The 138,937-nt window shown below is 55.9% G+C and overlaps 4 protein-coding genes across 10 annotated transcripts; 1 reads left to right on the top strand and 3 right to left on the bottom strand.

The window, feature by feature from the left end:
* Positions 1–16,569: 16,569 nt before the first annotated feature.
* Jag2 (jagged canonical Notch ligand 2) lies at positions 16,570–38,665 on the bottom strand. 2 transcript variants are annotated; one of them, XM_076849536.2, is made up of 26 exons: positions 38,599–38,665; positions 38,030–38,380; positions 31,413–31,470; positions 28,671–28,922; positions 28,538–28,598; positions 25,534–25,664; positions 25,317–25,436; positions 25,050–25,163; positions 24,741–24,854; positions 24,488–24,601; positions 24,361–24,407; positions 24,091–24,264; positions 23,202–23,352; positions 22,964–23,116; positions 22,785–22,898; positions 22,538–22,651; positions 22,347–22,460; positions 22,139–22,255; positions 21,738–21,765; positions 21,579–21,664; positions 20,917–21,030; positions 20,728–20,843; positions 20,103–20,351; positions 19,455–19,586; positions 18,241–18,397; positions 16,570–18,094 (listed from the first exon to the last, which is right to left on the bottom strand). In XM_076849536.2, exons 1-26 carry the CDS (start codon positions 38,656–38,658, stop codon positions 17,604–17,606), a joined length of 3,732 nt encoding a protein of 1,243 aa, XP_076705651.1. In that variant the 5' UTR covers positions 38,659–38,665; the 3' UTR covers positions 16,570–17,603. The 2 variants fall into 2 exon arrangements, with proteins under 2 accessions (XP_076705651.1, XP_076705652.1); XM_076849537.2 differs by lacking the exon at positions 24,488–24,601.
* Positions 38,666–44,069: 5,404 nt separating this feature from the next.
* On the bottom strand, positions 44,070–51,406 carry Nudt14 (nudix hydrolase 14). Of its 3 annotated transcripts, none has more exons than XM_076847925.1 (5): positions 50,701–51,406; positions 47,860–47,903; positions 47,172–47,236; positions 46,770–47,007; positions 44,070–44,381 (listed from the first exon to the last, which is right to left on the bottom strand). In XM_076847925.1, exons 1-5 carry the CDS (start codon positions 50,779–50,781, stop codon positions 44,141–44,143), a joined length of 669 nt encoding a protein of 222 aa, XP_076704040.1. In that variant the 5' UTR covers positions 50,782–51,406; the 3' UTR covers positions 44,070–44,140. The 3 variants fall into 3 exon arrangements, with proteins under 3 accessions (XP_076704040.1, XP_076704041.1, XP_076704042.1); XM_076847926.1 differs by having other exon boundaries at positions 44,070–44,246; XM_076847927.1 differs by having other exon boundaries at positions 44,272–44,400.
* A 16,706-nt stretch (positions 51,407–68,112) lies between these two features.
* Brf1 (BRF1 general transcription factor IIIB subunit) lies at positions 68,113–138,298 on the bottom strand. Of its 4 annotated transcripts, none has more exons than XM_076849530.2 (18): positions 138,084–138,298; positions 129,612–129,692; positions 112,642–112,815; positions 99,258–99,289; positions 95,391–95,463; positions 85,478–85,627; positions 84,012–84,105; positions 82,911–83,037; positions 82,257–82,296; positions 82,071–82,163; positions 77,220–77,486; positions 75,791–75,852; positions 74,960–75,041; positions 74,807–74,862; positions 73,853–74,109; positions 69,618–69,726; positions 68,957–69,128; positions 68,113–68,390 (listed from the first exon to the last, which is right to left on the bottom strand). In XM_076849530.2, the coding sequence occupies exons 1-18, from the start codon at positions 138,265–138,267 to the stop codon at positions 68,353–68,355; spliced, it is 2,091 nt and encodes a 696-aa protein (XP_076705645.2). In that variant the 5' UTR covers positions 138,268–138,298; the 3' UTR covers positions 68,113–68,352. The 4 variants fall into 4 exon arrangements, with proteins under 4 accessions (XP_076705645.2, XP_076705647.1, XP_076705646.2 ...); XM_076849532.2 differs by having other exon boundaries at positions 69,675–69,726; XM_076849531.2 differs by having other exon boundaries at positions 75,791–75,849.
* On the top strand, positions 92,078–94,495 carry Btbd6 (BTB domain containing 6). Its single transcript, XM_076849535.2, has 4 exons — positions 92,078–92,511; positions 92,593–92,683; positions 92,788–92,906; positions 93,051–94,495. Exons 1-4 carry the CDS (start codon positions 92,126–92,128, stop codon positions 94,081–94,083), a joined length of 1,629 nt encoding a protein of 542 aa, XP_076705650.1. The 5' UTR covers positions 92,078–92,125; the 3' UTR covers positions 94,084–94,495.
* Positions 138,299–138,937: the final 639 nt, after the last annotated feature.

Raw genomic sequence — 138,937 nt, 5'->3', positions numbered from 1 at the left:
GCTCCGGCCCTCAGGAGCCTGTAACCTGCTCTGGGCTTCTAACTGTCCAAGGGGCGGTGTGACAGCAGCAGCCCCAGCAGGACACGCACGGGCACCAGGGAGGACTGACGGGCTGTTTTTGCAAAGTCCTCAGAACTGGCACGCGGTGTATGCACTTGCAAAGCTTGTCACAGGAGCTGTCCCTTAGGCCAGCTCTGCAGTCAGCCCTGCTTAAGGGGAGAGGAGCTAAGGTCCACTCCCTGAGGGGAGCATCCACAGGCTGTAGAGGTGCTGGGTGGCCTGCTGCAGAGCCAGCCCGAGCCTCCCCTGAGCCCCTCACAGGCCCCTGAGCAGGTACCAACCTCGTGACCAGCGCTACCCAAAAGGATGCATTTGCAGGGAGTGTGGGGCCTCTGCTCTGGTCTCCTGGGGAGCAGGCTCCAGCCAGCCTGGGACAAGAAGTCGGAGGTGCGCACTGCACCAGAGAGGGGCCAAGCGCTCCGTCTGGTCAGTGCGGGCTGCAGACGCGGAACCAGGGAGCCCTCCTGGCTGGAGCCCAGCTGGCCTGGTGAGGACACTTCCTGCATGACCTGTACTGACCCCTTCCTGGACCCCAGGCTTGGAAGCCACTGTGGGCTGAAGGCTATGCCCCACTGGGAGAGCCCTCGTCGGGGGGCAGTGCCTTGGAGGAGGCCCACACACAGGCCTCAGCCGCTCCGTTAGGGTGGACCTGGTGGGTGCTCCAGGGTGGGGCAGGGCAGGGCGCTCTGAAGCGCAGTTGAGGCAGCGAGGCGCACAGGGCAGGGAGAGGGTGATTCCTGAGACCCGCACCTGGCACTCCTGGCACAGCGGATGTGAAGTAAGGGGTGCATCCCAAGGGGACACCTGGAGGTGGCTGGTTCCCCAGGAGGACCCAAGGCACCCCTGAGAGCTGGCGCACACTCGGGGTTTACCACAGTGGGAGCAGCCATGGGGAGAGAGCCTGGGGCAGCAGTGGGAGTCACAGGCTCAGGCTTCCAGCTGTGGGGGACAGCCGCATGGGTCATGGTGGCCAGGGAAGCTCACCAGAGTCTCAGTGTCCAGAGAATCTACTGGGGTTCTGTGGCTAGTGGCTCTTCCTGAGCCCAAGAAGATACTAGGTAAATCACGTTGCCAGTGTAGACCACCAGGTGCAGCCCCAGGTCCCCAAGGAACAAAGACCCTCCCATCGGGCAGGACATCGCAAGCACCTAGAAGTCACCAGCCAGGCTCGCCCCCCGGGAAAGCTGATTCCTTACCACACACCTCTGAGTGAAGGAGGTCGGAGCTGGGGGACTGCTTGCTGTCCAGGGCATCTGGAGGGCAGCTGGGAGTTCAAGGTCATCACGGTCATTCCCACCCACCTAATGTCCTCTTTCTGAATCTCCAGGTCCCACTCTTCTCACTGATGATTGCCGCCTGTGTGACCTGGTGATGCTTCTCCTGCCTGCAGCCAGCTGTCCTCCGTCAGTGCGGGGCGGCCAGGCAGGTGTCAGAACCACCCCAGGAGCTCTTCCCTGGCCACGCTGGGCCTGAATTTCCTCACAGGTGTCGGCAGGAGTCCACCGTGCCCATGGTCATCCTTATCTGCACTCAGCAGTGGCCGGAACAGCCCCACTTTCTCAGCACTCCTGAGACCCAAGCCCTGTCCAACAGGTGCAGTCACTTCCTCCAGGCTCCCTCAACAGCAGGGTGCACAGGCCACGCCCAGCACCAGGGTGAGGCCTCAGGCACTGGGCCTGGCAGGGTGGGCAGGGAGAACCGGTCGTCCCAGAGTGGAAGAAGGCACCTCACATCTCTGCGCTGGACAGCCTGGGACCGCTCCTGTCACCACAGTCCCCAAGCTCAGCCAACTCCATCCCTGCAGGCACTGCCAGAATCCAGCTGGGTGTGGCTCATTGTTTGTGTGTTTCAGAAACTGACAAGCTGATCCTAAAACTCATGTAAAATGCCACATGAAGGTACCCCAGCATCATCTGGTACCCTGTCGATGTGGACAGCTTTGATGTATTGTTTATTAGTTAGACAGAAAGTACCCCAAGTAGCCAAAGTGAGATGGATCGAGCCGGAGGCTTCAGGGTCCTGAGGTCAAGACCCACCGCAAAACTCGGGCACAGAGGAAGGCAGACATGCAGATCAACAGAGTGGAGCCAGGAATCCAGAAATGACCCCCTACGCTCCCGGCCTCTTGATGTCCAGCAAGGCTGGCAGCACGGGAAGGGCAGAGAATGTTCAGGACCTGCATGCGTGTGCCAAAACCCAAGGGTAAAAGCAACCCCGTTGAGAGTGGCCAAAAGAGCTGAATGGAAGTTTCTCCAAAGGACATGTCCAGGTGCTCAGCAACGCTGAGGGACAGCAAAGTGCAGACGGCAACCACAACAAGGGGCCACAGCCGCAGGGTGGCTGTCCTCACCCACAGCCAGGCTGGGAAGGCCATGGGAAGGGTGCAGCACTGCTCTGGAGAAGTTGGGCAGCTGGAGATGCCAGCAGATGCACCAGACCCTCGGGCACAGCAGGTCCCACCCCAGAGGAGTGAAGCCACCGTCCCCAGCACATTGTCCACCAAGGTTCACGCACCTCTGTTTGTGATTGCCTGCATGTCCCTCCCCTGGGGATAACCAAGTGTGGGCCCCCTTCAGTGGGACACAATGTGGCAATGGAAAGGAACCAAGTCCTGGTACAGGCACAGCTTCACACGCCCAGCGGAAGGAGCCAAGCACCGGGGACGGTGGCTGGAGCAGCATGGATGCTGCCCGGGTGCAGGGCGAGGCCCCTGTCTGCTCTCCTGCAGCGCTTCATTCAGAAGCCCACAGGGAGTGGCCTGGGACACTCGGTCCAGCACAGCCAGCTCTCAGTCCCTCTCCATTAGAGTGAGGTGGCTACTGCCTTGGAGCCCAGCCAATGAGTGCCAGCCCAGGTCAAGATGAAGGACACTGAGGACAGAGGCCAAGCCTCCCTGTCAGAGGGCCTCTGCAGTCCAACCTGCTCCTCCGCCAATCTGTGGGAGGCTTGCACAGTGCACCAGCCACACCCGCTGCTCCCCAGAATCAAGCAGCCAGCCTCAGCTCAGACCTTGAAACATGAAGCCCACCCGGAAGCCATGCTGACTGTCTGTCGCCTGGTCCTGCATCTCCCTGGTAAAATCCCCATCCTCTCCCACCATGACAGTTGACAATCACCATGGCAACGACCAGAAAGGGCCTTAAAAAGAGTGCCGGCGGTGTCACCAGAATCCCCAGAGAATTTCTGTGCTTGGAAAGGACAACCCCAGCCTCCCCTCCTGCTTTCCCCGTCTTTGGCTTCTCTAAGTGCAGCAGTGCAGGAGAGGGGCTGTGGGCTCCGTCCCGCCGCCGCTCCTGTTCTCTGGCCAAGAGGAAGCTCCCTCCATGCTGGCCAGTCTGGGCTTCACAAGCTGGCCCTGTGACCTGGGAAGGGAAGGATAGAGTCCGTATCGGCATCTGAAACTTGGGCTCCACTCCCCCTCTGATGCCTGCTGACGGCTTCCGGCCCTCCCCTGACCCTCACCTGAGAGACCTGCAGCTGGGCCCCATGGGAAGCCAGAGCCCCGGGCCACAGCCTGTGCCGACCCGCCCCTGTCCAGCCCCCCAGCAAGCAGGAAGCCACGGTCCTGGCTGAGCCTCTCCAACAGCTTGCCCTGCCCCTCCCTGGGGATGCCCATCATGCCAGGGAGGAGACCTCAGTACCCCCTTGGCCAGTGCACCCTGGTGAGCCTCAGCAGGGGACCAATACAGTGGTACAGCCCCTCACCCATGGGGCTTTCCTGGGTGTGTGCCTGAGCTCATCCCTGTCTGGGCCTGGTGCAGACAGGAAATGGAAGCTACCCCATGTGGTCCAACAGAAGCACCGGATGCTTTTGTACAGAGCACAAAGGGGGCTGGCAGTGCCACCCAGAGGCCCCCGCTGGGGGAAGCTGCAGGATCCCTGCAGAGCTGGCCGGGCTGCCTGCGGGCTGCCTGCTGACAGCCATGCCCCATTGGCCATGATGCCCTGCCCTGCAGACCTCACAGTTGCGGAGCCTGCATCCCTGCAGCCTCACTGCCACTCCCGGGAAAGCAGCCTGGTTCTTCCCTGCTCCTGCATTCCAGCCCTGCACTCGTGCCTCTGGGTACAGAGCCCACCTGGAACCCCTTGGCACGGGAGCCTGGGACTCTCGGGTCCTGTGGTGCAGGAGGAAGGAGGGAGCCGGTACAGCCAGAGACAGGCCTGCATAACCCTGCGGCCTCACGGGCAGAAAAGTCAACCCACGACGACGAGGGCTTTCTGGTCTGGGACAAAGACCTGAGGAAAGCCAGCCCATCAGGAGGAAAGGTCTGTTCTGGTCCGTCTCAGGTTCTGGCCCGTGGTTGCTGGGCTGGTTGTGTGGGGCCTGTGGGAGGCAAAGCATCATGACGAGGACCTCGGGAACCTCCTGGTGGAGCACAGCCGCTCACCTCATGGTGCCCAGGGTCCCAGCACGCCATCAAGGGCACGGCCCAGTGACCTGCTTCCTCCCACCAGGCCCTGCACCCTAAGGTTCCACCTCCTCCCAGCAGTGCCACAGGCTGGGGACCAGGCCTTCAGCACATGGCCTTTGGGGACACCTGGGTCCCAAGCTGGAACAGAGTGGAGCTGGCCGTCTCCTGCACAGCAAGTCGGGCTGAGGGACGGCAGGAGCTCAGAAGGTCCCATTCCGCAAAGTGACACTTGGGACTGAAATGACAAGAGCGTGTGGAAGCAGTCCAGTGAGGAGAGACGCTGGCCACTGACAGCTTCACAGGCCTGCAGGACACAAGCCAGGGGACAGAGGGAACTCTGGCCCCCGACAGGGCACAAGCCAGGGACAGCAGAAACTCTTCAACAGTTAGACATCCGGGTTCCTTCACGTGTCCCAAGGCGCCTGCTGGGGTCTGGCCTCAGCCCCTGCTTCCCCACAGAGTGCCCAGGGCTAGCCGGGCCCTGCCTGGACCTTGGGCTCCAGGGAGACGATGGTGAGTCCCCTGGCCGGGAGGTGCGGTGGTGCCAGAGCAGGGGGTGCTGGGCCCGGCAGGGCCTGGAGGGGCACCAGGACTGACTCATGGAGCAGTAGGTAGCCCAGCTGTTGGGGGGCAGCAGGAGGCTGTCTGAGGGGCAAGAGGCGGCCAGGGGAGGGAGGGTTTCCGGGTTTCAGAAAGGGGAGGAGGAGGAAGCAGGGCTGGAGGGCACGGAACCACCCAGCCAGGGCCTCACATGGGCCAGCCCTGGCTGGGTGTCCCTGGGCCCTCCCGCTTGGCGATGAGGGCCACTCTGTGGGCTGCTGTGGCAGGCCCTGGCTCTTCCCTGGGCCTTGTGCCACAGGGGCTGGGAGGTTGTGGATGGATGTGACCCCCAGGGCAAGGGCTGGGTGCGTCCAGGGACAGCTAGGGAGTGAGGAGGGTGGGAGCCATCTGCCTCCTCTGATCCGCTGGCACTCGGGCCACCCAGGGCTCGTCCGAAGGCCCGAGGAGGCTGCTGGCTTGTCAGCTGCCACAGGACCCAGAGTCTCCACAGAGGCCCACCCAGCACCCTGCTGGGGCCGAGGCAGCCGCTCCCTTGGAAGCAGCCTGGCAGGGCTGATTTAAGCGTTCCGTGAGGGGCCACCCACAAGCTCACGTCCAGGAGCTGAGCAGAGACTGCTGGATGGCGTGGCCAGCAGCTCACTGCAGTGCCCCTCTAGGAGGCAGAGGCTGAGACAGACCACGGGACCTGGGGAGGCTGTGGTCAGCAGAGACAATACACTCCAGGATTCACTGCAGGAGACCACGGGGAAACCACGGGGAACTAAAGTTGGAAAGACACTCACAAAGGCATCAGGAAGCCAGAAGTACTCAAGGTAGACCTGACAAAGGACGGGCCAGCCTGCGAGCAGAGTCACCAAGCACAGACCCTGCTGGACCTGGAGAGGGCACTGTGAGTGCCGCCCTCTGACCTTGTGAGGATGCGCAGGAACAAGAGAGCAGAAAGGAGGCTCCAGAAACGGCAAGATGGCACCCCCGCCCCCGCCTCCCTGTCCCTCTGTCTTTCAAAACGCTCCCCGAAGAACAAGTCCTACTTCACAACTGGAAAAAAGCAATTAATCTTAGACCAAAGCACAGTGGCAGAGGGCTCACCTGACCCCGGGTCTGAGTCCCAGCACTAAAAGAGGAAACCGTTAGCCAGGGGCAGTGGCACACTCCTGAAGTCCTGGGAGGCTGAGGCAGGAGGATCCCAAGTTGGAGGCCAGCCCAAGCAACTTAACAAGATTCTGTCTCAAAATAAAAAATAAAAGGGTGGGGGATATGGCTCAGAGTAAAACGCCCCTGGATTCAATCCCCAAGACAATTAAAATAACACATAAGTAAAAATCAAAATCAGCAATGGAGGGTCACTAAGGGCCTCCCCAGGCCAACGCACAGGCGGCGTGTTCAGGGGCACAGGCTGCTTCCTCCAGGTGTCACCTCACTTCCCGGCTGGAATTCCGCAGCTGCTCAGCAAGCCAGTCCCATGGCTTCCTGAAAGTCACACTGGGACTGCTCTCCTGGTCCAGCTTGCAAGGAGCTCAGAAGCGTCCCTCCGTCCCAATAGCAAGTGAGATGCTGAAGTCACATGCAGGCGGCCATGCTGCTATCCTCAGAGCTGGAGTGGCCACCATCAGGTAGAGTCAGGACGCAGCCAGAGCTCCGGGGCGCTGGGTGGGAAGGAAAGCCCTTGACCATGGACAGCCTGCTAGAGGCTCACCGCACACTCGGGGCCGGTCACAGAGGGCTGGCCGCACCCCTGTGACCGAGTGCAGCCCCCTGCAGGAGCTGGGCCAGGTCCTCACTGTGAACACTGGGGTTACCCTGGAGCTCCCAACAGGAGGTACCCTCAGATCTGACCTGCAGCTGTCCTAGAGCCCACCCAACCTGGGAAAGGGGCAGGCCCAGCCCCCGCCCACCCAGGGGCACTGATGAGAAGCCAGGCACAGGCTCCACAGGGAGACGCTGCCCCGCTCCACGTCTCTGCACACACCACTGACCACCCAGGGTGAGAGACTCTCTCACCTGCCATCACGCCCAGCTCTGAATGCAGGATGACACACAGTGACAGCAAAGCACAGCCCAGAGGGACAGAGTGGCCATGGAGAGCACCACAGCCCTCAGTCCAGGACGTCGATACTTGGGAGGGAGAAGCTGTGGTCTTGGTGGGCAAGGCAGGCAGCCTATGGGAACAGGGCACACGGAGGGCAGAGGGGACACTCCAAGACAGCACCCCACGCAGCACATGACGGAAGGCAGAAGGCCCCGCGGCTGGCCGCTGGATGGCTGGGGGAAGGGTCTCTGCTTGAGGGTCTGACAGCAGGCTCGGAAGTCAAGAGAAAGGACCTAGGATAGGCACCCAGGAACAGAGGGGCAGCCACCAAAGGCACCCCTGCAGGGTGGGCGGAGGAGGACAGAAAGGGCCCACAAACCACTGGAAGCAGGAACAGAGTCCCCGGCCAGCGCTGGACACCAGACCACAGACCCAGGAAGCTCCAGCAAAGGGCAGAGCTTCATGGAAGGTGGAAACTCCTGCTCTGTGAAAAGACCCTGCCAAGGAACGAGGAGGCGAGCCACAGGCCAGGGGACGTGCCTGCAGAAGACACGTTCGACAGGGACTGTCCCCAATACACGAAGAACCTGACGGCTTAACCATCCCGGTTGCAGCCGGAGGGACAGACCCGACAGACGCCTCACTGATGTGCAGACGGCAAGAGAGCACACAGAGAGCCTCTCCTCACCACGTCCTCGTCCTCGGGGAACCCCACCTGCCACTCCCCGGAGGTCATGGCGAGGTGTGGCCAGTGAGTTATCCAAGGGTTTTCCCTAAGGTTAGCCTTATATATGCAAATTCTTCATGTTCATGCTCTTATCTACCAAGATATTTTCTTGCATCTGTTAGGCTTTATTACTTAGGGAAATTATGTCTTAAAGGGATCAGGGTTCAGATGGGTCCTAAAGTCTGTTAAGTGCTTACTTACTTCGTAACTGTTAAATAAGCAACTGTTACGTATACATCTGAGAACTTTGAGCCTCTTATAAGTTTTAATGTAAAAGTTATACTTAGTTAATGAGGACATCTGTGACCCTAATCATGACTGGCTTCTCCGTGTGTTAGAAGTATTATGTTCTTTAAGTATGCAAGCCTTTTAAAACGCAAAGCTTAGGAGAGAGCATTTTACCACATTGGTGTTGCCAAACTAAAATGTCTGTCGCAATGTCTCTTTCAGATTTATAGACAAATGAATTGCAATGATTTAGTTGGTATTGATGTCACTTAATGTTTTGTAACTGGATAAAGCAAACTGTTAGCAACTCTTGACACTAGGATGGGAATTTAAATATATTTTGGAAGGTAATAAGGAGAGTTTGATTTGCTTAAGAACTCCCTTAGCTTTTCTGTTTGATTCATGCTTCGGGTGTACTGTTTGTTGTATTATGTTTACTGATATTCAGAAAGATTCAGAAAATAGGATGTGGGGGCTTTGTAAAGTGATATTTAACTAGCTCCTTCAGTTTTCCTCGACCAGCTGAGCCATCTGCCAGGATGCGTCAAGGTCTTGCTGACCCCTGAGGGACATTTCCCTGACCAGCTTCAGAAGTAAAGCACTTTACCTGAGACGGTCAAGAGCCCTGTCTCTCCTGGCTCTGCCTCTCGCCTACTCAGGGAGGATGGCGCTACAGTAGGCTGGAATTAGGCGCATTTAAAGTTATGTTCAAAGACAGGATTTTTTTTTTTTTTTCTGTTATAAAGATTACTGTGATCTCAAAATGAAGAGTGGATATAATACATAACTAGGTAATGGTTTGGGATCATAAAAATCATGTTTCTTGGTGCATACCTATTATGGAACCTGAATATTGGGCTGGGGCTGCTGCTCTGTGGTAGAGCGCTTGCCTCTCGTGTGAGGCACTGAGTTCGATCCTTAGTGCCACATAAAAATAAATAAATAAAGCAGTTGTGTCCATCTACAACCAAAATTTTTTTAAAAAACCTGAATATTTTTGTTCTAGTTAATTTTGTATTTTCCTTGTAAAACTTTATAAATGTTGCCAGTTAGTGTTTTGAAGAAGCATTGCATCAAATAGAATGACCTGAGTTAATTTGAGACAATAAGCCATCGCCTACCGGACACGGTATAATGCTGACTTCCAGTACTAATGTTAACCCCAATTAATTACAGACATTGAAATTAAAACCCAGTACTCCTACTTCAAGGCTGGTGAAACTGACCTGCTGGATGTTTAATCCCAAAACTTGGAGACCAAAGTCAAGGAAGAAAAAGGCTGCCAATATTTTGACCCTTGCCTGCTAAGGTCAGCAAAGACCCAGGGAATGATGGGACCCCTAAAAGGGTCCTACAACTCAGGAGAGTCACCCAACTTCCTGATCGGGGGATCATAAGGACCCCAGAGAACAGGAAGCCGCCCAGTGCCCATTCTGCCAAGAGGAGGGTCACTGGAGAGGGAAGTGCCCTGATGGGTCAGCAGGACCCTGACCCATCCTGGCAGATGGCACAGCTGGTCGAGGAAAACTGAAGGAGCCAGGAGGCTTCTCAGAGGTCCCCAGGAGTGAACTCTGAGGAATCTCCACTGTCCCTAAGAGTAATAGGAACAAGGTCAACTTGACCACCTTGGTCTTGAGCACCTGGCAGGAGAGTCCAACCCAAGCACAGCCATACCTGGGCATTTAGAAGAGAAGACAGCAGTTCTTTTAATGTAACAGATGTGGACATTTGTGTTAGCCCTCCCGAAAGCAAGTAAAACTGGGAGGTGATAAAGGAAGGGTCTTCATACCGGAAGTCCTGATCAATATCACAAAAGGCTCTGTCAGGTCACAGGTTTGTTCTGAGTCAATTTGGATGGCTGGGGGAGTGTCATGAGCTGCTGCTCAGACTCCCCTCCTGGAGTTGGTACTTCATCACGCCAGCCTGGTGACTTGTCTCAATCCAGACCGGAAACAAGACAAGCTTCGATTGATCTGGAAAGTGCTCCTCACCAGACGCTATCTGAATTGCTGAAAGGGGAGGACTCATTACTATGGGCAATTGCCACCTCAACAAGCTAGTATGTCTAGGATGCAGGGCAGGACCAAAGGGCACAAGAACAAAGCGAAAGTGAGCCCCAAAGGTGTAAAGGGGGGTTGAGGGAACTAGGAAGTCCAGTGGTCCATTTTTGGAATACAGCGTCCAGCCTTGTCTGTGATGTCACATCCAGTCATTTTAACTACAGCCCCTCCCTTTCCTGCCCCAATTAGAACTAGCCAGTTGTGTAGGTGTAGCCCCAGCTCCCCCATCAGAGCAAGGGGCAGAGCAGTCGGGGGACAGAGTGGACGCACTCCACCCAGGTGAGCTTGTGAGCCAGGTTGGGAAAGGTTTGCCTTGCTGGGCCATTCCCAGCATGGGCTTGATTCCTTGCCGCACCAGGTATTTCTGACAGTATTTACCCAAACTGAACCCGTGCCCACAAAAGCCTGCACACCGATGTTCACAGGACTTTGTTGACAGTTCCCACCAGGATGCAGGCCAGCCCCCCGCCCAACATTGCGGTGCGAGCAGACTGTGTTGTGCAGATGCTGGAGACACAGGTGATGTGGAAGGGCTGCTCCTGACCACGCCCACCCACAGCCTCTGGAAAAGGCAGGACAGGAGAAGAGGATGGCTCTGGGCCAGAGGCAGGAGGACGGCCAGGAGGACGGCCAGGCGGGGCACAGGGGCCAGAGGCAGGAGGACGTCCAGGAGGGGCACAGAAACACCTCAGGCAACCAGCCTGGACACAAGCCACTCTGCATCTGCCCAAACGCATAGGGGGTGTGAGAGGAGGGTGGCTCTGGGTGGTGATGTGCCTTCCCGAGTTGGCGGTCACAAGCCGTCACGAAGGGACTACCCTGGCAGGAGAGCAGGAGGCTGAGTGGGGCTGGGACTGGGGCCTACGAAGTTCTTAAAGTTCAAATTCACTGTGAACCTAAACCACTCTAAAAGTTAGTTTCACTTATTAAGACGAACACAACTCCCCACAGCCCAGCACTGCGTGCCGGGCCTTTGCTCCACAGAGGTGAAAACGCACATTCACACGAGCACCCATACGCCACCCGCCGTGGAAGCAGCTTTATTTGTTGACAATTTTGATTTTGCTCTGTGGTGCCGGGAACAGAGCCCGGGGCTTTGCATGTGCAAGGCAAGTGCTCTGCCCTGAGCCACACCAGTCCCATGGTGGCTTTATCCACAGTGACCCCAAACTAGTACCAACCCGTGTCTTTTGCAGGGGGAGTGGCTAAACAAACTCTGGTAGATGTACACCATGGAGTGTTGCTCGGAAATGAGAGGGTGAACTGTGTGCTCACAGTAACCTGGAGGGCCAGGGGCCTGGGAAGACAGCCATCTCAGCAGGTTGCTGAAATGACAAGACTGTAGAGTCATGTCCCCCGGGGGCACCTTGCCCATCTGTACATCAGTCTTGGCCATGGGGTGGTTTACAGCTCTGCATGTGGTTTAAAAGCTATAGAATTGGGGCTGGGGCTGGGCTCAGCGGTAGAGTGCTCACCTATTATGTGCAAGGCCCTGGGTTTGATTCTCAGCACCACATGTAAATAAATAAAATAAAGGTCCATCGACAACTAGAAATATGTGTGTGTGTGTGTGTGTGTGTGTGTGTGTGTGTGTGTGTGTATTAAGCCATAGAATCGTGTACAACAGACTCCAGAAAACAAGGGCAACCAGAGCTGCTCAATCTGCATGGCCTGGAGTGTGGTGACCGCCTCTTTTGGGCAACATGGTGGCCAGACAAGCCCCTGCACTCCTTTTGTAACTTCCTAATTGTTTCAAAATTAAAAACCAAAAACCAACCAGGTCTCAGTAGTTTTCCTGGGCACAGATTAGCAAGCTGACTCTAAAACTCACATAGAGATATCAAGGTCTTAGAGTGGCCTGAACAGCCTTGGAAAAGAACCCAGAATCTGATTTCAAGACTTGTGGCAGTTGCTACAATCCCAGAGACTCGAGAGGCAAAGCAAGTTCAAGGCCAGCCTTTGAGACCCTATCTCAAAAGAAAAAGGAAAAAAAAAAAAAAAAAGAGAGAGAGAGGAAAAAGATTACGTCAAGACTTATGATAAAGCTAAAGTAATCAGAATAATGTGCTATTGTCACAAAGTCAAAAAGATCGTGTGACTTTTTTTTTTTTTTTTTTTTTGTACTGGAAATTGAACCCAGGGGGGCCTTAGCCACTGAGCCACAGTCCCAGCCCTTTTTTATATTTTATTTAGAGACAGGGTGTTGCTAAGTTGCTTAGGGTCTCATTAAGTTGCTAAGTTTCTGAGGCTGGCTTTGAGCTGGCGATCCTCCTGCCTCAGCCTCCAGAACAGCTGGGATTACGGGCATGCAAATTGTGTGACTTCTAACAAGTGTGTAAAGGTACAGAGTGGAGAAAGAAGACTTCTAGCACACAGCCCATAACAAGTGAGTATCCGTGTGAAGTAAAAAGACCTGTGGTCCACAGCACTCACCATATGCAAAACCAACTCAAAATGGATTGCAGACCAAAAGGTCAACCAAAAATCCATAACAATTTCTAATTAAAAAACAAGAGAGTTGAGCTCTGAGCTCACCATACCCAATGCAAAGCCTTCTGCCCTGCATGGACATGGTGGGGCCTGCTCAGGCCCATCTCCTGACCTCATCCAGAGCCAGCCTTGGGTGAGGCCCTTGGACCACCTGAAGACCTCTAGTTAGGAAAGGGAGTGACCTGGGGCCATTGGAATAATGAAGCTGGTGACCATGGGCTTGGGGCCCAGGCAGCCTCCCAGCCATCTGGTGTCAGCCTCGCCGCCTGGCTTCTCTGCGGAAGCTCCCTCCAGGGTCAGCACCAGGTGGAGAAGCTGCATGAAGAAGGGGTCCCTGAGGGCCACACCCTCCAGCCCTGGGCTAGCTGGACCCCCACAGGAAGGAGAGCTTGCCTGTGGCCTCCTAAGGCCCACTGCTGGACAACCAGGCCTCCCTGACCTGCACTCCATGCGCGTGCCCTCCTCAGGATCTCGCCCCCTCTGGCGTGCTCCCCCAAGGCCACACCCTGGCTACCTCTGCAGCAAGCATCTGGGGCCAGAGGCCACAGCATGTCGGGGGCACACCTTCCTCCCAGGCCTGTCCCGTTGGTGTAAGGTCTGTGATCCCCACTGCTCCCCATCTGAGACCCTCCCTAGTCATGCTGTCCAGGGCTCCTTGGGGGACCTAGGCCTGGGGGTCTGATGAGGAAGGGGTGAGCCCAGCTGGGACGTGGGCAGCTGGACTTGAGCCTATGGCCACCACGGGGCCCATGCCAGCTGCATGGGGCCTGGCCTGCAGGGGTTAATGGGCTTAGCTGCCCTGGGACAGATTCCCGAGTGGAACCTCCTCTCTGCACCCTGGGGCCGGTTTCTTCGGAGACAACGGCAGTCAGAGCTGTCGCCAGGCAGAACCAGCTGGCCTGGTCCCCAGGGCCAAATGCCAAGGAAGCAGTCAGCCAGGAGGAGCCAGGCATGTGGCCCTAGTGGCAGTGGGTGCTAGAGGTGCTGCTCCAGGGCCTCAGAGCTGCCCACACACAGCCAGCAGTGGGGTGTCCTCTCCATCCAGTCCCTCACTGCCCTGCCCTGACCCAGGGGACGGGGAAGGCAACCTGACCCAGCTCAGGAGCCAGGCATTCCAGGTGTGTGTGTGAGGCCCTGCCCGGCGTTGGACTGGCAGTGTTGGCCACTGAGCACTGGTCACTCACCTGCATGCAGTGGTGGGGACATGTGGGGTGGGTCTGTGTCCTCTGGCTGAGGACTGAGCACCTGCTGCCCAGACCCCAGCCAGGTGCCCACCACTGGGTCTCTGTGGCTCCCTGAGCAGCACCCAGACCTTTCCCCATCCCTGAAGCCATGCAGCCAGCCCCCACCTGACCACGAGGAGCCTTGGCCGCCCTCCAGGCCACCTGACCTGTGCTGCCTACCCGGGACCCCTCTTCTCAGGTCCTGCTCTTCATCCCCTTAAGGGATTCGCCCGCCCTCCCTGCTCCCCTCCCAGCGTCTGCGTCCTCGGCACTGTGCTGGTCACGCAGCCACCAGACCCCAGCTGGCGCAGGTTCAAGGACGCAGGACAGCCTGGCCACTTGGTCAGTTCTCAGAAGTCACATGCCTAGGTTCAGACTTGGCCTCATGCTCTTAAACCCACTGTCCCAGGTCAGGGCGGCTGGGCACCTGCCCCTTGATGGTGGAGCTGCCCCATCTTTCCACAGACACCCCCCTGCCCAGCCCTCCAGGCCTGCCAGCCGGGGGAAACCAGATGGGAGGGACCACCACTGGAAGGGGCACCCTGCTGAGGGGGGTCAGGGATGGGTGGCATAGCTATCTGCAGCTGGGCCCCAAACTGCTCCTAGTGTCTTATCCTTCCCTAACTGGGCAACAGGGATGACCTCAGGCTTGCAGGACCTGTAGGAGCGGCACGAGCCAACTCGGGTGGCCTCGGGCACCAACACTTCCCACACTCCCCACAACACTGCCTTCTTCTTGGCCAGGGGGCCCTGGGGGCCAGCACCACCCTCGGGGGCAGAGAGCAGCAGCTTGGGTGAGCGAGTTTCTTCTGATGGACTTGCTAGCAGAGAGACCCTCTCTGGAGGCGAACTTCTTACCCCAGGAGGGAAGAAGCCGCGGAGCTTCAAGCTGGCAGGGTGGTTGCACTCTGGGGGCTGAGTGGCAGAGCTGGGCTATACTCCCCAGGGTCAGTCTTCAGAGCCTCACCAAGAGTGGGGCCAGCCCTGGAAATGAAAATGAGCCCATCACCCAGGAGGGACTTGAGTGCAGGTCCAGTGTGGAAGGCACCAGGTCCCATGCCTGGGCCTCTTCATTGTGGCCATCTGCACGAGTTGGCCATGGCCAGGCTGGGAAGAGCAATGGACAGCTTGTTCCCACCCCTGCTGGCATTAGGACACCTAGGCAGGGCACCCTTCCTCAGCAGCCGGCCAGGCCAGGCCTGAGCAGGGGATGTGGAGAACTCAGGTGGGCTTAGGACACTGGATGGCAGGCTCAGAGGGAGCGGCACCAGCAGGCAGCTCAGGGACCCTGGCCCCACCCACCACACTCTCTGATAGGTGCCCCACCAGTGACCTGCCTCAGGACAGCCCGCCTTTGTCTGCGCGTCCACTTTCCATGTTGTGTCCCTCTAGGCCGCATTCTGTATGATTTCTCCTGACAGCTCTTCTAGTTCACCTGCTCCCTCTTCTTTAGGGTCTGAGAGTAGCTGCCAAACTGCTCCTTGAGGTGGGGTTGGGGCCTTGTCATTTCTAGACAGTCCCCTTGGTCTCTTCAAACCTGCTAAACAGCTGAAGTTTCTCGCTGACCATCAGCACTTCCAGCCTGTGAGCACAGAAAGCACACTTGTTTATAACCTGGCATTTTTTCCAGTGCTGAGGATGAAACCCAGGGCCTGGGTTTCATGCTAGGCAGGCGCTCAGCCACAAGCCACACCCCAGCCCTTGGATCTGCTCCTGAGCTTCCCAAGGACATGCCCCAGGCCTCTGCAGGCCCTTGGGGCTCGTGGTCATGGCCAGACCCCCCCAGGTTTGCTGTGCTCTGCTCATTGACACTGAAAAACCACTATGGGGCAGGCAGGCAGGCAGAGGCCAAGACAGAGTCGTGTTTGTTTCTTCTAGGCACCTAGGGGACCCCAGGTTAGGAAGACACCATTCAGAAGGAAACTCGGAGCTGAGGATACTTTTGGCCAACCTGGTGGTGGGCATGCAGGTCTCGTGTCCACTCAAGTTCTGGCATGAACCACACACAACTCCTCAGGGCAGGCTTCCCACCTGGACTGCCCAATGGCTCCTCCTGGGGACAAGAGAGGAGGAGGGCTTACCCTTGGGGTCCAGCCAACAGTGAATAAGCTCCCCCCACCAGCTCCTGCGCCTGTTCCTGCAGACCTGGCCTCACCTAGAGAAGCGGCTGGCAGGAGGACACAGGCCAGAACATGGAAACCACGCTCACGGCAGTCAGAGCTGCAGATCCCTGGAGAATTCCCACAGAAACAACCCAAGGACAGGTATCCAGAATGATCCCTCGCAGTGGCCAGCAGGTCAGGTCACCCAACAAAATGTACATTAGAAATCGCTCTCCCGGGCTCCTGTGGGGCTCCTTCTTCCTCAGCCATGGCTCCTGGCTTTGCTTCTCACCCTCCACCAGCCCCTGCCCCTTGCAGGAGGCAGAACAGCTTGTGCACACCTGGGAGATGCCCTGGGTCAGCCGGACACACAGCCACTGTCACAGGGCTGCGCCTTCCCTTGGGTGCAGTGTGGAGATTAATCAGGACCCAGGTGTTTTGGCATTGCTATGTGTATAGTTCACAAAGCCCTTTCTCGGCTATTAGGAGGTGGGATGCCAGGCACCCAACCCCGTCCAGGAGGGGTCCACCAAGCCTGCGTCAGCCACCTCAGGGCACCAAGGAACTCCAGGCCAGGGCCACCTGGCCCGACACCCACCACACCTCACTTTCCTGCACCTCTGCCCCAACTCCAAATAAAAAAGCAACAGCACCCAAAGAACAGGGAGGCCAAAGCGTTTAAGTTATTAAATCAAATATACAGAGTGATTCATTTAATATGTACATATGTACAGAAATGCACTTTCACAAGGGGCCAGGGTCAGCAGGTGGGCAGCAGCCTGGCGCCCACAGCAAACGCTGACAGTTGCAGGGGGTCTATGTGAAGGCACTTGTCACAAGCTTCAGTGCTGCCGCATCCCAGAAGGGGAAACCGAGCAGCGGGAAAGGGCACTTCTGAAAGCACAGTGCGGCGATCTGAGGGCAGTCTGGGCAGGAAGCAAGGACGGCAGGCGGACGGGGCCCACGCCGGGCAACAGCTCTGCCCCCAGCCCCAGTCACGCAGGACCTCCAGTCCCACCGACCACCAGCAGCCACAGGTCCCAGCGACAGCCGGGGCCCACACAGACAGCCAGAGGCCACGCTGTCAGCCCTGGGTCCCAGCAATAGCCACGGACTACACTGTCAGCCACAGGCCCAACGAGAGCCAGGGGCCACACAGCCACGAGTCACCCAGAGAGCCAGGGGCCACACAGCCACGAGTCACCCAGAGAGCCAGGGACCACATAGCCATGGACCATACAGATAGCCGAGGCCACGCTGTCAGCAATGGGTCCCAGCAACAGCCACAGGCCACACAGATAGATAGCCAGGGGCCACGCTGACAGCCCCGGTCTCATGGGCTCTTTGGTCTGGAGCCATAGAGAAACCCAAGTGAGGAATAAAAAAGAAGATTCTGTAAACAGCACACAGCCTCTGGTGACAAAGGCCATACCACCCGGGGAACACGCCGCCCGCTCCTGCCACACAGCACGCGCAACGCAGACTTTACAAAAATAGCAACTATCTGAGAATACTCCGCTGTTCTCTGCCTGACAGTCATCGAATAATTTATACAAGGTTAAAGAAATGTAGAAAATAAACATTTTTTTGTTTTTGGTGGTTTTTTTTACACAAAATAAAGAAACTATGCACATGGCCTCGGCCTCCCGTGGCTGGCAGGTGGCGGGGCCCCGGAGAGGGCTCCTAGGTCCCGGCCAGCGGGCGGCTGTGCCTAGTCCTGGCCAGCACAGGGCACGTCCGTGACATTCCTGACGGCGCGGTTGTCCACTTTGGGGCCTGAGGCCCAGAGGGCAGGCCTCCCCAGCGAGCTGCTGGGCTCTTTGGTGAACTGGCTTGAGAGGAACTTCTCCGCCTCCAGGGAGTCCACCCCTCCACGGCCCAGCTCCTCGTCCTCCTCCTCGTCCCCAGCGCCCCCGAGGCCCGCGGGGCCGGGCAGCGCCTCTCCCGCCCTGCGTGGCGGCGTGAAGTTCTTGCACTGGTACAGCACATCCTTGTGGCTCCCTCCACCTGGGCCCCCGCCCGGCCGCTCGATGGGGTTCCGGATGGGGTTGAGTGGGGCCCACTGGTTGTTGGCGCTCTCGTCCCGGGGCAGCCGGCTCCTCTCCCGCTCTTTCCTGCGTTTCCGTGTCCACCACACACAGATGACCACACAGGCTAGCCACAGCACACTGAACACGCTGCACAGCACGGGCACCAGCAGACCTGGGCGAGGGAGGGACTGAGGAGCTGCTGGGGCACCCACCCCCGGGCAGGCTCCTGCGGGGTAGGGCTGGAGGCTCCCTGTCCCCCACCCGCCATCTGAGCCCGATCTGCCTGGTGCAGTCCCACTGGTCTGGGGTCCTGCTCACCTGTGGAAGAGCCGCCCATGACGACCGTCTCCACCTTGACCTCGGTGACCGCCAGCAGCAGGGAACTATTGCCCCGCTGTGTGATGGCAGCCACCAGGGCATGGGCTGCACTCTGGATCAGGCTGCTGTCCGCCAGGTCCCGCGCAGGGCTGAAGGACTGCAGCAGAAGATGGCCTGTGGGGACGGCTGGGGACACACTGCTCTTGTCCCTGAAGCCTGCCCCAGGAGGCCTAGGCCCTGGCTAGGGGGCCACCAGCAGGGGGCGCCATGACCAGGGCTGTGCTGCCCTTGGTGAGGGCCTGAGGGAGCCTGGGGCCCAAGGCTTCCCCTGGGGGGGGCTCATGGGAGAAGAGCCTCTGACCCAAGTGCTGTGCAAACCAGCGTTGTCCCCAGGCCTCGACCTCTGCCCCTGCGCCCACGCTGGCACCCCGTCTGCACCTCAGGACTTTCCACCCTTCACTCTCCCTGACCACTGTCCCTCCACGCCAAGCAAGACCACCCACCCTTTGTCGGGCATCCCTTCCTGTGGAACCTTCCCCTTGGTCAATCCCACCAGCTGCCAGCTGCCAGCCACTTCTTCTAGGGCATGCCCCTACCCAGGGCCCTCCGCCCAACAGCCCCGACCTCTGTGGCTTCAGATAGCACACACAGGAAAGGACTTCTGCCGCCCAGCTGATGGGGTGCTGGCCATCACTGTCCATGCCTCTGACCAGTACCTGCCCAGCCTGCTACCTGCTGACCCACTTCTGCCCATTCTGCCTCTGCAGACCAGGCCCAGCCCTGACTGAGACCTGAGTCCCCCAAAGCCTCTGTTCACTCCTTCCACACCACACAGGGCAGCCACTGCCCTGCCCACAAACAAGCTCCCTGTGGACTGCTTTTGGGTGGACCTGCTCTGGACCTGTCCCTTGCCTCTGGCCCTCAACAAGCTGACTTCACAGCCTCCCACAGCCATCAGCCCCTGCAGGCTCTCCAATCTAGCACATCCTGGTATCCTGTCATCACGTCCTCCAACCTCTGCCCTCCCACCCTTCCCAGGGGCACTCAGATCCCAGGTAGACCTCCCCAGGGGAAGTCCCCAGGTGGATGGCCATCCAGGCCCTGTGTACTCACTGCTCTGCCCTCCTGCCCTGCTGACACTTCTCCTCAAGCCTGCTTGGTTCCAAGGGACTTCAGCATGTCACAGGTCCCCTCAGGGCTCAGGATGCACTTACCATGGCCACCTCCACTGCACTGGCCCCTGAAGAGGCCCGGTCACAAAGCAGCAGGAGCAGGCGGTCGTGGGCCACTGCCCTTGTGGCAGGCAGAGAGCGGATCCCAGAGCAGATGGCATCCACGGTGGTGCCCTGCAAAAGTGGGCAGCAGGTGAGTGGGGCCTGGGACTGGCGGCCTGAGGCCAGCAATCCCTCAGTGGCCATTGGCTCATGGTGAGACACACCTTGCAACCTACCAGGGGAAGCAGAGCAGACCAAAAGGCCTGCCCTGCCGCCCCCCGCCCATCCTGGGGCAGCAGGTCCACCCAGGGAGATGGGGAGGGGAGGAGGGGCTGGAGGGGCTCAGGTTCTGAGACCCCAGGGGGGATGGGCAGGTCAGCTCTGGGCACCCAGACAACTAGGGCAGGACCTTGGCAGGAAGGAGAACTATCCACAAGAACTATCCACAAAGCTGCAGGCAACAGATCAGGGCAGCCCACAGCCACCTGTGGTCCAGGACCCAGATGGCCGGGTAAACAGGAAGTCCAGCCTGGACCTGCCTCTCCCAGCCTCCCCCATGCCCAATGGCACCCAGGATGCAATAACCCCTTCATCTGAGTCCACAGGAGCACAGGCAGCCCTGGGCTGTGGGAGCTGTGCACCACTTACCCGGGGCACCTGGTCACCATCGAAGCGTAGTGTGAGGCGTGCACAGTTGTTATCCAGGTGGCCAGAGCGCGGCAGGCAGGGTGTGCTGGGTGGCAGGTGCTCCCCTGCACCACACTCCCCCCAGGCCTCGCAGGGCGGCTGCAGGCACTGGCCTGGGGCCTTCTCTCGACACTGCTGCCCGGGCGGGCACTGGGCACTGAGGGTGGCTGGCTGGCCAGACAGCAGACAGGGCTTCCACCCACACCACACCTGGGGCAGGCATGGACACCATGGGGACAGGAACTGATGGTTGGGTCAGCGGGTCCACCATGCAGCCCTTCCCCCACCATCCAGGCCCTAGGAGCCAGGCTGAACACCACAGTTCAGAAAGCTTTTCCACCGGAGCAGGTGGCCCCATGAACCCAGGCTCAGCCTCAGTTTTCCCAACTGCACAAGGAGGGGTGGGGCCTGGCTGTGCCCAGGGGCCCTCCCAGGATGTCTCAGAAGTGGGTACCTCCAGCCCTGACCCACCCCCGCCCAGCCTCCTGACATCTCAGAGCAAGCCTTAGGATTGCGGATGCCTGGGGTCAGCATCTCAGCAGACCCAGCAGGGCAGGCAGGCCCGTGACTCCAAGCTGGGCCCTACCTTGCTGCAGTCTCGGTGCCCGTCGATGCAGCGGCAGCTGTTGCAGTCTTCCAGCCAGGAGCTCCCGTGTGGGAACGGCGTGCCCCGGGACCAGCAGGACCTCCCAAACCCTATCACTGCCAAAGAAGAGCAGGGTTGCAGGGGGTGTCTGGGCCCAGCCCTGCCCAGCACCACCCCCACCAAGCCTACCTTCCTGGCATCGGGGGCCAGCTCGGCCAGGTGGGCAGCTGCAGCGATACCCGTCGATCTCATCCACACACGTGGCCCCATAGGCACAGGGTGAGGACTGGCACTCGTCGATGTCTGCAAGAAAGTGGCTGGCACTCAGGGGCAACAGGCTGGCACCAGAGCAGGGCCTGGGACCTGGGCAGGGTCCCCATGGGAACAGCCCTGGGCCTGCCAGGCTCCCTCAGCAGGGCCACCTGCCCACAGCAGCCTAAGCTGGGATAGCGGCTGCCACTGTCACTCACCAGCCTGAGGCATTCCCACCCCCACAGCCCTCCATCTGCCTCTGGGACGGGGATGCACAGGGGTCTCCAGGCACCAGGCCTTCCTAGCACACTCCACTGCCAGGGTAGACCCGGTGGACAATGGCCCTGGGCCACAGCTAAGAGGTTATGCTGTACCCTGATGGCCCCCTGCCTCCCCCCATGACCCTCAACTGGTCCAGGGCAGGGCCACCACTTTGTCACTGGAGGGCATGCCCTAGGACACAACAAGACACACAGTTGGTGCAGCAGAAGCAAGATGTGGATGTCTGGGTCCCCAATCTTGATACCTAGGCTGGCTGGAGGGGCCCCCAAGGTGGCAGCTCACACCCTGCGCCCACCCAGCTCGCCTAGGCTGCTCACTGATGCGGCAGTCAGGGCCCGCGAAGCCAGGTGCACACTCGCAGCGGAACCAGTTGACCCCGTCCACACAGAGGCCACCATTGTAGCTGCAGGGAGAGGGTGGGCATCAGGGTGTCCCTCCCTCAAAGTCTCCACCCCACCTCTGGGGCTGCCACTCACCAGGGCAGAGGGTTGCAGTCATTGGTGTCTGGATTTGAGGGAAGAGAGAAGACCATTGGTCCAGTGGCCACCTGCCCAGCACACCTCCACGCCAGACCTGGGTGCCCAGGCTCATGGGCAGACAGATACTGTCCACACCAGCCCCCCCAGGCTGTGGGGCAGGAGAGCGGTGGAGGAGTCAAGAGTCCAGGAAGGGTCGCCAAGGAGGTGGATAAGGGGCCTATGAGCAGGAGCCCTTAGCTGCAGGGGGAGGGCTTGGGCAGGGGTGCACCTCTGGGGGAAGGGTGGGTGTGGGCAGGTGGTGGGAGGAGGAGGTCTGGGATAGGAGCCTCATGGAGAGATGTGGAACCCCCCGACACTGGACAGGCAAGTGGTCCCTCACAGTCCGCTCCCCAGCTCACTGTGTGTGCAGGTGCGGCCTTCCCAGCCCTCCCGGCAGATGCAGGAGAAGGAGTCCCCGCTGCCCACGCAGGTGCCCCCATTCAGGCACGGGTTGGGCAGACAGCTGCTATTCTCAGCTGTGGGAGGGAGGCATCGTCGGCTCAGACCCCAGCCCGGGTGGGGCAGCAGGGACTGGGCGGCTGTGTGCAGCGGGTGGGGGCTCCTCACCAATGGTGCAGGTGCTGCCCTTCCAGCCCGGGGGACAGGCGCAGCGGAAGGTGTCCCCGCTGTCATAGCAGGTGCCGCCGTTGCTGCAGGTGTAGGCGTCACACTGGAACTCGCCTGCGGGCACACGGCGGCTCAGCAGGCAGGCCCGGCCAGGGCAGGGTCCCGGCGGGCAGCTGCAGCCGCGCACTCACGCGAGTGGCAGGTCTTGCCCTTCCAGCCGCCATCGCAGGCGCAGTAGAAGTCGTTGACAAGGTCGTGGCAGCGGCCGCGGCTGTGGCAGGGGTCGGGGAGGCAGTCGTTGGAATCTGGGGGCGAGGACGCCGGGTCAGCGGGAGCACCGGCGGGGGGGAGGGGCCAAGGACCCCAGCCCACCTGCCTGGAGGGGCGCAGGCTTGCGGGGGGCGGAGTCAGGCCCTGGAGGGGCGGGACCGCACTCACTGGTGTCGCACAGCTCGCCCTCCCAGCCGCTGGGGCAGAAGCAGCGGAAGGCGTCCACCTCGTCGATGCAGGTGCCCCCATTGCGGCAAGGCTGACCCAGGCAGTCATCAATGTCTGTGGGAGAGGGCGCGTGAGTCCGGCGGCTGGCCTTCCCACCCCCCGCCCCTGCAGGTACTCACTCTCGTGGCAGTAGGTGCCGGTGAAGCCGCTGTCGCAGACACAGGAGAAGTTCCCCCCGGGCTGGCTGACACAGTGCCCGTGCGGGCCACACACACCGGAGGGCCTCGAGCCAGGCACCCGGGACCCTGCCTCCAAACCGCAGCCATCGATTACTGTGGCAGAGGGACAGCAGTCAGGCCAGCGGTGCCGGGCTTGCCCCACCCTGACCCCACTGGGTCTGAGGGCTGCGCCCTGCACCTCTGCAGCCTCCACCAGGGCAGGACGCCCTGGGCACCGAGCAGTTCTTGCCGCCAAAGTCCTCAGGGCAGGAGCAGTAGTAGTCGCCCTCCAGGTTGTAGCAACGGGCACCATTCAGGCAGGGGCTTGGCTGGCAAAGGTCCACGTCCACCTGTGGCCCAGGTGGAGCATGTGTGAGAGCCCAGCCCAGACAGGGGCACCGCCAGGCCTGTGTTCACCTGAAGGCAGATCCCTGGGGAGCCCCAAGGCCAGGCCACTGCTCCACCTAAATGACTTGACGCCCAGCCCCAGGCTGGGCAGTGCCAGCCAGAGCCTGGAGGGAGGCCTGCCTGCTTGAGACCACACTGGCCGTCAGCTGGACGGAAACACCTGTGGGTCCCAGGGCCCTCCCAGCCCCTCGCCTCCACAGCTTCCTCTGCCTCCCACAGCAGCATCCGGCCTCAGCTCCTCCCACTGGCAGGAAAGCTAGCTCCCGACCCCACATGCCAGGCGCCCTCAGAGCCAACACTGCAGGTCCCTCCCTGGGTCACTTCATGTTCACAGACCCGAAGCCAGGACTTTGTTGGGCAGAAGGCCAGAGCAGAGGCCAGTGTGGCCAGGGCCAAGGCGGGGGGGGGGGGGGGGGGCGTCTAGGGAGTGGGGGGGGCTCCAGGGAACGTTCACTGCTGCTCAGGACCCACTGTGACCCATGACACCCTCGCGCCCAGGCACCCTGCCTGACCTGGGGCCCTCTCAGGCTGCCCACCTGCCCCCTCCATCAGATGGGGCTGCCCTACCCAGTCAGGCTCTCAGGGACTTGGGGGACAAGGTGTGGGGGCCACTCTGGGGAGCTCTCACTGCAGCCCCTGCAGGTCCCTCAGGTGGCAGCACGGCTTGCAGCAGGCCTCACCTCGCAGAAGAGCCCTGACAAGCCCTTGGGACAGTGGCAGCGGAAGCCGTCCACCAGGTCCTCGCAGATGCCACCCCCACGGCAGGGGCTGCTGGCACACTCGTCACGCTCCAGCTCGCAGTGCCGGCCTCCAAAGCCACGGGGGCACAGGCACTGGTACCCATCCACCAGGTCCTGGGCAGGGCATGCAGGGCCATGAGGTAAGTGCTTCACAGCCCTCCCGCCCAAGCCACCTCCCAGCGCCCTAGGGCAGCGGCCACAGTGCCCTACCTTGCAGGTGCCACCGTGCTGACACTGCCCACGACAGTCATTGACATCTGGGGGCAGAGGGTCCAGGTCAGGGTCGGGGCCCCCTGGCATGCCCCAGCCCCACCCGCCTGCGCCCACCCATACTGACTGATGTGGCAGTTGATGCCCTTCCAGCCCGGGATGCAATCACAGTAATAGCCGCCAATCAGGTTTTTGCAAGAAAAAGCATTAAGGCACGGCTTCCCTTCACACTCGTTGGCGTCTGTGAACGAGAAGGGAGCCGTGGGGCTTGGGCCCCACCTGCTCACTGCACCCTGCACCCGGCGCCCGCAGCCTAGCAGCAGCCGCAGCCACATGCACAGCCTGATGTCCATGCGCACGTGGCCCCGGGCAGCCCTTACCCAGCTGGCAGGTGGCCCCCACCCACTGCTCAGGGCAGATGCACTCGAAGCCATCCACCTGGTCCACACAGGTGCCGCCTGCTGCACAAGGGTTCGAGGCGCACTCGTCAATGTCTGTGGAGGGGGAGAGGCAAGGCGTGTGGCACGGTCTGTGTGGGGAGGGGCGGCACCTGGTGGGAAGCAGGGCTACATGCCTGGGTCTCCCTGCCACTGGATGTCCTGGCCATGGCATCCATACTGCTCTCCCCAAGGTGCTGTCCTGACCGGGAACCCCTCAGGGCCACCCCAGACACATGCATGGGCACTCACCCAGCGCACAGGTGGGCCCACTCCAGCCTGATGGGCAGTGGCACTCGAAGCCAGATGGCACCTCATGGCAAGAGCCCCCATTAGCACAGGGGTTGGAGGCACAGGCGTGCTCAGCTGCAGAATCAAAGTGGGGGTGAAAGGGTGGCACCCAGAACCCACTGCTGCACGAGGGCTCCTCCCCGGCCCACCAGGCCCAAGGCCCAAGAAATGCTCCCCAGAGACCAGCCCTAAGCCTGGCCAGAGTTCTGGGGTGGCTTGGCAGCGTACCCCGCTCGCAGTTCTTGCCGGAGTAGCCATCAGGGCAGGCGCAGTGGTACTGGTCAGGCTCAGCGTTGATGCAGGTGCCCCCGTTGACACAGGGGTGGTGGTTGCCACAGTAGTTCAGGTCTGGGGGCATGGACAGTTCCTCAGGGACAGAGCTGCAGTTCCCACTTCTAAGCCGGGGTCTGGCCTCCACCCCTGCCCCTTCCCCACCCCAGGCTACCTTTATCACAGAGCAGGCCACCCCAGTTGGTCTCACAGTCACAGTGCCAGGGCTCCACGCAGCTGCCATGCACACAGCCAGGGTAGGGGACACACTCGTCACAGAATCTCCCCTGCCAGCCGTAGCTGCACCTAGGGAGGCCAAGGTGTAAGGTCCATGAGTGGCGGCTGAAAGTGGCTGAGAAGCAGACAGTCATGCAGGCCACCCCAGGGACAGCGGTCTGGCTTTTGAACCAGAGTGGCTTCAAGCCAGGAAGGGGTTAGGAACCTGCCGGCCAGCCATTGCCATGGGCACTCCCGGCTGCTGGCTGTGGACACTGGGCCCCAGCTGTCCCGTCACTCCTCCCCGAGCTATTCTGGGACTCAACCCTGAGCCAGCCCCAAGCACAGGCGCCGGCAAAGGAAGGCCCTGCCCACCAGGGCGTGCACACCAGCTCCCACTCACCAGGTGCGCCAGGCCTGGCAGCTGGCAGCTGCTACGGGGCCCAGGCAGGCCGGCCAGGCATCAGGAAAGGCTCTGCCCACCCTGGCCGTGTGACCCTGGGCATGCACATGACCTTGCTGCTACTCAAGGCCAGTAGTTGTGTCTCAGTGAAGCCCGTGAAGGGCATGCCTCAGGAATGCTGTGGCCACAGGCTGCCTGGGCAGCCCTGCTGAAGGCCACACAGGGAGGCTGCCGCACCAGAGGAGCTCCCTGGAAAAGGGCCCCAAGGGCCCCTTGGTTCTGAGGCCTTGAGGCTTAGGCTGGGCTCCTCCCGTGCTGCCCGCCAGTGTCCCCTCTGGCAGCCCTTCAGGTGTGCAGGCGACACAGAGCCACCAGGTCAGAGTGCCTGGGGTCCTACAGCAGACGCCCCAGGTCCCAGTAGACTGCTCTCCAGGCCCCAGGGGGACTCCAGGGCCCTTCCCTACAGCACTCATGTCCCACAGGACGGGAATGACGTCCAGGCCGCGTCACTTCCACGCCGGCACCTGCCACGAGTTATTTTTATAAGAGGAAAGACCACAGCCCTTCCTGAGCTGCCCTGGGCCCGAGGGTACTGGCCCAGCTCACCCAGGCTCACAGTTGGGAAACTGAGGCTGAGAGCAGGGGCTCCAGGGTCCAGGCCAGGATGTGCTGGGCAGGTCCATGAGGCCTTGGGCCCCACCTGGCATCCTCCCTCCAGGTGACACTGGGAGATGAGGCTCAGGGTGGGGCCATGACTTGCCTTGGTTCACCCGCCAGGGAGTGCAGGGCCGGGCTCGGAGCCCAGACCTCGTGGGTCCCAAGGGCACGCTCTTGGCCCTGGGCGGGGCAGCCCACGCCACGCAGCTTCCCGCCAGCAGCTCCAGGGCCTGGGGAGGCGGCAGGAAGGCTCAGCCATCTCCCGTCTCCGCAGCAGCATCCGGCTGGGGAGGGGAGTGTCCTCCACTGAAACCTGAGCCTGGGCTGCTGGAAGCAGCTGCCTCACCACAGGGCCAGCAAGAGGGTGGGTGGGGCTCACCTACTGGCCCCAATGCTGTGGCCGTGAGGGGATGGCTGTTCTTCCATCTCCTCCTGCCTCGGTTGGGCATTCAGGCCACGCAGCTACCAACCATCGGGGACACTGGTACAGCTGTCACAGTGGTGCACTGCACACAGAGACCAGGGCTCTGACCGAGTTCCCCACCCACCTCCAGCACAGGTCACAAGGGAGGGCTGAAGTGGAGGGGAAAAGCCATGCCTGGGCTGAGTCATGAGGCCACCCCTCACCCCACACTGTCCTCTTCTACCCAGGATATGGCACCTGGTACCCCTCACAGGACATGGGCTCACTCCGGGCCAGAGCCTCCTGTGTTCCCTGCAGGGCCTTGAGAGCACCAGCTGGTCTGAAACCCCATTATGTTCAAGGGACAGCCCCCAACCTGGCTCCCCTCCCTCCCTGGGACTGATCGGGGCTACTGATCCATCTCTTGGCCAAGGCACCTCCGTCCCCAGCCTCAGTCCAGCCCCAAGCCCTGAGGTCCCTTCCCTGCAAACTTGGTGCTGTGTGACCTTTCTGCTTCAGTGTCCTGGACTGGAGCGCACCTGGCCCTCAGGGGAGCCCTCCAAGGACATCTGGAGGCTCCACGCAGCCTCCCTCCAACTGTAGACCCTCTACTCCAGTGGCTCCCAGGGCCTCCTCCAGCACCCACAGTGTGAGTGTCCAGCCAGGAGCACCCCCAGCCCATGCTTCCAGCCCATGCCCACAACTCGCTCCCCAAAGTGGCAAAAGTGCCCTTGAAGGGTGCCCAGTACCCCTCACCCTGATCACATTGGCCCCACACCCCCGAGCCAGGACCTTCTCTGTCTGCACCCAATGGCAGCAGCCCCCACACCTGCGTATCTTCACCTGTTGTGGGGACTTGCTCCTGGTCTCTGCCCTCAATCTGCCCAGCCCCAGGGCCCACACCTATATGCACAGGCGCCCATTTCTGGGCAGACCTCTCCATGCCCACATTCACTGCTTCTCAGCTGGCCTGCCCAGCTCAGGCTATAGGCTGGGGCTCCTTCTTGACCCCACACACTCTCTCCTCCATGTATCAAACCCATTTCCAACGCTGGTCCCTAGGGAGCCTGCAGGACTGGCTTGCCCGGCCACCTCCCACTGGGCCCACATCCCCCTACCCACCTGGCCACAATCTGCAGCAGCCTGCTCCCCACAGCCCCCCGTTCCACCGTGCCGCCTCTCCTTCCCCCTGGCCTCCTTTGCTGCCTCTCCCCCAGTCTGGCCCCCGGTGCTCCCCAGAGTTCCTCCTGTACTGTGGACTCCCAGTCTGCTGGTGGCTCTGAGGCCTCTGACCCTTGGGGGCATAACCATTTGGCTGTCCTCCCCAGGCCTCTGTTGTTCCATGGAGCCACCACCAGACACTCCTCAGGCCCTGTATAGCCACATGCTCCGCAGGGCAGGATGGCCTGTTCTGCCAGCAAGTGGCTGACCCAGCATGGTGCCTGGTGCAGGAGTGTGGTGGATGGTGAGGGGAGGGCCGGAGGGCAGCGCGAGGCTCACCTGCACTCCCCAGGCACTGCGCATCCTCCGTGGAGCAGGTTACATCCTTGCTTGCACACAGCTGTGGACAGAGGAGCGGAGGCATGGCTACAGCAGCCCGCCCGGCCCACCCGCCCCTGCCCACGGCCCTCACCTTCTTTGCACTCCTTGCCCATCCAGCCGTCCATGCAGGCCTTGTTGCCGTACTGGTCGCAGGTGTAGTGGCCAAAGAAGTCGTTGCGGGGCCGGCAGAACTTGTTGCAGGTGGCACTGTAGTAGTTATCATCGCAACGCACGCGGATCTGCAGCTCCAGGTGCGCCACATGGCCGCTGAAGTGGAGGCTCTTCCAGCGGTCCTCGGGGTTGATCATGCCCGCGTGGGACACCCGCTCGATCAGCAGCTCCTCTGCAGGGGCAGCAGAGTCAGCCAGCAGCCCAGTACCTGCCTCCCCCAGGAGAGGCAATGGGCCCAAGGAACCAACCCGTTGGTGGCCTCAGAGGCACTGGGGCAGCAGAGGAAGCCACAGACGCTGCCATAGCTGGGCACGTTCTCCAGCCAGGCAGGAAGCTCAGGGCCCACGGGTGCCCACCTTGCCCTGGCCCACCCCCAGCTCCCCCTGGACACATACCGCACACCAGTGGGGTGGGGCCCACCAGTACAGCAGCCAAGGCCATGAGGAGCCCAAGTCCCCACACCTGAGCCCCACTGCCCCACACACGGCCCTGCCCCCATGCCAGTACCTACTGGTAATGCATCTAGCACCAGCCTCTCTCTCCCAGCAGCCACCACTTAAAACAGCCTGCCTTGGACCCCAGACACAGGGGGGTCAGGCGCCCTGCAGCTGGGTCTCACGTTGGAGGCAGCTGCTGGGCGGGGGCACCCTGAGCCAGGACAGCTCACAGCCTGGACCCCAGACACAGGGGAGTCAGGCGCCCCGCAGCTGGGTCTCACGTTGGAAGGAGCTACTGGGCGGGGGCACCCTGAGCCAGGACAGCACACAGCCTGGACCCCAGACACAGGGGAGTCAGGCGCCCCGCAGCTGGGTCTCACGTTGGAAGGAGCTGCTGGGCGGGGGCACCCTGAGCCAGGACAGCACACAGCCTGGACCCCAGACACAGGGGAGTCAGGCGCCCCGCAGCTGGGTCTCACGTTGGAAGGAGCTGCTGGGCGGGGGCACCCTGAGCCAGGACAGCACACAGCCTGGACCCCAGACACAGGGGAGTCAGGCGCCCCGCAGCTGGGTCTCACGTTGGAAGGAGCTGCTGGGCGGGGGCACCCTGAGCCAGGACAGCACACAGCCTGGACCCCAGACACAGGGGAGTCAGGCGCCCCGCAGCTGGGTCTCACGTTGGAAGGAGCTGCTGGGCGGGGACACCCTGAGCCAGGACAGCACACAGCCTGGACCCCAGACACAGGGGAGTCAGGCGCCCCGCAGCTGGGTCTCACGTTGGAAGGAGCTGCTGGGCGGGGACACCCTGAGCCAGGACAGCACACAGCCTGGACCCCAGACACAGGGGAGTCAGGCGCCCCGCAGCTGGGTCTCACGTTGGAAGGAGCTGCTGGGCGGGGACACCCTGAGCCAGGACAGCACACAGCCTGGACCCCAGACACAGGGGAGTCAGGCGCCCCGCAGCTGGGTCTCACGTTGGAAGGAGCTGCTGGGCGGGGACACCCTGAGCCAGGACAGCACACAGCCTGGACCCCAGACACAGGGGAGTCAGGCGCCCCGCAGCTGGGTCTCACGTTGGAAGGAGCTGCTGGGCGGGGGCACCCTGAGCCAGGACAGCACACAGCCTGGACCCCAGACACAGGGGGGTCAGGCGCCCCGCAGCTGGGTCTCACGTTGGAAGGAGCTGCTGGGCGGGGGCACCCTGAGCCAGGACAGCACACAGCCTGGACCCCAGACACAGGGGAGTCAGGCGCCCCGCAGCTGGGTCTCACGTTGGAAGGAGCTGCTGGGCGGGGGCACCCTGAGCCCGGACGCTCGTGATGCCTTTCCCTTTGCCTTCGCACCAGGTTACATCAAGGAACCTTCAGACCCCACCTGGCCCTCGCCATGTTCAACAAAGTCTGGGGTCATCATTCCCCTGAGCCAGCCCACCCCCCCCAGGCCTCACACCCTCAGCCCAGCCAGCCTTGTCCAGGACCCTGATGAACTTGCCTGGGCCTCTGTCCACCTCTGGCCCGAGCTTCTGGCCGCCACACATCCCCAGCCTCATCAGTGGTGGCCCAGGCGTGGCTGACTCAGCCCACACAGCACTGCCTGGAGGCTCCCCCGGTGCAGTACACCCAAACTACACCAGTCCCTCGCCCCGCTCCGCGACCCCGGCCCACCCTCAGCTCCTACCCACGGCCTGGCCACACCTGGCCCTGCCTGCCTTTGGCCCACCCTCACGGGCAGCCTAAGCTGGTGCCAACAAGGAAAGGCTGGAGTCTGGCCTTGCCAACCCTGTCCTCCTGCAAGCATAGGGGCCTGGCATGGCTCCTCGGACGCCAGGTGCTGCCCACCTCCAGGCTCCATGCCTGCTGCCCCTCTGCCTGGGAGGCTCTTGTCCATTTGCTCATACCACAGGGCCAAGACTCTCACATGCCAACCTGCAGAGGCGGCCACTGGTCCCACGTTCCAGGACAGAGGGCCAGGGAGGAGACCATGAAACCAGAGGGAGACACTTGAGGGGTGACCCACTGCACAGCGTCACCAACCAGGGCCCCAGAAGAACATGTGCAGCAGAATGGTGCTGGACAAGCTGGGAGTGGGGAGCAGGTGCCCCACGGCTCTGCCAAAGCACAAAGGTTGGTCCCCGAACAGCAGCTCCGTCCCCAGATACCGGCCTCCCTGCAGCCTAGCGCAGCCTCCAGCAGCCACCCTCCTGGCCCCTGCCCAGGCGCACTCACCATCGGGGGTGGTGTCGTTGTCCCAGTCCCAGGCCTCCACGATGAGGGTGAAGGAGCGCTGCAGACAGAGGTGCAGTCAGCCCCAGCCAGGAAGCCCCCGCCCCACACCCTCCGGCCACACCTCCACAGCCCTGCCCTCCTGGCCACACAGGTCATCTCCTCCTCAGAGCCCCGGAGGCCACACCCAGCCATCCTGAGCTGACTCCAGTCAGCGGAGAACTAAGGGGGGGTGACCTGCCACAGTGGCACAGACAGCCCACAGGTGGCCTGACAGGTGTGCTCCATGTGAGAGCACCCATGGCAGGACACCTGAGGTCCCATTGCCCGCCCTGCTGCCCCTCCACCAGGCACGTGGAGTCACCCCCACAGGCCAAATTCAGGTGTTGCCCCCCAGACAGCAGCTTCACAGCAAACAGGCAAAACCCGTAAAGGCTTCCACCCAGGCCCGGGCAGGTGCAGATGAGGAAACTGAGACCCAAGTGGTCCTGGGCCTGCCCGGCACAGACTCTGCCAGGGCCGCAGCTGTCCCACCATCTGGCCCTCCTGCCCAGCCATGGGTGCAGCTGTGTCGGTCACTCTGACAACACAGACCTGGCCTTGCAGAGGGGGCTCTGAGCTGCTCGGCTGCACGGCCCCTCAGGTACTTTGTACAGCCCAGGACCCTCTGTGGCTGCGTCCACACTGCCCAGCACCATCCTCAGGGCAACCATGAGCCCATGAACAATCCTGGGGTCAACCGGCTCCATCCAGCCAGGGCCCCTGGGATAGCAGGTCTGACCTCAGGCCTGCTGGCCTTCCACCAAAGGGACACTGCACAGGGCATCTGGGGAGGCGCCCCCTCCCTGAAGCCGGGCTGTGCTGGGGAAGCCACACAGCCCCAGAGGGCCCACTCTCACTGCCGCATCCTCCCATCGACTCCAACCCTAAGCCTGGCACCCTCATCCATGCCTGGCACCTAAGAGCTCAGCTTCCCCAACCCAGTGCCCACCAGCCCCAATCATGCTCAGCCTCCACCACCCAGCCTGGCTTCAGGGACCCCTGCCTGGTGACACCTCAAATACGGACAGCTTAGGCCAGCAAGGGAGCAAGGCCACAAGGAAGGATCACCTTGCCTCCTTCTAGAAGCTTCCCAGTGGGGCTCACCATGCCTCTCTATTCCACTTTTTAAGTCTTTCTTAACTTCTCCTCCCAATGCCCGCCATGCCCCCCACCCCCGCCAGGCGCCAGCAACTGCCCTTCTCCCAGGGCTCCCTGTAGCCACGAGGACTCCCAGCCCCACCCATAGGACCCAGGCAGTCCCCAAGCGCCCAGTCCTTGTCTGCCCGGTGGCAGAGACCTCCTGGGGCTCATGGCTCCCGTGTTCACAGCCACTACCTGGGCACACCACTTGTCTGCCTTGGGGCCTACACCTGGACACCTCTGCCTGGCAGTCCTATCTGCCTCCTGGGGACAGACGAGGCCTCCAGCCCATTCCCAGGCTCCACTTGTCCCCTGCACTCGTTCATCAGGCGTGAACCAATCCAGCTCCAGCACAGAGGAGAACTCCTGTCCTGGAGAGGGGCAGGGGACGGGGACTGCCGGGCAATGAGGCGGCACTGTGAGCAGAAGGACCACACAGCAGGGCTCAGAGCAAGGACAAGGGCTGGGAGGCAGCACCAGGCAGCATGCCTCACCTGAGGGTCACAGGTGACTTTGTCACTGACATTCCACAAAACAGAGGCCACTGGGGGTCTGAGGCCAACAGCTCCACAGTTGCTCTAGTTGCTGAGCAGAACATGGAATCATCAAGGCCAAGAGTGAGGACAGGGCCAGAGTGGATCTGAGACCACCCAGTGGGCCATGCCGACTGGCCAGGGCCCAGCAGCTCCAGCCACACCTGGGCTGCAGGGTGAGCAGGGAGCTCCTCCCAGCTCCCAGGAAACCCACGCCAGCCGCCCAGGTAGGATTACCGCCACCTTCGCCTGAGCCTGGGGCTCCAGTTACACACTCCCACAGGGACATGAGCCCGCCCGCCCGCCGCCCAAGAGGGCCCCACCGCCCGCCAGCTGGGTTCCCTACACCTGGGCGGCAGGAAGTCATCCAGAGAGAACCTGAGCCGGCAGGCGGGATGGCACCTGCCTCTCGCCCACCTGCCAGGCCCTGCAGGCCCTCCCAGCCCCTCTCTCCCACCCACCAGCCTCTAAGACTCCGTTTCCTCCCCTGCAAATGACAACCTGTGGCCCGTGGTCTGGGGCAGGGTTCTGTGGAACCCTACAGGACAGAAGGAACAACGGTGCTGAGTGGATGCAGAGAGTTCCTGCTGTTCCAAGGGATGGGGCTAGGGGGCCATAGGGACTTGGGACCAGCAGGGGAAATGGGTGGACTGCGCGCAGGTCCGAGACCCCCGCCTGCCCGGGTTCCCCAACAAGCAGGAAGAACCCAGAGCCTCCTCCCAACCCAGCCCCAGAGGCCCCCAGCTGGAGGATGTCATCACGGGAGGCCTTGCCACACGTGGTCACACTCCTAGCCAACCCCACCCCACCCCATGATGACCTCTTCCCTGTGCAGAGCCCCAAGGCTAAGTCCAAACCCATCCCACCCCCAGACAAAGCTGGTGGGATAAAAGGCAGATGTGGGACCAAGCGCGCCACACCAAGGCCACCGCCAGAAGCACCCAGGCCAACACAGCCTCAGGCTCACTGCCCAGGCCCAAGCCTCCACCTGGCTCTCTCCACATCCCCAGCAACCCCAGAGCACAGCGCTAGGTGCCGGAGCCAGGAGCTCTCAGCAGATACATTTCCTGAAACCCGAGCTTTGGAGAGGCTCAGGCCTCCACCACCATTGTCCTCCAAGGGACGGGGGAGGGCTCCCACCCCAGGCTCCAGAGACCCACCAGTGACTAGCCTGAGAGCCCCTCACACTCCCAGGCCCTCACTAAAGGAGAGAAGCGGCCTAATTCAGGCTGAGCATGGGCATAGGGATCAGTTGAGGTGGGCGACCAGCTAAGGCTGGTGATTGAGGACCTCTGTCGGCACCAGGGCCTGCAGTGCAGCCCTGGCCTGGCTCTCCAGGATCCCATTCTGGCCCAGCCCACTCCCCATTCAGTCCAGGCGCCACAGAACATCCAGGAAGATGCCTGGGAGCCACGATCCCTTCCCAACCAAGCCGGGCCCGCACACCCACCTTTGCAACTCACCTTCTCCCCAGCTACACCCTTAAGGTCCAGAGAAAGATCCCCAGCCATCTGCAAACCACCTACTAGCTGGGCAGCCCTTCCTCCTCCCGGGTGCAAAGCAAGCTCGGCTTGTCCCGAAACCCCCCCTGAGCAGGACTCCTGGTCCCAACTGAGAAGGTGTGGAAGGGTCATACAGGGCAGTGCCCACCCCACCCCAACCTCCTGTGTGCAGAGAAGGCACATGGAGGTGGACAGGATGAGCAAGAGGCCAGTGCTGCACCAGCCCCTAGCTCCAGGCAAAGCAGAGGGCAGCTCTGGAGCACCTATCAGCACAGCCTGGCTGGGGACTCATAAGGCTGGGCCTCCGTGGCCAGTTGGATGCATTGGGGCTGGGTCCTGTGTCCACACCCCACCAGCCCTGCCCCTGGCACTCATGGCCCCAACCAGCCACAGAGCCCCTCCCCAGGGGTCTCCCTGGTCCTGAAAACCCTACCAGTCCTCTCCTCCCACCCCCAAGCACACCTAAGCCTTTGGGAACCTGGGCTTTCTGCTTAATAGCCAGTGAGGGAGGGGAAGGCTGGGAGCCAGGCTTGGGGCTGCAGCAGCACCAAGCTGGGTGCCTTTCCTAGGGTCCTAGTAGAAGGCACTGCTGCATCCACCTCTGGTGAGGACAGCCGAACCCAAACTGCTAATGGCCACGGATTTCAGCTCCTGGAGTCACCAGAAACAGCCAGCCCCAGCCCTCCTTGGCATCTGCAGGGCCCTTGCCCACCCCGGTCTTCCTACACCCCCGGACCTACCCAGGAACCATGATCTGCCAATGCCACCACCGGCAGCTGCCCTCTGGTACTTGCAGTGCACATACCAGGAGGGTCCACCTCCAAGGAAGCAGACTGGGGACAGGACCTCACTCTGGACAGGGCTCTTGAGCTCAGAAGGTGGGCTAGCCAAGCAGGAGTGGCCTCCAGCTGGACCACCATGTCTCCTTCCTGGTCAGTCCTCTGCAGGGTGGGACCCTGGCTGTCCAGGTTAGGGCCGACTATTGACCACCCTATACCTCCCCTAATCCACCAGGCCCCACAGGAAAGCTTCCTGCTCCTCTGAAACCCTCCTCTGGCCACTGCCACACAGAGTACTCACTCACACCTGTGAACAGCCACAGGCCAAGAATCAGGACCAACCCAAGATGACACCAAGCTCTGAAAGGCATGTGGGGCAGGGCCAAGAAGACAGCCCCCACACAAGTGCAGCCAGCCAGGGCTGCACCTTTCCACATCCAAGACCCCAGGCTCATCAACTTTAAGAGGCTGAACCTCAAACCAACATGGAGCCACAGGCCACAGACAGCCCCAAGCAAGGTCATGTGCAGAGTTCAAAGTAGCTTCCAGTAGCTCCCACCGCTGTCTCATTTCTCAAGAGGCCCACCTCACACCCACTCCTCCAAGGAGCCCAGGGGTCTCCGCTGGTCCTAGCTAGGACTTTGCCCCGCCCTCCAGGCTGAAGCACCTGCCTCAGTCCCTGGGAGCCTAGACAGTCCTCACTCCGCCGACTCAGAGCCAAGTGCCCCAGTGGCCACCTTGATTCCAAGTGCACCCCAGTTCAGAGGACAGAGTTGAACTTGTGGCAAGCTGGAGAAGTGTGGCCGCGGGGCTGCTGCTGGCTGAGCGGAAATACCAGGGTGCTGGCATCACCATGCCAGCTCCAGGCCTAGCAGCCGGGTCGCATGGCGGGAGGGGAGAGGGGAGCAGAGCCTCCGCCATGCGTGCTACTACCCCATGGCCCTGGCCCTCCTGGAGCATTGAGGGAGGCAGCTGGAAGTAGGAGGATGGGAGGCAAGATGGGACTGAGACCCAGGCCCAGACACCAGGGAAGGCGAGGGCCTGCCCCATCCCATCCCACACAGACTGGCCGCCTGGCGGGGCAAAGAGCCACGAGGGACACGCGTTGGCCCGTCACATTCCTCCAGGGCCTCCCTGCCCCCATGCCACTGCTGCCAACTCCAGCAGAAAACACATCCTCAGGTAGCGATCTGGAGCTGTGCTGGCTCTAGCCCAAGTGCAGATGACAGGCTGCGGGCCCTGCTCAGACCTGCCCGATGCGCGCTGTGGGGGCGAAGGGGGCTGGGCTGGTGGTAACTGCCGGGGCCCGCCCATGCCTGCCCCTGACCTTTTCCATCTTGGGGACACATTCCCCACTCTGAGGGCTCCGGGTCAAGGAATACCAGGGGTGCTGAGTGGTAGGGGAGAGCAGGAGGGGCTGTGGCAGGCAGGCAGGCATCCCCAGTGTGGGCAGGACCAGGAAGGGTGAAGATGGAGAAAACCGGGGCAGCCCACAGAGGGGATGCAGCCTGGGCACAGGGGAGAGCCTGCTGGCCAGCCTTGATCATGCTTGGCCCCAATTTCCAGGCTCTTTAAGGCCCAGGACGTCAGGTGGCTTATGCCTCCCAGTGGCTGGGCCACCCAGAAGACCACAGCCAGGAAAGGCCCTTGAGTCCCGGGGCACCTGCTCTGTCCACTCCCTAATCACAGGCCCCAGCTGCCCCCACCACAGCAAAGACCTACTCAAGAGCCATTCCAGTTCCTGCCCCCACTCAATTCCAGGCCTGCAGACAGCCAACGAGCAGATAAGAACCTACAAGTTCTGATGCCTCAGCCCTCTGAACCCTACTGCCCAAGGCAGCCATGGGCAAAGGCCTGTCTCCCAAAGCAGAATCCCCATGTCCTCCTCCCAGCATGCCCAGGATGCCCAGGCCGGGGCTCTTGTCTGTCTGGCCAACCCCAAAGAAGACAAAACGCCCCCTAGTCTCAGCTTCCCACCCTCCAAAACATAACAAAATCAAAACACAAACGAGAAGCTCCACAAGGATCACAGCACTGAGGGTCACAGCACTGGGGCCCACTGTTTCCTCTGGGCATCTTTATTCCAGCAGCAGGGACTTCCGCCAACACACACGCATTAGGCCCTCCCGACCCAGGTCCCAAGTGCCTGCCCGTGCCCCGGGGCATCCAGGAAACTGCAGGGCGGGTGCAGGCTGGCCAAGGGCCCGGGGCGGCTCCGCCAGGGCCTGCCCCAGACTGGCCCCAGCACGCGCGACGCACATGCCTCCGCCGCCTGCCCAGGCCCGGGGCGCCTCGCGCCTCCCCACCCAGACAGACACGAGCTGGGCGTCGCAGGCACACGCCGAGGGCCGCCGCGCACGCGGACCGCTCTACCCGCCGCGACCCCGCGCCCGCGCTCGTCGGCCCCGCGGCTCCTGCGCGCCCACGTGGCCAGGCGCGGACCGGCCCGCAGAGCACGCGCCTGGGGACCGCCCGCCGCGGGGCGCCCCCTGCCGGCCCCGCCCCGTCTGGGTGAGCGCCGCCAGTACCCCGCGGGGCCGCAGGTGCTGGAGTGCGGAGCTGGGCTCAGAGCGCTGAGGGGTGGTGGTGGTGGAGAACAGGGTGTGGGGAAGGGGCGCACCTACCGGCCAAGCGAACTGGAAGGGGATAACGACGAGCCCCGGCTCCGGGTCACCACCAGCCCGGGCCCGCGCGCGCGCTCGGTCCCCCGCAGCGCCCGCCGGCGGCAGGTAGAAGGAGTTGCCGCCCAGTACGGGCGTGGCGCCGTGGCCGTAGCTGCAGGGCCCCGTGGGCGTCACCTTGGCCTGGTACTCCTTCAGGCACACGCGCACATACGTGTCGCACTCGTCGTGGCCGCAGCCCCCCGCGCGCGTCGTCCGGCCGTCGCCGTCACAGCAGGCGCCGCTCAGCAGCTCCCCGTTCACGTTCCGCAGCGCGCTCAGCTGCAGCTCGAAATAGCCCATGGGCCGCGCCACCTAAAAATAAGGCGGCGGGAGAGCCGAGGGAGGCGCGGGCCGGGGTCGGCCCGCCGGGTGCCCGGTTGGGGGCAGCCCTGCTGCCCCGCCCCCACCCCGATAGCCGCGCGCAGCCCCGAGGGCTTCGGAACCGCTGCGGCCCCGAGGCGCCCTCCTGGCCCCGAGGGGCGGCCCGGTGCGCCCTGTCCGCGCCCCTCGCCACTGTGCGCCCAGCTTACCTGCACCCAGAGTGCCAGCAGCAGCAGCAGCCATCGTGGCAGGAGCCCCCGGCCCCGCATCGCCGCCTCGACCCCGCCCGCGGCCCCGCCGCCGCCGCCGCCCGCGCCCGCTCCGGCGCCGCGCCGGCCTCCAGCGCCTGCCCGCCCGCCCTCCAAGCGCCAGCGGCAGCAGCACAGGCGGCGGCGCGGGCGGGGTCGAGCGCAGCGCCGGGAGCGCGGGCAGCGGGCGGGCGTGCAGGGGCGGCGGCGGCTCCGGCTCGCTGCGGCCGCGCTCCGGCGGCCGGCCCGGCTTCCACCCGGCAGCGGTGGCGGCGGCGGCTGCGGCGGGTCCCAGCCTCGGCTCTGCGCGCCCGCGCTCCCGGCACCGCAGCCAACAAGTTCGGGACGAGACTGACAGCTCGCTCGCCCATTCGTCACCCGCGCACCTGCATATGCATGAGGGGGCGGGGCCCCGCTGCGGGGTGGGGCCGGGGGGGCTGGGGGCGCCCAGAGCTTTAAAGGCGACGAGGGCGCGGCCTGCTTGCTGAGCGGCGGGCTGCGGGACGCCGGGACCGCAGGGCTGCGGGCTGCGTCCCTGCTCCAGCCCCAGCCCGGCGAGGTGGGGCTGGCACAAGGCAGCCTCCGCTGTGCTTGAGTTCCCCCCGGGGTCAGGAGACAGGAGATGGGGCGCCCCCTGAGGTCACCGCTGTGGTCCTCTCCCATCAGTGCGCCTCCACCGCACTGTTGCAGGTCCCAGAGGAGATGCCGCCTGCTGCGCAAATCCTCTCGGCCGAGGGATGGGCGCGGCCCCGGGACTCGAGCGAGCTCAGCCCCTACTGTGCGCCCCTTTCCCCAGAGAATCTTACCCAGCTCATCCCTCCTGCCTCCTCCGTGCCGGCTGCAGGGGGCGCTGCTCCCTTCTGACGCCCCGGCCCTCCCCTCCGCGAGGCACGCGGGTAGAGCCGCCAGTTCACAAATGCTTCTGGGTGCAGGCTAGGTGCCCAGCTCGGCACTGGCATGGGGTCGCCAGGCCCTGCCCTCGAGGAACGCCCAGGCCAGAGGTCCGGGCTTCGGGCGGGGGGCGCAAACAAAAGCCGGTGGAACATGTCCAGAGGGCTGTCTGAAGAGTATCCTCCTGCTGCCGGTTTGCCAAGCCCTCTGTCCCATCCCTCTGCCATCACTTCCTTGCACTCTCCCTAGGTGACCTCTCTGCTCCTTCTACCCAAGGTCAATACCAAGGGCTCCTTGTCTGCAAACAGCCTCTCATCCACTGATCAGGACCCTTCCAGGGCTGAGGTCACCATGATGGTTGGATATCCCCATACTGGAGAAAGGTTTCTGGTCCCATCCCCACAGTAGCTGAGCCGTCCTCTCCCCTAACTGCTCCCCAAATCTCTGGTCCCGGGCATTAGTGTTGATGGGTTGCCCCTTTCCTAGACCAAGTCATTGCCAATGAGGGGGCTTCCTGGAGCAGAACCTTTGGAAGCACAGATGCCCCCTAGATTCAGGGGCTGGGCTGTCAAGAGAGAAGAGGGCATAGAGGTGCTGCCCTCCCTCTCTAGGCTGTGCCTGGTAGCCTGCCCTGGGAATGCCCCCACACCCTATCCACCTACCCTGCATGCCCCCTGCAGGAGCAGGGGCCCCTGAAGGAGAGGCCTGGAGTCCCCGGTGATCACAGCCTGTTTCTGCTCAAAGAGCTCCACCCCCACCTGAGTCTCCAGCTTATGGCAGGTAGGCAGGGTGGGGGCACAACACAAACCAGGCCTGGCCTCACACAGAGACCCCTGCCAAATACGGGGATCTGAGCTGTATCCAGAGCCTTTCAGTCACTTTCTTCCTATAAAAGGGGGCTCTGAGTGGGGATGCTTCCTCTCCTTCACTCACCTGGAGAGGGGGTCCCATCTCCATCCCTGCCTATGCCCTCTGCCCTGCTACCCAGGGGGGTCTGGGAAGTTCCTACAAGTGGTAAAAAGGCAATCATAGCCCCTGCCCACGGTCAAGGACCTTTCTGTTCAGGGGTGCATAGGGACTTAGACAAATAATGTAGAACAAAAACCACTTCCCAGAAGCTCTGTGGAGACCCAGAAGGTGGGCATTCAGGTGAGGAATGGAAACAGCATGTGTCAAGGCCCTGGGGCCAAAGAAGCTTGACCTGGCAAGGACCTGGGTGGGAGTGGCAACTAGGCCAAGCCACTTGGAGACTGTAGTCCTCCTGCCGAGACCAAGGGGAAGTCTGAGAGCAGCTGAGCTGGGCAACATGGCAACTTCCATTTTCACCAAGAGCCCTGGCTGCAGACAGGAGAGGAGCATAGGGGCAGGGGCAGGGCACTGCCACAGTACAGGTGACAAGGGCTGGTAGCTAGCACCTGGCAGTGTAGGGGCTGAAAAGGGGGAATGCATAAGGGAGACAGAATTCAGGTGACAATCTCCCTTGCCCACCTCCCCTGTCCGCTGCCCTGTTTCCTGCGCCCAGACAGCTCACACAGTGGTGTGCTGACAGGGGACCGTGCCCAGGGCTGTGAGCATGGCCCCCCAGGAGGGGTGCTCATTGCCCCTAGAGAGGCAAGCATGGTCAGGTGCAGTGAGTGGCACACGCCTGTAATCCCAGCGGCTTGGAAGGGTGAAGCAGGAGGATTGCAGGTTCAAAGCCAGCCTCAGCAACAGTGGGGCGCTAACTCATACAAAAATACAAAATCGGGCTGGAGGTGTGGCTCAGTGGTCAGTGCCCCTGCGGTCAATCCCTGTACCAAAAAAAAAAAGGCAAGTGTGCCCAGCAGGGAGCAGGCAGCTTCCCCCTGCTGTCCTGCCTTTTGAAGAGCAGGGAAATGGTGATCTGGCCCCTCTGGCCTCCATCCAGGCCCTCTGGGAGTGAGACCTAGGTCTCTGTGGCCAGGGCAGCTAGTGAGCATCTGAGCAGTACCCGGGGTCAGTCCCTGCCTTCCTGCCCAGGATGCCACCTGCTAGGTACAGATGCCCCTCCCCCTCAAGGTAACCTTCCTCTCCTGCCTGCAGGGAGCCACAGCCCGGACCTGATGGTGTCCAGGAGGAGCCGCAGGTCCAGAAGGTGCCCTTGGGGAGAAACTGGGCACTATAAAGGGGCTTCTTCCCTCCTAGGTCCCTCCCGAGAGGGTTGCCACAATCCACAGGTGAGAAGTGCTGGGGAGGTGTGCAGGTTCCCAAAAGTCAACAACAGTGACAGATTTCAGTACATGTGACTCTCGTGCTGTACCCTGCTGGCTTGAGGGGACTGGAGATCCCTGGCCACCACTCAGGCTGGGCCTTCCTGGAGCCTGCTTGGTTATGCTGCAGCCCACGGAACCACAGTGTCCCTCTGTCTCTCAGCTTCACCCACCCGCTGCCTGGGGGACCCTTTCCAAAGCTTAGGTTGTGCTGGACAAGGCACAGAGAGAGGGGGAGCCACTTGGCCTTGCCAGGGGCTTCAGGCCCAGGGGACATTGCTGGGGACCAGGCTGGGACCAGACAGCCTGAGGTTCAGAGCTGACTGGGCTCAGGAGTGAACTGTGCTTCCGCCAGCGTCCTGTGGTGCTAAATATAGCCATGGGCCAGGGAGGGGAGTTTCCGGTTACAGCCCCCCCCCAACAGTGCCGGGAAATCGATGCCAGCTCCATCAGGCCAGGCAGCCGCGCCTGCTGACCTGCCCATCAGGCTGCAGAGCAGACCGAGGGGATGAACTGCACCCAGATCCAGATGCCCAGGGACCACCAGGAGCTGCCAGGCCGACTGGAAGTGAGGGAGACAGGGTGGGGGCAGCTGGGGCCTGGACAGTGGTCCTCCCTGGGAGTCCTTCTGGGCTTCCTCTGGGCAGGTGAAGCTGAGTGGCCAGGACCCCACTGCAGCCCAGCCCAGTCTGTCTCTCCTGCCAGTCTTGTCACTTGCTTGGCTGGGCTTCCACAGGTCCCACCTGGCGGTAGCCAGCATTTACATTTGCATACAGGTGGTGCTGCCTGAGTGGGCCCCTCAGCACAGCCTCCTCAGGACAGCCTGATGCTAGGCCTCCCAAGGCCATCCAGCACTGTGCTGCAGGTGCCCCCTGGGTTGCTGCCCAGGCCAGCAGGAGGGGAGGGCCTGCATGCCCTCCACATCCAACCTCACCTGCCTGCCTGTCTGGCTGGGCCCAGGACAGGGCAGAGTGTGGGAGGGAAGGAGGCCCCAGCCCTGCACCAGCATTGCTAGTGGACGCCATCCCTCCAGGTCAGGGCCTGGTCCAAGGGGACACTGGACACAGAGCAGCAAGTCAGGATCACAACAGAGCTCCTGGTCCCTCCAGCTCCTGTTCCAACCTGCCCAGGGAGACAGCACTCCTAGGCACCTCCACCTTAGGGTCCCTGGGCCGTGACCCTGCTGCCCCACCTGCCAGGGTGTGGCCCAAGAGCTCACTAGAGGGACTGAGGTGGGGAGGACTGAGCCAGGTGACCATCCTCAGAAAGTATCAGGCTTGGCCTTCCTTAGAAAGCCACCCTGGCCCTTCGTCTGCCCCCACACCAGACAGATCACTTAGCATCTCCAGTGCCAGTAAGGACACCCGCCACAGTAAACTCTGCCTTGGTGACCTCAGCCCACTAGCTGGCCAGGCAGTGGTGTGCCCTCCCGCCACCCCGGTGCTCTAGGAGCCTGTGGCCAGAGCTGCCCCTCCGTGGCCCCTGAGCTGTGTGCATCTCGGTTGGCTGGAGCCTCCCGCCAGAGAGCAAGGCTAGCTCACGTGGGCCAGGGCACGCGGGGTTTGCAGGCAGAATGCACAGGCCAGCAGAGCCCCGATGCTAGGTCCTGGGCCTGGCTGAAGCAGTTCTGCAGAGGGCCCAGGCGCCCATGCCAAGAGTACTGCCCTGGGTCCTCATCATGGGGCAGGCCTGCAGACATCTCTCACACCCTGCAGACTGAGAGAGGGTCCTTCACAGACATGCACAGCCCAGGGGCCATGAGGGGCAGCTCTGGTCACAGGCTCCCAGAGGGGACAGAAGCCCAGTCCCAGGCAAGGCAAGGGACCTTCATTTGCCTCAGGAGCAGTGGGTGCACACTCTTTGGAAGGTGCGGCAGCCATGCTGTCCCTCCCAATAGGCCTTCAAGGGCTGGCTCAGCCCCCATTCCCATGGGCACAGCTTGCCCATGGGCACAGGGACTAGTGAGCCCATCCCTGGGCCTATGATCTGCACTCCCTGAGCACCCAGCCTGGCATACCCTGGACTCTCTGCCCCTGCCCAGAGGAGGCACAGACTAGCCCTAGCCTGCCCCAGCTGACCCTGCTATGGCTCACCCCTGGCCTATCCCCAGCCCTTTGCCACCTGTCTGCTCCCCAGAGCAGCTACCTCATGGCCTTCAGCAGAGAGAGCGGAGGAGCTCTCATGGGGGCCTGCCACCCCCACCCAGACCTTCCCAGGGTAGGCTCACAGACCCCTGCCCTGCCCGGTCCTCTCCAAGCCTGCGCCGGGTCACAGACATGGTGCCAGTGGCCACCAGCTAGAACTGCACAAGCTTTATTGGGTCTGCAGGGAGGAGGGCAAGTGGCCAGGACACTGCTTCTGAGTTGAGTCCCCATCCCAGAGTCTCACTGGAGATTCAGGTGGGGAGCCACCTGGCTGAGGAACCAGGAGATGCCAAAGATGACGCCAAGGGTCTTGGGGATGTCCATGTTGTCCACGAAGGCCTGGGCACTGTCCAGAGGCAGGTGCACAACCTCAATGAGCTCACCCTCTTCCACCAGGCCCCCTCCTGGCCCACCTCGCTGGGCATCTGTCACCTCTGCATAGAACATGGTCTGGCTAGAGCCCGTCAGTCCTACTCCAGACCTGTGAGGGGAGACAGGGCCTGCTGACCCACCATGGTGGCCCTATGAGTCACCCTGCCCCTTTCGCTTCTTTCCTTCTGAGCAGGTGGGACTCTGGGTTGCCCCATCCCTCCCCAGATTCCCACCCATGATGCATATTCTGGTGCAACACACCCTTGCATGGGGGGAACTGGGCACATGCTGGGGTGTGCCTTCCAGGACTGGCCTAAGTGTCAGAGGTAGGCGGGTTCTGCAGCTGTGATTTAGGACCTTTGGCTGATCTGAGTCTACCCCAAAGGACCCTAATCAGGCAAGCTCTCAAGAGAGGTTTCAAGGTCAGAGGTGGAGAAAATGAAAGAGATACTGTCTTTCTGGCCCTCAGGACAAAGCAACCTGCTGTGTTGTATGGGGGCATGTGGCCGGGACCTGCAGGTAGTGTTAGAAGTTGAGAGTGGTCCCTAGCCCACAGCCATCAAGGAAACGGGCCCTCTGAAACGGGCCCTCTGTCCCGTGGTCACAAGGAGCTGAATTCCGTCACAACTGTGTGAACTCGGAAGAGGACCCACGTCTGGATGGGTCTCTGAACTGCCTGACAACCCTGACCACAGCCTGCGCCTAGCAGAAGACCACAGCCGTGGACTCTACTTGAGAGCCCCAGGAGCAGTGAGGTCATGAAGGGTGCCACAGGGTACCACCTTGTCTGGGCAGGCTGCTCTACCGATGGCCCCTCCTGCAGCCCCCTGCCCCTCACCCTCTGGCCGTCCAGTCAGGGCCTCTTTCCCCGCTGGCCCAGCCCACAGCCCCCTCCTTTAGCTGCCAAGGTTTCTGCCAGACCTCTGTCTGCACTGGGGGCTCCAGGCTGATGGGCAGAAGACAAATCCAGTAGGCCAGTGGTCACAGGTGAGGTCAGCATGGGCCAGGCAGTCAGGGTGTGGGACTGGGGCTCTCCGCACGGCAGTGTAGGCTGGGCTGGCAGCGAGACCCCAGGACTGGCCATTGGTCCTCGGCTGGAAATGGGTGAGGTGTTTCTGCCTCATGGTTAGTGGGCAGTAGCCCAGACTGGCATGGACAGGGTCCCAAGTGGTGACTGCCAGCCGTGAAGATGGGATGGCCAGGGGTCAGGCTGAATTCCAGAACAGGAGGGGTGAGCAGGTGAGCATGTGGGCCATGAGGTGTCCAGGAGGTGTCGGGGCTGGGGCAAGCCCACCCAGGAGGGCACACCGAGAGCGCCAGAGGAGACTGCCCTCAGTGACAGGCCTGCAGAACGGGGAGTCCCCAGGTCTCCCCAGCCCCACAAGGGGGCCCCCAAACCAACCTCCCTGGTGGTTCCTTGCCCCCACTCCTATCTCCACAGGCCCCGACGGGCTCCTGCCAACAGCCTGGCCTGGCCTGGGGGGTCTCCAGCTTCCACGGGCTTGCGGAGGAGGCGGGCCCTCTGTGGCCCAGCCTGTGGGAGCTGCCCCTCCCCAGGCGGGTTCCAGTTTCCCTCACTCCTTAGCTAATCACTGGTCCTCCTGGGCTTTGTTTTCTGTGTCCAGCAGGTGAGTGCCCTGGCCAGATGTCCCACGGCCCCCAACCCTTCGTGGCTACCCAGCATCGTCAGAGTCAGGCCGCAGCCTGTCTGTGAAACCTCTTGTCCACTTGCCCTTGAAACTCTGCCAGGACCCCGCCTGGCTCACCTTGTCCAGAGGACCCCAGCCCCTCTAGGTACCTCCCACCTCCCTTCCATCCCTGTGTGGTCCCTGCCCTGCCCACTGGCCAATCCTCTAAGCAAGATCAGGCCCCTTGGATTCTCCCTGTCCCACCACCCCAGGACAGAGGGGTCAAGGGCCACATGGAGGACACCTGCAGAGAAACCAGCCAGCCCTTCACACTCACAACCTCAACCTTGGGCATGGAAACCCTGCCCCACCACAGGGCTGTACCTGCCCCAGACCTTGGCTGGAGTCAGGGAAGGTGGTCCCAGCCAGCCTGTCTCATGGAGGCAAGGAGGGGACACTGGGTTTAGCTGGGATGGGTGATGAAGCTCGGGCTTTGCCTCTTCCCCTCATGAGAGCTGCCCCTTGGGCCCAGGACTGGCCTCTCCTCATTCCTGAGCCTCCATCTGAGAACAGAGCTGTGACTCACCCCACCCCCAGCGTCCCGGTGCTTAATCCCACAGGAAGTGAAGGCATCTGTCAGCAGCAGCTGCCACTGGGAGTTGGCCCCACGTGGCTGGCCCGCAGGGTGGGGACCTGCACCAAGCATGTTCCAGGCTCCAGGAACCCTGGGTTCTGGACTTGCTGAGGATCTGAGGTGTGTCGGTCCACCCTCTCGATCCCACGTGGAAAACCAAGGAGGAGTCTGTCCTGCCCACACACACCTCTCCCCAGGGCCTGAGGACAGCAGACGCTCTGCCCCAGCCCCTCACCTGTACGTTGCGACCTGGTGCAGATCGGAGGGCGCCAAGCGGTAGCCACACTCCTCCCAAGCCTCCTTGCACACCAGCTCCTCCAGCGAGAGCCCGGGCTGATCCACAAGGCCACCACACAGCTCAACTGTCACCCCCGCTGAGCCAGGCAGCGTGGTCTGCAGTTCCCGGGGCTGGTCCTGGTCCACATCGGCCAGCGACCCTGGGAAGCGGTGCTCCACCTCACCTGCATACACAGCTGGCGGGGGAGGACACCGCCAGGCAGTAGTTACCCCCAGTGACTGCTGGGAGCCTGACCCTCTCACCAGGCCTCAGTGTCTCCTGGAGGTCCCCACACCTGCACGCAGTCCCTCAACTGCCCTACCGATCCCTCCTCCCCACCTCCCACCCGGCTGGCCTCACCTGGCCGGAACTGCTTCACCAACACCAGGCTCCTCTGAGAAGAGTTGAACAGGAGAATGGTCACGCTGTGTGGGGGCAGGGGAGCTCAGCACACAAGTGGCCCCACTTCCCCTCCCTGGGGGACCTGGTTCCCATCCTCCTATCCCCAGCATGCCCCCTCCCTCTTCCCAGCAGCCCAGAAAGTTGGTCCCTTGCTCAGATGAGGATACTGAGGCCCAGCAGGGCCAGACTTGCTAGGGATACATGGTGAGGCCGGGACCTGGACCTACTGTATTCTGGCTAGCAGGAAAGGGGACAGGACATGCTGGGCAGCTTACTGTGTCAGGAGGGGCGTGGAAGCGGGTAACTGACAGGACACTTGGCCCCTGCTAGCTGGCTACACGACAGCCACACCCCTCAGGCCACCTACATCTCCACCCAGGCTGCACCCCCGTGCTGGGGCAAGGACACCAGGCTGGCCTCCCAGCTCCAGGAGGCCCAGCCTGCTACCAGGATCCAGGTGGTCTGAGCCAGGACCCAACCAGCTGTCAGGCCTCAGACTGACCTCTCAGGGACAGGATCGCCAAAGGCGGGCCTGAGGGAAGGGTGACTGAAGACCATGGGGAGGGCAGAAACTAGGAGTTGGGTGGGCCCCAGCCCAGGGCTCCGGTGTATCCAGAAATTCCCAGCCACCAGACCAGGCCCTCACCTGTCATGGGTCTTCATGAAGTCCCACGACTTCTGGACACCATTCTGAAAGAGGCAGGGCAGCAGTCAGGAGGGCCAAGTGCTGCCAGCATGTACGGAGGCCCTGGGAGCTGAGGCCACACAAAGCCACTCCACAGGGCAGCGACACCCACTCCTGGCCGGGAGCCCTGCCCACAGCCTGGCCCACGTGAGCTAGGAGCCTCGGTGGGTGGGGAGGAGGTCAAGGGCAACCTGATCTCCTGAGGGGCAAAGGGCAGAAAGATGTCCCCTGGGCACAAGGGGCTGCAGAGGTGTACACTGTCACAGGTGTGGGAAGCATCAGAATCCAAGAAGGGCCAGCTGACACCTCAGAGTCAGGGCAGAGGAGATCCCATGGAGGCACAGCAGAGGCCAGGTGCTCATCACTGAGGCTGGGCTACGGGGAAGCAGGAGACAGGAGGCAGGAAGGCCAGCTGATCTCCAGAAAGGGGCCCAGCCCCCAGAGCAGCTGGGCTGTAGAGAGATCACGCTGCAGAACTGACTCATGGATGGTGGCTGGAGAGTGGGACATCCTTCCCCACCCAGCTCTGGCTTGGGCTGAATCTCACACACCCCACAGTCCTGTTCCCCACAGGAAGGCTCCCAGTGTCCAGCAGAACACAGTGGATAGAGGGGCTGAAGGAGCAGGGACTGGACCCAGCAGACTGGGCCCACAGGGCAGCCAGAATTGACGCCAGTGGGTTGAGTGTGAGGGGCCCAGAATACCACCAACTGGACACCACTAGGCAAGATGTTCTCCACCTGGAAGCTGGGGTGGCCAGTGTCCATTCCTCCCAGGGGTCTCTGCTCATGGAGCCAGACCTGAACCCTGCCCATGACTGTCCATCCCTGGCCTGCTTGGCCCACCAGCCACTCAGCCTCTGGGTCAGCCCCCAGGCCCTGGCCAGCCCAGGACAGGTGATGGAGCTCCATCCAAGCTGTTGAACTGTGGTTAGGGTTAGGGTTAGGGTTAGCTCCAGAAGAAAGGGCGCACCCTGTGAGGACTTCCTACAGGAGGCACGGGAGGGAGCGGGCACTCTGGTCAGGGAGCATCACAGTAGAGGCCCAGAGGAGGCAAGCAGGCCAGATGAAGCCCAGCTCCAGGCAGAGGTGTCCGGAGGGGCGTGGCATCAGGTTTCCAAGGAGAGGGGAGGGCCCACTTCCAGGCAGGTCAGGCTGTCCCAAAGGTGGCGGAGGCACCACCCACAGGCAAGCCCAGGCCTGCTCAGTGTCTGGCCACCCAGGGCCAGCTTCCCACCCAGGTAGGCTCCAGTGAGGGCCCCCGCAGCCTACAGTGAACCTCAGTGCCTACACCTGTCATGGCCTTCCTTTGGGTAAATGTTGCCCTGTGTAGGTCTCAGGGTCCCTCTCGCCTGAAGATCAAACTGTCAGACCCTTAGGTACAGCAAGGGACAGGGGAAGGTTCAGAGAGACCCACTAAGACCCTGGGAGGGAGGGACAGGCCAAGGGTATAAAGACAGTCCCATCCTCTTGAGGGCCAAGGTTTCCCCTGCTTCTGGTCCACTTTATCTATCCACCAGGCCTCCCCTGGCCAGGTGAAACAAACAACCATGGGTTGCAGCTGTCCCCATGGTGTCCCTTGGCCTCTGAAGGAGTGCCGCCTGGTCCCCCATATCACATCCACAGCCTGTCCCCTGTTCAGGTCAGCTTTGGTTATCAGACTCTCAGTGGAAATATGCTGATGGGCAGCCCCCCAGGAGCCACACCACAGCTTTTCCTGGGAAGGTGGAGAGATATCTCTGGCCATCAGCCACAGCTGGACCATGCCTGGACCACCCTGCACCCACTCACTGCCTACAAGAACCCTTGGGGGGCTGAGCAGCCACAACCAAGCACCCTCATATTCACCAGCCTCTCTGCCCCAGGCCAGCAAACGGGGAAAGAACAGAAATCCATGTCCCCACCACGTTTGTCCCTTGACTGGCCCCAGCTGCTCCCCCAGACCTGCAGTTCTTGGCTTCACCCTGGAAAGTGGAATTCCCTGTCCTCTGGAGCCATGGGACCACCACAGCAGGAAAGGAGAGGGCTGGGGCCTCTCAGGCTGGGCCAGCCAGAAAGGCCACACAGGGCTGGCAGGAAGCAGGCACCGGGTGGGATGAGATGGGAGGGACATGGTGTGAATCCATGGGCCAGGCGGAGGGACACCAAGGGTGGTATTGGCTGAGGCTGGGAGGGCAGGGGCACAGAGGAACAGCACAATGGTAGCAGGTAGGGCAAGCAGGCAAATACAGTGCCTATCTGGATGGGACCAGGCACTGGCCAATGATTAGGAGGAAGGTCTGGGTAAGGGAAGACAAGGGCATGGGCTACTCTTCCACCCACCAAGTGTGAGCCTACTATGTGTCAAGAGAGGTAAGTGCAACCATGCTGTGGGGGTGATGCTGGGGAGGGCAGAGGTGCCTTCCCTGTGAAGACCCCTGGGAGCCCACCTTGAGATGCTCCCTTTTCTGCCTCCTCCCTCCCAGCCTTGATGCTCCAGGTTCCTTCCTCCTCTGCCCAGTTGTCGCCTTCTTCCAGTCTTAGCCGGAGGGCCACCAACTCCAGGATGCCTGCCCTGACTTTCAGGGCGACCAGTGAGTCTGACTGCAAAAAGGGACAGGTGGGCCGGGCGGGAAGGCAAAGCTCCTTTGAAGCGGGGAGCGTCCACGTGCCGGGGCCGGCCCGAGGCGGAGCCTGGGGTGGGGGCGGGCCCGGGGCGTGGTCTCTGTGGGCCGGGGCGGGGCGTCGCGGAGGCGGGGCGAGCCGGCGGCGCTGAGTGGGCCGGCGGTTGTCGCGGGGGCGCGGGGGCGCTGAGCCGACTCACCTGGCGGTAGTGCAGCGTGAGCGGCCGCATGTAGGAAGAGCTGGCGCAGCGGCCCACGGCCACCCCCTCGATGCGCTCCATGGCGGCGCGGGGCAGGTCCGGCCCGGGCTTCCGCGGGGCGAGGCGCTCTTCCGTCGGGAGCTAGCGCGCGTGACTGTGGCTCTGGGCATGCCCAGTGCGCGCGGGGCGGGCCGTGGCGCCCAGGTAGCACCTACCAAGTGTTGCACGCGGGCGGGGCGCTGGTCGCCGCGGTGCTCCGCGAGCCGCGCGGAGGGTGTGAACCCGGGAAGGACTGGCCAGCAGACCTCGACCGCTGCCCGCTGCGTGGGAGCGTGCGGGCTGGGGCGCGGCGTGCGGGTGGTACGTTTGGGGGAGGAAGGGAGGGAGCCGAAGGCCTGAACCTGGGGGGAAGTGAGCCCAGGGATGCCTGCCCTTCTGGGGTCTGTGACAACCCCAAGATTAGGTCGTCCTAGGGCGGAGCAAGGGCGGCAGCCCTCCAAGAGCAAGAATGCTGGGCCCTGGCAAAGAGTTACCGGAGCCCGAGGTCTGGGCAGCTTCGTGGAGCCAGGAGGGAGGACGGGGTGAACCCCGTAGGGGAAAGTGTAGACACCTCTCAGCCATTCGTTGGAAGGGGGGCTCTGAGAGGACTGGAGGAGAGGTGAAGGGACTGGGGTGGAGTAGGGGGCCCAGGCAGAGCCTGGCTGTCTCTCCTCCAGATTCCCAGAAAAAGGAAGTGGCCTGGGCCGACAGCCCACCTGCTGCTTGGGGGAGGAGTTGCCGATTCCTGTCTGTCTCTGGGGCTGTCCCTCCATGCATAAGCCGCTTGCAGTTCCCGCTCCAAGATGTCCCACCCTTCCAACAGCCTCCAGGCAACTGGAATTCTTCCCTGGACAGACCACATGTCACCACTGCCTTCCCAGGGGCTGGATAAAACCGCTGGGTGGTGGAGCTGAGGACCTTTGCTATTGAGCCCTGACCTACACCTGTTCTTTGAACCATGTCTTGGGGTGGGGGGGGTGGCCATGTGGATTTTAGATTGATTCCCAGGTCCCTGTTAGCTTTTGCTCCCCAGAACTTCAGAACTTTAAAGCACTATATCCCTCCTACTCTGTGAATTACCACAGCTCCCCTAGGTAGCTCTGCTTGGGGTCTTTGCAGTGGCAACCAGGTGACAGGTGGATCTGGAGTCTTCTGAAGGTTAAACCAGGGTGGGCCATCCTCAGGTAGGTGGCATGTGGCCTTTCCCGTGGCTAGTTGGGGCTTCCTCACTGCATGGATTCTCCATGGTATCTGGCTCCCCCTGGCATGTGTGTGTCAGGCCAGGCAGAACTGTTAGACTTCTATGAGTCGGTGTCCAGTGTCATGTAGAATCATTCTCACTGTGTCCTATAGGTCAGAAAGAACATCCTGGGCCACCACCTTTCCAAAGAAAGGAAATGTCACAAAGTGGGACCTGTGATCCAGAACTATCTGAGACTGGCCATCATCCTCTGTGACTGTAGGGGACTGTGTTTTCCAGCTTTGGCCTGGCCAGCCTAGTGTCCTGGAGGGCAGAGAGACCACACACCAGTGAACCCCTCCCAGAAGCTGGCCCACCACAGCCGGGCAGGCCCAAGCAGGCAGGCCAGGGCAGGTGGCTGAGCAGGTGGCCCCAGCCCATGAGACCAGGCCCTCTGCCTCCAGCCTTGGTCTGAGCTGCAGCTGGAAGCTCTGTGATTTGTCTTCAGGATCAGAGCAACCATAGGCAGGAAGTGCCTGTGCTGGAGTGAGACTCCCCGAGCCCTGCAGTTGGAAGGGGCCTGCCTGGCCATTGGCTGTGGCATGCTGAATTCCGACTCCTCTCCCGGAAACGACAGCATGTGGCCTTTTCAGTGCAGGCAGAACGTTTTCCAGGTAGATGTCCAGTCCATCTCTGGGCTTGGCATCCTGGGGGCTTTGGAGACCTTGTCTAGGGCGTGTTTAGGGGTAGCAACAGCACCTGGGGTGGGACAGAAGGACTCTCTGTAGGTTCCTGTGGGTACTGGCTGAGACAAACTTCTGCAGACTGCGTGGTTTACGGCCTCGCAGCTCTGGAGGGCAAGATCCCAGGTCGGGTGTTGGCAGGGCTGACCCCGTCTGGTGCCCCAGGAGGTGACATTCCTTGCCCTCTGCAGCTTCTACAAGCACCCCCACTCCTGACACTCGCTGCCCCTTCCCGTCTTCAAAGCCAGCAGCAGGTGTCTCTGTCCTTCCACTTCCACCCCTTATCTTCTGACCCTGCAGCTCCCTCTTCCAAGGATTCTGATAACCAGGGTCATCCCATCTGCAAAGTCCTTTTTGCCATGTGAGGTCCCAGACCACAGGTTCTGGAAACAGGTGTGGACACACAGCAGGCACACACTGGGAGAGATGGCACCACAGCCAGGGCAGAGCCCTGGGTCCTGAGGGTCCAGGATCTGCAGGTCTGCAGGACACTGATGCTTTCCTTTCTCTATAAGGGGAGTGGGGCAAGTTCCCCTGCAAAGGATGGGGTGGGAGGGAGGGAGGGATTCAGAGTGGTCCCAGGGTGAAGAGGGTAGAGGCAAGGGAGGCTGGGGGCCCAGTAAGCAAGGCCTCTGGTGACACCAGGCTTTTGGGCAACGCCCAGCAGCCTGTCAGGTAAAGAAGTTGGCAGCTGGGTGCCTGGCAGGCTGGGGGTCTGGAGTATTGAGTATGCCACCCTGGGAGATGCCAGCAAGAGGACCAGGTGAGGGGGTGGGGGTGGGAAGGGGGACTGAGGGAGCGGTGACTCTAGGGCACAGAGGCTCCCCACATGGCATTGGGCAGGGCTGGGCTGCTCTGCAGGTCTGGCTTTAAGAGGCCCAGCCTCAGTCCTCCTGTGTGCCAGGCATGTCAGAGCAGGCCCCTGAGAGACAGCATCCTCAGCCACCCCCAAGTGCCATGCCATGCCACACTGGAGCCTGGTGGCCAGCTCCCACCAGCACAGACAGGCTCCAGAGACCTCCCTCCACCAGCTCCCGGGGATTGCCTTCCCAGCTCCCACATGAGACCCTTGGCCCGTTGGCCTGGGTCTCAGTGGGAACAGGCATTAGCAGCTGGAGACCATGCATGAGACACACATTTGGGGCCCCTGGCCTGCCTGGGGACACTTGTTATGCCTCATGCCAGGTGGAGACTGGGCTGGCGCAGAGCTCTGATGGAGGCCACTTCCCTTCGGCAGCCAGAGCAGCGCCTTCTGTCCCTCGCCTGCAGGGGCTGCTTTGGCTCTCAAGTCATTCTGGGCCTCCTGTGGACTGGATATCTGTCTGAAAATGTTCTGCCTGCACTGAAAAGGCCACGTGCTGTCTGTGGGCACCTTGCTGTGGCTGCTTGACTGTCGTCTCTGGGAGAGGAGTCGGAGAGGCACCCTGGAGCACCAGGTGACACCTGGACTCTGGACTGCAGACGGCAGAGCTGCCTCACCTGTGTGGCAGCCACAGCTCTGTCAAGACCTGAACTCTGCCTGCTGCTGTTCCCGTTCAGACAGGAACAGAGCTTCAAGAGGCTGAGTGCCTGGGCAGTGGGGGGCATCACTGTCACTCCTGTGGCTTTGGTCACCAAGTGAACAAAAACCCCTCTGGGAGCCGGGCACCATGGCACACGCCTGAGGCAGGAGGACTGCAGGTTGGAGGCCAGCCGTAGCAAGACCCTAACAACTTAGAGAGACCCTTTCTCACAAAGTAAAAAGGGCTGGGGGTGTAGCTCAATGTCGGGAGCACCTGCTTTGATCCCAGTGCCCCCCTACAAGACTGTAGTGCCCATTGACAGGTGGATGGGTGTCTTTGCTTTTTTGCTGCTGTGACTAAAGGGACCCGACCAGCACAACTCTAGAGGAGGAGAAGTTGATTTGGGGGCTCACGGTTTCAGAGGCCTCAGACCAGAGACAGCAGGCCCCACTCCTCGGGGCTCAAGATGAGGCCGGACATCATGGCTGAAGAGTGTGGCCCAGGGAAGCAGCTGACGCGTGACCAGGAAGCAGAGACTCCTCTCTCCAGATACAAAATAGAGACCCAAGGCCACACCCAGGGCCACCTCCCAGCCACTTAGTCACCACTCAGTTAACCCCACCAGGGGGGGGGCTGACTCTCTGGCTGAGGCTCCCCCAGCCCGGTCCTGTCTCCTCTGACCTTCCTGCATTGTCTCGCATGGACCCTTGGGGGACACCTCTCATATAAACCCCAACGATGGACAAACAAATGTTGTCCCTGTGTTGGACACCACTCAGCCTTAAACCACTGGGTTTGGCACAGTATGGTGCCTGTGAGGATGTGGGCTGAGTGGAATGGGCTGGTCACTCGGAGCCATACCCGTATGATCAGTCACAGGGACCAGGGGTGCAGGGGCCGCGGGGTGGGTGTTGTCACTTCATGGGGACAGAGCTTCGGGTTAGGAAGATGAAAACGTCCTGGAGGCGGATGGTGGCGGTGCTTGATGTGCTTAATGCCACCAAGCTGTTCACTTGAAAATGGTCCCAGCAGACAGGTGTGGATGCCTGTCATCCCAGCAACTAGGAGGCTGAGGCAGGAGGATCACAATTCCAGGTCAGCTGGCAACTTAGTGAGGCCCTGCCTCAAAATAAAAAGTAACTCACTGATAAAGCTCTTGCTTGCTATGCTGGAGGCCCTGGGTTCAAATCCCAGTACTGGGGGGAAAATGATCAATGTTTTTGCATTTAACAAAATAAAGACTCCTCAGGAACTGTTGCCTTGCTTTTCTATATATATGTGTATGTGTGTGCCTCCCACGTGCTAGGCAAGCACTCTGCCACTGAGCCACGCCCCCCCCCCAAGAGCCTTACTTTATATCTTTTATTTTATTTATTTATTCTTATGTGGAGTTGAGGATGGAACCCAGGGCCTCGCATGTGCTAGGCGAACGCTCTATGCTGAGCTCCAGCCTGGCCCCTTACATCATAGTACTGTTGTAATTTTGCTGTGGCATGTATCACTCTTTCAATTTTTTTTAAAAAAAGAAACTTTGAAAAAATGCCAAAGATGATAATTTTTTATTATATGTATTTCACAAGAATTAAAAGATTGGGGGGATACGTGAGGTGCCACTGCATAGGCACGGGCAAGGGTGGGCTGTGGGCCAGACCTGGGGGAGGGGCCTGGCGGGGGACTGCAGGACAGGTGGAGGCCCCAGGCAGAGCCCTGGGGAGAGATGGGGAGGGACACACTCTGGGTGTCACAGTGTGTTCCAGAGGCTTCCAGACCTGCCTTCAGCTGCACCAAGCCCTTGTGGCAGGGGGAGGGTCTGGCTTTTCTTCAGCCTCCTTGTCGTGGTCCTTAAAGTGACGCTAGGGTGCAGAAGGATGGGACCCAGCCCCTCACCCACCCAGCTGCTCCGGGCTCTGTGCCAGTCTTGGTGGGGTCTTGCTGCCACTCCACCCTCGGGCACTGCTGTCCGAGTGGTGCTGGAGGCCCTTTCCCTGCTACCATCTGCTCTAGGTAGGGTCCCACAGCGGCCGTCTGGCTGGAGCTGATCTGCACCTGCTGAGGCTCTCTGGCCCTCAGGGCCTCCCTGGGCAGCAGCCTCTGTGGGGCCAGGCACTGGGTCCTGTCTGCCCATCTGCCAGCCTGCATGGGTTCGTCTCCTCGGTGGGTCTGTTACCTTTCTGTCGTTTCAGGGAGGTCTGAAGACACCAGGAGAACTCAGGCACCATCCTTCTGACAGGGTGGCCCAGAGTCAGGAGCCCTGAATGCCAGGTCAGGACTGGAGGGCAGAACTCAGAGGCCAAGTGGCCACCGGGGAGCACGTGGCATGCTCCCCCACCCTGACACTCAGGCCCCACTGGGAGCCTGCCCAGTTGGCAGAGGAGTGCTGGAGCAAGGAGCCTGCCCACTTGACCCCCTCACCTGCACTGCCCCAAGCATGTTAGGGTGGCCGTCCCTGCCCTTTGGAGAGGCTGCCTAGGTCCTCTCAGCAGTCCCCAGGAACAGGTGAGCACCTGAGTGGTGTCCTATCACAACCTCACCACCTCCCCCTTGCGGGAAGTCCTCGGGAGAGGGCTGCCTGCCCACCATGTTCATGGAGCCCAGTCTGGCTGGAGGGGCTTGTGCAGGCTCAAGTCCTATGGAGCCGAGGGCTGGGCTCCAGCCCGGCACCACCCCAGGCTGATCAGCCCCCACTTGCGAGGGCACAAGCCTTGTGGATATGCAGTGTCTCCCAGGGCTGGTGACTGGACCAAGACCCCACATTTCCAACCTCCAGGCACCCTTGGGTCTTGAGGGGAAGCCACTCATCCCACTCCAGAGTGGGCCCACCCGGAAGGCGCTAGCCATGAACAATGCCTTCGTGTGGCCGGTTCTCCCCCGCAAGAGAAAACAGTTTGACAGAATAGTTTCCTGCGTTTGTGCCTCCACTGAGGGGTGATTCCCGCAGAGACCTTCCACTGAGGCACAGCCCTGCCAAGCCCCCTCGTCCCTGAGGCCCAGGGTGCAGCCCAAACACAGGCATCATCTGGGCTGTCAGATGGCCTGGGGGACTTCCTAGAGGAGAAAGCCTGGCTCTAAGGGCCATCAGCTGCCCGGAGCCTATGGGGAGTCTGGGGAAAGATTCTCAGGTGACAGAGGGCCTGGGGGCAGAGGGCTGGGGGTCCCTGCTCCTGCAAAAGGCTTTGTTCTTGGATGGGGCCCAGGGAAAGTGTAGGCTGTGATCCCAGGGCTGAGGTAGCAAAGGGCACTGCCCAGCTCTCAGCCAGAGCTGCTGAAGGCCACAAGGTCCAGGAGGGGCAGAGGGGGCTTGAGCTTAACATGGTGGACGTGGGAGGCTGAGTGGTAACAGCCAATAAGGACCGTCCTTCAGGGGCCACACTGAAGGTGCGGATGCCAGGGGGTTGGATGGCACATGGCCCTGACAGCCCAGGTGGTCAGTCCAAAGGATGTCTGAGTGTGCAGGGGCAGAGGGGCCTTGAGGCATCTCAGGAAGGAGCTGGCACCCTCACTCTAGGACAGATGTGGGCTAATGCCAATAACCTCATTCAGCCTCTACAGCTCTACATATGGGCCTGGACGGCTACTGCCCTGCCACCCCATGTCCTAGGAGACAGCCTTGCTCTGCTTTCCTGCTCAGCAGCACCTGTCCCCTCAGGCCACTTCCCAGGTCTCTATTTCAACCTTGGTTTAGTTCCCAGAGCTGAAGGGTTCATGATGCCTGCAAGGCAGCCCCTGGACCACCTGCAGCCCACTGTCTCTCACCCCTCGGCCTTGGGCCAGCCCCGCCTGCTGCCCTGCGTTCCTGGTCTTCCCTCTGGGCCTTGCTTTTGGCTCCCCCATTCTCCCATCCCTACTCCGATGGTGGGCCCACACCTCTCCTAGCATCACCTCACTAGGGCAGCTGCCCAAGGTGCTCAGGGCCAAGTGGACTCTGGCCCCCTTGCCTGCCTGGGGGCTAGAAGCCAGTACTCTGTCATCCCCTCTCCTTTTAGGATCCTGCCCTGTGGTTTAGGCTCTCCCTGCTTCTCCCATCTCTTTTGCATGGGACTGATGTGGCTTCTGCTTCTCAGAACACAGGAGGTTCCAGTTCAGCCCCCCACTGACCTCTTTTGGACCTTGTGACCTTCATCAGCTCATGCCAAGGGCTTCCTTGCCCAGTTCACAGGCACCAGCGTGGTGCAGCTCCCCGCCTCTCCCTGAAAGAGTCAAGTCCTTTACAAGCACCCACTGCTACTTGTCAGTGGCCCCCTAGGCTCAGTACTGTGCAGGGTACTGTCCACTTGATGCCTCCTTCCATCTGCACAAACTTCACACCATGGATGAGGTAAGGAGGCTCAGAGATAGAGAGGACGTGAGCTGGGCTAGGGGGCATCTGAGTGGGCACTGTACACGAGATTCTGGTGGATCCTAGTTGTGCTCTGCCTCTTGAGCTGGGGTGCAGAAGAGCTCCTACTCACCCTCTGGGAGAAGTCCCAGTCCCCTTGCAGGCTTGCCCCATGACAGGCTTCTGCAAGAGCCTGGGTAGGAGAAGAAGGAGGCCAGGTCTGTCCAACTTCTATAAGCCTTGGCTGTGGTAGTGGCAGACACAGTGGTGACAGGCACCACGGCAGCCATGTTGGCAGTGACAGCCAGAGGAGGTCCCCCCTTTCCCAGCCACAGGGACACAGGTAGAACACAGCAACCTTGGGTTTGGTGACAGCTCCCCCTGTCTCCTCTGGCCTCTGTGGCAGCTACAGCCTGAGCTCCATTTCACTTCTGGTAGCCTGGCTCTCTACAAGTTCCACCCACCTGCCCATGCCCTTGGAGACCAACTCCTCATATTAAATTCCTATTTGAAATGCCTGTTGTGGTTTGTCTTTTCTCATTGAGTTGGACTGAAGGAGGGGAGAGTTTGCAGGGCAAGCACCTCAGGGCTGTAGAGAAAATGGCAAGAGGGGAGGGCTGGAGGCCTCCACCTGTGGGCCTGGGCCTGAAAGTGGGCAAGGGTAGTGACCTGTCCTGTCCCTACTGCTGCTGGCCTTGGGTGCCAACATGAGGATCAATGGGCCAGACTCTATCTCCCACTGTAAGTGCACACATGGCTGAAGCCCCTGCCTGAGTTCTGGGCCCAAATGACCCATGGGCCAGGTGTGTGGGCCAGACAGGTGGCCTGTGACTGGTCTTCAGGACCACAAGCAGCAGGCCAGAGGTGCCTCACAGCTCAGGGAAGGGAGGAGGGATGGGAAGCTGCATTCCCCTCTTCATGTCACAGTCCCTCCCCCAGGTCAGTTTCCCCAGGGGGCTCCTCCTGGGAGGCAGTGGGAGTGGGGTTTCCGCTCCCAGACACTTGATTCTGATTTCATAGGATTCGATTCTTAACCTTTTTGAGCGGGCAGCCCCTGGCGGGGATCAGAGGGAGGCAGCAGACCTGGGAGGAGCACCCCAGTCTGAGGACTTTCCTCCACCTTCCTAGGCCCCCTCCCCCAGCTCTACAGGATCTGATCTCACAAGCGCAGGCCCCACCATCGCTTCCCTGGGAGGGGACATTCCAGCTCACCCACACACCCAGCAGGCGGTGGGCTGAGCTGAGCCCCCGGGGCAGGACCCCGGCCGGGCCGGCCTCTGCGACTGGATTTCCTGCCGCCCGCCCCCAGCTCAGTCCTGCAGGAAGTGGCCACCTCCTGAACAAAGAGGCCGGCGGACAATGGCCATTGAATTGGCCGGGGACCTCGCGCAGGGACAAGCCTCCAGCTGCCCGCACTGATAAGACTGCCTGTGGACCCGGCACAGGGGCGGGCCAGGCGCGCAAGTCTTTTCTCGCCTTGGATGCCCGCAGGTTGGCAGGGCCCGGCACCACCACGCCAGACCAAGGCACTGCACAGGTCCGCGCGGGCGGCGCCCCTCCCAGCCCTCCGGGCGCCAATGAGGAGGCTGCGCGCCCCAGCCGGCCGCTCACAGACCAATCCCCGGAGCGTACCGGGAGCCGGCCGCGCCCTACGCCTTCCCTGCTCTGGACCGCTGACCGCCGCTTTCCTGGCTACCGTGCGGGCGAGCGAAGCCACACTCTGGAAAGGACATGATATTTGCTATTTCCCCGCCCCTTTCTCCCCAGCAGCAGTCGTAGTCCATCCGGACGCTGAGAAAATTGAGCGCCCTGCTGCGCTTCCTTCGCATTGTTTTGGGTGCAATGGCCTCCTAAGTGGCCGTCAGCATCATTTGGCTTTCTGGGAGTGTTCAATGTTCCCACAGGGACAGCTTGGACCTCGAATCTGCGTGCAAAGCAGGCGACTATGCCCTAGGGAGGCTCTGCTCTCGACAAGTAATCTCCTCCCATTCTCAGGGTGCCAGGGCAAGGCCATCGGGAGGGCACTCCTGCTCCCCCTGAACTCTGCAGCACTGTCCCCCAGCCTCCACGGGGGTGCTGAGAGGCCATATTACTTCTCCTTGGGACTGTTCCTCCTCCTGAGGCCCTGGGCAGCTTACTTCATGGAGACTGGACCACAGGATCAGGCTCAAGGGAGGAGTTGGGGCTGTCCTTCCTCAGCCTGTGCCCCAGAGCCCAGGTCAGGAGTCATCTCTGAGCAGGCTGTGGAGAGCCCAGGTACACTATCTCCCCACCCTAACCTGGACAGGCAATGCAGGAATTGGGACAAGTGGCAGGGCCTGTGTTGGGGTTTCCCAGAAGCACCCAGCACCTGGCGACCCCAGACTTAGAGAGCCCCGGGAAAGGGGCAAGAACTAGAGTTGGGGAAGCTGAACAGGATGAGGTGATCTCAGCCCACTTCTAGTTCTGGTAGATTCCTTCCTCCAGGACAGGGGTGACAGGTGCACAGCTGCAGGAGGGGGACCTGGCAGACTGCAGAGGTCTGGCAGAGAGGGCTCTGGCTCCCCGAGGCAGGGGATGACATGAAGACTTCCTGGAGGAGGGGACATTTGTGTTGTATTTGCCAGGAGTACTGAGTGGAGACAGGTAACGGCCAGGTGTTTGGGGGAAGGCAAGGCACAGGTGTGGCCCAGGGATGCTGGAGGCAATTCCGACAGGGCCACCTAGGCTGTCCTTTCTGCTGTTTGAGGCGCATGGTGGTGGCAATAGCTGTGAAGAAGGTGGCAGCCAGGTGAAGAGATCAGCCCTGGCAGGAAGCCTGCCCACATGGTGACCAGGTGCCAGGGTTCCAGGAGTTGAGGTGGGTGGTGACCATGGGGATGATGGTGCTTGGTAGATGTACTTGGGGCATAGTCCTGGTGACACAAGGCTCCTGCTGGGTAAGCATGATCTGGCTGTGGCTCTGCTGGCAGGCTGGACTATAGCCACAACATGTGCTACCCACATGATTCAGGGCACCTCTCAGCAAGGCTGCCCAGTCTGGAGTCACACCATCTGCATGCACCCATCTCTGGGTACCTGTGAACTCCTCTGTGGCCTGACTAGGTGAACACGCCTGCCAGCAGCCACCTGGGACTTCTCATGCCCATGGGAATGTCTCCTGCTATGCCTTCTGAAGGCACAGCCAGACAGGCCACAGGGCACATTTATGTCCTGTCTTGTCAGCCATCCAGGCTGGGCCATGGACACCTAGGCCTATATAAGCAGATGCCCGCCAGTGCCCAGCTTCAGAACTCCGGTTGCAGGAAGTGGGAGACCAGGCGGCTTCCGACTCCCGCCCTTTATCAGCCCTCACTGCTTCCTGTGGCAAGCATGGCCTGGGCCCCCTTGGCGCCGGGACGCCGGGTCAGCAGTGACTCACCCAGGGCCCAGCGCGGGGACGCCCCAGCCCCATGCAAGCCTCTGCACCCTTCTGCAGTCCCCACAGCAGCCTGACCTTTGCTCCATCTTCATCTCCCACCATCCTCCACCCTCCATTTAGGATGCTGCTCAGTTGCCCCTCAGGAAGCTCCCAGCCCTACTCCCAACCCAGCTGGCAGGGAGGCACCTTTGCCTGCTCATGGTTCCCCAGGGCCACAAGGCCTCAGAGCTGAGCATACAGCTCCACCTCTGCAGCCCTATATTGACGCCCCACCCAGGGGTCGGACTGTCCCCTACTCTGAGGAGCCTGACATCCCCACCTCTGGTCCTGCCTGTCTTGCCCCTAGGCTCTGCACCCTGCAGCTCTCTTGGCACTGCCTTTGTTCCCCCAGCCACCCTCTGGGCCCCAGGCAGGTGGAATCTGCCTCTTTTCTACTCCTGAGACTGCCTGTGCCCTATTTTGGCCTGGCCAGCTCCTCCTTCTCATCCAGGAGTCCTTCCTGGCCTAACCCCACACCCCTCCACTCTGGACCTGCCCTCCCCATCATAGGTGCTGCCACTTCGTGGAACTTGTCCCTGAGCCTTATTGGATTGTCAGCAGGAACCCAGAGAATGCTGCCCATTGACAGGACAGCTCTCCTCACCCCACCCAGCACACGTGGGGACATTCACACATGTGATGGGAACTGAACTTGGAAAAGGGGCAAAGAAGGCCCCCATGGAGATTCCCCTTGATTTAATAGTGCAGGATGCCCCTCCCTGTGGCCAGGTGGCCTCCATGTAAGATGTGAATGACTACCTGGATGGGCTCCTACTTAAAAGGGGACATGCCTCCCCTTCCCTTGAGTTATAACCCCCAGCCTACAATGTAAAACCTGCAAGAGGCACTGGGCATGGTGGTTAACACCTGTAAGCCCAGCAGCTCAGGGAGGATCACAAGTTCAAGCAATTAGATGAGGCCCTAAGCAACTTAGTGAGACCTGTCTCAAAATATTAAAAAGGCTAGGGATGTGGCTCAGTGGTTAAGTGCCCCTGGGTTCAATAAATAAATAAATAAAAGCAGCAAGAGGCTGCTCAAGTTGCAATCTCCACCCAGCTCCCGCAGTGCTGCCCACTGGCCAGGATCAAGTTCCCCTGCCTGCCTGCTAGGCCTCCAGGGCAGGAGGCCTGGGCCCTGTGACTTCCCCATTCTGGGGTTCCTATCTTGTCCTTGAATAGCAGCCAGGGCCAGGGATCTGCCACGGGTGTCCCCCAGGATCCTTGAAGTCCATCTGCTGGCTGGCCTTCATCATTCCACTCTCCCATCCACACCCCCAGCCCAGCTCGCAAACCCGGATCTTTGGCCAGAAGCAGACTTCACCCATCTCCCTGAGCCCACGTAAGCAACTCCCAGCCCTCCAGCTCCTCTGTGCAGCCACCTGCTGTGGCTTTCTAGGAGGAAACCCAGCGAAAGCGTGCCACTCTGCTGGGCTCAGGGCCTTCCCTGGCTGTTCAGCACGGCCACTGCTCTGCTGCAAGTTGCAGCCTCCCACAGGTGTGCTGGATTCCTCACAGTGCGTCCATGGGTCTATCTACAGGCTCAGGTGAGTGTGTGTCCCTCAAGGTCATGAGCCCTGAGGGCAAGGGCCTGGCTATCCTCTAGCCCCAGAGCCAGTGTTACGTTTTTCTCAATGCTTGCAGAATGTTTCATGAAACTTGATGATGAGAAACTTGTATTTTCCAGAGTCCTGTATGCAGTTGGGATTGGAGGGAATGCTCTGCTAAGGGACTTTCAGGAGAGGGGAACTTGGATGGAGGTGGTGAGACCTCAGGGTGACCTGGGGAGATGGCAGCCCAGCCTCACCTCCCAGGTCAGAGTCCATGCACTATGAAGAATGGGCCCCTCTTTTCCGTCATCCTGTGCTTGCTGATGTGAATGTGTCTGCACCTGCATGTGCACCTGATCACCAGCTTCAGACATCATGTAGCTATGGGATCAGCTTCCGGTGGCTTGTTACAGAATATGCCTGCACATGAGCACGACGGTAGTGGCGACCTTGAGCTGCTTTCCAGGAACTGAAGGTAGCCCAACACTTCCCTTAGTGCAGATGTCCAGTAACTTCAGAAGGCAGAGCACTCCCACCATGCCTCCCTATAAATGGTCATGTGACCCAGCCCAACCTCTGGCCCCTAGCACACACACCTACTCACCAGAAGATGTGGAGCTCACCTGCCTGCCCACCCCAGGGCAGCCCTGCAGTGGTTGGTTTGGCTTCTCCAGGTTGTGGGGGCTGAGGTCACGGTAGTCATCACCTGGGGCATGCTGGGTGACCATGAGCTCTGAGCCAAAGCAGGCAGACAATGCTGTCCTCCAACTAGGGGAAGCAATTACTCTGCTGGGCTGGTGCAAAGATCCCTCAGCCACCAAGGACAGGTGTATGCCCATATCACCTGCAGGGTGAACTCTGCTGCTAGGCCATTAAGCATGGCCAGGCCTGCCTAGCCAGGGCCTCTTCTTCAACCTGGATCCAGCTAGGGACTTTTTGAGACCACCAGGCCTCCATGAGTATTGGGGCTAGCCAAGAGCCCCAGTTTGCTGCCCAGTAGACACTAAGAATCCTCCACCCTCTTCACCTTGGAGCTAGCCCTGATTGTAGGGTGCCTCCTCCACCAAGGCCCCTTTAAAGTTGCTTTGGGAGTAATCCCCAACCCAGCTGCTAGTGACTCCTCCCTGGCTAGATCAGTTGGGGTGGTGATAGCCAAGGGCATTGTAGAATTCGAGTTAGATATGGACCAGGGTCAAGGTCAAGGTCAGAATGAAGACCCCCGTTGGGTCCACAGTTGAAATTAGGGCTGGGTCTCAGCAGCCTGGGGCTCTTGCCCTCATGGGTCTCAGCCAGGCCCATTGTGTGGGGACAATGGATTTCTGAGCTAGGTTCCTCTTCCCACAGGAAAACCATAAAGAGCCTGCCCTTTGCCACCGCCCATGGCCCCTTTGAAGGCCTGGGCAGGCCTTAGGCCCTGACTGCAGTCTTGGAGCCTGACCTTGGGCCCCCACCCCTTGCCAGTCTGGTTCCACCCAGGCCTCCCCTGGGAAAAGCTAGCCTTCCAGGCACGTAGTATGGGACGCTGGGACAAATAATGACCATAGGGAGACAGTGGCTCCACAGTGCCAAGCCTGGCCAGCATGTGGAGTTCAAGTCTCTACTCAGTAAACCACCACCTAGGGAATCAACTGGTCCCTCTCTGCATCCCCCAAAAGACCAGGACACCTCTGCAGGGTAGCTGTGACAGCTAACGAGGCTAGGGTGGGTGTTGGCCATGGGGCAGGTGCCCCAGAGTGGGGAAGAGGTAGGGCCCAGAGTCCAAGGCCAGGAGAGAGGCCCTCTGACCTCACAGGACTAGAGCAAGAAGGCTACCCCAGGAGCTGTGTGCCCTCCCACCAAGCGCAGCTGATCCTGGGGCGCCCCCTGCTGGCCCACAGTTGATGGTGAGACATCCGGCAGTGAGAAGCAGGAACCACAGAGGAGTTGGGAGTCAGAGGAAGGTGAGGGTACCCTTTGCAGACACAACCCCACTGCCAGGTGTGTCCCAGCCTGTGCTTATCTGCCACCCCTCAGGCCAGCCCACCTTCCATCAGAGGACCTCTGACCTATGGGCCTGGGGGCTGCCTTGGTCCCACCTTCTTCCCTAACTGGAGTACCCAGGACTCCCAGTCCTTGTGGCATCCACTGCCCTCTCACCCCCAGCAAGTGGGAGCTGGGGGGAGGCTGCCCAGGGGTCCTGACGGTGGCAACAGAGCCCCCTCCATACCCGGGAGATTTTTAGGATACTCAGTAGTACAACCACAAATCTCCCCTCCAAAGACCACCCTCCGAGGCTGCAAGGAGAGGAAGCTGACCCAGGGCCAGCCTCTGAAGAGTCCTGACTCTAGACAACGCACAACTTCAAGGAGGCCACTCCTCTGAGACTGCTTTTGTGTGGTCTAGGGGCCACAGAAAGAGCCAAGATCAGAGGCCTGGGGAGGTACTGCTCCTCATACTGGGCAGATCCGAGCCAGGGGCCCAAACAGCTGCTAGGCCTGTTTCAGGCTGTGGCATCCCTCCAGGAAGAACATGCAGCTGGGTCCCCAGACTGCCTGTGGAGCCTGTTGCCCTGCTGGAGCCTGCCCCTTGGTGCCTCAGACACCCAAGTCCTCCATTCTAGGACCCTGACCCCATGTTCCTCGCCCACCCTCTCAAGGCAGTCCTCCTGCCCAGCACCAAGCCCTCCCCGCAGCACATTCCTGCAAGCTGGACATTCCCCAGTTCCACTACCCCCTGGCCTCCAGAGCTCACTGCTCTGCCTCAGAACCCCTTCTCTCAGTCTTCTGAGGAGAAATGGCTAGCCATGGCTTTGTGGATCCTGGAAACCCACCTCCCAAACCCAGCTGCCCATGTGGAAGCCAAATTCTGGAAGGCCCACTGCTAACAAAGGCAGTCTCCGAGGAGTGCCCCAGCTCCCTGTAGCTCAAGCCACAACCCCAGAAAGACCTCGATTCTGATTTTCCATACTCTCCACACAGGGTCTGGTAGCTCTGCTAACTTTCCTCCCAGGCCATCTCACACCAGCCCTCCTCCCTCTCTAGCTGGACCCAGCTCTGTCATCTCTGGCCATCTGTTCCCTGCAGGGCAGGCACAGTGAACCCTTCCCTGCCTGCAGCCTGCATGTCCTTCTACTCCACCCAGCTGCTCTGACCCACAGGTGTCTCCAGGTGACCCTTCTCCAAGTTCAGGCCTCAGATATGCTGTCCCCTAGCATGTCTTCCCTGTGCACCCTCTTCCCAGTGCTCTCTGGCCCTGCACTCTGCTAGAAGTCCACAAGGGGACCTTATTCATCCCGTTCAGTCCCTGGCACCACAATACACCCACTTACAACTGCCACAGTTTGAGGACGGGTCCTTAGACTGTGCAACCTAGACGCTCTCTCCAATTCAGGCAGCCTTAGAGCTTCCAGGGTCTTCTTCCACAGCCAAGTGCCAAGACAGGCCATGTTGAGTGGCTAGGCACCCAGCTGTTGACCTGAGCCCAGGCAGTGGCACTCCAGGACCACAAGACCTGACAGGCAGGGGTGGCTATGAAGCAAGAACAGCCAGTGCTGAGAACATGCCCACAGGATCCCCATGGAGCATCTGAACAACAGGGCTGGGTGTGCTGAGCTTGTCCCCAGCCTGCTCCCAGCAGGCCACCCCGTGGCAGAAGTGTAGGTTGCAGAATCACAAACACCAATTTCAGCCAAATCTCTCCGGTAACAGGTCTTTCTTTCTTCACAAATTGGTTCCCCAGCCTTCTAGTGACTCTGGGGCCAGACTGGCTGCAGGGTATAGGCAGAGGGACAGCAGTTAGCTGCAAGGACTCAAATGCCCCAACTCAGTCTCTGTGCTAAAGTTGGGGTCTGGATCCTTCACTGGACAGCCAGCCCACCCATATGGAGGTAGAGGGTGACTAGGAAGGGCAGTATGGTATGGTTCTGTCATTGCAGTCACTCTCCTGAGGGGTCTACACTGGGGCACAAGCACCTGGCTGCCCTCCATTCCAGGGCCACATCCAGGAAAGCAAGGCCTGAGACCTGTGCCCTAGTCAGGTAACCTGAGACTCGCTGCCTACCCCTGGGCCTGGCTCAGACAGGAGGTAAACGGCCCTGCATGTGATGGGTAGGCCAGGCCCCGCACCCCACACAGGCCATGCTGGCATTGGCAGGGAGGGCGTGTAGATGCAGAGGCCTGCACTGCCAGACGAGCTCGACCAGCTCCCCTCTGACAGTGGTAGAGACTCCTGGTGCAAACCCCACAAGCCCACACAGGGTCCCAGTGTGCTGGTGCCTGAGCTGGCTGGGTGGTGGGCATTCCTGAACCTCAGGGAGCCCGAGAGCCTCTGAGTGAGGGAGGAACCAGCCACAGCTGCCTGCTCCCTGCTGTCCCAGAACACCAAGCTCCACAGGGAACTGGGAGCATAGTGCCTCTGGGGGATGACGGGAGGGGAAAGCACTTGGGCCACAGCCAAGAACAGGTGCTAGAGCCACCGGGTTGGACCCACCTAACCCTCCACTGGCTTGACGAGAAGCAAGGCCTCCTTGTGCCTCAGTTTTCTTACAACAGGGACACGCTGTGCCTGCTTTTGAGTGCTCTTGGGTAGTCAATGACTGGGAAGCTGGGACACACCATGGGATAAAGGCCTTGGAAACTCCCAACCATGTCCAATCAGACACACGCAGATAGTCAGTCTGGTTTTCCTTGCTGGGTAGAAATATTCCTTACTTTGCTCAAAACATGATCCCAACAGTACCATGGAGGCCACGCGTGCCCATGGGATGAGGGCTTCGAAGCAAGCAGGGCAGTGTTCGGCTGGTCCCTAGTCTTCGCATTTGTGCCTACAAACAGTGGCCCCAGAGGGCATCCAATCCCCATCAGACAATCAGGGTCCAGAGCCAGGATGCTGCCTGGCCTTGAGGTCACACTCAGTAGCCTTCATCATCATCACCGTCACAGCCGTAATCTGCAAAGCACAGAGGGCGACTATGGAAGCTCACAGCCCTCGCTGCCCTCAGGGAGCTGCTCCCTGAGGCTGCAGGACCAGTCCCACCACTGTGGGGACTATCTTATCTTGGGGTTGGGGGTGTTGGTGCGTGCCCAGTGTGGGAGCCTCAGTTCTTGACTGGGCAGGTGTCCGCAGTTTGGCCAGCCTCACCTCCCACCCTTGAGTGCACACGTCTGTCCACCTGTCAGGCCTGGAAACCCCATGTACTGGATGGTCAGCCTCCCCAGTGACTCCAGTCAAGCCCAGACCATGGCCTTCACAGCAGGTGCCTTGCTGTCCCAATGGAATTGGCCTCTTAGGCCCTGGCCAGCTCTTCCAACATGTCCTAGGGCCTCAGAATCAACATGGCCAGTTTATGCTGTCTTCATACAAATTTCCTTCTTTTCAGAGAAAAATTTAGTATGAAGCCAAAGGCTTGTGTTCGGGGATCACCAAGGGGCAGAAGGTTTGTGCCTTTATCTTTCTGGAAGCCCCCCTGCCCAGTGCCTGTGTCAGGCCCCCTAACCACGTGCGGCACCACCCACCATTGCCGCCCATCATCTGCAGGGCGCTGACGCAGGGCTCCCCATCCTCTTCATCTGCGTCTTCCTCATCCGCGTCCTCCTCGGGGTGGTATGACACAGGGCCGCTCTCCACCAGGACTGCTGCTGGCCTGACCAGCTCGGCTCCCGGGGCAGGGGGACTTGGGAGCACAGCCTGGAAGGATGGGAGTGGAGAGATGGCCACAGGAGAGACTATAGGAGAGACCTTGGTGTCTCTCAGGATAGCCCTGGACGGGCCCTCATGCTCCTGCCCCCTACGAGAGCTTGTCAGAGGGTCTGTTGGCTCCCAGTACCCATGGGCCCCCCTTCTAATCTCCTGGGTGTACAATAGGCTGCACCAGCACAGTACCCAGCCCAAGGCCCCCACCCAGGCTGCCTCTGGTGAGAAAGAAGCCTCACACTCAGCCCCCAGAACTTGCAGGCAGTTCTCAGTGTGTGCCCTGGCCACTGCCACACACTGTCCACTGTGGGGGCCGGCTCACCCTCGGCCCTGGCCTCAGGCAGGACAGACGTGTGCACCAGGCTCTGTGCCTGGCCCTCGCTTCCCTCCTGCTCTGCTCCTGGGTACCCCTGAGCTTCAGGATTCTTTGTCTGTGCCAGGCCAGTGTCGGAGCAGCAGTCCCTGGGCCCCTTCCCATCAGACCTGGTCACGCGTGAGCTGTTCCTGAGGCCAATGGTCTGGCTGGGCAGAACAACGCACCTCTCCCATGGCCGCCTTCTTAGCCGTCTGCATAGATACCAGGGGCCTCAACCTGAAAGAGAGATGGCACGCAGTCTCAGCCAGCTCTGCTTTCGGCTCTCACTGCCTCAGAGGGGCCCCACCACCTGGTGGAGGACGTGGCTTGGCACCCACTCAGTACACAAGGACCCACCCCAGTGGTCCTGCCTGCTGCCCTGGCTGGAGCTGCTCCCTTCGGAATGTGCCTCCAGCAACATGCCTGGCCTTACAGGGCTCTCCACCAGACCTGAGGGTCTGTGCACTCTGGCACATCTGTCCTGGCCCTCTCCAAATCTCTCTTCTATCCGCAGGCCCCCTGCTGACCTGGACCCCCTTGCTCCTTCCTTGTTTCCGCTAGGTGCTCCAGCTTTTCTGCCGCTCCTAGAAGTCCAGTTGTGTTGATCCTAAGACTGGACTGCTATATGTGTCTGCATTAATCAATGGGTGAACCATGCACATGACACCAAAATGCAAGTCAGAGGCCACCCCAGGTGGAGAGGCTCTGGATGGTTATGGAGAAATACATGAGAGACATGGGCAGGAGCCATGTGGACCCTGTCCATTTCTCCCTGTGACACTCCCCTGGTTAATCACAAGTCTCTGGAGGAGGAGAAGAGGAGACAGAGGAGAGGAGGAAGATGAGGAAGGATAGGGGAGGTGCTCTAAGTACCCGCCAAATGCCCCACATGGTCTACAGTAGTAGCCCCATGACTTCTGCTAGCAGCACCCTGTACTGCCCTCTGACCTCAAACCCTCCAAACACAAACGCACTTTGACACTGAAGGCTTCTTGGAGGGAAAGATGGGGTCCCCAGGAGAGAAGGCACATGTTGATCCCTAACCCTGGCCACACAGTGCCACCCAGGCTGGCATACATGGGCTCTGGGCCTGTAGCAGTAGGACAGAGGGGGTGGAGCCACTCCCTCCAGGACATAGCAGGGGGGGAATAGAGGACTGCAGCCACTCCATCTGCTGGGGGCCCTCTGAGGCCTAACCCTGTGAGCTAAGACATGCTGGGTGAACCTGGGGGCACTGGGAAGGGGTTCTGGAATAGGTAGACATCACAAAAACTACCCAGCAGCCATCAGTGTGATCCAGGTGGAACCAAGGTTGCCAGCCAGGCACAGAAGGGTTTAAAAGCACCTGGAGAACAAGGTCCTGCCTAGCATTCCCTCCTGCCAGATCCGTCCCCAGTAAGCCAGAGGCCCAGGGACCTGGAGCCACCAGCAGATGGCTGCCCCCAAACCCACCACCACTTCAGCCGGGAACCTCTCAGTCTCAACAGCAAATGCCACAGTGAATTCCCCAAACACAGCAAGACTGAGGGTGACAGCCAAGCCCATCTGCCCAGGCAGTGGGCTATGTGCTGGGGGGGACACCTCCCACCTGACACCTGCAGGGCTGGGAGCCGGATACCACACTAGCTCCACTGTCTGGCCTGAGCCTGTGAGCAGAGGCCTGGACCCAAGGCAGCTGACCTGGGCAGGAAGGACATGCGGGTCAGAGCAGCCCCACTCAGTATCTCCCGACTGGCTCAGCGGAGAGGAGCACACACCAGCCCAGGACTGGGAGCAGCTGACCAGACAGTGACAGGCAGGGCAGCCATGGCACTGCCATCCTGGGGCTGCAGGTGCTCAGGAAAGGAGGCAGGAGCTGCCTGATCCAGAGCAGGGCCCTGGGGAGGACAAAGCATCACGTCTGGGGCCTCTTCAGTTCAATGTCTGGTAGGATGCCCTTCCTCCGAGCCCATCAATTCTTCCAGGCCCTTCTCCACCCCACCCAGAAGCGCCCAGCAGTCCAAACCTTGTGGCCAAGTAGCTGAGCATAGCAGCCCTGCAGGGTGAACTAACCAGGTTCTTGCTGGCCCTGCAGTGGGGCCACTGGTGCTGGGCTGGGGTGGGGTGGGCCATCCCCTGGCAGGAGGCAGAGCCCTGTGCGCAGCTGCTACAGCCCTGTGGCTCCTGGCCAGACCTCAGCCACAGCCTGTGCACTCTCTCCTCAATGCTGAGCATGGAGGGCAAAGCCGCCAAGGGCTGAGGGCACATTGGCACCCTGGAGGCCTGTGGGATTTTTCCCTGCCCTGTGGGAGCTGCCTGAGCTACATAGCCACAGCTGGGTAGGGTGGAGGCAGATGTGGACATCAGATATTCATACACTCTGATCCTGGCCACTCAGGGGAAGGCTGGCAGCTTTCTGTTCAGGAAGCAGCAAGTTAACAGGGACATGGGGCCTCTCAGGCTGGCGTCAGACAGCTTGCAGATGGTGCCAGAATCACACACTAGAACAGGACTTTCCCTGACACCCACAGGCCTGACCTGGCCAGAGGGAGGCTCAGGTAGGGTCCACAGCCTCTCTGAACCCCTGGCTGCCCAGCTACAGCTGTTCAATCTCCAGCACTGTCAAAGCAATAGCAACGAGACACAGACGAATGCTGAGGCCAGGGTGAGTGACAGCGAGGATGGGTGGGCTTCGGCCTCTGCCCCCACCCAGTCCCAGCTTGCTGCACTGGTAGAGGGCTGCACTGGGAATCCGAGTTCAAGACTTGACACCTGGACACCTGAAGGCAGAGATCACATGGCGACAGACAGGCTGAAAGGTCAGTTGAGAACATTCAAGGTCCACTCAGGAAGCTGTTGCCTCAAGCAGCCACACAGCCAGCCAGCAGGTGGAGGAGTGGGGGTCTGGAGCACACACTGGGACTCAGGGGCCATGGAAGGCCCCTAACCTGCAGACCAGTGAGGCTGCTGGGAGCACCAGGGACCCAGGAGGCAAGTGTTTTCCACCTAAGCAACTCCATGGCAGGCAACCACAGAAGGAGGAGCAAGCACGGGCCTGGGACTCCAGGGGACCCTGGGATCCCTGTGTCCCCAGCTGAGGAAGACAAAACCCATAAGAACATCCCCACCAGCAAGATGGTCACACTGCCAGTAGGAAAAGGTCAGGTCTAGACATCTCCTTTAAGTTCTAGGAAAAAATAAACATTCCACAAAGAACACTCTCCTGAGACGGACCCACCAAATACCACCAGGTTGTGCACAGCAGAACCCACAGCTGGGCCAGCAGGTGCTGAGGGAGGTTGTTGGCACCCACAGGGCCAGGACAGCCAGCCAACCCAGGAAGGGTCCCTGGGAGAGCACCTCCTATCAACAGCCAGCCACCCAGAGTCTCGCAGATCTCACCCCAATCCTCATACTGAAATAGGTCCAGATGGACCAGAAACTTAGGACAAAATAAACCAACCCAAAAGAGGTCTCCTCACAACCTGGACAAAGAAAAGGCTGTTCTGGACACACACCGACCCTAGAAGCTGTCAAATGAATGGACAGGTAAACAGAGATGCTTCGCCACCAAGAGGGAAGCCACGTAACAGGCACATGGGCAGAGGGGAGAAGGCACCTCCTCGTGACTCATGGTTAAAAAGAGCCACAATAGGGGCTGGGCTGGGGCTCAGCAGTAGAGCCCTCGCCTAGCATGGGTGAGGTCCTGGGTTCCATCCTCAGCACCACATAAAAATAAATAAACAAAATAAAGGTATTGTGTCCAACTACAACTAAAAAACAAATATTAAAAAAAAAAAAAGAGCAACAATAGAGAAGGCAAAGGCAACCCAGGGAGGCCTGGGGGCAGGCAGGTACTGCTGCGCTGGGTGCCCAGCCCATCTTCATAGCCAGGGGAAGGCTCCAACCAGCACCCTGGGCCCTTGTCAGGGGACCCTGGCACAGCAGGGCCATGCGCAGCTCAGCCACCCCATGGCACAACTCGAGACCACAGCACCCTCTGGCATTCAACTGGTCCTGACCCCACAGGAAGGTGCTGCTGTGGCTGCTGTTCCCTGCCCCTCCACCATACCCCAGGGGCGGAGCGCAGCGGGCCCACACCTCTCCCCCGGGGCTGCACAGCTGCAGAGGGTGTGGACAGGCTGGGGCCGGCCCACGTGGACTCATCCGGGCCAGGGAGCCCACTGCTTTCTCCAGATGGCACAGACCCTGATGCCGCTGGTGCCTGATCAGCCCAGGGCCCGAGGCAAGGGAAGCCAGGACAGTCTCCCCCAACCAGGAGGCAGCAAGTCGGCTTCCAGACACAGAAGGGCAGTGCAGCTCCTGGGCTCTCCTGTGGACCCGGCTGGTGCACTGTAGCCCAGAGAAGGGGACAGGACAGTACCTCTTCCCTATGCTGGTCCCAGGGTCAGCCCTGTTCCTGCTGGCTGCAGTTCTCCTCCGTGACAGCTTCTTGGAGCTGGCCCTCTCTGCAGGCCGCGCGTCTTCGCTCTGTGGGCTGTGCCCACCCTTGCTGTTAAGGTCACGGAGCACGCTGTAGTTGATCTTGCTGGAGATCTTCTTCTGCTCCAGCATCTTTTCAATGGCTTCCCCTGCTGTGCTGGCCTGGATGGGTTCCCGACGTTTGCAAGACTTCTTGGGCTTGGTTGAAAACCAAAAGTAATTCCCCTTGTGAGTTGCTGTCCTGCAACCTACGATCATATCCTGTGACACTGGGGCTCCTTGGGGAACACAGCCTGCACTGGGCAAGCCCTATACAACCTCCCACCACACTGACCTCCCTAGTGTGGTCACCCCTGGTGGAGAAAAAAGGCAAGTGCTCAGCAGAACGTGGGCATGCTGCTGGTGGGGGGTTGTTGGGCCCTCAACATCCCAACTCAAGTTTCAGGGGTCCTCCTAAAAGGCAGGTTCCACCTGTGCTCTCCATCTCCGCTGGGTCCTGAGTTCAGTCTGGCCAGCAAGAGTCCAGACTCCCATCCTTCCTCTTGCTCAGACACTCAAGAGGCTGAACCCCTTCCAAAATCATCAAGTGGAGGACGAGCTGCTGCCCAAGCCCTGGAGTAAGAGCTGAGCTGCACGGCCACAGAGGACAGGCACTCAGGGGGCCGTAAGTCAGACCTCCCCAGGGCATAAAGGAAATGAATGTCCTCAAGGGACCTCGCCCCAAAACCAAGTGGCACATCCATCCACAGTGGAGCCAAAGACCAGCGGGGAAGTGGGTCTAGAGCACCCCACTGCCACTGCCTGCCCTGGCCTTGGCCCTGTGCCAGGGAAGGCTGTGCTCCAGAGTTGTCTCTTCCCCTCAGAAGTCTCTGGTTCCCTGACTCGGGGTGCCTACCTTGTGCTCCTTGTAGATGCCGAGCTCCTTCTCCTTGGCTATTCTCGCTTCTTTCTCTATAAACAGTCGAGCAGAATGGCTGGCATCAGTGAGGCCAAGCCCCTGAAGCCCCCAGGCCCAGGCAGGCGGGCAGGAGGGCAGGTGGGCGCTTACCCCTCTGCTCCCGCAGGTACTCGGCATTCTCCCGCATCCACAGTTCAGCCTTCACTCGGGCCTCCGATTCATTCAGGATGTACTGCACAGAGCAGTGAAGGTGCTCAGCTGGGGACCCCACACTATGAGAGGTCCCTAAGACCTCCCACATGGAACATACTTCCCTTCGCACGACGGGCCGCTACTCAGTATGGAAGCTGTCTATCATTCCTCTGCCCTTTCTGAAGCCACAAACTGAGCCATGGAGCAGTGTTCAGGGCTCCTAGACTCTAGGGCAGTCTGTAGCCCTGCTGACTCCAGAGTGCAGGCCATAGGTCCCAGGAAGGGAGATAAGGGTGTACAATTCCAACACAGGAACAAATGGACAGGCTCGGGCCTCACGTGGCAATAAAATCAGAGAGAAATATGGGAGAATGGATACCAATGAGACAAACCAGAGTCGGGGCACACACCTGGACCTGGGGTTTGGGATAGGAGGTGTACGATGTGCATGCCTCTATGGGCGAACTCCTGGACTAAGGCCACCCCAATAGGGTGAGTGGGTGGTGGCAGAGAACAGAGAGGCAGAGCTCAGGGCCCTGGCTTCAGAGGGAGGGCTTGTGGCAACTGAGGCTGGAACAGGCTGGAAGGAGGAGTCTGGGGACAGGACCGTGGGTGTGGGCACTACCCAAGACCATCCTTCCACCAGGGAGTGTCTAAGGATGCCCAGGAAAACCACCAGGCCCAAAGATCCCAAAATGCAGGCCACCTGCGCTGGAGCCTGGAGACCACCCCCCTCAGCCTCCCACAGAGCCCAACCACCTCCTGTAGCCCAGGGCAGCGGTGGCTCACTCTGTCAATCTCCAGGTCATCGATGCCGCTGAGGTCTAGCTCCCCGTCCCCCGAGGTGTCTTCTAGAGGGAAGGGCCACATCAGTTTTGCTCAGGGTGGCCCTGCTAGAGGAGCACAGACACCGCTGGGCTGGTTTGGGACTCAGGCCTGGGTGGAGGAGCTTCTAGGAGCCCCACCTCCTCCATCCTGCAGGCCACAGGCCTGTCTTTAAGTACTATGGGACAGTGCTCATGTCAGAGTGCTAACTGAGAAAGCAGGACACCAAACCCAAGCTGCAAAGAAGACCCACACGCCCGCACCTGGTGAGAGGGAGGAGTTCTTCCGACGGGGATACCGGCTCTCTGGCCCAGTGCCAGGACCAGGCGAGACGCTGCTGGGGAAGGCTGGGTGGGAGTGTGGCCAGAAGGTGGGGCTGGGCATGCTGGTGCCCCTCAGCTGGGTCACAGGACTGAGGGCAGATACGTTATATGAGTCCAGAAGTCCAGGCCTCTTGCCCCAGCATGGTCAAAGGCAGGCTGCACCGCCTGGCAGGCAGGCCCTTGCTCAGTGTCCCCACAGGAGGCTGTCAACTCTGGCCACAAGCCAGCCGTCTGGGTGCTCTCAGTGCTCAGGCCAGCCCTTGAGGCCTCTGTTCTGGTCTGCTCCCCCTCTCTCGTTTTTTCTGTCACATAGCAGTCTCTTCCTACTCCAGATCACTGGGCCCCTGCTGCCTCAGGGCCTTTGTATATGCCCTCTGCCTGGTGCTGTGACCTGCCCAGGCACCCTCACGTGTCATCCCTACTACAGGATCATGTGTCATCCCTGCCTGAGGTCATGCAATCCACACCTCATGACAGAGCATTTTTCTTGAAGAGAAGGCAGGGTTTGAGGGCAACATGCTGCCTGGGTAGCCTGTCCTGCAGAAATGGGGCTACTAGCACCCCAGTCCCATCTCACACCCAACCTGGGAGATGGAAGGGGAAGGAGCCACAGGGACCAGGAGCCCTGGGCAGAGGGCACCTGTCCTGCTCAGGTACCTCATCACTGTCTTGCTCAAACTCAAAGGCAATGCTCCCAACAGTGAAGCCCACCCCCCAGGCCAAGCTTTCCCACCACCATGGAAACAAGAAAGGAGGGATGAGTAACTGGTCCCTGCCAACGCCCCTTTCTGTCACACAGCAGCCACTCAAGCCCAGGGCCCCAGCCAGCAAGCCAGCCAAGGCCGTGGGGCAGGGGAGGCTACGGAAGAGACAGTGACAGGACCTGCTACACTGTGGGTGACGCGCACACCCAGTTCTTCTCCACACAGCCCTGGGCACGGGCTGTAGTGTGCCCTCGGCCCACCCTTCCAGAATGCTGCTTCTCCTAGAGACCACAGTGGTTTCCCATTCACTCCATGGAAGGGGTCAGGCGGACTGGTAACACCAACTGCCCCTCCTAGGGCACTCACCAGGGTCCCGGCTTGGGGCAGAGATACACTCGCGTATGGAATCTGAGATGCCCAGGCTAGCCGCTGTGGGCAGGGGGCCAAGCAGGGACTCCAAGGCCAGGGCTCTGCTGCCCTCCTCAGGGCTTTCTGTTGCCTCTGAGTTGCCACTTCCGCCACCCAGGAGCTCCCTGTAGAAGTCCTTGTTCATGTGGCTAGCTGCCGCCTCTAGCTCCTCATCCTCGATGTCCTCCTCACCAAAAAGGCTGGATGTAGTGTCCTCAGCAGAGCCTAGAGACACAATTCACATGCAACCTGTCAGCCAGGCAAAAGCCAGAGACCCAATTCTGTGACGCCTTTGCCAAGCTGCAAAACAACTGAGAAAACAAACACTTTCACAAAAACATGCCCTTTTCTGCAACAGAGGAAGAAGGGTCCCGCCAACAAATAGCGCTGGGGATGCCCAAGTGTCCACACCTCATGCAAAAAAGCTCACTGGAAACGGGCTGCAAGCCCAAGTTTAAGTGCTTCAGAAAAACAGCAAAATGTTCGTAACCTTGGGTCAGGGAAAAACATCTTAGATGTGGGCCGGAAAAGCAGAATCCACAGAATGCCAATGAAATGGATCTTGGAAGCATTAAGATCACCTGCCCTCGGAAGACGCCGCCAAGCAAGACAACCTCGGGCTTCTCCACAGAGCCGCTGCACAGACACGGGCAGCTCGTCCAGGCACTGAGTCCAAACTCCACGGGAAGCACGGCCCAAGGGGGAAGCAGGCACAGGAGCCAGATGGGCACTTCAGCAGGCAGGACATCGGGGTCAGGGTGACATCGCCAGGACACGCATGTTGAACCACAGGGAGCCACCACAGCACTGACACACCCATCAGCACAACTGGACGCTGATGAGATGGGACGCAAGTGTCAGGGGACAGAGCCCCTGGAGCTCACACACATCGCTGGTGGGCAAGCCACAGTGCACCTTTGGGGACAGCATGGCCACTTCCTAGAGACTCAAAGCCTTACCCAGAAACAGCCCCTGCGCCCCTCGCCCATGATAGAAGACAGCAGCGCCCTTGCCGACCACACGGGGCTCAAGGTGGTTTGCTCATAGTGGGTGTTTTTTTTCTCTTAGTGCTGGTGATAGAACCCAGGGTGCTTTACCACTAAGCTAACCCTTTCCATTTTATTTTGAGACAGGGCCTTGCTAAGTTACCCAGGCTGGCCTCCAACTTGCCATCCTCCCACCTCAGCCTCCCAAGTCACTGGGATTCTGGGCGTGTGCCACTGCACCCAGCCAAAGAGCTTTATTTGTAATGGTCTAAAACAGAAAATAACCCAAATGTCCTTCAACAGACAAATGAATAAACAACATCAAGTATATTCACAGCCTATTACAGCACAACAAAAGAGAATAAATTATCAGTGGATTGTTCAAAATAATTACACTAAAGGGAAAAAGCCAGAGAGATAAAAAGAGCAGGCATTATGTACATAAAAGACTTTTGCATAAGTCTAGAAAACCAATTGAACGGATGACTGAGAACAGTCAGTGGTGGCCTGCAGAGGAAGGTGAGGTCACGTGGCAAAGGCCGAAGAATACTTCTGCACTGACAGGTCTGACTCGCCCTGTGCTGCAGCTTCACAGGTATCTGCATGTGTCAAAGCTCAAAGGCCAAAGGGCAAGCCTTACATGTGCAGACTGATGTGTGTCAATTGCACCTCCTCCTGCACGAGACAGAGTCAGATGGTGCGCAAGCTCTTAGAGCCACAGTTAGCACTGCACGTCACAGGAGGACCCTACCTTCACAGGGTTCCTAGGGAAGAGCTGGGTCTCCAGAGAGCAGGGAGACCACAGGGGAGACGAGCCTTCTAGAAAGGCTGCTGCACACAGCTCTGTCCTGACCTTTAAGTCTCCCTTCCCCAGTGGAGCTAGCCAGGACCCTGCAGAGGCCACCATATACCCCAAAGTACCTCCAGAGAAGTCCCACCTCCCCACACTGCAGTAAACCCAGCCCCAACCCCTCTGCTCTCAGGCCCTTAGTGGCTCGGCGCCCAGCAGAAACCACAGTCCTACTGCAGTGTGCATGGCCTGAGCCAGGAAGCCCCACTCTGGCCTGACCTGGCCAGTGCCCGCTCTGGCCTCACCAGCCTCCTGCTGTGCCTCACAGGAAGCAAACAGCAAGGAGGGTTTTGTCATGGTTGAGGAAATGTGATCAGACACAGCCCAAGAGACAGAGGACAGGAGACACTACCTAGAGAACAGCAGGAACACAACCCAGACCAAGTTCAGAGAGTGCCATATGGAAAGAATTATCAACAATCAAATGGGCTTCCTTCCACTACCAGTAGAAACCAGGCTTTTCAGGTTGGAGCAAACAGCCACGCCAGGTCTTCATGATGTAAGAAAAGTCCCCAGGTGGGCAAAGGGTCAGGGAAAAATATCTTAGATGTGGGCCGGAAAAGCAGAATCTACAGAATGCTGATGAAATGGATCTTGGAAGCATTAAGATCACCTGACAAGCAGGATGAAGCGACCATCGCCCCCAGGGCTGGCCTCCAACCTGGACAAGGCCAGGTGTCACGGGCAGAAGACAAACCTTCATGTCACAGCAGCAGCAGCAGGCAGTGGCCACTTTTGTGTGTGAGAGAGGCCACTGAGCAGATGACAGTGAGGCTCAGAGGCCCAGGTAACTCGAGCCATGGGCACTGTTTGCATGTGCATGGAGAGCAAAAGCATGACAGGTCCAACCAGCCTGCCAGCCACAATGTGGGGTGCCTGCTTCCCAAGTGACTAGGGCTATCACGTGTCCTAGGACACTCCACCAAGGGCAAACATATCAGTACCACGCCCTGGTTAAGATACCAGGAAAGCAGATGTTACACCAAAGCCACAGGACACCCACCCCAGAGCCTCCAAAGCTTCCTCACACATGGAAGAACCAACAACCTGAGACTGAGAAAATGAGACATTCTCCAATGACAGTGCTCAGAGGATCTGTTGCAGCCACAGATGCCACAGGCAGGCAGGCAGGTGACGGGGAGGGCACAGCAGGGGCGCTGGAAAGAAGGAAGAGGGTAATGGCAGCAGCTACCAACACAGCAAACAGGCAGCAAAACCGGGAAGTACTGAAAAGGCTGGCTTCTGGGAATCAACGACCCAGCCAGGAAAGCACCCAGAAAACCAAAGTGTAAAGTAAGAAATGGTGAAAAAGGAACCATGGAACAAACAAAATACTTAAGACACAACTTTGCTCAACTGTACAAGCGGATAAGGCAACTACTGCAGTCAAGTGGTGCCTCCCAGGGACCAGGAAAGGGGGGACATTCAAGAAGATGGAGCATCCATCAATCACAGAGGAGCAGTTTCCACTGACCCGAGAACATCTGAACACAGACTGGCTGTGGATAAGAATGCTTCACCGAGGCGCATGGGTGGCCATTCCCTTAACATGAGCCACTATCTTGCTGAAAGCACAAAACCTGGTCCCTGGTGCTGGCGGTGGAGACATGCCTGTTCCTGCCACCAAGATTCAACAAGGTGCTGCCACGCCAGGCAACAGACCAGATCCAAGAAAGAAATTCAGGACATTAGAACCGGTAAAGGAAAGTAGAAGGGTTTCTGTATGTGGGGACATAATTACTTAGAAAACCCAATGATAACTGGAAAACAACTAAAAGCAACTACAGAATTCCTACCATGTAGGAGAACAAAGCAAACACCCAGAAATGGGCACTGTTTGCCAGCAGTGAGCACCCATGGAAATGAGAGGGAGGCCACTTAGGCAGCCAGTGAAGGCAGAGGCCTGGAGGAAGGGATGTCACAGGCTTCAGCACATGGAGCAGAGGGTCAGAGGGGAGGAAGTGCTTGATCTCAGGAGAGGTCCTGAGGGGAAGACAGGGACAGTGGCTTACACAAGCTTACTGACAAAGCGGAGCAGGGCTGGGAGGAGACAAGCTGGTCTCACAACTCACCCACAGCACAAGCCAGTATCTGCGCACACCAGGGACCTGTGGTCATGCCGCCTTTCTCTCAGACCCCACACACCTGGTAAGGTAGTTGCTGGTGCCACACGTGGTTCTGGCTTCAATAAGCAGAGATCTCCAAGAGTACAGAGACCTGGCCTTGCTGGCATGGATGGCACCACAAGCCCCAAACCCAAGGCATGGGAGGTGGCACAGGGACTAAGGTGCTGTATGTCCCACTGTGGACCAGATGCTGCAAAGGGCAGCTGAGCACTCCTCCATCTCTGCCTGGCCTGGGAGACAGGTCCATCTAGCAACACAAACACCTCAGACAGGCCCTGGACACAGGGGACCGGGGCAGGGCACAGCAGAAGAAGACAGGCACTGAGCAGCACCCATGCCACAGCCAGGCTTTAGCACTGCATGTGTAGCCAGAGTGGGTAGCAAGGAGGAGCAGGGAGTGGCGGCTGTGGGGCTGAGGCTCCACCTTGACTTAACCTAGCAGATTCTGGGATCGAAGAGAGAGTGCCTCCATGGAGCAGGGAGACCCCAGAGGACAGTAGCAGCAACTCCAGGGCTGTCTGTCTCTCACAGGCGCTGCCTAGCCAAGAGTGAGAATAGTGACCCTGAGGGGCCTGCAGGGGCAGCTGAGGCTCAGAAGCAGGAGGCTGGCCTGCAGGAACTAGGGAACAGAGATTGGGTGCTGAGAGGCTGCTGATGGGTGTTCAGAAAGTAGCTGGCACTCGGCACAATATGTCAGGACCAGGGGACCAGCAGCCTGGGATGGAAGAAGGACCATGTGGCCATGGAAGGGGCAGCAGGAGCAGTGGGGTCCAGGGTCAGAAGAGGAAGAGGTCTCTGGGGTGCTGGCCCAGAGTCCTCCAGGACAAGGAGAGAGGGTGAGACTCACCATCTTTTGATAGGTTGGCGAGGGCCCCCTTTGCCTTTGGTCGGCTATTTTCTAGTTCAATCTCAATGGCATCCTGGTAACTGGATATTTCACCTAAAGGAGTCAATTACAATTACAAGCCAAAGGTAAACACAAGTTACTTTTTCCAATAAAACTAAAACATGCACGGGAAGTCTGGTCAGTTACCTTCAACTTCCTCCAGTTTTTTTGACAGGACCTGTTCAAGCTGAAAGAGAAGAGTCAAATGCTGGTAAGCCTCACTGTCACCAGGCCATAGGAACAGCCCCAGGGAGGCAGGCAGAATCACATTACAACTGGCCCAGAAAGACAGAGCTCTCCTGGACAACTGGCAATAATGCCTCACCCATGCCAGGCCTGATGGAAGGGCCAAGTCTGTCTCCAGGCAGGTGCACCCCCATACACTGCCCCAGGCTCAGCTGCCTGTGTCCACCTCCACCCCCACTCCTACCCTCTGGGCGCGGCCCTTGTGCAAGAGGAAGCCATGTGGGAAAGGACAACACAATGAGAGTAAGCTGTAGGCGGGCAGCACTCAGGCTCTGGTGCACTCCAAGCGCTACCATGGAGGCCCTGTCATTGCCACGTTGTGGAGGCAGCCCCACAGAAGCACAGCTGAGGGGAGGGAGGTCCTGTACAGAGCAGCGTGCCCCAAGAACTCCTGGTTCTCAAGGCCCAATAGAGTTAGCCTGCTCCAGGAGTAGACCAAGTTTAGCCTAGTCAGCTACACACACATCTGGAATCAACACTTGGATGTGACATGTCAGAGCTCAAATGCTCTCAGAAGCCCAGGAGCTACGGGGGAGGCAGAAGGGCTGGTGCTACCTGCTTCATCCGTAGCTTTCTCTGTCCAGCTGTATATGAGGGGGGGTCACATTCTTCCTCCAAGTCAATCTTCATAAACTCGTCAATGGTCAGCTGACTGGTCGGGGTGTCTTCAAATTCCGTGAGCCTAAAATGGGGAAGTAAAATGGAGCCAATGCCCTGAAAACCTATTTGAAACTGATCTACAAGAAGAGGCCTCCACAGGCCCTCGTCACACCACCAGTAGCACAGGACCAGTCCCTTGGTGCAGCTTCCAAGTCCCCACCAGGTCTCTGGGATAAGGCCCACATGACCTCGAGGCCTCCATACATACGCCCCGGGGCCTGGCTAGAAGACATAGGAAAGCTGCACAAGGAGGGAAGCAGGTCAGAGTCTCCATCTGTCCAGTGTCTCAGGCAGGGATTCTGCACTTCTGTGACCAGCTAATGCTTAATTCTTATATGTTTTCTATCATCTTCAAAACGTTTAATCAAATTATTTTTTTAAAAAATTAGAAGTGGAATACTTAAAGCAAGATGACTTCCCACCTGCTTCTGGAAACTGCTGTGGGGATTGTCTCATCTGAAGCACACCTCAGCATCAGGTGTCTGAGACTGGTGACAAACACAGCAGCAATCACATGCCTGCCGGCATCAAGGTCAGTCAAGGGAGCTGAGAGCAGCCCTCAATACTGCCATCACAGAATGCCAGGCCCAGCCCATGCCCACCTGCTGGATGTACCATTGGTTGAATAAAGGGTAGCTTTTGACTCTGACTTCCCACAGGGAGACAGGCCTCGCAGGCACTCAGGCCAGGACAGGCCACACTGAGCAGGCAACAGAGGCTACGAACAGCAGGTCAGAGTAGCTTTCGGCTGGCTGCCTGGCAACTGTGACTCAAAAAACACCTCCACAAACCATGCTTCAGGTGAACTCAGCTTAGACACGGGGTGGAAGACAGGGTCCCGCTACAAACCAAGCTCCACCTTGACTTAACCTAGCAGACTCTGGGATCGAAGAGAGTGCCTCCACGGAGCAGGGAGACCCCAGAGGACAGTAGCAGCAACTCCAACAAGCAGCCTAGCTCCTGTGATCACTGACACCACAAGCTGAAGTGCCTCACCTTTTCCGCAGCGTGGACTCACACACTTTGACCACGCTGATGACTTCTTTGACAGTTCTCCGGAAATCATGCATTCTGGCTGCAACCAGAAGTGCTAAAAAAGAGTAAGAGGTGCTCAGAAAACTCAGCCAGGATTGGGAGCTGAGAAAACAAAGTTCTTCTGCTGTAGCCTGGGGCAGGGACAGGACTCCCAGCACAACCTCAGCCAGGGTGGAGATGCGCTCTCCTAGCATGGCTCCTCCAGTTGAGCAGAGGCGGGCAGGGCAGGTTCCACCTTCCCTTGTGCTATGCAGGGAACTCCTAGGCAGTGAGAGTTCGTACCTCATTCTGGGTGGTGGCTATATTCACATGCCACTTTTAAATATAAAAATTAAGGGCTGGGGATGTGGCTCAAGCGGTAGTGTGCTCGCCTGGCATGCGTGCAGCCCGGGTTCGATCCTCAGCACCACATACAAACAAAGATGTTGTGCCTGCCGAAAAACTAAAAAATAAATATTAAAAAATTCTCTCTCACCCTCTCTCCTCTCTTTGAAAAAAAAAATTAAAATACAAATATTGAGAATGAGATGACTTCAAAGTACCTTGTATGTGAAATGCTGGTTTCAGGAGCTGAGGATTCCCAGAGTGAGGCCCAGGCTAGGAGGAGTAAGGTCAGGTGCTGGCTGACCCACTAACCAAGGCTATGGTGAGCCAGGGTGGCCCATAGTCTGCAGTTCAAACACAGCCTCAGGCATTAGCCCCACACTAAATGAGTACAGAAGCTGGCCCCTGGCCTTCCAGAGAGGAAAAGACACTATAGGTGTTGGAGGAGGAACAGGGTTCTGGCAGCCAGGGGCTCCTCCTGGGCAGAAGACCCTGAGCCGAGGCCAGTCGGCCAGACCTTGTATAAGTACCAAGAGCAAAGCCTGGGGAATATCTGCAGCAGCCTCAAGGCAACACAGGTCAACTGTCCAGGGGCACCCTCAGCAGCAAGGACTCAGTGGCTTAGAACAAGGCCACCCTGTTAACCTCACCAAGAACACCAACATCCACCTTGAATGGGAAACCCAGGATCAAGGCCAAGATGCCCAGCAGTGCCTTTGGCTTCTGAGGTCCTGTCCCTTATCTCAGGAGGTGAAGAGGCCAATGGGGAAAAGAGCAGGCAGTGTGGGCTACACACAAGCCACCCTCCTCAAGGGCTGAGGACCCTGTGACCAGGTCCATACCAGGCACAGGAGGCAGCTCAGTGCAAGGTCCAGTCTAGAAACACCATCCCCAACCTGTGGGCCTGGTGTACAAGGGTCAAGGCCAAAGTCTGGGGTAGCTCCATCGGAAAACACTTGCCTCACAGGCTTGGTGCCTAGGTTCCCCATGCCAACCCCTGGCTCCACACACACACCAGGGTCAGGATAGAAAACATCACTAGTGTCTGCAGTCCAGCCAGTGGGACTGTAACCACAAGGCCAGGCTTGGGGCTCCCACCGTACCTGCTCCACAGAGGCCTGAAGGGCGCCGGCCTGTGTGCATCCAGTCCCTCTTCATCCTTTGCAAGAGCCTCAAAGCTGTCATGGACACCTCATGATTCTTCTCCCCAAACTCCAGCAGGTGGGCAAAGCGTGGGATGTAGAGGCAGGGGTCTGTGGCAGACACAACTCTCAGTATGCATGTACACACAGTCAGTGACAGACAGGACAAATAACTCAGATCAAGCAGCATCCCTGAACTGGAGTTGACCATTATCCATCTCTCTGTGCACTTGAGCCCCCAAGGCCCCACCCCTGAGACACAGCCGCTGTGGGAGCCACTGTGTTCACTGCACCAGAGCACAGTTCCTGCCCTCCCACAGCCAGGCTGAGGGGAGCCTCTGAGCCACGCAGATGCAACAGTCTCTGGCGCTCAGAGGGGAGGTGGGAAAAGAGCAGGCAGTGTGGGTTCCACACAAGCCACCCTCCCAGTGCAGGAGCACTGGAGGGCAAGTGGGGCCTGGGGCCTCATCAGCCTCAGTGCTTGGCACTGTGCTGGGTGCTGGGAAGGAAGTGGAGCTCGCAACAGGTTTGTAGGAATAACCAGGCCATCTGATCTCGCTCCATCAGCACATCTGAGTGCACTGAAAGAACCACAAGTGGGCTGTCCAGGGAAACCTTGCTGAAGAGAGGCCACAAAGCAAAGCCTGAGGAAGAGGGGCTGGGAAAGTCACTGTGGCAGCAGGCAAGCACTGCAGTTGGCAGCAGAGGAGGGCAGGGCCATCATGGAGATGAACAGGCAGAGGAAGGTGACAGGAGCATGGGCAATACCCACCACCCTCCTCCCAGGCCTCCAGCTGACCTCCTCCTTGTAAAGCTGAGCTCTGGTCCCTGAAACCCCACGAGATCCTCTAAGGAGTTCCATCACCGGCCAACTGAAAGACCAGGAAAGAGAGGCAGGCATGGTGACACACCTGCAGTCCCACCGACTCAGGAGGCTGAGGCAGGAGCAACATGAGCCCAGGAGTGGACCCAAACCACATCCTACACTGATGGCCTACAGCTGTGACAATCCCAGGCTGCTGCCCCAGGATCCTAGTAGCCATCCCCAGGGGTCCAATTCAGGCAGCTGTGGATACCCATCCCCCTTCTCAGGTGAGAAAAGGACAGAGGCCATGCAACCTGCCTAAGACCATGAGGCACCTACCACAGCGGGGCTCAGGCCTGAGTCCACAGCTATTGTCCTTTTAAAAAACTTTTGGTGATATAGTTGCTAAAAGATATAATTCACAGAAAAATGAGAGACCCTTTAAAATTAAGATTTGTATCTATTTTCAATAAAATAAGCCATCAGAACCAGAGATCAGAGATGTGCTATAAGATCTCATTCTGATCTGGGTGGGACTCAGATGTTAGTCCTTGAAATGTTGATTAAGAAATAGTAGTAAGAATTTCAAGACAAATGAGCCAGGTCACCAGGATAGGGCATGGGCCCTTCAACTAGGAAAGGAGGAAAACCAGGTAAAACAAAAACAAATGTAAAACACCATATGTAAAACACATGATGTCCATTAAATCCCTCATCAGCTCAGAGAAGAAGGCACCAAAACATTGCCAAAAGATAAAGGACAGAAGCTGGGCTGAGGCCCCGATGAGAGCCGTGATGCAGCCAGCTAAGTGGGCAACAGGCAGAAGGGTGTTGAAAGGGACAGAGGTGAGCACTGTGTGACAGATAAGACAGCCACACATCCCTATGCACAGGGACAGAGAAGAGTACCATGAACAAGAAGTACTGGAAACAGATTTCAAAAGCCACCCCAACCATGGGCGCCCGTAACAGCCCTTTCAAATATGAGACTGCCTAGGAACCAAGGCTAATGGGGAAGCAGACACACCCTCTGGGACTCCACTCCACAACCAGGTGGAAGTCCCAGACCCTCTAGAGCAGTCCTTTCCCCAAAGTCTGGAGAAGTTACACAAATGGCTGTGTGTTAAAGAAGGAAGAAACCCACATTTAATACAGTTTAGACAAAGGAGACCTCAGAGCAGAGGCCTCTGACCATACTGCCACAAAACTGAGGACAAGCAGGCTCCCCTCCTCACCACGGCCGAGTGACCCTCCAAGCACCTGATAGACCTAGGGACTTTCAAGACTGAGGAAGAAACAGTAAAGAAAGAAAGCCAAGCAGTTAATCAATAAGAAGTCAAAAATTAATAAATCCTTAAAGCTAGGCAAAAAAGGGCTGGGTGTGGTAGCACAGGCCTGTAATTCCAGGTACTACAGAGGCTGAGGCAGGAGGATCACAAGTTTGAGGCCAGCCTGGAAAACACAGTGAGACCCTGTCTCAAAAAATAAAAAGGGGTGGCTGTGGATATAACTCTGTGGTAGAACACCCTGGGTTCAATCACCAGACCAGAAAAAAAGAGTAAATAAAAAAGAGTAAGAAAAAAACTAATAAAGAAAACTAAGTAATAAATAAGTAAAATCAGTAAAGACAGAATGGAACAAAACAAGAGAGTCCAGAAATAAACCCTTGCATTTACAGCCAAGAGACCTTCAACAAGGTGCTGAGAAGACGAGTGAGGGAAGGATAACCTCTTCAATACACGGTGCAGGGAAAATTAGATTTTCATATGCAGAACAGTGAAGACAGACCCTTATCTTACAATATGTACAAAAATTAACTCAAAACAGATTAGAAGGACTGGGATGCAGCTCAGTACAGTGCTTGCCTAGTTTACACAAGGCCCTGGGTTCAAGCCAACACTGCGAAATCAAAAGAAAAAATGAAAACAAAACAGGTTAACATCTAAGCAAAAGAAAGAAAGAAAGATAGATAGATAAAACCCCTAAAAGAACATATCAGGAAAAGTTCTATGATATTGTTCTTGACAATGACTTCATGGACAAGAACAAGGGCCACAAAAGCAGAAACAGACAAACAGGACTACTTCAACCTCAAAGGTTTCTATACCAAGCCAAGGAGTCTTTCATCAGGTGTATCGAATGGGAGAGAAATGTCTGCATACCAGAATAGAGAAGGAATTTGAATACCTCAATAACAAGGAAAAACAAATAAGCTGATTAGAAAATGGGCAAAGGACTTGAAAAGCTGATTAGAAAATGGGCAAAGGACTTGAGTTGACATTTCACCAAAGACATGCAGGCTGGGCACAGTGGTTCACGCCTGTACTCCCAGCAACTCTGGAGGCTGAGGCAGTAGGATTGCAAGTTCAAGACTAGTCTCAGTGACTTAATGAGGCCCTGTCTCAAAGTAAAAGGGCTGGATGTAGCTCAGTGAGAGCACCCCTGGGTTCAATCCCTAGACCACAAACCACACACAAACAAAAAACACAAGAAGATAAGCAAATGGCCAAGGAGCACATGGAAAGATGCCCAACAAAACTAACCACCAGGAAAACGTAAACCAAAACCACAAGATGCCACCTCACACCCATCAGCATGGCCACTACCAAAAACAAGGCTGTAAAGTTGGTGAGGATGCAGAGAATCTGGAAACTTTGCACACTGTTGTCGTGAATGTAAAATGGTGCAGCTACTAAGGAAAAGCCACTATGAAGTTGCCTCAAAAAACTAAACATAGTTGGGTGCAGTGGTGCACACCTGTAATTCCAGTGACGCAGAGGCTGAGGCGGGAGTATTGCAAGTTCCAGGCCAGCCTCAGCAACTTAGCGAGGCCCTGTTTCAAAATAAAAAATAAAAAGGGCTGAGAGCATGGCTCAATGGTTAAGCACCCTTGGATTTAATCCTTGATACCAGAAAACAAAACAAAAACTAAACATAGTGCTACCATATGTTCTAGCATTTGACTTCTAGGTAGAAACCCCTAACTGAAAGCAGGATCTCAAAGGGCTATTTGCACTTCTATGGTTACAGCAACATAAAACCACAGTTTAAACATGGAAGCAACCCAAGAGTCCATCAATGGATGAATGGATAAGCCAAAGTGGTAACACACACACACTGGAATATCACTCAGCCTTAAACTGGAAAGGAACCTTGACATATCACAACACTGGATGGACCTTCAGGACATTAGGTCCAGAGGGGCAAGCCAGACACAAAACGGCAAAGACTGTACCATCCCACGTACGTGAGGTCCCTAGAGTCATCAAACTCACATAGACAGAGAGTAGAACAGTGGTCCACAGGAGCTGGGAGGAGGGAAATGGGAGGGTTTATTCAACAGGGCTTCGCCATGAGAGACGAGCAGCCCTGAGACACGCCGTGCAGCGCCGTGCTCAGAGCCCAGGCAGCTCTGTACCCTCAATGCTGTTGAGAGCCTGGGGTGGACAGCTCTGAGGAGAAGCGTTTGCCCAGCATGCACATGGCCAAGGATTTAGCACTGCAAAAAATTAAAATAAATTGTTTTACCGCAATAAAGAATAAATAAAATCTACTCTAAAAAGATCAATAAACATATAAATCTCCGCCAAGTCTAATCAAAAAATATAAACAAGCTTTAGGAACTATAAAAGGACTGAATAAAGAAGTAGAAACTTTTAAATCAAGTAACTACTGTGCATAATGTTATAACACATTTAAGACACAAGATGGAAGGGGTAACTTTTCTTTTTTTATTTAAGTATAAGGTTTTAGGTGTTCACATCCCCACAGTTACCCTCAGGTCAGGATGCTGCCCACCTCCCCAGGCAGCTGTCTGCTCAGGGTTGGCGTGTGGCCGCTGCAGCTCATTCTCACTATACCCACTGCATGAACCCACCAGTCTGTTCATCCTTTCTGATGCTGATAGACATGTGGACTCTTTCCATTCTGGCCATTTGTTCTTTTTGCTAAAAACTGTTCATGCCCTTTATCATTTTCTCTGAGAATGGTTGGGACATAACCACACAGCACCATTGAGAGTGGGCTCTGACAGTGTGAAATGCTGCTGTGGCTTCTGTATCCAAGGTGGGCATGTGCACTTTTTCTCTTGGGATTTTCTGGACCATCTTTCCAAAATGTCAGATGCTACACACATTGTCATCCCAGCGCCTGGCATCCTCAGCCGTCCTGAGCTCAGCCACCTGGGGGACTGGGTCGCTCACCCCAGCTAACTCATCATGTGTGCACTGTCCACAGGCTCACTTGCCTCCTGGGCAGTGTCTGTTCACATCTCTGCCCACTTTTAAAAACGGGGTTGTTGGTCTTTTTTTCATCCTGACTTGCGTTCTGGAGAGTCCCGTTGTCAGGAATATGGGAGATACCTTCTGAAAACAACATTCTCCAAATTGAGGAGGTTGAATACTTAGATAACCATGGAAAGAAATGGAAATTTATGCTCCATTCTTGGGCCTGGGTGTGCCAGGTGTCACCAACTACTGAGGCTCAGTTCAAAGCTACCAACAAGCTGTATGGAGAGTACTGGAGACCCTCACACTGGGCCTGCCAGCATCTTCAAAACACTGCCAGCCGGAATCATCCCCAGGCAAGAGGTGGGATTATTTCAGACTGTCCCAGAGGCCAGAAGAGTTCCCCAGCAGCCCAGGCTGGCAGGGTGCCTAGGACCAACCCCCACCTGCTGTGTGACCCTGAGCACATTACTAACTCCTCTGGTGCCTGTTCTCTCAAGGAAAATGACAATTCTGCCTTCTCCCTCTTCCTGGGGCAGGCCTATGTAAAGCACTCAGGGCAGGGTGGAAAGGCCATCAATGAGTGGTTGCTTCTAATCTGCAATGATCTAAATTACCAAGCGTGTTCAAACAAAGTCGAAAAAGACTACTGACTATCTGTTTTAAAATCAGCAAGGCCGCAGGATCATTTTGCATATTCTGGAGGGGGCACAAACTAATCGGGGCACAATGAGTTGGCAACCTCCCCCCAGTTCTAAAAGCCCCTAAGTAAACAGGATTCTGAGACAACATCTCACCACTGATGTCTATAAAACAAAAACAAACAAACCACCACAACTTCCGGAGGCGGGGTACTGAGGCATGGTCCAGTTGGTTGCCTAGAAGCCCTAGGGAGCAAGAGAGGCGGCCGGGTCCCACGCCAAGTCCTCACACTGTCAGAGACGGGTGTAAGGACAGGGCTGCGGGGCGCCCCGGCAGCAACTCGCAACTTGGGAGGGGACCTCAGGGCGTCGCCAAGCTGCTCAGAGTAACGTCCTCCAGCGAGGAGCGGAATCAGCTGCGTCGGTTTTTCTGCAACACCCAAGTTTCTGCAGTCTCATTTCTGGGCGACAGAAAAGCGTGCCGACGTAAGGCGGGAAGGAGCGGGGCGTTCGGGTCACAGGAGGATACCGCCGCTGGGCAGGGACCGCAGGGATATCAGCCAGACATCCCACCGCACAGCTTCACCGCCTCCCGCGGGAGTTGGGTGGGTCTGCGAGAGGAGCCCAGGGAACCTGAAGGGCGGGGCGGGGCCAAGTCGCCGAGGGGGCGGAGCCTGGCGTCCTCAAAGGCGGGGCGGGCGGGGCCTCGGGCGCGCGCTGTGACGCGCAGCGACGCGCCGAGACGCACCGGCGCCGCGGCGGGTACGGGCGAGGGCAGACGGGCGGGCGGGACGGCGCCCCCTGCGGCCGGGCCGCGGGCTCCGGGAGGGGCGGGCGCCGGGCGGGTGGGCCCCGTGCGGGCCGTGGGAGCCGGGGCGGGCCGAGGCCTCGGGGAGGGCCGCGGCGGGGGCAGCAGCGCCCGCCGCCGCGCGGCCCCATGCTGCTGCCGCTGGCCTGCCTGCACGGGCGGGTGGCGCAGTGCCTGACCTCCCTGCTGGTGCTCGCAGAGCCGCCCCCCAGGCCCCGGCGCGGCGCGAGGACGCGCGGCGCGACACCGCCGAGCGCGGAGGCCACCCCCCACGCCCTGCGCACGAAGATGGCCGCGGAGCTGTACCCGCCAGCCGGAGCGGCCGCTGCCGCCACCGCCACCGACATCGCCAACAGCAACGCCGCTGGCGCGGCCGCGGGCAGGAAAGCCAGCCCGCGCAGCCCGCCCCGCCCGGCGCCCGCCCCGCCACCGCCCGCGCCCGCGCCGCCCGCCCCCGACAACAACAACCCTGAGAGCCCCAACTGGCAGTCCTTCCATCCGACGCTGCGCGAGAGGTGAGCCGCCCGCACGCCGGCCCGCACGCCCCCGCGGCTCTGTGCGCGCCCCGTGCAAGCCCTGTGCCTCTGCGCTTGCAGGAACGCGCTGATGTTCAACAACGAGCTCATGGCAGATGTACACTTCATCGTGGGGCCGCTGGGGGCGGCCAGGCGGGTTCCCGCTCATAAGGTGGGTAGAGGCACAGCTGTCCCTGGGCTGGCCTGTAGCTGGACAGATCCTTCCCAGGCCTGCCTTACTGCCCTGTGGCTCACGAGATTCTTTTCCAACCACAGTACGTCTTGGCTGTCGGCAGCTCTGTCTTCTATGCTATGTTCTATGGGGACCTTGCAGAGGTCAAGTCCGAAATCCACATTCCTGACGTGGAGCCCGCGGCATTCCTGGTCTTGTTAAAGTAAGTGCTCTGCTTGACGGGCTGGAAGAATGGGGTGGTTCCTGAAGTTCCCCGGGAGGGCGCACACACAGGAGCCCATAGGCTCCTCACCCAGGCCAGCTGGAGCAGGCCCCCTCCCCCGACGCAGGTCCCTGCCCTGCCCAGGTACATGTACAGTGATGAGATCGAGTTGGAGGCTGACACGGTGCTGGCGACTCTGTATGCTGCTAAGAAGTACATTGTGCCTGCGCTAGCCAAAGCCTGTGTCACCTTTTTGGAGACAAGCCTGGAAGCCAAAAATGCATGCGTCCTGCTGTCCCAGAGCCGGCTGTTTGAGGAACCTGAACTGACCCAGCGCTGCTGGGAGGTCATTGATGCACAGGCTGAGATGGCCCTTCGGTCGGAAGGCTTCTGTGAAATTGACCGGCAGACCCTGGAGATCATCGTGACCCGTGAGGCCCTCAACACTAAAGAGGCAGTGGTCTTTGAAGCTGTCCTGAACTGGGCTGAAGCAGAGTGCAGAAGGCAGGGCCTGCCAGCCACCCCACATAACAAGAGGCATGTATTGGGGCGAGCCCTCTATCTGGTCCGAATCCCAACCATGACTCTGGAGGAGTTTGCCAATGGTGCTGCCCAGTCGGACATCCTGACCCTGGAGGAGACCCACAACATCTTCCTGTGGTACACAGCTGCCAACAAGCCCCTCCTTGACTTTCCCCTGACCAAGAGGAAAGGCCTTGCTCCACAGAGGTGCCACCGCTTCCAGTCTTCTGCCTACCGCAGCAACCAATGGCGGTACCGTGGGCGCTGTGACAGCATCCAGTTTGCCGTGGATAGAAGGGTGTTTATAGCAGGTTTGGGCTTATACGGGTCCAGCTCTGGGAAGGCTGAGTACACTGTAAAGATTGAACTCAAGCGGCTGGGGATGGTCCTGGCTCAAAACCTGACCAAGTTTGTGTCGGATGGATCCAGTAACACCTTCCCGGTCTGGTTTGAGCACCCAGTCCAGGTTGAGCAGGACACCTTCTACACTGCCAGTGCTGTCTTGGACGGCAGCGAGCTTAGCTACTTTGGGCAGGAAGGGATGACGGAAGTACAGTGTGGGAAGGTGGCCTTCCAGTTCCAGTGCTCTTCAGATAGTACCAATGGGACGGGGGTCCAGGGTGGGCAGATCCCAGAGCTCATCTTCTATGCCTGAGATTGTGAGGGGCCTAGAGAGGGTGAGCTCCCCAGTAAGTGCAGGGGAGGTGTGGGATGCTGCCCAGGGCCTGACATCAAAGGCTTCCCTTTCTTATTCAGCCCAAGTGTGGGAAGCAAGAGCTTTTTCTGTGTGGCCTGAGCCTGGTGGCCAAGTCTTGAGTGTCTTATACACTGGAGTGCACACTGCAGGCAGAGGGCAGACTTGAGGCTCAGTGTAGGACCTGGCCAAATCCCACACAGTGGTGCTCAGGCTTTGGGTGCTTGGATGTGCCTCCCATCTTTTTTGATTCCATGAGGTTCCAAGCTTACCTTGAGACCTTCCTCTTCAAATCCAAAACTACTGAAAAGTCACTTAAAGTAGTTCATCTATTTAAGTGGATTTTCATAATAAAGGTTTCACAAAACGAAGAGCCCAGTGTAGATCAGTGACTCTAGCAGTTGGGAGCTGGGCCTTCCCTCACACAGCTGGCATTGTTGGGCGAAAGCCTGTGGCGCTGAGCAGGGCAGAGTGGTTATCCAGGGGAACTCATCTGTCCCTCAGGGTGTTGCTCATGGGCTGGCTTCCCCTCTCTGGTTATGGCCAGAGCTCTATACGACAACTGTCTGGCTGTTTCCACTTCCCACAGTATCAGTGGCACCTCAGACAAACCCTTTGCAGGAGGCAGATTTGGTGCTAGGCCACTGCTCCCTGCTGTGGGGTGTACCAGGGTGGAACTGACTCTAGGTATTGGCCTTTGTCCCATGCCAGCACTCCATGGTACTTGCCTGACCTCCAAAGGGAGGGGTGGCCCTGTGGGCAATGCTGTGGCTTGTAGGGCATGGATTCAGCCCAGTGTGCACTAGACTGTCCCACTGACCCAACACCAGGGGCCCAGCCCTCCACCCTGGCCCAGGTGGTTCCTCTTCACCATAAGAAGACAATGCCAGGTGCTGATGGGCAAGCCAAGGAAACCAGTCTTGGTAGAGAGAAGTGTTTAGAGAGCACCTGCCTCCTAGAGCCACCCCTTATACCATCTGCGAGAACACCCTGCCTTCTTAAAGGTCTGGTGGGCAGGTGTGTTCCTCAAACCTGTTCAAACAAGACGGACTCCCAGCATGCTGCGCCACGTGCCCTTTCCTCCACGTATGCCTGGTCTACACTTGGCACTGTGCCTTCTGGTTCTGTACCAGCAGTATAGCCCAGCTCTGCTCCTGAGAGATTTTAGGAGTCTTGCACTTCTGAGGTGGCATCCCTCCCACCCTGCTGGGCACCCTGGCATGCCAGGTCCCAGACACCCTGCAGAACCCCACCCAGGCCCAGCATACCTATGGCTGGTGCGTTGATGCAGAGCTCCCTCGCCAAGAGCAGAAATGTCTTCCCCAGCACGTACACGTTCACCTGTGGCAATAAGAGCACAGCCAGAAATACATTAGTGTTTAAGAAAAAGTTTGGTTTCTTTTAAGAATCCATGATCAGAGCCCCCAGCTGGCCAGTAGAGCACGCTACCACCCATGCCTCAGAGCCAACCATCTCCCCTGACCTCCAGGTAATGGAAACTCCCTTCTTCCGTGGTAACTACCTAGGCTCCACTCCACTGTCCTGCCAATGCCTGCATCTGCTTAGAATGCCCCACCTGGAGGGTGCCCTTTGGTGTGATGGAGCCCTGCACAGTGCACTCATTCAGAATCAAGACTTGCTGGCAACACATGGATGTGCAACACCTCCTTGGCCTCAAATTCCTTGCAGGATCCTATCTGTTCCTCCACTGCTCCCACCTCAAGGCCTGCTGCCCTGCTGTCTTCTTGACACACGCAGGGAAGGAGTCACAGGGAGGAGGACTGCCCTGGGGGCTGCCTGGTGGTGGGAGCACCATTGCTTGTCAGAATCTAGAACCTCCCAGGACATGGCTCAGCACTTGGGTGCAGCCAGGCTCCCCTGGGGAGCCCAACATTGACCAGAGGCACAGGCAGGCTGTTGGGAGGATGCTTCTGAGTGGGGACAGATGGGTGGAACAAGCCTTCTAGATTGTTATCTTGAACAATATGCAGAGCAGGGAAAGCCCAGTTCCCACCCTAGGCCCATGCCAGGGCTTTGGTGTCAGCCTGAGCTTGTGACACCTGTTCTCAGGCTTGTCCCTGGAACTCCCAGGCTTCACAGGTGTGACTAGTCTGGTCCTTTTGCCTTCCCAAAGAAATTCCTCGTCTGGCTCAAGCCCAGCCCTGGACAAGGCCTCTTTTCCTGCACAAAGTTGATTCCCCCCAACCCCCCAGGTGTTTACAAACTTCAAGGGCAAGACCAGGGTGTCTACATTAGAGGCAGGAACTAGTGGGAGTGCTTGGGACATGTCAGCTCCGGGAGCCTGTCCAGTTGGGAAGGCCAGGGTTTGGCTTCCCCATCCAGGCAGTGGGTGACTGTTCGCTGGTTACCCCCAGTCCTGGCTGGGTGCAGCTGTCTCCAAAGTGCCCTCTACCCTAAGGGCTGGTGGCTTGCAGAATACCTTCTAAAAGAGCTCCACCATGTGTTTCCAGGGTCCAGGAGTTCCTGGGGTCTCTCACTGAAAGTTGATGTGTGTGGACATGTGGTATGTGTAAGTGCACAACGGTGTGGGTACATATGCTTGATGTGAGTACAAGCACACCTGGCGTGTGATGTGTACACATGCACAGTGTGTCCACGTGTACTGGCAGCAGTGTAGGCACACCCTTCACAAGAGTACTCCTGCCCTTGTTCTAGACCCCACCAGGATTCCTGTGTAAGTCACTTCCATCCTCTGCAAGGACATCCAGGTCCCACAAGAAGGCTGATTTCTACCTGTCCACCTCATAATCCCAAATGAATGAGACCTGAATGATGCAGAAAAGAGGTTTCTGAGGGGGCTTCAACAGGAAGTCAAAGATTTAAAAACTATGCATGTCTGGGCAAACACTTGTAATCTCAGCTACTCAGAAGGCTGAGGCAGGAGGATTACAAGTTCAAGACTAGCCTGGCAAATCAGTGAGACCCTGTCTCAAAACAAAAAGGGCTGAAGTTCAATCCCCAGTGCCACAAAAACATAAATAAAAAGCTATGCATGTATATATGTGCATGCAGCTTCCCAGAGATCCCATGTTAGTCTTGAAGGCTCAAGCAGTCCTTGGGGAAAACAGGTGCATATCACCACACCCAGATTCCAGAGATCCTGCTGTTTATGAGTAGAGTACTGTTTGTTAGAAATTATCCCCTAATAGTTTTTTAACAGTTCATTCTCCTGAGCTTGTGACTGATGGCTCCTCTCTATGGACAGGCAACATAGGCTGGACACAGCTAACCAGCCCTCCCATTAATCCCCCAGGCTGGAAGTGCATTCTGCACACAGACCACTGTCATGGGCCTTGGCTTGGCCTCGGAGAGGCTGTGCATCTGGGCAGGTGAGCAACCTTTGCCACAGGAAGGGATTAAGAGGTCTTCCTCGGGGGCCCATGGGAGGACCCAGATGGTTTCCTGCCCAGGAACACCAGGTCCCTTCACACAGCCCCAGCCAGGGGGTCACTGATCTTGAGTTTTATGCTAAGGAGAGGTTTAACCTTTAGGATGCATAAGCAAAAACTAAAATGACATCTAAACTCAAGGTGATCTCTCGACTTCAGTCCTACTAACCTTTCTTCAAAGCAGTCAGCCCTTGCCAGAATCCTGAGTGAGGTCCTCAATGACCCAGACAAGTGCAGATATACTTGTCCCTTGAATGCCAGTCCCACCCTAGCTCCTGGGGGCAGGGGGATCTCAGAGGAACAAAGGTATGAGCTGTAGGCCCCTCCATCGAAGGGCCCACCTTGCCAGCCTCCTCTTGCTGACTCCTCACACCAAAAGCTGCCACATGGCCCAGCCTCCTGCAGGTTCCAGGCCTTGCACTTGGCTTTGCCCATGAGCTGTTAAAGGTCAATCAGTGGGCTGGGGATATGGTTCAAGTGGTAGCGCGGTCGCTTGGCATGCGTGAGGCACTGGGTTCCATCCTCAGCACCACATAAAAATAAATAAGTGAAATAAAGGTATTGTGTTCAACTACAACTAAAAAATAAATATTAAAAAAAAAAAAAAAGGTCAAACAGTATCGTGTCCACCCTAGCTATATGACTCCCTGTCCTGCGTGGGAACCTCAGCCCTCACGGCCCACCTTCTGTCTTAGCAAGCTGGCTGTTTTCCCACCGCACAGGCTGTGAAGCCAGAGCCAACAGGCGAATCCCACTCTGCATTCAAGCAGTGCCCAAGTCACTTCTGTAGCTGTCTGGCCCTGGTGCCCATCTCTCCTAGGAAGCCAACAGGGTAAAGCCAGGGTCATGGCCTTGCCTGGATCTGAGTGCAGTGCATGTGAAATGTGGAGTCACTGGATCATCACAATCCCAACAGGTCACGTTTAGTTTTACCACAGTATTTCAGCAGTAGCTGCTGAGAGATACCATTTATGAAGACAGCTGGGAGGACAAAAATACAAAGTTCCATCTGACCCAGGTGGAGGTAAACTGCTGATTACTATAGGAGGGCACTGAAGCCCATGCACCAGTGGCCTACAGGCTCTCAGGACCCTGGGGGGGGGGCACTCTAGAAGACTTCTCTTTAATGTGGCATCTTCACAGTGCCATCAGCTTCATTTTTTATGACATCTCTTTCCTGGTCATCAGTAGTGATCACCACAGGCCTGAGGGCTCTGCCACAATCCAAGTCATGGGCTAAGGGCCTTGAGTCAGTCCCCGGCTAGCCCCTGAAATCCATCAGTGGGAACACAATGTGGGGTCCTGGGGCCTGCTCACACTGTGAGCATCCCTGGGAAGATCTTCCCAGAATGTTCATTTGTTTGGAAACAAGCAATCAAACAAAAGTTGCTTTCTCTGAGCTCAGAAAGCACATGTGAATTTTCCCATAGTTTAAGACACATACATGAGAGTCCAATTTTTTCCTTTGCTTTTAAGGAATCTCCATTTCCTAAGAACAAAGTTCACATGGTTCTCTCCAGTAGTTCTCATGCTGAGCCATATGAGCCCTGAGCAGCACCAGAACAGCACAGTGACCCTCTCCCACCCCTGCAGAGCCAGCCTGCAGCACCTGAGCCTCTCCACCCTGCAGATGGAGGCTTCCCACTGCAACAGGCAGCACAGACTGCCTCCATGTGGAGGTGCAGGCTATGCCCATTAACCCTTCCAGTGGGGAAAGTGGTCTACCTGGAGCAGGTCGCTGAGATCAAGGAGCATGTCTGCAGCCGGAGTTAAGGAGCATCTTCATGAAAACTATCAGAACTGCACCCCCAGGGGCTGAGCCTTATCTGCCACACCTAAGCTAAATACTTGATCAAGGAGGCTGAGGTGGCACATCAGGCCTGTCTGAACCTTCCAATCCCCAGGTGCTGAGGGAGGACAAGGGACTGCAAGAAGAGGTATGGAGCCAGGTCAGGGGAACCAGAAATGGCAGGGGCTTCATTATGATCCTCAAGAGGACAGGGCCTTCGCAGAGCAGCTCCCGTGCACCTGCCCACTCAAGTGTCCACTCCATGGAAGGTCTTCTGCCCACAACAGCATGGAAATGTGCAAGCCACCACAATCATGCTCCATTCCTCTAGGACTTGCTCAGTGCCTGCCAGGTGCCAGCACACACAGACTCCTAGGAGATGGGTACAGGCTGGGGGTGTGTATTTCAGTGGTAAACTGTTTAACAGGTACAAGGCCCTAGCTCGCTCTGCAGCACAAATAAGAAAACAATAATGCCATTCAGTGTCTGCTGTCTGTTAGCTAAAAAACTAAAACTACAACAACAACAAAAACAAACCTTAGGGTGCTGAGTCTAGCCTAGAGCAGGTGTCCATAGAAAAGTCAAGAGGACTCAGATATGCAAGGGAGGACCTGACACCACCATTCCAAGGCCCCAGGGAACTAGAGAGGGTATTGGAGGCAAGGACACACCTCAGGATGGAGGAATAGGACCACCAAATGCCCAAGGAGGAGGACAATCCAGCACCCATACTTCTGCAGGTCCCTACTGCTCTGAATCCCAGCCCAGCTCACAGCACAATCTAGAGCAGAACCCAGGGTGCTCCACCACAGCAAAGGTCCCAGCACTCAGCAACCTGCCCTGCACTGGCTGTGCAGGCACTATGTCAGGGGGCACAGGGGCTCTGAGCACCACTACCTGCATAGCACCAACACTTGCTATCGACACAGTCCTGAGGCCCACTGCCTGCACTTGGAATCCCAGGGCTATGGTATTCCAACACTGGGGCAACTGTCTACACAGTCCTGACACCCACTATCTACACAATCATGGTCCATGCTTGCCAGGGAGGTATTTAGACTATCCTTCCTCCATTTTCTTGCAATGGCAACTGAAACTAGGAATCAACTAGGAATTTAAAAAAAAAGGTGGGGGGCTGGGGCTGGGGCTCAGCAGTGGAGCACTTGCCTAGTATGTGTGAGGCCCTGGGTTCGATCCTCAGCACCACATAAAAATAAATAAAATAAAGGTATTGTGTCCAACTACAATTAAAAAATAAATATTAAAAAAAAAAAAAAAGAATCAAAGAACCAGGGCAGGGGCTAGGCAGCAGCAGCACACTTGCCTGGCATGTGTGAGACACTGGCTTCGAGTCTCAGCACCACATATAAATAAATAGATAAAATAAAGGTCTATCAACAACTAAAAAAAAGAATCAAGAAACCAAACTCAGAGGTTAACTCCTATTCCTGCTCCACCCTGCCACCATCGTGACTGAGGATCAAACCCAGAGGTGTTCTACACTAAGCTGCATTCCCAGCTCTTTTCATTTCTATTTTGAGACAGGGCTGCCCATCTAAGTTACCCAGGCTGACCCCAAACTTGTGACTCCTGCCTCTGTCTCCCAAGTAGTTGGGACTACGAGTGTGCACCTCCACATCTGGCTCCCACTCCTGGTCCAGCGTAATTTCCAACCCTCACCAGAAGCTGAAGTAGAAATAGCCTCTTGGGACACCAGAAACCATTCTTCCTGCCCACCCAAGTGAACAGTGCAGCTGGCAGAGGCTCCAGAAACAGGTTCCCCTGAGCTACCCTCACTCCACAGTTCTGTGCAAAAGCATATAGCTGGCTGTAATGTTTAAGACTGTCAAAGAGGCATGAAAGGCATGACGGCACAAACTTTGATCCCAGCGACCCAGGAGGCTGAGGGAGGAGGATTGCAAGTAGAAGGCCAGTCTGGGCAACTTAGCAAGACCCTGTCTCAAAATAGAAATTAAAAAGGACTGTGGGTATAGCTCAGCAGATTGAACCCCTGGGTTCAATCTCCAGTACCAAAAAAAAAAAAAAAAAAGAAGAAGAAGAAGAAGAAAAAGAAGAATGTGAAAGGAAAGAAGGTTTGACTCAGAATCTCCTTTCCAACTTTTCTGAAACAGAACCTGGTGGGACCCACAACAGCCTGCACCAAGTTCTAACAGATCCTGAACATAATCTGGGGTAGGGTCAATCTCCCCAGAACATGGGCTTCACAAGAACCCATTCCTGTGGCGTGAATAGCCTGCTCTGCTCCTGCACACTACCCAGGGCTACCTTCCTGCCGGCCCTAAGCTGCAATGGAGAGCATGTATCTGACAACTGATGTGGGTCTTGTGGGTGCCCCTTCCTGGCCCACTTTTTCTGTCCACACAAGGGCCAGTGCATCATGACTCCACTGTCCGACTCCTACAGTGTACCAGATCCAAGAGCCACAGCTGGCTACGGCAACCCACCATGAGGCTTCCTCTGTATAATCCTGCACATCACTTTCTATGACATGTGAAGTCTGTGAAGTGCCTACTCAAAGCCTCTGCTCTGAACAGAGAACCTCCTTCCATGTGGCCAGGCCACCAGATTCAGAGATGCTCAGCACAGGCCTCTCCTGGTCCCATCCCACAGCCTGTGCCAACACTGCCAGCTGCTGGGAGCAGTGCAGGAAGGGCCCAGACCAGATCCCACTCAGCTGCACGCCACCAGCAGGTGCAGGGCCCTGAGGCCACTGACCACTGGGGGGGCAGGGATCTCAGGGTGCAGTTACAGGGCCCAGTCACCTGTTCGGTGGTCACTATGACACCTGTAGCCCTGGGATTCCAAAGGCATCTGTGCGGCCCAGCAACCTGAGGGCCATAAGGGGCAAGCGACATGGAGCACAAATGCCTTTCGCAGTCTCGGCCTCCCTCTGCCTCCCAGGTTAGCTGTGCTCACAACCTTCCTCCTCTGCCAAGAACAATGGTAACAGCGGAGAGCCAGAGACACGGCCACTCTGCCTTCTCCTTAGGGCAGCTGCACTACCCAGCATACCCAGTCTCATGGCATAGGGCAAGGCAAAATTTAGAATTCAGGAACATCTAAATCAGCCAGACTCAAGATGAAGCCACTCCAGTGAGCCTACCTTGTGCACACAGCTTCCTACAGGGCACTCCCTGAACAGCACAAAGGCTGGGCCCCTCGGAGCCAGCTCTGCAGGAGGAAAGAGCTGTGTGTGCATCTTTGCATTCAGAAAGAGTGTGTCAGCTGGATGCTGCCACAGTCCCGAGCAGGCTGGACCAGCCACCTCGGGCAGGTATACCCTGGCACAGGTAAGGAGGATTAAATCCCTTTGGGAGGAAAAATACCCACTGTCTCCACACTTTCCCAGATATAGACAAGACCAAATGAACAAAAACCAAGCCATACACAGCCACAGAAGATCTGAACACAGAATACAGAGGGCTCTCATACAGCTGAGATGAGATGGAGAAATTCAGCAAAGAAAGGGATTCCGACAAGAAGGATCTATCGACAAATAAGCACTGAAATTACAAACATCTAAATAAAGGAAGGTCTAACATCTGTGTAATTGAAGTCCCAGAGAAGGAAGAGAGAGAGAATGGGACAGAAATGATGTTTAATAAGATACTACCCAAGATTTTTCCCAAACAGACCAAAAGATATCAAGTTACAAATTCTAGAAGCTCTACAAATAACAACCTGGGTAAACAGAAAAACATATCTAGGTACATCAGAATCTAGCCCCTGAAGCTGAAGACAAAGGGACTTCTTCCAAAGCAGGTGGTGATCAGAGACAGTGACCTTCACAGTACAAGAGGCCTCACAGGTAACCTCAATATGAATCAAGCAAGGCCAAGGAAAACAGAACAACAAAAAAACACAAAACACTAAAAGAGCAGAGCTGGACTTCCACGCCCACTGAAAACATTTTTCAAAATTGAAGAAAAAAAAAAGTCGTTGTTTTTTTTTTGTCAGCAGACATACTAAAAGAAACACAAAAGGGGTTTATTCAAAGGAAGGAAAACAACACCAAGTCAAAGCACAGAAACATAGGTAGGAATGAAGAGCCCTGGAAAAGGCCAAAATTGGGTCAAGCTAAAGGAATCCTAACAGCTTACAACAGCAGCAATGATCAAACAAGGGCATGGAGATTCTGCACTGCTCGGGAAAAATCGGCATTCTCCTTTAAGGTAGACACAAGTCAAGGACCAGGACACAATCTCCAGGGCAAGCACAGGCTAATAACAAATAAATATGCGACCAAGGTATTTGGAAGAAAAACAGAATAATAAAAATTTGATTACCCTTAGAGGTGAGAAGAAAGGGGTGGAAGAAAAACTGGTACACAGAAAATATAAAAAGAAAACAGATTTAAACTAAACATACTAATAATCATATTAAACTTAAATGAATGAAATTCTCCAATTAAAATTAAAAAAAGGTCAAGTCGGATGCAGTGGCCTGTAAACCCAGTGACTCGGGAGGCTGAGACAGGAGGATCACAAGTTTGAAGCCAGCCCCAGCAACTTCTCGAGACCCTTAGTAACCTATCAAACCCTGGCTCAATATAAAGAATACAAAGGGCTTGGGGATGTGGCTCAGTGGTTAAGCATCCATAGGTTCAGTCCCCAGAACCCAAAATAAATTAAACCAAAATGCACAATTTATGCTTACAAAAGAACACATTCTGAATATGTCAAAAAGGACTGAACCGGGCTGGGGATGTGGCTCAAGCGGTAGCACGCTGGCCTGGCATGCGTGCGGCCTGGGTTTGATCCTCAGCACCACATGGAGACAAAGATGTTGTGTCTGCCGAAAACTGGGGAAAAAAAAAAAAAAATTCTCTCTCTCTCAAAAAAAAAAAAGGACTGAACCAAGTAGAAAATGGTTAGTAACACTGACATCAAACAAGGCAGATTCAAGGGGAAAGTAGTTGAGGGACATTTTATCATGTTAAAGACTTGGCTCCCCCAGGGATTTGTACCTTCCTGCTAACACAGCCTCACACTATATGGAAACCTGACCAGATCAAAGGAGCAGTGGGAGACTCTACCCACCTCTTTCAGAACAGTGAGGGGTCAGTGAGAACATGCAGCATGGTGCACCAACTGGAGCCCAGGGCACTTAGGGGCACTTGCCAACTGCAGACACATGGAAACCACCAGGTAGACTGCTTGCGGGGCTGCCAAGTACCTCTCAACAACCCGGAAAATGTGGGAATTATTCTGTACTCAAAACCAATGAAATTATACTAGAAATTGATAATAAAACAGGTAGTAGAAAATTCCTGACTCCTTTCAAAATAAGCCATATCCTTCTAAAGACCTATGGATCCAAGAGGGACCAGCAAATGAAAATTAGAAAATTGTGGGGAGCCTGATGCACCATGGGGATCTGAAAGATCACTGTAGTCTGGCGCGGTAGTGCCATGACTCGTGACTCGGTCTTTTCCCCTTTCCCCGCCTCGGATAGCAAGGAGGTTCTCTTTGTGGGGCCTGCCCCTGGGGTTGAGCTACACACACCTATTCTTTTGTAATCCTACCCCTTTGCCCTGTTTGGGATAGAATGTTCCATGGAAACGCCCTCTGTGTGTCCCGTTCTCTTTTTCTGCCTTTGGGTGTGGCCTTCCTACATGTCAGTCAACCTCCTGACAGCAGACCTGACCCCTTGCTTCATTTGAATGGCTTCTTCCCAATAAAAGGGTTCAGGACATTCGATACTTACTTAATGACCCAAAGAAAAAGGTATTTCTCTGTCTCTGTGTGGTTATTTCGTGCAGCCAGACTCAAGATGAAGCCACTCCAGTGAGCCCACCTGAGTGGTAATAAAAATATGACAAATGGAACTAAACTCCGCTTGAAAAATGTCATCTCGAAAGCTCATGTTAGAAAAGAAAGGCAAAAATCAAAAACCTAAACATCTGTTTCAAGAAGCTGGAATAGTAAAAATTAAGCCAAAGGAAAGGGGAAGAAGGAAAGAGCCGCCATCCAGCAGCAAAGCCTAAGCACACAGCACAGGTTCTCTGCCACCGAGGGGACCCTGGAGCACGCTAGCACAAGCACATGGGAGCACCCAGTGTTCCCAAGACCAGTAGCATGAGGACACACAGCTCGGTAAAGGGAGATGCCCAGATAGGCAAACACAGAGGCAGAAGATTGCTTAAGGCTAGTGGCTTTCTATTTTATTTTATTGGTGGTGCTGGGGATTGAACCCGGGGCCTTGAGCATGCGAGGCAAGCACTCTATAAACTGAGCTATATATATATCCCCAGCCCAGCTTTCTATTTTTTATTTAGAGATATGATCCCACTAAGTTGCTTAGGGTCTCATTAAGTTGCCCAGACTGGCCTTGAACCTGTGATCTTCCTGCCTCAGCCTCCCGAGCCACTGGGATTACAGGTGTGTGCCACCGTGCCAAGCCTGGGTTTCTTTTTGAGGTCAATTCTAAAATTGACATAACGATGGCTGCACAACTCTGGAAATGAACTAAAAAACCACTAAAATGTAGGCTTTAATGGGTGAATAGTACAGTGTGTGAATTACAACTCAACAGAACTCTTAATAAAAAAGAAAAAGAATAAAAAACACTGACAACCCCCTAGCAAGATGAATAAAGGAAAAAAGGCAAAATCCCCAGCTTCGGGCATGAAAGAAGCGATAGCTCTACGACTATTAGGGACACGGAGAGCATATCCAGGAGAGCGCATCCAGGGGCATCAAGGATGATGCCAGGCAGGCAGGACAGATGCCCTGCAAAGCACAACTCAACCCAAAGATAAACTAGAAAACAGAGTCTGGATAATCCTAGGTCTGTGGGAGAAGGTGAATTCGGCGTAAAACCTTCCCACAAAGGAGACGAAGGCCCAGACGGCGTCAGTGCCACCTTTCTGACAGTAAGGAACAAATTAGCTGGGTGGCACACGCCTGGGACCCCAGCCACACTGGGGCAGGAAGGCAGTTCCAGGCCGGCCTGGGCAACTTGGCAAGGCCGTATCTCAAGATAAACTAGGAAGGGTGGGGGTGCGGCTCAGTGGTGGAGCATGAGAGCAAAGCCCTGCTTCCAACCCCAGGTCCACCAAAAGAAACCCAGAAGAAGAAACACCTCATGGCCTGAACTACCCAGACAGCAGACACAGGCATGCCCAGCACCTCTGGAGCCTTGCTCCTGTGATAACCGCACTGACAAGGATGTCATGACATAAAGACAAGCACAAGGCCACTGCACGACCCACAGCACGAGATACTAGCAGGTGAGGCCCAGGCATGTGCAGAGGGGGCACCAGGACCATGGCTAGGTGCGAGAGGGTCACTGTGACTTAATGACAATTAAGGGGGCCTATATGATCGTACCAATATGTACATGAGGTGTGTAAGACGAGGTATCTTTCATGACAAAAACACGACATCTTTAACCTAAGAAAGAGCCACCTGCAAAATCCCAGAGCAGGCGATGGTGAGGAGCAGAAGCACCACAGGGCCAGCAGCACTGCACAGCAGTCCCAGGCACGCAGAAGACAGAGAGCAGACAATGGGTGAAGACCTGCAGTTCTTGTAGCCCCAGACACTTGGGAGGCTAAGGTAGGAGGATCATTAAATTTGAGGTCAGCCTCAGCAACTGAGACAGACCCTGCCTCAAGGTAAAAGTTTTAAAAAGGCATGGAATGTGGCTCAGTGATACAGCATATGTCTAGTACTGGCCTGGATTCAATCCTTGGTAGTGAAAAACAACAACGAAAAGTAGGGCTGGGGATGTGGCTCAAGTGGTAGCACGCTCGCCGGGCATGCGTGCGGCCCGGGGTTCAATTCTCAGCACCACGTACAAACAAAGATGTTGTGTCCGCCGATAACTAAAAAATAAATATTAAAAAATTCTCTCTCTCTCTCTCTTTAAAAAAAAAAAAAAGAATTCTAGAAAAAAAATTAATATGTTAAAAAAAAAAAAAAAAGTAGGGGTGGGGATGTGGCTCAAGTGGTAGCGCACTCGCCTGGCATGTGTGCGGCCCGGGTTCTATTCTCAGGACCACATACAAACAAAGATGTTGTGTCCACTGAAAACTGAAAAATAAATATTAAAATTCTCTCTCTCTCTCTCTCTCTTTAAAAAAAAAAAAAAAGAAAGAAAAGTAAAGAACAAGTAGAGAAATAAAGGAGATCTGCTGACTATTTGGATGAATTTCATCTCTCCCCAAAGATCTATAGACCCCACTCAATACCCCAGGTTCTTAGAGAAATCAATCATCTGATTTGAAAATGCACACATAAGAAAAAAGGACCCCATGAGGCCAAGACGCCTCGAGGCAGAGCAGACCTGCACCTCATGCCACAGACACTGAGACACCCTGTGTGACGGTCGTTCTGAAATAACTTGGCATTGGCACTAAGCACGGGCACAGACTGAGAAAAGGGGCCAGATGCTGGCACCGGGCACATCTGCGAGGCTCACGGTGGTGAGGCAGGGAAAGGGTTAGCAGGGCAGGCAGGACACCTGGCTCCTCCAGGTCAGGCCGGCTCCTGTGTACACAGGAAGACCCGTCGTGAGACGCCTGCTCTCTGGGACCCAGACCCCCACCAAGAAGGGCCTCAGTAACCTGAGTGGGCCAGGGAGCGCATGAAGAGCAGTGGACACCTAGTGTCTGACCAGGACCGGGTCGGGGCAGCTCCCTCAGCCATGGAGTTCCACATGAACCCCCAGACAGCAGCTGCTCCCAGGCGCCCCTCCCTGGGGGGCCCTCCTCCGGGAGCTCTGCCTGCTTGCTTTCTGCTACCCTAATAAACCCCGTCACTTTGCCCTCGCTCTCGTGTCTCTGGGTTTCATTCTTCAAATTCATGGACTCAGAGCCCAGCCCACGCTCCATGTTGCAACGGCAGCACCCCCACTGAGCAGTGGGACAGGAGGTTCTCTGCTGTGACTGGCACCATGTCATCTGCACACCTGGGCAGGAAGAAGCCTCCTTCCTCAGAAGGCAAGGACTTTTTTTTTTTTCCAGTCTTTTTTTTTTATTTTGGTGAAGTTCTTTTTTTTGTCACTCTGGGGGTCGAACCCAGGGCTTTGCCACTGAGCTACATCCCAGCCTGGCAAGGACTTCTTAAATGGGGTGCAAAAACATTAACTATAAAGGAAAAGATGAATAGTTGGGTTTTGTTAAATTGAAGAACTTCTGTTCCTCAAAAGATGCCACCGAGAGGTGAAAAGGCAATGGGAGTCCAGGGATGCTTGCCTAGGCCACATGGACAACGGGCCACCGGCCACTACTACTGCAAACGCTCGGCTCTGGGGCAGAGCGCCCAACTGCAGGACCCAGGGTGGGCATACGGCCATTGTCAGTGGACCCTGGCAGTCAGGATATACTGACCAGCAGGGCTCAAAGTCCTGAGCCCACAGCTGGGCAAGCCAGAGACGTGCAGTCCTTTCTATGCTGGCCTTCGCAAGCGTGACAGGGCAGGTGCTATGCCTGGTGGGTGGGGCTCCTCCACAGGCTACCATCCAACTGTACTGTCCACTTAGAAAATGTAAATCCACTATTCTTGAGGAGGCAGGCAGAAGGAAAAGTGAGAGGTGGTGTGGGAGCCTGGCGGCAGAGAATGGAGAGGGAGCCCTGAAGCACTCAACTGACCCAGAGCACAGGGCGCTAGGAACACAATAAAAGTGCCCCATCATGCTGGAGAAGGCCTTGAGCCACCTCAGGATCCTGTGCGTTCAGGTCAGCGGCAGGTTTGAGTCTTTGCTTCCGGAGCAAGCCCGGCCAGGCTGGCCCCAGGTGAGACTCATCTCCTCTGGGGACTGGGGACTGGTAGTGGGGGCCAGCAGGTTGTGGAGCAGAGGGAAGGGTCATGTGTGCAAGACAAGAATGAAAGGCAGGCGGAAGAGGAAGGAGTGAGCTTGAAAGCCTACATCCTGCCCTTGTCCTTCCTGAACAAGAACTTCCTGTGTCTCGCCACCGGCCCAGGGCCATTGCTGCCCACAGCCTGGATAGAGTGATAGGAGACTCCCAGGTGCCTCTCCAGGGCACCCGTTCCCTGCACAGTGAGCTCACAGCACAGGACTCCCCCAGGTCTCACTGAAGGTGGTGTGGTGATGGTTCAGGTGGAAGGCACTGCTCCCCCTGGCTGAAAGGAGCACGCCCTGCAGGACCAGACATCCCACTGGCAGTGCCAAGAGGGGGGCAGGGGGCACGAGGACAGCAGTCTGGCTCTGCACACCTCCCAGGGTGTGGCTCTCATGTGGAAGCCAAGCTGAGCCAGTCTGTGAACACAGCCAGACGGCCTCGCTGCAGGAGCGGCCAGGATAAAGAGTCATGCACGCTGTGGGCAACTGGAAGGGAGAAGACAGAGAGCAGCGACAGAAAGAGGTGCACCAGTACAAGCAGGACAGATGGGCAGGGTGCTGCCATCAACTTGAAAAGGAACAGAGAAGAGAGAGCCACACCTGTCTCCCCATCTTCCCCCAAAGCACCACCAAGACAGGGTAAACGGGGAAATGAGAGATAGGCCACCAGACACAGCTATTAGAAGTACTGAGGAGAGCAAGGCTGGAGGGGCCCAGCTAGGCCACTACAGCCCAGAGGGGCTGGGACGCTGCCTCAGTGCAAGGCCCAGCCTGGGAGCACAATGCCATCTTTAGCAGGGTCGTGAAGTGAAAGCGACATGCTCCCCAACTGTGCAGCGGCTTCCACTTCACCTACAGAGGTATGTGACTGTCACCACTGCCTGGACACATCTCCATGGTTCATCCCGTACTTCATCTTCATGGCTCACGACGCTCCTGGTACAGATACACTGCACCTGGCTGATCATTCACCAAGAGGATGCTTCAGATGGTCCCAGATCTTGGCTACTGTCAACACTACAGTATTTGCACTGTGTGGACACAGACTTTTGTCTCAGGTAACACCTGGAGTGGGCTACTGTGTCCATGGTGACTGGGAGCCTCAGGAGGTGTGGCCTCCCAGAGCACCACACACTGCTCCTCCCACCAGCAGCACACAAGGCACAGAGTCACACTTTACCTCAGGCTGCAGGACACTTGCCTGTTCTGCTGGTCTCTATCACCTCACCCCGAGCTGCTCATTTTCCAGAGCAGTCAAGGATGCGTTTTCTGCACAGGGCGAGAGGAGGGTAGGGGTGGCACGCACATACACACCTGAATGCCCCCAGGCTTTTACAGTGTCCAGGCTGGTCACCCTAGGGTCCTGCTTCCTAGCCTCTGCACAGTGGTGCTGTTGCTCCTGCCTCCAGGCTAAGAGTCTTCTCAGCACAGGGTCTGCAGAGGTGCTCAGCCCTGGCAGAGGCAGGGCTGTGGCAAAGTAGTCATGCAGGCTGGGCTCTGCTCCTAACGTGCACGAGGACTGTCTGGGTGTTCACATCATCCCTTAAAGCAATTACACTTTATACCCCGTGGAGAGTGGTGATTTGGATCATGGTCTCTGCCTCATGGCTATTACTGCACTTATGCTGGGAACTTCCTGTGCAAAAGGTACAGGACAAGATTGCCCAGTTACCATGGTGATGTCCTGCCTGAGGAGGTCCTATGCAAGTCATGGAACTATTAGTCTTGACCTTGAGTTCAGACACCAGCTGGTAGAGATAGAGAATTACTAGTGCAACAAGATAATTATAATTGCTTGCCAGTACTTAGACCTTCAAGACTGCCTGCTTTGAAGAAATTTTCTCACAGAAACTTTCTCACAGGTTTTGATGATAAAACCTATATAATGAATGTGCTGAGCTGGCTCTGGGTCATTGTTCCTCCATCTGAGGATGGTGTCCCACCTGGTCCCAGCTTTCGCTCTGTAAGTGTTTGTCTTTCTTAATCCCCCATTGCTCTTCAACGGTTTCTAAGATTCAAAGGTTTCTAAGTGGGTTGCAACAATACACTGTGGGCTAAAATGATAAATTTCCAGGTTTTAAAAGGACATTTTAAGGACAGATTCTGAAATTTGCTGGGCAGGTAATGCATGTCTACAATCCTAATAACTCAGGAGGCTGAGGCAGGAGGATCACAAGTTCTAGGCCAGCATGGGCAACTTAGCAAGACCCTGTCTCAAAATAAAAACTAAAAGGTATGCATATAGCTCAGTGGTAGAGCAACCCCAGGTTCAATCCCTAGTACCAAAAAAAAAAAAGATTCTGAAATTGAAGTTTGCCCAATCAGAAACAAGCCACACATCTACCAGAAGGGCATCCTCCTCACCCAGAAGCGGACTAGGGGACCACCACTGACAAGTGGGCCAGAAGATGCCACACCTGTGGAGTGTGGGCTGGGAAAGGAGAGCTCCTCAGAGCACCAGAGAGCTCCCGGAAGCAAGAAACACGAAGGCTGCCAGAAGGTGGGGCCTAGGCACCACCCCAAAGCAAAAGGATGCATAAGTGGAAGAGAGGGAGAGCACCGGAGGCCTGCAGTGAGCAAAGGAAGCAGAAGCAGGAGACTCGAGGCAAGTCCAGGCACAAAAGTAGTCAGACGGAGGTGCCCAGGGGTCACACCCCTGAAGACAAGCAGAAGATGCTCAGGCCTATGGGGCGAAGCAAAATAGTCACACCAAGAGTCAGGGCTCAATGGGGCACCAGTGCAGGCTGGGAATACTGGAGCAAGGCACTGGGCAGCACCATGTGGCCTGTGGGACACATTTGTCACTGAAATTCTGTACTCCATCATTTTCACAGGCTCAGAGCTCAAACTAGATCCTTTCTCAGGGAGCCTTCAGAGAAAATGCCCTGCAAAATGAGGAGAGCATGACCAGGGACCCAAGGAAAGAGGAGAAGAATCCCCAAAAGGCATTGCGTGGCAGACAGTACAGGATGGGGAGGTTGAGGTGCCCTGGTTTCTTCAGGACCAATGACTAGACTTCCCAATGCACGTGTGCATGTGCAGAGGTCAGGACCAGATGCCTGCGAGGAGCAGAGCGGGGCCAGCAAACACTGCAGGCCACCCCCTTCCTCCTCCAGCCCCAAGTCTGCAGGGACAACAAGCCCAGTCTGGTTACATCTAATTTGGCAGCAACACTCCACCTCCTTAAACCAGAGGAAGACACCAAAAATGGCACCCAAGTACAAGTCAGTTCAAGATCAGAAGAAAATCCAGGGCATGGTTTCCAGGAGTCAGCAGAACCCTGGCTCCCCTGACTGCAAAAGAACAGGCATCTTGCTTCCTGGTCCCTCAATTCAGTAAAAGAAAGCCTGGGGTCAACTGAGAATGGTGATCCAATGAGGTTATCTGCCAGTTAATACCAGCATCAAGTTCTTGCAACTACTGAATCATCCAAGGAAAGCAACCAAGAACCAGCATGGAGTCTTCCGGGGGGCTCCCTGGACAAAAGGATACGTGGTGTGCCCTCTGTCCGGCAAACCAGGTAGAGGCAGGCAGCAATCACGTGGGCCATCTTCCGGCCTCGGGTCAGGTGCTTGCTCACGGCCATCTTGAAGAAGTTGAAGGCTGTGTCTAGGCAGTGCTGGTTCAGCTGCAGCTGGCTCCCCAGGTGGTGGATGTGGCGCCTCCCTAGGACACAATAGCAGTGACTTACCAAGATGCTGCCACTCAAAACAACTCTGGTTAAAAAGAAGCATCACGTAACCACCTTAGCAATTTAAGAGTAATCAGATTCGACTTTTTCCTAGTAAGTTTTAAATTCACTTTGTGTGGATGTGTCTAATTGATTTTTATATATGGACACTGTAAAGGGAATTTCCTATGGTTTTCATATCGGTGAAATCCTGTTTCCAGCCCTGGTAGCTGTGAAAAGGCTCCCTGGGTGTCCCACAGGTTCAGCCTGGTACTACTTCCTGACTGCCTATGCCCTGAGGTGGAAACGCCCCTGCTCCCACAGCCACATGCCCAAGCACCATCTCCACCCCACAGCGCTGGCTGACTGGCTAGAGGAGAGAGCAGAGAAAGGGACAGCCCAACAAGCCAACCTTCCACACTGCAAAGGGAGGATGGCACTTGGTACACCAGGCAGCACTGAGTGTCCCAGGGCTCACGGAGCTGCAAAGGTCACGACAGGGCCACACCCCTTTCAAAAGCAGGGCTTCTCTGATCTACAAATTGTGGGGTCGGGCTCCAAATTCCTTAATAGGACACCCATAGCACAAGAGTTAATAACAAGAATCAACAAATGGGACTTACTCAAACTAAAAAGTTTTTTCTCAGCAAGAGAAACAATAAGAGAGGTAAACAGGGAGCCTACATCCTGGGAACAAATCTTTACTCCTCACACTTCAGATAGAGCCCTAATTTCCAGAATATACAAAGAACTCAAAAAATTAAACAATAAGATAACAAATAACCCAATCAACAAATGGGTCAAGGACCTGAACAGACACTTCTCAGAGGAGGACATACAATCAATCAACAAGTATATGAAAAAATGCTCACCATCTCTAGCAGTCAGAGAAATGCAAATCAAAACCACCCTAAGATACCATCTCACTCCAGTAAGATTGGCAGCCATTATGAAGTCAAACAACAACAAGTGCTGGTGAGGATGTGGGGAAAAGGGTACTCTTGTACATTGCTGGTGGGACTGCAAATTGGTGTAGCCAATATGGAAAGCAGTATGGAGATTCCTGGGAAAGCTGGGAATGGAACCACCATTTGACCCAGCTATTGTCCTTCTCGGACTATTCCCTTGAAGACCTTAAAAGAGCGTACTACAGGGATACTGCCACATCGATGTTCATAGCAGCACAATTCACAATAGCTAGACTGTGGAACCAACCCCGATGCCCCTCAATAGATGAATGGATAAAAAAAATGTGGCATTTATACACAATGGAGTACTACGCAGCACTAAGAAATGACAAAATCATGGAATTTGCAGGGAAATGGATGGCATTAGAGCAGATTATGCTAAGTGAAGCTAGCCAATCCCTAAAAAACAAATGCCAAATGTCTTCTTTGATATAATGAGAGCAACTAAGAACAGAGCAGGGAGGAAGAGCAGGAGGAAAAGATTAACATTAAACAGTCATGAGGTGGGAGGGAAAGGGAGAGAAAAGGGAAATTGCATGGAAATGGAAGGAGACCCTCATTGTTATACAAAATTACATATAAGAGGTTGTGAGGGGAATGGGAAAAAAATAAGGAGAGAAATGAATTACAGTAGATGGGGTAGAGAGAGAAGATGGGAGGGGAGGGGAGGGGGGATAGTAGAGGATAGGAAAGGTAGCAGAAAACAACAGTTACTATTATGGCATTATATAAAAATGTGGATGTGTAACCGATGTGATTCTGCAATCTTTGTAATGTTTTGAATAACCAATAAAAAAAAAAAGAGAATATTAAAAAAAAAAAAAAAAAGCAGGGCAGGGCTTCCCTAAGTGCTGTGGGCTAAGAGAGAGGGAACAGAGTACTGCCTCATGGGCAGGAAAACAGAAGGGCCTCCTGTACATCCATGAAAATGCAGAGGTCCAGAGGCCAGCAGCAGAGGATCCTGAGGTCAGCCCGACACAGGCCTCACGTCTACAGTGTGGGCATGTGGGGAGGCCCTCTGGGGCATCCAGAATATGTGTGGGCAGAACAAGATTAGGACAGCAAGAAGAACTGCCACCCCTGAGATCTCCAGTCCCACCAGGGTCCTCTAGCCCCCAGACCACTCCTCCTGGGACACCCCAAACAGCCTCCACTTCACCCACAAAAGTTAAATACTCGCTGCCTGATTTCTCTAATAAGGATGTGCTGCTGGCCTGCTGCTCATAGCTGAACTTCACTAACAATGACAGCCGGCCAAAGGTGGGCACCTGGTGAGCCACGCCCAGGAAAGCCACAGCTGGGGCATGTGGCCTGGCAAGTCAGGGATGAGCCTCACCCTGCCTCAGGGAGCTCCACCCTGCTGAGACCCCAGCACCTTGAGCCCCTCAGCTCAAAGGGCTCCTGTTGCAGAGGGCTAGTCACTGTGCCCTGAGGCCTGGGCAGAGGCAAGATCCTGGCCAGATGGTCAGAAAGACAGCAGTTCTGACCACCACCTCCCATTAGTGTGCACAGGCTCACAGATGCAGGAGCACAGATTGATCCCCACACTCCGTGGCCCCACAAGGCTCAAGGGTAAACAGTCAGCTGGGGGTTTCTCCTTCACAGGCTCTTTCCCAACACAGAGGGCCCTGGTCCCCATAGTATAATCTCAGGAGATTGTGCCCTTATGAAAGGGACTCCAACCCCAACCTCCCCCACAAGTAGAACCCAGTGAGAAGGCACCATTGGGAACCAGGAAGCAGCCTTGGCCAGACACTGACTCTGTCAGGGCCTGGGTCCTGGACATCCAGCTTCCTGGGCTGCAGAACTGCACCTATGCTGTCTAAGCTCCAGCTGTGATCTATTTGTTTTAGACTCACCGAGCTGTGACATAAGATTGCTGTAGTAAGCAACTTGTTAACATCTGTATGTGATATATTCAAATGCTGAAAAAGTTCCCACTTAGAGCCTGCAATTCAGAGTTGTGAAACTATCAGCACAATTCAATACATTTTTCAGCACCCCAAATAGAACACCCATGACCACAGGTACTAACTCCCTACTCCACTCCTGACTAATCTTTAATTCATGAATTCAGTGAGTACCACTAGTAGAGTCAATTAGTCACAAGCCTTCAACATGCACATTCTGTAAACATAAAAAGACCCTGTGAGTAAACACATGCTCCTAAAACAGTTACCAGAACCTGCATAGTGGTGCACACATATGCATAGAGGCAACTTGGGAGGCTGGGGCAGGAGTACCATAGGGCCAGTCTCAGCAGCTTAGCAAGGCCCGGTCTCAAAAAAAAAAAAAAAAAGGGCTAGGTGCAGCTCATGGTAGAACAACACCCCTGGGTTCAATGCCCAGTACCTGAAAAAAAGAAAAAAACAAACAAAAAAACAGTTACTAATAAGCTGCCCAGCCCACTCTCCTTGGGTTTCTTCCCAGTGAGCGAATCTTACAGTAAACCCACTAGCACAGGGCACCCTTGAAACTTGGACACTTTGGAAAAATGAAGTTGTCTCCCCGGGAGCCAGCAGCCAAGCACAACTCCAGAACTGCAGACCCTCAGGCCCAGGACAGGAACCCCACACCCCAGGCTCCCATGCTGCTGCCTCCAAGCCTGCAGCCTCCACAGGGAGGCTCCCCTCGGTTGCATCTGCAGGAGGTGCCACAGAGCCTGCAGAAGCAATGGGCTCCACTCAAGACTGGCATGCACATGCATATGAGGCACCTCAGCACCACATAAAATAAATAAATAAAGGTATTGTGTCCACCTATAACTAAAATAATAATAAGAAGAAAAAGACAACAAGCTAAAGAATGAAAAGAGAAGCTACTGATGGAAGATTCAAAATATGCACATCCAACAGAGGACTTGAGCCTGGACTAAAGGACTTCTACAAATCAGCAAGACAATGACAGCTTCTGGCAGCCTTCTTCTCGCTTGCTTCAGGGAGCTCTCCTTTCCCACACTCCACAGGTGTGGCATCTTCTGGCCCACTTGTCAGTGGTGGTCCTCTAGCCCGCTCCTGGGTGAGGAGGATGCCCTGCTGGTAGATGTGTGGTTTGTTTCTGATTGGGCAAACTTCAATATCAGAATCCTTTTTTTTTTTTTTTTTTTGGTACTAGGGATTGAACCTGGGGTTACTCTACCACTGAGCTATATGCATACCTTTTGGTTTTTTGTTTTGAGACAGGAGCCTAGGCACCACCCCAAAGGAAAAAGATGCATAAGTGGAAGACAAGGAGAGCACCCAGGCCTACAGTCAGGAAGAATCAACTTCCCTGGCAGAGTCATGCACAGACCACCAGAGGGGACACCAATCCTGAAGCACATGAAGAGACTAAGTAAAAAGATAGCCCTGGGGCTGGAGTGGAGCCCAGGAGGGGCAGGGCTTGCCCAGCACACGTGAAGCCCTGGACTCGGTCCCTAGCCCCAAACCCAAACCAAAGACCCAGTACTAGAAAATTTAAAATATGATAATTAAGAAATTTTTGTTGTTTTGTAAAAATATTTTTTTAGTTGTAGTTGGACATAACACCTTTTTTTTTGTTAAATATTTATTTTTTAGTTTTAGGTGGACACAATATCTTTTTTTTTTTTTTTTAAGAGAGAGAGAGGGAATTTTTAATATTTATTTTTTTAGTTTTCGGCAGACACAACATCTTTGTTTTTTTTTTCTTTGTATGTGGTGCTGAGGAGCGAACCCGGGCCGCACGCATGCCAGGCGACTGTGCTACTGCTTAAGCCACATCCCCAGCCCGACACAATATCTTTATTTTATTTTTATGTGGTGCTGAGGATTGAACCCAGTGCCTCAAGCATGCCAGGTGAGCGCTCTACCTCTGAGCCAAACCCCAGCACACAATACCTTTATTTTATTTACTTGTTTTTATGTGATGCTGAGGATTAAACCCAGTGCCTCACACGTGCCAGGCGAACGCTCTATGTTGAGCCCCAGCCCCAGCCCCAAGACATTTTTAACCAAAAAATAGCAGATCAGCATAATGGCGCAGGCAAAGGCAGAAAAGTGAACTGGGAGCTAGAGCAGGGGTCTTCTCAGGGAGGAGCCAGATGCTGCTACAAAACAGACAATGTAAAACTGACAGAACAGGGGAGAGATACCTCCCAACAGAACCCTGGTAGGAGGAGGAGAGGCAGGCACCATCCAACCTCATGCAGCTCCTGCCCCATGCCTACAAGTGCCAGGCAAACACAACTCTGGAGCGAGCTCAACCCTCCCAGCGCTAGTTCAGCACTACACAACATCCTTTGGAGGACAGAGGATGGAGGGTGGTCACCTAAGCAGGTGCCAAAACCATTGTCACTGGAGAGAAGTGACACTGGCATAAGACATCCTGACGTAGGCAGAGAAGGGCACCCCACAAATCCATAGCCCTGGGAAAGCATCAAACCCAAACAGAGCAACCTTCCACACATGCCTGACTACGACTCCCAGTGTGCTCAGACCAGAAGGAAACAGTCAGAGAGCAGCCACAGATCAAGGGGGGCCCCAGGCTCATACCAGCTCTGGCAGAAAACAGAAAGAAGGGGGGAATGAGAAGAATGGGGAACTTTGGATTGGGCGGAGAGGGGCGAGGGAAGGGGCATGGGGATAGGAAAGATGGTGGACTGGGACAGATATCATCACCCTAGGTATGTGTATGACTGCACGATTGGTGTCACTCTACGTCATATACAACCAGAGAAATGAGAAGCTGTGCTCCATTTGAGCACAGTGAGTCAAAATGCACTCTGCTGACACGTGTACTAATTAGAACAGATAATGAAAGGCAGTGTCTTCCATGGCCTTGGCCCCCAGAGCCCTGAACAGACCATGGGAATCCAACCCCAACAGTGCACACTGACAGCGCAGCGGGGTGTGTGGCTAGGCAGTGCAGTAGCCTCCATGCACATGGCCCCACTGCAGCACCACACCAAGCACAAAACGTGCCACGGCCCAGGGGCTACTTACTCCAGAAACCCGGGTGACTTCAACAGCCACAAATCAATGAATTCACCACATCAGCAAAATAAACAAAAAATAACATAGCCATCTCCATAAGTACAAAGAAGAACAAGGCAAAACAACACCATTCCTTATAACAAGATATTGAACATTTCACAATGAGGTCAGGAATGAAACACTTCTACTCAACACTATCCTAAAGAGTCTAGAACAGTAATAAAAGGTATAATAATGCATTGAGAGTAAAAAAGAGGAAAGGTGGAAAAGAAGAGATAACAAGTACACTCACAGACCTTGTTCTTGGTAAGGTAGAACACTCTAAGGGGTCAATGTAGTCATTCTTTACTATTTGACTTACAGATTCAATGTAATCCCAGGCAAAATTTGGACAGGCTTTCTTTTGGAAATCAACCAGCTGATTCTAAAATTTATGTAGAAATGCAAATTAGGGCTGGGGCTGTGGCTCAGCGGTAGAGCGCTCGCCTATCATGTGCGAGGCCTTGGGTTCGATCCTCAGCACCACATAAAAATAAATAAACAAAATAAAGATATAAAAAAAATTCCCTTTAAAAAAAAAAGAAAGAAGAAATGCAAATTAGCAGAAATAGCCAAAACAACAAGCAAAGAACAGGAGAAGGAGCTAAAGCACAGGAATCTGAGGACACAGCAGAGGCCTGTGAGACTGACAGCCAGAAGACACAGTGACGTCACCAGAGTCTGCACAGACTCCCACACACAGCCAAGACAGTGCCTGGGGGGAGACAGCTATTCTGATATAGGGTGCTGGAAAAACTGCATCTTCATAACTGGAATGTGAACTTCAGCCCCAGCTTCACCATACATAAAAGACTGCTTTCAGGCTTTTCAGAAACCTAAACATCAAATTTAAAACAATAAACTTCGTGTGTGTGGTACTGGAGATTGAACTCAGGCCCTCACACAAGCTGGGTAAGCATGTGACCATTGAACCATACTCCAGCTCAGAATCTAAAACAGTGAAGCTTCCAGATGAAAACAGGAGAGTAAATTCACACCTAGGGCAGGTAAGGATTTCTAACAAGTCACCAAAAGCCCTAACCATAAAAAAACAAATTCAAACTTCATTACAATTTAAAATTTTATTAAAAAAATTTTTTGTTCATGGGGCTGGGGATATGGCTCAAGCAGTAGTGTGCTCGCCTGGCATGTGTGCGGCCCGGGTTCGATCCTCAGCACCACATACAAACAAAGATGTTGTGTCTGCTGAAAACTAAAAAACAAAAAAAATTTAAAAAATAAATAAATAAAATAAAATTTTTTGTTCATCAAAAGATAACAAGGTAGGGGCTAAGATTGTGGCTCAGTGGTAGAGTGCTCTCCTAGCACATGTGAGGCACTAAGTTCAACCCTCAGCACCATACAAAATAAATAAATAAATAAAGATATTGCGTCCACCTATAACTAAAATAATAATAATAATAATAATAATAATAATAATAATAATAATAAATAACCTAAAGAATGAAAAAAGAAACTATAGATAGAAGATTAAAAATATGCACATCCAATAGAGGACTTGAGCTCAGAATAAAGGACTTCTACAAATCAGCAAGACAATGACAACCCAATTTTTAAAAAATGTGCAAAAACATTAACGGGTACCTCACACTCAGAGGATGTCCAGAGGGCCAGAAAGTATAAGCAAAGGTAGTCATCTGGACTCAGAGAGTCCCCCCAATCCTGTACTCCCACACCCCACCTGCTGTGCCAGGGCAAGGCTCCCAGATGCTGTGGAAAAGTGGCTTGGCCCTGTCCAATAAAGATAAGCACACACCTGCACCAGGACCAAAACCTCATTCACAGGTGTATTCTTTTTTTTTTTTTAATTAATTTTTATTGTAGGTTGTTCAAAACATTACATAGTTCTTGATATATCATATTTCACACTTTGATTCAAGTGGGATATGAACTCCCATTTTTACCCCATATACAGATTGCAGAATCACATCAGTTGCACAACCATTGATTTACATATTGCCATTCTGGTGTCTGTTGTATTCTGCTGCCTTTCCTATCCTCTACTATCCCCCCTCCCCCCTCCCCTCCCCTCTTCTCTCTCTACCCCCTCTACTATAATTCATTTCTCCCCCTTATATTTTTCCTCCTTTCCCCTCACTTCCTCTTGTATGTAATTTTGTATACCCCTGAGGGTCTCCTTCCATTTACATGCAATTTCCCTTCTCTCTCCCTTTCCCTCCCACCTCTCATCCCTGTTTAATGTTAATCTTCTTCTCATGCTCTTCGTCCCTACTCTGTTCTTAGTTACTCTCCTTATATCAAAGAAGACATTTGGCATTTGTTTTTAAGGGATTGGCTAGCTTCACTTAGCATAATCTGCTCTAATGCCATCCATTTCCCTCCAAATTCTATGATTTTGTCATTTCTTAATGCAGAGTAATACTCCATTGTGTATAAATGCCACATTTTTTTTATCCATTCGTCTATTGAAGGGCATCTAGGTTGGTTCCACAGTCTTGCTATTGTGAATTGTGCTGCTATGAACATCGATGTAGCAGTGTCCCTATAGTGTGCTCTTTTTAGGTCTTTAGGGAATAGACGGAGTAGGGAAATAGCTGGATCAAATGGTGGTTCCATTCCGAGCTTTCCAAGAAATCTCCATACTGCTTTCCAAATTGGCCGCACCAATTTGCAGTCCCACCAGCAATGTACAAGAGTACCCTTTTCCCCACATCCTCGCCAGCACTTGTTGTTGTTTGACTTCATAATGGCTGCCAATCTTACTGGAGTGAGATGGTATCTTAGGGTGGTTTTGATTTGCATTTCTCTGACTGCTAGAGATGGTGAGCATTTTTTTCACATACTTGTTGATTGATTGTATGTCCTCCTCTGAGAAATTTCTGTTCAGGTCCTTGGCCCATTTGTTGATTGGGTTATTTGTTATCTTATTGTCTAATTTTTTTAGTTCTTTGTATATTCTGGATATTAGGGCTCTGTCTGAAGTGTGAGGAGTAAAGATTTGTTCCCAGGATGTAGGCTCCCTATTTACCTCTCTTATTGTTTCTTTTGCTGAGAAAAAAGTTTTTAGTTTGAGTAAGTCCCATTTGTTGATTCTAGTTATTAACACTTGTGCTATGGGTGTCCTATTGAGGAATTTGGAGCCCGACCCCACAGTATGTAGATCATAGCCAACTTTTTCTTCTATCAGACGCCATGTCTCTGATTTGATATCAAGTTCCTTGATCCACTTTGAGTTAACTTTTGTGCATGGTGAGAGAAAGGGATTCAGTTTCATTTTGTTGCATATGGATTTCCAGTTTTCCCAACACCATTTGTTGAAGATGCTATCCTTCTTCCATTGCATGCTTTTAGCCCCTTTATCGAATATAAGATAGTTGTAGTTTTGTGGATTGGTTTCTGTGTCCTCTATTCTGTTCCATTGGTCCACCCGCCTGTTTTGGTACCAGTACCATGCTGCTTTTGTTACTATTGCTCTGTAGTATAGTTTGAAGTCTGGTATAGCTATACCGCCTGATTCACACTTCCTGCTTAGCATTGTTTTTGCTATTCTGGGTCTTTTATTTTTCCATATGAATTTCATGATTGCTTTCTCTATTTCTACAAGAAATGCCGTTGGGATTTTGATTGGCATTGCATTAAACCTATAGAGAACTTTTGGTAATATCGCCATTTTGATGATGTTAGTTCTACCTATCCATGAACAGGGTATATTTTTCCATCTTCTAAGATCTTCTTCTATTTCTCTCTTTAGGGTTCTGTAGTTTTCATTGTATAAGTCTTTCACCTCTTTTGTTAGGTTGATTCCCAAGTATTTTATTTTTTTTGAGGATATTGTGAATGGGGTGGTTGTCCTCATTTCCATTTCAGAGGATTTGTCGCTGATATACAGGAATGCCTTTGATTTATGCGTGTTGATTTTATATCCTGCCACTTTGCTGAATTCATTTATTAGCTCTAATAGTTTCTTTGTAGACCCTTTTGGGTCTGCTAGGTATAGAATCATGTCATCTGCAAATAGTGATAATTTGAGTTCTTCTTTTCCTATTTTTATGCCTTTAATTTCTTTCGTCTGTCTAATTGCTCTGGCCAGTGATTCGAGAACTATGTTGAACAGAAGTGGTGAGAGAGGGCATCCCTGTCTTGTTCCAGATTTTAGAGGGAATGCCTTCAATTTTTCTCCATTCAGAATGATGCTAGCCTGAGGCTTAGCATAGATTGCTTTTACAATATTGAGGTATGTTCCTGTTATCCCTAGTTTTTCTAGAGTTTTGAACATAAAGGGATGCTGTACTTTGTCGAATGCTTTTTCCGCATCTATCGAGATGATCATATGGTTCTTATTTTTAAGTCTATTGATGTGGTGAATAACATTTATTGATTTCCGTATATTGAACCAACCTTGCATCCCAGGGATAAATCCTACCTGATCATGGTGCACAATTTTTTTGATATCTTTTTGTATCCGGTTCGCCAGAAGTTTATTGAGGATTTTTGCATCTAGGTTCATTAGAGATATTGGTCTGTAGTTTTCTTTCTTTGAAGTGTCTTTGTCTGGTTTAGGAATCAGGGTGATGTTGGCCTCATAGAATGAATTTGGAAGTTTTCCCTCTTTTTCTATTTCCTGAAATAGCTTGAAAAGTATTGGTATTAGTTCCTCTTTAAAGGTTTTGTAAAACTCTGCTGCATACCCATCCGGTCCTGGGCTTTTCTTAGTTGGTAGTCTTGTGATGGTATCTTCTATTTCCTCAATTGATATTGGTCTGTTTAGGTTGTCAATATCCTCCTGACTCAATCTGGGCAAATCATATGACTTAAGAAATTTATCAGTGCCTTCACTATCTTCTATTTTATTGGAGTATAAGGATTCAAAATAATTTCTGATAATCTTCTGTGTTTCTGAAGTGTCTGTTGTGATATTGCCTTTTTCATCCCGTATGCTGGTAATTTGAGTTCTCTCTCTTCTTCTCTTCGTTAGCGTGGCTAAGGGTCTGTCGATTTTATTTATTTTTTCAAAGAACCAACTTTTAGTTTTGTCAATTTTTTCAATTGTTTCTTTTGAATATATGATCTATTTTTGAGAAGGATCCATGTGCTGCTGATAAAAAAGTGTAACTGTTTGATCTTGGGTGGTATATTCTATATATGTCAATTAAGTCTAGGTTATTAATTATGTTATTGAGTTCTATAGTTTCCTTATTCAACTTTTGTTTGGAAGATCTGTCCAGTGGTGAGAGAGGTGTGTTGAAGTCTCCCATGATTATTGTATGGTGGTCTATTAGACTCTTGAACTTGAGAAGAGTTTGTTTGATGAACATAGCTGCACCATTGTTTGGGGCATATATATTTATGATAGTTATGTCTTGTTGGTGTATGGTTCCCTTGAGCAGTATGTAGTGTCCCTCTTCATCCCTTTTGATTAACTTTGGCTTGAAATCTATTTTATTTGATATGAGTATGGACACTCCTGCTTGTTTCCGAAGTCCATATGAGTGATATGATTTTTCCCAACCTTTCACCTTCAGTCTATGTATGTCTTTTCCTATCAAATGCGTCTCCTGAAGGCAGCATATTGTTGGGTCTTGTTTTGTGATTCATTCTACTAGCCTGTGTCTCTTAATTGGTGAGTTTAAGCCATTAACATTTAGGGTTATTATTGAGATATGGGTTGTTCTTCCAGCCATATTTGTTTATTTATGTTACTAAACATGGTTTGTTTTCCTCTTTGATTATTCCCCCCCCCCTTTACTGTACTACCTCCCGCTGTTGGTTTTCATTGATATTTTCCATTTCCTCTTCCTGTAATATTTTGCCGAGGATGTTTTGAAGAGATGGTTTTCTAGCTGCAAATTCTTTTAACTTTTGTTTATCATGGAAGGTTTTAATTTCATCTTCCATCCTGAAGCTTAATTTCGCTGGATACACGATTCTTGGTTGGAACCCATTTTCTTTCAGTGTTTGAAATATGTTATTCCAGGATCTTCTAGCTTTCAGAGTCTGTGTTGAAAGATCAGCTGTTATCCTGATTGGTTTACCCCTAAATGTAATCTGCTTCCTTTCTCTTGTATCTTTTAAAATTCTCTCCTTATTCTGTATGTTGGGCATCTTCATTATAATGTGTCTAGGTGTGGATCTCTTATGATTTTGCACATTCGGCGTCCTGTAGGCTTCTAGGATTTGGGATTCTGTCTCATTCTTCAAGTCTGGGAAGTTTTCTCATATTATTTCATTGAATAGATTGCTCATTCCTTTGGTTTGGACCTCTATACTTTCCTGTATCCCAATGACTCTTAAGTTTGGTCTCTTTCTTGAATGTTCTGCTCATGGTTTCTTAACAGCTTTGCTGAGCTGTCTATGTTCTTCTCCAGTTGAAATACTTTGTCTTCATTGTCTGATGTTCTATCTTCTAAGTGTTCTACTCTGCTGGTAGTATTCTCAATTGAGTTTTTAAGTTGGTTTATTGTTTCCTGCATTTCCAGGATTTCTGTTTGTTTGTTTTTTATAACCTCTATCTCCCTGTATAATTGATCTTTTGCTTCTTGGATTTGTTTATGTAATTCATTGTCGAAGTGGTCGAAGTGGTCTTTCATTATCTGATTTTGCTGTCTAATGTCTTCCTTGAGACTCCAGATCATCTGAAGCATGTATATCCTGAATTCTTTATCTGACATTCCATCTGCTGCAGATATTACCTCTTCTAAAGTTGAGTTGACCTGCATTGCTTGTGGTCCTTTCTTTCCTTGTCTTTTCATACTGATTGCGTTTCTTTCTGCTTGGTGAAACTGTTGTGTTATTGATTTTTCCCCCTATATATTTATATTGCTCTTGTATAGTTGCAAAGTCTCCCTCGCAGGCTTTGGCGGTCGTTCTGCCCCTCCTCCAATTGGGGCAATGTGCCTACCACGCCGGCAGGCCGCTGGGCCTGTACTTTCGGTGGGCCTATTCTTTCGGTGGTCACAGGTCCGCCTACCTTGCAGGCGTGAGCAGCAGCTCTGCCCCTCCGCTGGCCGCTAGGCCTATTCTGTCTGTCGGCTGCAGGTTTGTCTACCTAACAGGCGCTGGTGGCGGCTCTGCCCCTCCCCCAACTGGGGCGATGTGTCTGGCGGGCCACTGGGCCTGTTTTGTCGGTGGTCACGGTTCCACCTACCTTGCACGCGCGTGGAGCAGCTGTGTCCCTCCGAGAGTTGCTGGACCTGACCTGCCGGTGGGTGGCAAGTACACCTACCATGCAGGCGCGGGGGTGGCTCTGCCGCTCTGCGGGTCGCTGGGCCTGATCTGCTGGTGAGTCACAGGTCTGCCTACCTTGCAGGCGCCCGGCAGCTCTGCCCCTCCCCCAACCGGGGTGGGGTGATGTGTCTGGCCGGCCGCTGGGCCTGTTCTGTCGGTGGTCATAGTTCTGCCTACCTAGCAGGCGCATGGGGCAGCTGTGCCCCTCCGCAGGTTGTTGGGCCTGACCTGCCGGTGGGTCGCAGGTCTGCCTACCTTGCAGGCTCGGGGGGGTGGCTCTCCACAGGTGTATTCTTGAGAGAAGCCAGTCCCACGTCCACCAAAGGAGTGTGCACAGGAATGTGACAGCAGTGTGACAGGAATAGCCAAAACAGGAAACTGCATGTCCCTCATGAGGAAAACAAGGCCAACTATGGCACAGTCACATCTAAAATGCTACATAGCAATAAAAAAAAAAAAACTACTTATATACTTTAAAAAAGTATGTTCTTGAATGGCCAAAACCCAGACCCCTACTACAGCAAGTAGTGCTGAGGTGCAGAGCCCTAGAAACCCTCCCTCGCTGCTGGCAGGAATGCAACCACGGGCAGCTTCACTCAGAATCAAACCTGCTCTTTCTCTGTGACACAGCAATTGCACTCTGTGTGCCACCTGCAAGCAACCCAGAGGCCCTCAGTAGGTAAAGGATGAATGAATGGAGTGGGGGTGGCTCAGCAATAGAGTGCATGCTTAGCATGCTCACAAGCTCAGGTTTGACCCCCAGCACCAAAGAAGAAAAACTGAGGTCCACCCAAACAATGAAACACAGACCAGCTATCAAGCTGGTCTACAGAGAGGACAAGGAGGAAATCTTATGCACATCACTGAGTGAAAGAATACAGTCTGACAAGGCTGCATGCTGGGTGAGTCCAACTCTGTGCCCTTCTGCAAAAGGTAAAACTGGAGACAGCACAAAGAACCTTGGTGGCCAGGAGCACCAACAGGGTAACAGAGCAATTTCCAACAGGGTAGCTCCTCTTGGACAGGACAATGGTGGATACGAGCTGCGCACACTTGTCCAAGCCCACAGCATGTCCACAGAAGAGTGACCCCAATGCAAATCATGGCTCATACATGGTAACAGGTGCACTCCTGTGGCAGGGGCAAGGCCAGGGTGGGGAGCTGTGCATATGGGGCAGGGTACAGGGACCATCTCTGTACTTTCTGCTCAAGTTTTCTGTGAGCCTGAAACTACTCTAACATCATCCCAGTGGGAAGACAACCCACATACAAATAGGGAGTCAAGTGATTCTCTTCCCCAGAACCCTTCCCCAGCATCACATGGCTTGTGCCCAACAAACTCAAAGTGGAGCCCAAGGGAGGGCACAGTGCAGGAGGCAAGTAAGGTAGACACGGCAGCCCTTTCGGTGGCAGGAGAAGCCATTCATTTAGGTCCATATTTACTGTTTTTTAGGAAAGGCAATCAAGACTTAACAAAAACAGCAATATTCTAAAGCCAAATTCACAGATTTCAAACAAACCCACCAGGCTGGAGTCAGGGGTGGTAAATGGCTGCATCATGAGCTATGCTCCAACAAGGGATGACCCTTGCTCAAAGAAGGGTGCCTCTGCTAAAAAATTAGGGTAGCCTTTCTGTGAACTGTCCTACAATGTATAACTTCCAATGTACACAGGGTGGGAGGAGGTGAGAAGCACAGAATAAGCAAAATAAAAAGACAAACCGTGGGCAAACCAGAAAAAGGTGGTGAAGCATTTTACAAAGGAAGATAATCACAAAAAAGTTGTACACGCCTGTAATGCCAGTGGCTTGGGAGGCTAAGGTAGGAGGACACAAGTTCAAAGCCAGCCTCAGCAACTTAGTGAGGCCCTAAGCAACTTAGCAAGACCCTGTCCCTAAATTAAAAAAAATGGTGGGGACATGGGTCAGTGGTTAAGCACCCCTGGGTTCAAACCCCAGCACCAGAAAAGAAAGAACTGAGAAGCAGCAGAACCCCAATGCTTTGGAAATGCAGCCACCAAAGGGAGCCAGGTGCCCTTGCATTTCCAGGGAGTTCTGGAAAGAATGCTTGAAACCTGCCCCATTAGACACCCACCCAAGCTGTACCAGATGAAGGAAAGGGATAAAGTTGACAGGAACTCACAAGAACAGGAAAAAGGTCCCTGCAGTGGGGCAGAGGCTGACAGTAGGCCATTCACACCAGGGCCCAGTGGGAAAAGCAAGGTGGAGGCAGGAACACCTGAGCTGGCAGGTGGTGGTAAAGTCCACACGCAGAGTGGGAGGGAGACGTGGCCTTGCAGCAGGCAGCCACCCCGGACCTCAGGGGAAAGCCCCAGGAGAGTGGTCTACAGAGGGCAACAGCTGAAGGCTCTTGGAAGCTGAGAACCAAATGGTAACTTGCATAGGGTGCAGGACTCCCATATGAGGAATGGGTTGCCTCCATGACTGCCATGCCCTGGGAGTTTGCACACTGTATAGATTTCCTACTTAAAGCAAGGCTAGGGTGTTTGAAGGAGTGTTTAGAAGTCAGATGGGTTATCTTTCTGTTTAGTTTCTGATTTCACGGTGATGAATGTGTCTGCACAAAAGGCACTCTGCCCTCAGCTGGGTGTACTGCTCTAATCAACAGAGTAGGCTCTGGAAATAAACATGCACTACTGGGAACAAATGTAGAATCAGTGGCAGCAAAAATGGAGATAATCTGGGCAAGGACCAGAAGCACGGGCGGGCCACACCTGGGTGGGTGAGAAGACCACGAGTGCTACAAGCAGTGAGGATCCCATGTGTGTGCTCCAATCAGGAGTGCTAAAGCAGGCAAAAATGCACAAATCCATGTGCAGGAGGCATAGCCAGAGGCGGGTGGGAGGCTTTCCTGCCCTCTCACTGTTAGCAAAACAAACAGAACCAAAGTACACAGGAGTAAGCCCACAGCCCTGCTCCATCCTCCTACAGGAAAAAGATCCAAGCTGACCATTAGCTGGGCCATGGCATAAGCCTAGAGGCATTTGTTCAAAGGCTGAAATCCTACAGAACCTCATCTCTGCTAGAGAATAATCAAACCGGAAATCAGAAGAAAAGAGTTCACTACACTAGTCTATTAGTAAGTCTACAAGGTCAGAGCAAATGGCACAACGGGAAGCTAAGACGCGTTTCTGCTGGAAATAATATTCCCAAGCACTCCTACTCCTGTAGCAACTGGCCAAGGACTGGAAAAGCAATTCTACAGTTTGTTAAAGACTGGCACTACTATAAAACCTAATGAAAATATTACTGTCATGGCAAATTACTATAGACTTGCTGCTTCTATACTCAACTTGACTAAGACGAGGAACAAAGAGCTGTGGGCGCAACAGGGTCCAGGCACTTCTTTCTGAGCAACCCTGACAGGGCCTACAGGATGCCCATGCAGGCTCTGATGACAGGGGAGGGGACTCAAGGAACAGTTCCTCCCAGAAGTGCAAGCATCCCTGGGCTTGGAGGGTGACAGGCCATGGCAGGCCACAGGTGGAGGGTGGTGGCACCACAGGACCTGAAGCAGCAGCCAGCCACTCTGCTCCCATTTCCATCCCAGCACTGCAGCTCTGCCTGCTGCCCCACACTACTGTCAGCAACATCCATAGTGGCAATACCATTCTGTAGGGTCTGTGCTCTTGACTCCTTCCCCAGGTTCACATGGAAGCCACCGCCCAGGGTTGGGTTCTTGCCAGCACCTGGAAACACAGAAGAAACCGGTTAGCCAGAGCCTGATGGTGAAGACCCATACCCTTCACTGCATGCAGAACAAAGCATGGTCCAGTCTTTGTGCAGGGAAGGGACACAAGCCAAGCAGAGAGGCCCCTCTGCTCCACTAGCCCAGTGGTATAGCTTGACCCCAAAGCCCTGAGGGCAGACCACACTTGTTTGCATATTCCAAGCAGGTTCCTAACACAATATGGGTCCCAGTGAACTTCTGTCCCCCTGCAGCCTGGGATGCCTACACAGTAAAGGCTGGGCCTCCATGACACTCCCACAGCCCTCAACCATGCCCAGGCCAGGGATCTCAGAGGCTACACCACTGAAGTGCAGGCTCCTGGAGCCCAGGGATCACATCCTAAGTGGCCCCAGAGCTGCTGAGCCTTTACCCACTTGTATGCCACCCTCCCACAGAGAACAGCTGCCTAGGAAAGCACCAGTGCTCAGTGTGGTCACAGCCAACTGAAAGTAAGCCCAGGACATCTCTGCAGGGCTTCGGGACTGGGACTCAGGCTACAATGCCCTTTGAAAACATTGCGTGTACATACGGATAGTTCACCAGACCACCATCCCACTGGAAGCTGGATCTTCATATGCTTTATGCTGAAGTAAAGAAGCCAGGTAGTATGAGCACAGGCAGGGATGGCAGAACTTGCCTCTTGTCCCACAGGAGTAAGCCTCGTGACAGCACAGGGGCCAGTACACTTACAACAAAGCACAGTCACGGGGACTTGTGGCTTCTCCAATTAAGGACACATACATAAGACAACCAAACGGGGGACACAGGTGAAAAGAAATGAAAATGCAGAAGTGACAGGGAAGTGCATCACCCAAGCCTGGGACAGGTCCTCTGCAAGAGGCACGGGGTGGCCAGCTGCACCACAGGGACCCAGTGCCAGCCACAGAGCAGCAGAGCACAAGCTCAGTCTCCTGATTGTCTGTGACATGCTGATAAAGATCAGCAGCTGACTCTCAGGTTAGCTGGAATCCAGCCAGAATCAGAGGAGGCAAGAAAACCCAAAAAGCAGCCCCAGGCCATGAAAGTCTCCAGCCACCAGCAGGGGCCAGGGTTGGCCCTGCTGCCTCCTGGGCTTCAACACAATCCCAGGCCAGGAGAATGAAGGACAGCCACAAGCAACCCTCTGCAACAGAGCAAGGCTCATGGACAAGTGGCAGCCCAGAAACATTCTGTCTGCTGTCCTGCCCAAGCAAGTCATTACAAACCCCACAAGAAGCTGTATGCAGACTGAGTGGGCTAGCGAGCCGTTGACACAGGGACACAGGGAGACCCTGGGAGAGGCAGCCAGAGGGCAGCCCATCTGGCTGTGCAACTGTGTGCACCAGGAGCAAGGGAGGCTTCAAACACTATTGTCTCAACTCTGGGTCTGTAGAAATCCAACACAGGTCTCACTATCTGCATTCATTACCTTTGTTTTGTGATGGTGTTTTTTTTAAACTCTAGAATTTTTACACTTGAAATCTTTTAGAGAAAGGAGACCCATGACCGTCTGTAGTTCCATATGTAGACCAGGACAGCACACCTCAGCTCACCTGCTTCCAGCACACACACCTTTCAACCTTTATTTTTTAAAAAAGAAAAAAAGGGTGGCCATGGTGATGCATGCCTGTGATCCCAGCAGCTCGGTAGGCTGAGGCAGGAGGATTGTGAGTTCAATGCCAGCCTCAGCAAAAAGCAAGGTGCTAAGCAACTCAGTAAGACCCTGTCTCTAAATAAAATACAAAATAAGGCTGAGTGTCCTTGAATTCAATCCCCAGTACCAAAAAAAAAAAAAAAAAAAGAGAGTCCCTGATGCTCTAATTTAAATGGAATGTGCTTTTAATAAAAGTCAAGTAATACTGCATTAAGAAAAGATGCTGATCATCAGGTGTGGTGATGCAACCTGTAATCCCAGCTACCAAGGAGGCCAAGGCAGGAGTACTACAAGTTCCAGGTCAGCCTCAGCAACTCCATGAGACCCTATCTCAAAAAATAAAAAAGGCTGGGGGTGCGGCTCAGTGGTAGAACACCCCTGGGTTCAAGCCTAACATAAGAAAGAGAGAGAAAGGGAGTAAGAAAGGAAAGGAAAGGGGAGGGGGCAGGGGGCAGGGGGCAGGAAGGGGAGGGCAAAAGGTGAGGTTAGAAAAGGGAAGAAAAGAAAAGAAGGGAAGGGAGGGAGGGAGAGGGAAGAAGGGAAGGGAAGGGAAAAGAAAGGAAAAGAAAAAGAAAAGGACACTGGTCAAAGCTTAAACCCCTGAAGCCCACCTTCCAGGGATTGGGATTGGTGGCCTCCATTCTGGCCACCTATCTCTGCTCAGACTCGGGGCAGCCAGGGGTCTCCTTACAGAACAGGACCATGGAGAGATGCCGCGTTCAGTAAGGGTGACTTCGGCTTTGGCTCAGAGTGTAATGTAATCTCCTTGCTCCTCAATCTTCTCACGCCAGTGCTACCCAAAGCACACCTGCAAAGCTGCCAAGTCACTGCCACCTCCCTCAGCCACGCCCACCTTGCCCTCCACTCCCCCTCCTTCACCCTCTGTGCCCCCAAGCCCCTGACTCTCCCCAATACCCCAGCCACCCGGCCCAGGCGGCGCAGGTCACATGGACTCTGGGAGCTGCCTCTTGACTGTGCTTTACCCCCCAAGCACTCACACATGATAAATGAACACACGCACTGTGGGAATCATACAGTGCTGGTATAAAAAGCACTTATTCAGCAAATCTCAGCATGTTAAGGGTCACATTTGGGCTTTCTTCTTTCACCTTTTAGAGAGTCCAAGTATGACCTCTGGCCAAAATTGCCAACCGCGAATATCTGTCCTTCAAATACACTCTGTTTCTAAACCTTTTGGTATTTCTACAAGTTCTATAACAAAAGATTCAGGCAGGAAGTACCACATAGCCAGGCCTGGGTGAGAACGCCCCCTGGTGGACAGTGGGGGAGCGACCTGGAACTCCAGTCCACTCAAAGAGCCCTTTGGGGAGCAAAAAGTGCTAAGGGCTGCTCCCCAGGAAGACACTGGCCGCCTCTGCGGTGCAGACAAAGCCACACCCACATCCTGGACCAGAGCAAGAAAGGGAGCCAAGGGTGCCCCCAAAGGCCCCCACACAGCACCTCCTCTATCCCTCTCAGGGTTCTTCCAGCACAGGAAAATGTTCATGAATCATGTCAATTTACCTAGCCAAGGAGTTTCTGTTGCTGCAGTGACACTCCTTTGAAGGGGAGACACCTATCTGAGATGACTCTGGGCAGCACAGCAGGGAAAGGAACTCAGCTGGCCTTACTGCTGAACTTGTCACCTACATGCACACCCAGGAGGCGCCTTGGGGCCACGAAGACCCTGAGTGCTGTGGATGAGGACCACATGACACCAGGAGAGTGCCTAAGGATGGCATCTACAGAAAGCTCAGTGGCGTGAGAACACTGCAGGTGAACAGCTGAACACGGCATCAGCCAACTCTCTTCAGCAGGCCATTCCCCAAACGCTCATCTGTGGTGATCATAACCTGACCAGGGAGGCCAAAAAAGTAGACCAGTCTTCCCTCACCCAGGTACCTCCAGGATGGAATCCGGTGAGAACAGATACCTTCAGCCAGGACATGGCAGGACTCTCAAGGGCCACAGAATACAAAGAGACTCCAAGTCTTTCAACCTGGGGACAAAACCTTGCCAGCCTGCCAGACCCACATTCGGCTCCCACCACAGTGACGCATGGAGGACGGGAAGGCCACAACATTCCACAGGGGCAGGCAAGAGTGGCTCCACCTGCCGGACCCTCACCATGGCCGGGACAGTAAGCCTTTCCCAATTCCAGCAATGGGGCGGGCATCTGTCACAAAAGAGTCTAGGGAAGCAGCACCAACACTTACAGACACCTTGATATAAAGGACCAAGTGTACAGCCATTGAAAGTTCTAATTATAGTGGCTGGGGCTGTAGCTCTGTGGTAGAGCACTTGCCTAGCATGTGTGAGGCACTGGGTTCAATTCTCAGCACCACATAAAAATAAAAATAAAGTTCTATCAACAACTTAAAAAAAAGAAAGAAAGTTCTAATTATAGGGCTTGGTAGAGCACTTGCCTAGCATGTGTGAGGCCCTGGGTTCCATCCCCAGCACCGCAAAAAAGGGAAAAAAAAATTCTGATTATGGAAATCAGAGATGCTCCCAACCCACCCACATATGTTCTAGTGACAGAGAAGGTTTGCTGCTCCCAGCAGAAGGGGTAGGTGCTCCCTGTGCATCAGCATCCTCAGGAACGATAGAAGCAGGAATGTGTGTGCCACCACCCAGTGACAGAAGCAGGCTCAGAGATGCACAGCATAGGACTCTGGGGTGTGTGCTTCCAGGAAGTCCTATTTTGTCCCCATAATCCTCACATATGGGAGTGAGCACAGACCCCCATGGAGCGGCACAGCCTTTTGTTTGGCCACTCTGGGCCAGCAGTTCTGACAATCTTCCCTTCCTTCTGCACAGACTGTGGTTTCCGAGCAGGCGCTCCTGCTGCAGGTCCTGCCACACTACCCTGACATCTTACACATTCCAGAGTAACCTCTAAGCTAAGTGTCCAGCTTCATTCTCAATAAGTTCTTACACTTAGGCAAGACAGTGGCTTTAGAACTAGAAAACAGCCATTCATGGGAAATCTTGGCTTTCAGGATGAGGCTAGAGGAAGGGTAAGCTGGGCAAGGGGCTCTGGGGTCCTACTCAAGTGCTGGAAACTGTCAAGTCTCCAGTTTTGGTGATTGTGTAATCATGCTGAGGGGGAAGAGGGATGCCAGGTGGGTACCTGGGAGATGAAAGGAATGCCCTAAGCAGCCAATGCTCTCCTACTTGGACCCAACCTGCACCACCCTCCTCTCCCTAGGGTTAAGAATCACAGCCCCAAGCACCTTCCCAAGAGCTTCAACTGTTGGTTGCTGGGGCTACCTCTCCTTGGAGAAGTATTTTAGTGCCTCCTAAGAACCTGTCTGATCATCTGTTCAAGGCTCCTATGACAGACTTCCCAGTATGCATGGGTGAGAGCTCACCCCAAACCTGCTCCACGCCATGTTCTCTTATACCCTAGGGACGTACTGAGGACAACAGCTCTTACTAGCCCATGGGGCCCCCTACCACAGTGCCTTCCCACAGAAAGCCCTATGTGTCTGCCACCACCATGATTTGTTTTATTACTGCTGTTATCACCCCAGCAGGCATCAATGTCCTGGCAACTGTGACAAGGCTACAGACAATATGCCACAGAGCCACTGTTCCAGCAGTCTGGAAGACTCCCTTGGGAAGTCACCCACAAAGAACAAAGGCTTGTGTGATGAGTGAAACAGACCACAGGAAAGGAAGAGCTGGAGGAAAAACGCAAACCCAAAGCCAACTGGAAAGACCAACCACACTGATAAACTTCTGGCAAGACAAGGAGAGAGAGAGGACAGACCTCATCACTGGTAAGGAGGGAGGATGCCACTACAGGCCCTGCAGGTGTCAAAGGACACAGGAGTGCCACCAATAACTCTAGGCACATAAATTCAACAACTAGACCAACTGGCCCAAATTGTCAAGAACAAATGACCAAAACCAGCCCAAGGTGAAACAATCTAAAACCTAACAATAAACTCCACTGCCAAAGAAACTGAATTTCCCATCTGATTCAAAGGTATGATATGTCAAGATCATTGTACTGGGCTGGGGTCGTGGCTCAGGGGTAGAGTGCTCACCTAGCACCTGTGAGGCCCTGGGTTCAAACCTCAGCACCACATAAAAATAAATAAAAAAATTAAAGTATTGTGTCCATGTACAACTAAAAAAAAAATTTAAAAAAGATCATTGTACTGTCATGTGTAACTAATTAAAACAAAATTTTAAAAAGTTAAAAAAAAAAAAAAAGCTGAATTTATAACTGTGAACTTCTGAAGATGAGACCTCCAGGCCCAGATAGCTACACTGATGGATTCTACCAAACTCTTAAGAAGAAAATGAAAATCAGATCTATACAATCTCTCAGAAAATAAAAGAGGAGGGATCATCTCCCATTCATTCCGTGAGGTACAGCACGTTGACATAGAAAGTAGACAAGGACATTAAAGAAAGCACAGGCCAATAACCCACATGAACATAGACAAAAGTCCTCAACAAAATATTAGCAAACTTAACCCAGAAACACATTTAAAGAATAATATCCCATAACAAGTGAACTTACCCCAGGAACTCAAGTCAGGTTCAATATTCAAAAGTCAAGAGCTGAGTGAGGGTCTAGCTCAGTGACAGAGCACTAACTTAAAGCATCCACAAGGCCCTGGGTTCCAGTCTCAGCACAGCAAAAATAAATAAATAAATCAGAGGCCTGAACATAGTGGCACATGTCTATAATCCCAGAGGCCTGGGAGGCCTCTGGAGCCTGGAGGAGGAGGACAAGTTCAAAGCCAGCCTCACCAACTTAGCGAGGCCCTAAGTCACTTAGTGAGATCCTGTCTCAATAAAAAATAAAGGGGGAGGACAGCTGGGGATATGACTCAGTGGGTAAGTGACCCTAGGTTCAATTCCTACTACCAAAATTAATAAATAAATAAAATTTTAAATTTTTTTTAAAAGTCACAATGACAGACTAAAGAAAAACATTCGACAGTATCAGCTGATGCAGAAAAAGCATCTGACAAAATTCAGCATCTACTCATAAAAAAAAAAAAAAAAACTCAGCAAACTAGGAGTAGAAAGGGAATTTCAACTTTACTGATGAAGTACAAGTATCAAAAACCTATAGCTAGCCAGGTACAGCGAAGCACACTGTAATCCCAGTGGCTCCAGAGGCTGAGGCAGGAGGATCATGAGTTTAAAGCCATCCTCAGCAAAAAGCAAGGTGCTAAGAAACTCAGTGAAACTCTGTCTCTAAATAAAAATACAAAAAAAGGGCTGAGGATGTGGCCCAGTGGTCAAGTGCCCCTGAGTTCAATCACCAGTACAAAAAAAAAAAAAAAAAAAAAACCCTACAGCTAGCATCCCACTGAACAGAAAGAACTGAATAACTGAATGCTTCCCTCTAAGATCAAAACAAGGCAAAAATTTCTCTTGTAGGGCAAAACGAGAAATAAAAGGAAGAAACATAAGTCTATATTTATAGACAACATAATTACTTATCAGAAAATCGCAGTGCATAAGAAACCCAGAACAAGTATGCTTAGCAAGGTTACAGAATAGGCCAACACACAGAAATCAATTATGTTACTGTATTGCCTGGGGGTGCCACTCAGTGGTAGAGCTCTTTCCTAGAATGCAAGAGGCCCTGGATTTGATCCCCAGAAGAAGGAGGAGGAGGAAAGAGAGAAAGAAAGAAAAAAAGGTAAATCGACCACCTTTCTAAACACTATCTTAACTGTATTTCACACTACTATCAATGAATTTTAATGCAAAGAAATTCCATTCACAACAGCTCCAAATAGATTTTAGGAATATCTGTAATAAATATAGAGAAGCTATGAAATAAGGAAACTCTGATGGAAGATTCCAAAAAGAACCTAAATGAAGGGAGAGACATGTTGTGTTCGTGGACTGGAAGACTCAACACATTAAAAATGTCAAATCCTCCTACATTTATCAAAAAATTTTTATGCAATTCCATTAAAAATTCAAGCAGGAATTTCGTACATATATACAAACCTAGTGTAAAAACAAAGGAAAGCGGAAAAGGACTACAAAAAGAACAATTTTGAAAAAGAAGAACAAAGTTAGAGGACACACAATAATTGATTTCAAGACCACGTAAAACGTACAATAAAGAGGCTAATGCCCTGAGCTCAATCCCCAGCACCCGAGTTTAATCCTCAATACTGCAAAAAAATAAAAAATAATAAACAAACATACGACAAACAAAACATTGTGGTGGCGACAATGGAAATGGCACAGACAGAACCCAGAAAAAGACCCACCAGAGAGGGACCCAGTGATCGGTGCCAAAGGAGCCAGGGCGGCGGGCGCAGCCAGAGCGGGCGGTCGGGCGGCGCAGGGGACACCCCCAGCAGAGCTCCCCGCCCAGAGCCACGCCCCCGCCCAGCCGGGCCGCCCGGGGACCCCAGTCGGCGGAGGGACTTGCCTCAAGCCCCGGCCAGGTCTCCCGCGCCGGAAAAATAAGAACAAAATAAAAGCAAATGCAAAACATGTAAAAGAAAAAAAAACTTTTGAAGATAAACGCGGCACCTTAGGATCAGACAAAAACATTTTAGACGTGACACCAAGACTGCTCTAGCGACAAAATACCAACTGCTGGGCATCAAAACCCGAACTCCGGCCAGGACCAACTTCTGCCGAGAGAGCGACTCACACATGCCCAGGGCGACGCGCGAGTCCCGACCCGGGGAGGGAATGCCCGCCCCCGCAGCGACCCACCATCGAGCGACACGAACTGGCCCACGGCCGACGAGCCGCCGCCGCTGTTCTCCACGAACTGCACCTCGGACACGATGATGTTGTCCTCCAGCACCGAGCCGCAGCCCGTGCACACCGCGTCGCCGCGCGCCGCGTCCAGCTCGATGTCCGTGCCGCCGCAGCCGCGGCACACGCGGCCCGTCATGGTGCGGCCGCGGGGCCCGGCCCAACCCGGCCCGGCCCGCCCGCCCGCGCCGCCCGGCCCTCAGCCCGCGGCCCTCAGCCCGCCAGGCCTGCCGCCCGCGTCCGTGCGCGCCGCACTCTCGCGAGGCCGCCGGCGCCGGGCCCTCCGATTCGCGGCGGCAGATTCGCCACGAGCGCCGGGCTGCGCTGCCCGCAACGGCCGCGCCCGCGGGATCAGGACCGGCACCGCAGCCGCCGCGCGAACAAGGACTCGAACCGACGACCTCCGGGCGGGACGCGGCCACCGGACCTCTACACAGCAGGCTAGCTGGCCTCCGGAGCGGCGCGCTGCGCGCGGGGCGGGGCGCGCGGGGCGGGGCCGGGCCCGGCCCGGCCCGGCCCGGCACCCGGGGCTGTGGGCGGGACTTGTATGTGGGTGGGCGGGGCCGGGGCGGTGAGTGGGGCTCGGGCAGTTAGCCGGACTTCGGAAAGGACTAGAGTCTGTGGCGGAGGTTTTGCGGGAATGGTGGGCGGGGCCGGGGCGGTGAGCGCCACTTCGGACAGGACCAGGGCTGTGGGCGGAATTGATGGGCGGGGCCTGGCGGCGAGCGCGACCTCGGACTGGACCAGGGGCTGTGGGCGGGACTTGAGAGAGGGTGGGCGGGACTTGAGAGAGGGTGGGCGGGGCCGGA

Source organism: Callospermophilus lateralis, chromosome 3 (genome assembly GCF_048772815.1).
Source record: "Callospermophilus lateralis isolate mCalLat2 chromosome 3, mCalLat2.hap1, whole genome shotgun sequence".
In the NCBI taxonomy this organism is placed as follows: domain Eukaryota; kingdom Metazoa; phylum Chordata; class Mammalia; order Rodentia; family Sciuridae; genus Callospermophilus; species Callospermophilus lateralis.
This window is presented reverse-complemented; position numbering and strand designations above follow the sequence as displayed.

Excerpts from the sequence above, each read along its gene's own strand:
- Nudt14 (XM_076847925.1), bottom strand. The coding sequence starts at position 50,781 with ATGGAGCGCATCGAGGGGGTGGCCGTGGGCCGCTGCGCCAGCTCTTCC. Across the intron at positions 47,237-47,859 it reads TTCATGAAGACCCATGACAG|CGTGACCATTCTCCTGTTCA; the intron begins GTGAGGGCCTGG and ends GCCCCCACACAG. Across the intron at positions 44,382-46,769 it reads CACCAGGTCGCAACGTACAG|GTCTGGAGTAGGACTGACGG; the intron begins GTGAGGGGCTGG and ends CTCCCCTCACAG.
- Jag2 (XM_076849536.2), bottom strand. The coding sequence starts at position 38,658 with ATGCGGGGCCGGGGGCTCCTGCCACGATGGCTGCTGCTGCTGCTGGCA. Across the intron at positions 28,599-28,670 it reads GGGCAAGGAGTGCAAAGAAG|CTGTGTGCAAGCAAGGATGT; the intron begins GTGAGGGCCGTG and ends CTCTGTCCACAG. Across the intron at positions 24,855-25,049 it reads TGGGCCCACCTGTGCGCTGG|ACATTGACGAGTGCGCCTCG; the intron begins GTGAGTGCCCAT and ends CCCCCTCCACAG.
- Brf1 (XM_076849530.2), bottom strand. The coding sequence starts at position 138,267 with ATGACGGGCCGCGTGTGCCGCGGCTGCGGCGGCACGGACATCGAGCTG. Across the intron at positions 129,693-138,083 it reads CCAGTTCGTGTCGCTCGATG|GTGCTGGCAAGAACCCAACC; the intron begins GTGGGTCGCTGC and ends CTGTGTTTCCAG. Across the intron at positions 82,164-82,256 it reads AAAACTGGAGGAAGTTGAAG|GTGAAATATCCAGTTACCAG; the intron begins GTAACTGACCAG and ends TGACTCCTTTAG.
- Btbd6 (XM_076849535.2), top strand. The coding sequence starts at position 92,126 with ATGCTGCTGCCGCTGGCCTGCCTGCACGGGCGGGTGGCGCAGTGCCTG. Across the intron at positions 92,512-92,592 it reads CATCCGACGCTGCGCGAGAG|GAACGCGCTGATGTTCAACA; the intron begins GTGAGCCGCCCG and ends CTGCGCTTGCAG. Across the intron at positions 92,907-93,050 it reads GCATTCCTGGTCTTGTTAAA|GTACATGTACAGTGATGAGA; the intron begins GTAAGTGCTCTG and ends TGCCCTGCCCAG.